Source organism: Salminus brasiliensis, chromosome 5 (genome assembly GCF_030463535.1).
Source record: "Salminus brasiliensis chromosome 5, fSalBra1.hap2, whole genome shotgun sequence".
NCBI classification, from domain to species: Eukaryota; Metazoa; Chordata; class Actinopteri; order Characiformes; family Bryconidae; genus Salminus; species Salminus brasiliensis.
This window is the reverse complement of record NC_132882.1, coordinates 22,413,204-22,557,382: the sequence shown is the minus strand read 5'-3', so window position 1 is coordinate 22,557,382 and position 144,179 is coordinate 22,413,204. Positions and strand designations below refer to the sequence as shown.

The following is a 144,179-nucleotide window of genomic DNA, read 5'->3' as shown; positions in this document are numbered from 1 at the left end:
CAAGCTAGCATTGCACTAAGCAATGGAAGAAGGTCATTCTATCAGGCCAGTTAGGATTTCTTGGACTCCAGGCCACAGAAATCATTGGTGGAGATAGAACATCACCATTGTTTCTTTCATAATTAGGTGTATTAAAATTCCCTGGACAGTAGCTGTCCCTACCGGCCTTGTTTCTACCAAATTTTGAAGCATTTCTCTGAGGATTTGGTTGCATTCAGTGACAAGAGTGTTAGTGAGGTCAGGATGTTGGATGATCACCACCCCACCTCATCCCCAACTCCCCAACTCATCCTAAAAGTATTGGATGGAGCACCAATTATCATTCCAGAGAATTCAGTTCCACTGCTCCACAGCTCAATACTGGGGGGCTTTATACTCATCTAGCTTATGTCCGGCATTAGTCATGGTTCTAATATCTTCATGTTCATCTGCTCCAGACAGTGTTATTCTATTGGCAAAACTTCTCTACAGGAATTAGACAAAATATATGTTTGTGTGTTTGCACATGTCAGCAATGGGTGCAGCTTAAAGTAGCTGATTGCATTCATTAGAAGACTCTTGGACACATGGTGTATTTTGTTGCGTCAAGTTACATAAATGTCATTTACTGAACAATTGATTATTACCCAATGTAGAGTCAAATGTGCAAGATTTTGTTAATAGGATATGGTAAAGAGAAAATACATTGCAAATTTAGCAAATGTTTCATTTAAATATGTGTGCAAATAATATAATATAATAATATAATAAAAAAATAATATAATATTTATTAACATGTACATATTTAATATTTTTTTCTCTTTTTGTTTTAAAATGTATATAGTGTTTATTCTTACACAGACAGTTGCAACTGTAACAACTGCAATTTCCTTCCTGGGATCAATAAAATATTTCTGATTCTGATTCAGAAAAACAACAATTTACCATGGGTATATTTTAATATTTTAATATGCTTAGTACAGTGCGTTCACTGTTCAGCCATCAAATATTCTGCTAAACTCTGGACAACAGACACTCCAGCACCTCCTTTAGGTAACATGCTCATGCAGTCAAGCCTCAGGTGGAGAAAAAGGTTTGGTAACCTTAGCAGTTTGGATCAACTCGCACCCATTCACGCATTGCTCGTATGTATGTGTGATATGCAGTTAGCGTTAGGTGGAGAGAAGTTTGGTGGCTGCTTGTAGGAAATTGTATCCAGTGTAGATAGGGATATTCACTGCCTTTATTTCCTACTAGCATATGAACATATTTTTTGTATTAGTCTGCACTGGATGGATGAACTCAAATTTGCACGGCACTGTCATAGGCAAGAGCACCACTGGATTCCCCGTTGGTCCAGCAGTTATTAAGACCAGGTGCACTGCAGACTGACCCTCCACTCGGAAAACAAATTTTAGTTCATTCGATTGGCCATTCACACGCCCGATCTGTTAACAGTAACTACCTCAGCTATTTGTTTTGATGCAAATGCGTCAACTGTCTTTCTGCAGGGCATTTAATTAAGGAATGCAAATTTATTATGAATATTTTAATAATAACTGCAGAATTGAACCTTTACTGTTGTCTTTATGTCAGTGCGTGTGGTTCTACAGCCATCAGAGAAGCATCTGAGAGAACTGAAAGTTTTTCTTCCTTTCCCTTTTCTGTAAATCTGAACTTCAGACATGTCTAGTGATCCTAAATCAGTATTGGGTTACAAAATCTAAACCTACAGTGGGGAAAAAAGGATTTAGTCAGTCACCAATTGTGCAAGTTCTCCCACTTAAAAAGATGAGAGAGGCCTGTAATTGACATCATAGGTAGACCTCAACTATGAGAGACAAAATGAGAAAAAAAATTCTGAAAATCACATTGTCTGATTTTTAAAGAATTTATTTGCAAATGAAAAAAAGTATTTGGTCAATAACAAAAGTTAATCTCAAAACTTTGTTATATATCCTTTGTTGGCAATGACAGATGTCAAACATTTTCTGTAAGTCTTCACAAGGTTGGCACACACGTTGCTGGTATGTTGGCCCATTCCTCCATGCAGATCTCCTCTAGAGCAGTGATGTTTTGGGACTGTCAGCGGGCAACACAGACTTTCAACTCCCTCCAAAGGTTTTCTATGGGGTTGAGATCTGGAGACTGGCTAGGCCACTCCAGGACCTTGAAATGCGTCTTATGAAGCCACTCCTTTGTTGCCCTGGCAGTGTGCTTGGGATCATTGTCATGCTGAAAGACCCAGCCACGTTTCATCTTCAATGCCCTTGCTGATGGAAGGAGGTTTGCACTCAAAATCTCACAATATATGGCCCCATTCATTCTTTCATGTACACGGACCAGTCGTCCTAGTCCCTTTGCAGAGAAACAGCCCCAAAGCATGATGTTGCCACCCCCATGCTTCACAGTTGGTATAGTGTTCTTTGGATGCAACTCGACGAGTTGTGTTTGTACCAAACAGTTCTACTTTGGTTTCATCTGACCATAAGACATTCTGCATTCTTCTACTCTTCCGGAACATCCAAATGCTCTCTAGCAAACTTCAGATGCGCCCGGTTCTGGTATTTTTGCTCACCGTTCTTGTGATCATTTTGACCCCACGGGCTGAGATCTTGCATGGAGCCCCTGATCGAGGGAGATTAGCAGTGGTCTTGTAGGTCTCCCATTTTGTGATTATTGCTCCCACAGTAGATTTCTTCACACCAAGCTGCTTGCCTATTGCAGATTCAGTCTTCCCAGCCTGGTGCAGGTCTACAATTTTGTTTCTGGTGTCCTTCGACAGCTCTTTGGTCATCACAATAGTGGAGTTTGGAGTGTGACTGTTTGAGGTTGTGGGCAGGTGTCTTTTATACTGGTAACGAGTTCAAACAGGTGCCATTAATACAGGTAATGAGTGGAGGACAGAGAAGCCTCTTAAAGAAGTTACAGGACTGTGACAGCCAGAAATCTTGCTTGTTTGTAGGTGACCAAATACTTATTTTCCACCCTTATTTGCAAATAAATTCTTTAAAAATCAGACAATGTGATTTTCTGAATTTTTTTTCTCATTTTGTCTCTCATAGTTGAGGTCTACCTATGATGTCAATTACAGGCCTCTCTCATTTGTTTAAGTGGGAGAACTTGCACAATTGGTGACTGACTAAATACTTTTTTCCCCACTGTAAATGGAGTTGATCCATATTTTTCTGTAGTCACAAAGCTGAGAAGCTGGTGAAACCTCATCAAAATGAACTGCTGATGTATTTAGGACAGGAGTATTGAGTATCAACAAGACAGCAGTTTAAGAGCATAGAGAGAAATGTATTCATTAAAATGGTTTTGATGGTCAAGTTAAGCTGGAGAGATACAGATGAGGTCCTCTTCTATAAACCTTTGCTGAGGCATCCTTTTTATAAACAGCAGATTCAGTGCCCTCTGCTGGATGAATGAGAGGGACACAGACTTTCCAGGAATCCTAAGAGAATGTTACTGGTGTTCACTTTGAGACTCGCCCCTTTTATGCCCTTACTACAAAGATAGTTCATTTTATAAAAAAATAAAACAATTAAAAAAAACATTGAGTAAACTAATGCAAGTGTTTAAGCATCCTTGTGTTGTGTGTGCTAAATGGCAATTCCATCATTGAAAATATATCTCCATATAAAAGTAAATGAAGACATTTATAGTGGTTTAATGTGAAAAATGGTTAATTGGTTCAATGGTTCATGTCACAGGTTTTTTATATTTTATTCACTTTTCAGAATAAACCCTGGGCTTTTATGTGTAATGTTGGTCATGGTGAAAACGTGTCAGTGCAGCTGTTTGCAATGACCTAATATGAGGTTGATTTTTCAAACATTAACCTATTTAGACATGTGATTCCATTCATCCTCACTGTGAATGATTCTGAGTCAGTTTACCTATGATGGAGCATTTCGCATCAAGCCACTCTAAATGACTCAAGAGCACATACATTTTTAAATAATCGTTTGAACACTACATGCCAAAAAGCTGTAAATTAGTCACACTAAAGCTTAAATCAGTAAAGTCTGTGAACAAAACATTGCCAGGTCAGAAAGTTGTCATACACTATGGGCAGAAGTATTGGGAGCTATTATGACATCTCTCTCTAAATCTATGGCCATTAACACAAAGTTGATCCCCCTTTGCACCTTTAACAGCTTCCACTCTTCTGGTAAGGCTTTCTACAAGATTTTGGTGTGTGTCTGTGGCACATTCATCCAGAAGAGCATTTGTGAGGTCAGCCACCAATGTTGGACAATAGTTTTTGGCTCACACTCTTCGTTGTAGCTCATCCCAAAGGTGTTCAATGGGGTTACTGAGATCAGGACTTTGTGCTTACACACCAAACTCTCCCACTTAACTGTGCTATTGTGGGCCTTATAAGCAGAAAAAAGATCATTGAACATGAAGGAATGAATTTGGAAAGCCAGTGTTTTCCTTATTCCGCTAATTATGTTAAATTAGGCTTTAACTGAATTAGGTTCAGGCAAATTAAAGTGGACAAGAATGCTAAATTAGACAAACTGGCTATAATAAAAAGAAAACTTGGCTAAGCAGCCAATTGCCCTCCCACTGGAGCAAGATATTACTAACATATTGCAAATATTAGGCTGTAATGATGATGAAATAGTCTCATGGTATGGATCGAAAGTAATGCAGAAACAAATGTCGCAATCATGAAACAAACAAACATCTGATATTGTCCTAAAGCGAAGCAGAGGATATGCAGTCAGCAAAGGTCCCAGGAGAACATTGAGAGAACTGCAGGTCTCTGTAGCTTCAGTATTATTGAGGCCTCCGTAAGAAAAAGCAGAGCAGCAGGTCAGCACTGCTAATAAAAGAGGGGAATTTTATAATGTTTTGAGTTTCATTCATATCATAATTTTGCTTGCTTAGCCGGCAATGAGGATTAAGGGCATTTACACCATGCCTGTGTTTATGCACTGATGCAGGGGCCTCCTCTCTAAGGAGTGTGTATGATATGAGCCTGCCATATTTATACTGAATTGATGATAATATGAATTTTTGCACATACTGCCAACTAATCATAATATGCATCCTACTGTATGTTGACTGTGCGCTGTAGGTTGCAGTGTAGGTTGCTGTAGGTGGCGCTTTAGTAAGGAATTATACAGCATAATCAGGTTAACCATTTGAACACCACTACAGAATGGTAACAGTAGACACACTGTATTCTGCACTCATTCTGTAATAGATATTGTTCCTAAACAACTCTGTATACAGTTTGTGTTGTAGAGCAAATGAAGACAACCATCATGGAGGAGAGAATTGTAGAAAAAAAGAACAAATCTGAATTTGATGTATTTGTCTCATACTGGAGATGTATCAGCAATGTCCATTGGTTGGCATACGTTAAATAGCTAAATGACCATTACCAAGCCCTTCATTAAGGTGCTAGATGCGTTGTGTCCTCCAGTAGCTGTTTTATACTGCTGATTTACAGTTAGGTTAGTATTGCTTTACAAGTATTTTTATAGCATAAATATGGACACTTTGATGACTCCATTTCACTTTGCACCAGTTTCATGTTTTTCACACGGTGCATTCAAGACCAATTCACTGTGTTGTGTTTCCAATAAGGTGACTGCACCTTCTCCAGCAAGCAAAGCCACAAAGTCCAAGAAATAACAGTCACCATAACCAGGGAAAGCCAGTGCAGCTGGGTCCAAAGATTAGCATATTGAAGCAGTTGAACTGCATCCTTATTATGGCCTACTTTACAACTGCTAGGCACGAGTTGATTGGTCGTTTAAGCATGATTTACAAACCTGCTGTGATAGTGGACCAGTTTCAAGGATCATTTAGAGTCGTCTTGATAAAAAGAAGAGCCAGGTCCTTTCAGCACATGAGCATGATGTCATTAGTGATGCATGCTTTGTTCTTGTTGAGTTCACTTTCAGTCAGCTAATCGGCACATTCCAGCTGGATGGCAGCATTCTTTTTTGTTTCATTATTAAAGTGATTGTGGAAGAGTCATTGAAATGTTAGGATTTGGCATGTTAGGACAATCAGATCTAAAACCATGGCATGGATGTTATTTAACAGGTTTGTGTAACATGTTGGCAGGCCATGTGGGTTTGACTGATAAGCTGTAATTGAGATTGGAGGAACACAACATACAACTCAATGAGAATTTGCCTAAAAAGCCCCAAAGCTCTATTCAGAAAGTTACTGGCAGGCTGTTGAAACAACAAACCTTCAAATATGTCCACCAGTTAAAGACCTTTTTTCATGTCCAGTTATGGGCGTTTATTAAAGAGCACCTGGCAGACAACTGGACATGCTGTCTTATATGGTGTTTATGGCAGCATCCACACATATAATGGGACACATATGAGAGATTCTCCACTCTATACTCCATATGGCACATGTGAAAACTGTATACAGTAGAAAAAAAGTTCTACAGATATGCAGACTATAAAATAGGGTAAATAGGAAGGGTGTGCTGATAAAGACTCCTTTGAAAATCTGTCAACCTTTATAATTAAGGAGGACCAGACTGCTGCCTCCACCCTGAAATACCATGAAACAAATTAGGCACAGTGTAATGCAGTGAGCATATTATTTGATTTTTTTTTCCCCTCAGCGATTTCATTCATGTTGCCCCACAGTCATGAATGCTGTGTTATAATACCTTATTGAAGTCACTAACCCAGAAATCATGTTACTGTAGAAAAGGTTGCAGAGATTTCATTTTCTAAGCACACACCCTCAGTATTGATAACTCACAGCACAGGTGACTAACACCAGTGTGATGTGATGGCAGTGGTGTTTTGTTATTCAAACTTCTGCAGGTGTAAGGGACCTTGGAATAAAAAGGTGGCTTTAGTTTTGCTTGATTTAATACTGACATGCCTAGTAGAGTAAATCTAACTTTAAGAAAGGACTATGTTGACTGACTGAGTCCCATGTAAATGGAGTTACAATAATGAATATGAGAAAAAATAAAGGCATGAATAGCAGTCTTCGAATGCCAAAACATAATTAGGTGTGTAAATTCCAGCATCTTCCAAATGGCATCCTGGTGTTTGCACACAACCATGTTACAGAGAATGCTGTAAAAAAGCAAACAACTACCAGAGATTAGTGTGTGGATGAGAATAGCTTTTGGGTGGTAGGGGTCAAATGAGAACTGTGCAAGCAAACATAAGCATGGCAAATCACATCTAAACTAGATTTGCATTTTCTGAAGGAACTACAACAGTGCTTGAAATGTGCTAAGTAGAAAAAATGTGAGCTTGGCTATGTTGATGGTGTATGGTTGCTATGCTGGGGTTGCTAGGTGTTTGCAATGGTGTCCCAGATGGTTGCTAGGTGGTTGCTGTGGTGTCCAAAATGATTCCTATAACATCCTAGGTAGTTGCTAACGGGTTGCTAGGTGGTTGCTAATTTCTCTCAAGTGGTTGCTATGGGGTTGCTAGGTGGTTGCTGTGGCATCCTAGGAGGTTGCTATGGTGTTGCTATGCAGTTGCTATGGTGTCCCAGGTGGTTGCTGTGGGGTTGCTATGGCATCCTAGGAGGTTCCTATGGAACAGGTAGTTGCTGTGGTGTCCCAGGTGGCTGCAATGATGCTGCTAGGTGGTTGCTATTGTGTCCCAGGGGGTTGCTATGGTGTTGTGGGGTGGTTGCTATGGTGTTACTATGGTGTTTTAGGTTGTTGCTATGGTCTTTAAGGTGGTTTATATGAAGTTGCTAGGTGTTTGCTATGGTGTCACAGATGGTTGCTGTGAGGTTGCTAGGTGGTTGTTAAGGTGTCCCAGGTGCCACCTTAATTTTAGTGATATGTTACTTGAAGTTCCACCTTAAAATCCAGTGTCAGGGTAATCTCAGTACTACCTTAAAAGAAGCTCCACCTTAAAATCCAATATTAAGGTAAACTCAGTACTACCTTAAAATAAGCTCTACCTTAAAATCCAGTGTCAGTGTAAACTGAGTACTACCTTAAAAGAAGCTCCACTTTACAATTCAGTGTCACAGTAATCTCAGTACTACATTAAAAGAAGTGCCACCTTAAAATCCAGTGCTACTCAAGGGCAATTCCACCTTAAGATCAGTTCCACCTTTAAGAATTGACTGTGTGCTGCTGCTGAGCATTAGGCTGTGAGCATGGGAGATCTCAACATTTCGTCAGTGCATTTCTATATTTTTAATTTCTAAACTTAAATTTATTAAAAATGATAAATCTGATCGACTTCAAAAAATACATAGCAGACCACACAGCGTGATTATCTATGAACCATGTCTGTACATTAAGCAGTTCGGACTGTATCAATCGTACAAATGTGTGGAAGAAACAAGAACTACTATAAGAAGAAGAAGAAGAAGAAGAAGAAGAAGAAGAAGGATCATTAAACACTGCTGTGCAAATCATCTCCGAACACATGGCTTTACTTTGTCTCAAATGAGATACAAATAGCTGAAGATCATGTCATCCCTGGCTATCTGCAGTGGATTGAGAAAAGTTGCTTAGATTATTTTTGCATCAAGCCGGTGAAAGAATCAGAATTTCAAACACATTGAATCCATGGAGTCACCTTGTTTGGTCTTAATAACACAGGCCAGCAGTGGGAGAATGATGGTGTGGGGAAAGTTACCCACGGAGTCTGGTGAGTGTGAACGTTGTTGGGAAGTCATCCATTCATTGCGATAGTATATCCACACTCAGATGGACACTTCCAGTAATGCACACTCTACAGATTGCAACACTATGAAGAACCTTTAGGCGACCTTTTTAGGAATCCAGGCCCAAGTGAATTCTGTTTTGAAGGCCAAATGGTACAACATAGAGACATGGAGTTCTCCTTAATGCAGTCAGTGGAGCATCAACGTGGTTTTAAAGCTGTTATTTTAAAGAAAAAATGTTACATAATGTTGCCTTAATTAATAACACAAGCATAACCTATGAGAAGATACATACTTTTTACAGTGTAGGACTGGGTGAATTGGGTCAGATCTTTAGAGAGATGAGGCTTTCACAGTCATTCTTAGCAAACTATTGCAAATTTTTTTTTGTGTGTAGCAGACACAGCCTCATAAAGATCAAGTCCTGGCCCTAATTCAGTGACGAGGAGGACAAAGATGTCTGCTGTAGGGAATAAGCTGCTGTGTCATAGCTGGTGCACAAGAGAGTGTTTTCATGCTCTCAGTCAGACTGGGGCCTTGCCTTTCTGTAAAGATCCAGTCCAGTCCAGCGATTCTCAAAGAAAGTCCACCCACTCTGGAGGATCTTTGTCCTAACGCGGAATGTCCTGCTAAGAAAGTGAGTAGTACACAGAAACTGGACGCTGTGTAGTCTATTCAGAAAATACAGTAGGACTGTTCATCAAAGACGTCTCTGTTCATTTGGGCAGTTCATTGACAAGCCATTTTTCAGTAGCTTCATATCACCCTTCAGTAGCTTCATATCACCCTTAAGATTACATCGGTAATTTCCCAGTGCTTATGCCTTTTTCTGTTTTTCTAATTGGATTTTGCTTATGACAACGTCCTGGCACTGCATATGACACAATCAGTCCATGAATCTCAAATGCATTGTGGGTAATAACTCATTATCATAGTGTGTAAAGTAAATTATTGACTAAAACACTGAACTGTGTTCAGGTGAGATAATGTAACTCAGCAGTCACATGTACAAACATAAAACTGATCCACAGGGCATTGACCTCCACAACATACATACAGTGCCCCCATGTGGACACATAGGAAAGTTTCCAGCAGCTGGTTTGCTTCACCTTAGTGGTTAAAAGTAATCCAAGAAAATATTGTTGTCCATGTGTTTAAAGAGCTAAACACATGTCTCTAGTGCTCATCAGCTGCACATGATGACTGACCATTTAAAAAATTAAAAAATATATATATTGTCCTATAACTCTATTATATTAATATTAATGCTGCCTTTAGCATTGGCTGGTACATGTACCGCAGAGAAAAATAATACACATACAAAAGTGTTTTTTGCTTGTTTCCTCAGAATCAAATGGAGTGTTTCATTTCCAAGCCCTGTGTCGGACATACTTGCATACAGCAGTCACCCAAAACCAAACCGCACTTTACATAATGCACTGATGGAAACCTGGCAGTATGGAAGGCTCAGTAATTTACATAAACCTTGACTGGAAGAAAGGAGCATAGCCTTGCAGTGACTCATGGACTTGATAGCTTCAGCTGACCAGGCCTTACTTCAGCCGTGAGATTTTGGGTACAGTGTCAAGTTTCTTCAATCAATCAATCAGTCAATCAATCACATAAATCAATCAAAACAGCGTCTGAAATGCTCTGGAACACAAAATAGAAGCCTGCACTTAGACAAGACCCTTACTCTGCAACAGAAGATAAGAGGAACTGTATAAATCTGAGAAATGCAATTGTGAGAACTGTAGAAGGTGTCATGTCTGGGAGGGATTGGACAGCAGGGGTCACTCTCCTTCACAAAGTACTGTTTGAATTCAGTAAGGGTCTGCAAATAGAAGCATCAAAGATTAGCATCCCGTGCTCTGATGCACTTGTGAAATGATGACATTCTCTGTCTTTCTCGCTCACTGTATTCTCTCTCTCTCTCTCTCTCTCTCTCTCTCTCTCTCTCTCTCTCGCTCTCTCTCTCTCCCTCTTGATTTGTATCACATGCATAAAGCATTTGTTGGAGCAGATGGGCACCAGCTGTTGGGAGGAGAGCCCCAAACTAACAGCTTCTGAATCACACACACAAACACACACACATGGTCATCCATACCCTATGCACACATTTAACAACCAGCCATTATTGACAACAATTAATTATTAATTTAACTGTTTCTAACTATATATATATATATATATATATATATATATATATATATATATATATATATATATGGCATTTGTGTGGCTTTTATTTATTTTAAGGCTCTCCTTGTCTTTGGAACTGATATGCATAAAATACCTCTGTTGATTGGCTGTCCTGTGTGGTGCCTTGTTCAGAAAGCAATTTAGGCTGAAATACTGTAATAAGTAATGAGGCTGAACTTCTGTTGGCTGAAGGGACAGATGTCTCTAAATGTACTGCTTTTTTAATAATATCACAAAACAATTCATTTAATTCTTAATTTCATTATCACTATTGTCATGCAAAAACCTGTCCTTTTTCAAAAATGTCCTTTTTTGTCGTTTTTTACTTTTTGACATCATTGTAGCATTGGTCTATTCAAATTTCATTACGCATGGACCAATGGAAATGCTCCAATGTGACTTGGAATAAAAGCCTTGTTATTTATTGACCTGCACTTAAAAGGAAAAGAAGCCTTTTCTTCTCCTGTAAAGGTACTGTTTTGATTTAACAAGGCCGATATACGAACGTGGGTATAAATGGTATATTATATATAATAGTGAAACTTAAATAATGATGGAACTTTTTTTTTTCCCATTATTTTAGATCCCATCATGCCACCACCTGGACATCTGATTATACCTGTCCATCCTACAGTTAATTTTACACTGCATTTATTTGGCCTTACTGAAAAACATGTCATGGAAAGTGTCTTTGGATCCTTCACTGGGTTCAAATCATCTGCTTCATCAAAGTGCTGCTTGCGTGGGCATTGCGCTCACTATGGTCACTTCACTCTCTCTCTCTTAAGACTTGGGACTGACATTTAAGATGATAGAGGTTCTAGTGCTGGAGCAAGCAGGGAAACAGCAGTGCAGTTTTCCTCTCCCCAGGAATGTGCAATGACAACATGGAAAGCTTATTGTGCCTGTGCTCCTGCTGGCCTGATGTGGTTCAGCCACAGTGGCTTTAGTGAAGAGTTTTCATTAAGCCAGGGCCTCTCTATGATTCCACAGCACTGCCCTAATTAACCACCATGTGCTTCAACTGCACCACAGTCTTACTGTACTGGACTTTTTGAAAGCTGGGAGTAATAGCACACACATCCCCAAACGCATATACACACACCAGTGTGCAGGTGGCCATTAATTTCATGGCAACAGATTGCACCCACTCAGAACTCTGATGCGGCCTAAATTGCTGGTTTCAGACCAGTTGTAAAATTGCTGGTTTCAGATGAGACAGAAAAGTCAAGGCATTGAATGAACTTATTTTCTGGCTTCCATATTAACACTCTATGAATGGGAAAAGCTACTACCCAGCAAAACAAAACACATGCTTGCTTTCTAGTTCTATGCTTTTGTGTTTTGTGATTTAGGCTGTAGTGGTTTCCTATTACTTCAGATATTGTTTTAAATTAGACTACCTTCACTTTTGGTGTTCTTTTGTACTACCTTGAAACATTTTACCATTCTCTTGTTGACCACAAGATGGTGATGGTAGTCTTGTGTAAGTATGCTCTCTGACAGCCCTCTTGTGAAATTCGCTACAAAAATACTACCTCTATCAGCCTTGGATCAGAGTTCTGAAGTGATGGTTCACTTACTGTTCACACTGATATGACTAGATGTTGCAGCCTATTCAAAATTACGGTTCATCATTATGCAATTAAAACTAAAATACTTAAGCAACTCAAATTGGATCCAAATGGTGTTCCATGAGGCAGTGAATGAAAAGTGATTAAATCAGAGCAAGAAATTCATGATACGATGTGCACCAGTGAAGAAACTGTGTATTTTTTCTCCACAGAGTTATATATTAGAGAGTTTCAAGTGATTTACAGGGTTTGCTTATCTCTTATATTGAAGTCTCTTGTATTTCAAAGTCAGGCCAAATAAAGCTTCAGGAATGTTAATGTGTAGAACCATTTAGAAATGAATGGACACTTTAAGCTATCATTTTCTTAACAACTGAGTTAAAGGAACAAGGCATTGAGGTGGCAGGGAAGTGCAGAGGCTATGTGACCATTAATTTTTTAATTACAAGGTTTTGACTGACCATTAATTTACACGGCTAACAACACAAGCTGTAGTACCTGTTACTGACAAAGATACACTTGCTGTCATAAGTTTACATACCTTGAATCATGAGTACAATATACATCGATAATAGAAAAAATCCTAAATAATTGTGGTCTAATTTTTTAGAGGGGGGAGGGGGTCTGAAATCAACACAGGGTCAAAAATATGCACACAGACTGAAAACCATACATACAGCCATTTATATGATTAATTCAGTGGTGCTGAAAATGTCTTCCAAAATGTCTTTTAACTTGCCAAGGCCAAGGCCTTTTAACTTCCTGACAACAGCTGACAACTACTTCTCTCTGCCTACATAAAAAGGATTTGTTTTACAGCACTTATTGGGTTGACCAACACACAGTACAATGGAAAAGTCCAGTAAGAACAATGGGAAAGTCCTCAGTGCAGATCTGTGAAGAATAATTGTAGGTTTACAATTAGGTTTAATTCAAAAACTGCAGATTTCAAAATCAATCAATCTCATCCAATCAACTGTGCGCACGAGTAATTGAGAGGTGTAGCCACTTTGCCAAAGTCTGTAGAAAGTCTCAAACTTTCACCCTTAGCTAAGAGGAAATTGGTTCGGATGGTCTGGAACACCCCAAGAACCACCAAAGCACAGGCCTGTCATGAACTGGAAGCTGCTGAAACACAAGTGTCACTGTCTACAGTCAAGCGAGTGTTGCATTGCCATGGACTGAGAAGCTGCCGTCCAGGAAAGAAGCCCCTGCTCCAAAATGAACACCTTCAAGCTTGTCTAATATTTGCAGCTGACCACTTGGACAAAAGCCTTTTCAAGGAATGTTCATGGTCAGAAGACATTGAGTTGTTTGGCCTCAGAGGCCTCAGAATGATCAGAGGTATGTTTGGAGGAGCCAACACTGTACCAACTGTTAAGCGTGGTGGTGGGATCATCATCATCAAACGTGCTGAAAGGTCAGGTATTCAATCAGAAGTTTTTGATGATGACTACCAAATGTAGGTCAAAGTTCATGTTGCTAAGGGACATTTAACAAAACATTAGGTGTGTTCATGGTATATCTTTGACCCTGTATGTGTATATTGACCTTGTGTTGAAGCCTGTGTACCAGATATGCACTTATCAAGTAAATAGGACTTCCCACTGCATTTTATTTAAACTAACTCAGAGCAAAAGAGCACTTCTGGAACCAAACCTGTGTTCTTCTAACCCAGATAGCGAGCATATATCAGTTTGCTGGTTTGATAAGGTCGGCACCCCACTGACTGTTTGTCACTGCTGGTTCACGCTCCCAAGAAACTTAGACAAATATTACAAACAACAGAGAGAAAAATAATAAAGACTAGGTCTGGTTGAAAATGTAGTTGGAAAAAATATTTACTAAACTAATTCATAGTATAACAAAAGTACGAAATGAAGGTCAAATAAGTAAATTGTACTGTTGCTGGAAAGCAAGCGAGAAAAACTGACATTTTGTCTAATACTCTGCCTAACCACCAGTCCATAAAACTCTGAGCAAAATGCCAGTGGACTGCCAGCTTTGTCTTTAGCAGGCCTGCAGTGGTCTGCTATCCTCTTCCTTTAGGGAACTAGCTCAAGTGATACCAACTACTTTCTGCTGAACGTTTGCTTCTTTAATGTAAATTAATGCTAATGATATATGGCGTTTTGCTGCCATTGCCAAGATACATTTTGTTACTGGGGTGCCCAACCCTGCTACTGGAGATCTACCACCTTGGAAAGTTTAGTTATAGCCCTAACCCGGCACACCTGATCCAGTTAATTGAGACTTTTGGGAGCATCTCAGTATTAGAACCATGTGTGTTGGAGCTAAACTCTCTAGAGTGCTTTATCACCAGGACATGGTAGGTCACCAGGACTAAGGTTAAGACCCTGTGCTCTACCCTGCTCTCCACCTGCAAACACTGTTTCTAACACCAAGTTAAGTTGTTAGAGAAGTGATTAGGGAACTTTCCTGTATGGTGGCGACAGCCTTAAAGTACAGAGATTTTAGTGTGTATTTGGCCAGCTAGTCTTGCCGAACAAACAATTTCTTGATTTTACATTTACACTTGAAAACCGTATACTTTACAATGTTAGGCATCATAATGGTAAGCAAATCAGTCAAACAGACTTTGCTTGTTATTAGCTCCCAAACCAAAGTCAAGTAGTCTTATGCTTAGCCGAGGAGGTAACTCCACAGTATGATGGAGTGCTCCACAGTGATTGAGGTTTGTATCTGATTTCCACACACACCATTTCCCCCATGCAGCCAGTAGAGAAATAACCCATGAGAGGTGATTGTGTGTCTAATCCAAGACTGCTGTTTATCCAGAATGGAATCCTGTCTTCCCCATTTTTTATGTGCAGTAATAATTCAGTGAACCGCAACACACACACACGTTCATGTATGCACACATGCACGCGCGCACACACACACACACAGTGTTAAAATAAGCGTTCCCTTCTCAGACAGCCCATCTGCTGGCTGGACCTTTTTTTCACATGGGAAATCAAGGCCATAAAACATGAGGCTGTACAGCGCGGAGGATGAGATACAGTAGCACTGTGACTCGCAGGTCACTCTCGGGTCAAACCTCCACCATAACTCTTCAGAGGAACGTTTATTTTTTGCCAGTTTTTGTTCTCTTCACTCATGTCTCTCCTCAGCACACTTACCCTGCCCTTCTTTTTCCCTTTGGAGGACGATGGCGGCCGACGGCGCGGTCAGGCCATCTCTCCGCAGGTCTGCTTTACAGCAGGCCCAATCGCCCTGGCTGCTCCACCAGCCCTGTTTCTCTCAATGCCTCCCAGAGAGTGCAAAAAATACACCCCTGGAGCGGGCCGCCACTGGAACCTCATAACCATAAATACACCTAAAATATTTATGTTGTTGCTTTTCTCATCAGTGCAAGGGTGGTTTCAATCAGCAGGCAGAGAAGTTACAGTGTGTTCTGACAAGGGGGAAAGAACACTGGGAGGAACCCTTTTACCTCATGGATTGTGTGTTATTCACTGTCAATTTAATAGCATTCCCCAATCCATATATCAGCAGTGTGTAGTTTGTTCTCTGCAAATGTAGAAGTGGGCACACAGAAAAATCTGGTAAAAAACAAATATTAAAACTGAGGAAATGATCGTGGATATGACAACATAGCCAAGGACACACATTCGGCTGCGTAGCGCACAAAGACGTCTAAGAAACACATCCAAGACTTTGACTTTTGCCCTGTCAAATAAAATTTTCGAAGGACTTGCTTTGAGAGCTGCTATCACTGGAAGCATTTAACTACATCTATTACTTTATGGCTCTTGGCCCTTCGCATTAAGATCAACACAGCATTCACTTTTCTTTTAACCACAACATACATCCATTATAGCACGAGTAGTCTCAGTCCAACCTGGAACTGGAGACTCAAACATGATTCACTGGGACTTGTCCATGCACTCGGCGCATGGAACGTTACTTGCCGTAGTCCTTTGAAGCCCGAAGCTGAAGGATGCCTGCTTATTCAACATGTCCCTTCCTCAGCTTCACTTCTAAATGCTGTGTGGCATGTTTGACTTTGCCAATAAAACGAGGGACGCAGGCTGTCAGGTACAAGCCAGAGAGCGGGGCTAAAGCAATCAAGGAAACTCAGGCCAGAGTTAGGCAAGACTTCAATAAAATACCTCCTGCCCGCTTTTAAAAGCATTAGTCCAAGGCAAATTAAAAAGTAGAGTGCAATTAAAAGAAATCACTGTGTAAATGTTAGCATGTGGAAGTTTTTCTTTCCGTTTTTTTCACAAGTAAAGAAAAGGCCTGGGGGGCTGGGCTGTGCAGCTGCTGAATATTACTACATCCATCTGGTTTTGATAAGGCACCATTATTATCAAAATCATAAAAGTGTAATGTGGTCCTCTTGTATATTTAGATATAAGAAACCAAGCACACATAAAGTTCATCTATTCATGGCCCTATATGAATGAATAAAAGAGATGAAGTCACTGAAAAGTCTGTAACTGGTATGACTAATTTGCACATGGTTTCTTACTTTTTTTTCTTTCGAAATGAACCAGAACTGTGATTTTCAAGGGCATTTTGAGGTTTTCCTTGTTGGACACTGTCAAATGCATGTTCTGTAATGCATAGAAATTGTGTAATGCATGTTCGGTTGAATTGAATTGAAATTAATAAAGGATTTTTGAAGTTAAAATGATTTGAAAGGATTTGAAAAGTTTGTTCGCTGAAGTCAGGAAGTTTTGTGGACATCAATCTAATGTAATGAAATTAAACACATCAAAGAAATTGCTACCTAATATGTAAAAAAATCAAAACAAATATATATATATATATATATATATATATATATATATATATATATATATATATATATATATATATATATTACAAATATATGTCGGTATGAAGGTATTTTTGTATGTACACAGGAAACTACAAATGAATAAAAACTTGTAGCTGAATGACCTCACAAATATGATATTTATGTTATGTGGTGTAGCCAGGCTTTTTTTTTTGGAGCATGAATGTAATAGCAAATGTGTTTTGGAATATCCTTAACATTAGCTCTCTACAGTAGCATCTCTACACCAATTATTTGTCCGTGTTAACACCACTTTCCAGTAAGAGAGATGGGCTGCTGCTGTCTCCAAAACAAATAGGTATCTTATTTGATTCAAAAGGGAACCAAAAACATCAAAGTCACACTGGTACTGTGCAACCTCCAGGTTTCTATAAAGACACCAATCCTGAAGGCAGAGTGCGCCATGCAGATGAAATCATCAGCTTCCCATGACCACAAAAAAGGACCCTTGCATGCAGACTGCTGGGAAAAAACAGCAACCTGACGTGAATGAAGATATCTGAACAGTTTCAAAAGCCAACTCAATCAGCGTAAGTGCAGTAGATGTGTATCTGACAGATGTGCATGGCATTTGAAGTTGAGAACCTTCCGGACCTCCAAACTCCAGATTTCCAAGAAATGGGGAAACGACTTGCAACCTGAAATATGTTTAGATAGCAGGGTTCATAAGTAGTTTTGTATGAACTGGCAACAAGTTCATCTCTGGTTATTCTTCACTTCACTCCTTGCTGTTTAAGGTGACAGATGTCGCTCCATATTGGATGGGTCATGGATGCTCAGGTTTCCACACACCAAAAATGAAAATGTCTGGCCAGACCCACTTTTCCCTGCAATATAGCGGATATTTCTGAGCTGTCAGGAGGGTGAAGTCTGGGTTTTCTGAAAGTCTTCCTGGCAGAGCCCTTCATTTCCCCTATAGGTTCCTTATTCCCCAAGGCTCCCTCCCTGTGCGGTGGCTGGTGGGTTCCCCATTAGTCCAGAGCCAGAACGTCGCTGGCCATAAGCTCACTTTTCACTCAGCGGCACACACTCTTTTACTGAGACCTGACACTTCTGCCTAGCCCACAATGCAATGCTCGTGTCCCAGCTGAGAAAATATATCATTAGTCCCTTACACTGTAATACTTGCCACGTTACGCTATGAAAGCTGGGCGTAAAGGATGCAAGTCAAAGTACGCACAGTTTCCAGCATGTCTCATTTGAACCACTTTCTAGAGGAGTTGTCAGAGGGTGGATTTATGGAGAAAGGAGATGGAACACTGTGTTGAGCTGATCAATGCTTACTAAATATTCTCGTGTGGCTTTGTAACAAAGCATTTCCACTGTTAATGTCCCATAAATGCAGGCCTAATACATAGGTTACTCACCATGAGTACTGTCTCTGTTTCAGAACATTTCATCTGGACTTATTCACCCAAAACGCAAACTAAACATTTAAGGTCAGCTGGGGCTTATCGGGAGGGCGTGTAGGCCATCGACTTCTTGTAATACGCCTAGCAAATGAAAGTGTCCAGTTAAGCCATATGAGTGGAACTGTGGTGAGCCATTTTGCTTTTTGCCTGGGAAATGCCCTGGAGGAAGACATACAGAAGGCAGAGCGACACCGGTGAGGTATTTTTAACTCAGATCGCAGAAGGTCTTTGATGAGTGAAACTTGTCAGACTTGCATCGCTCTCTCATTACGGTCTGTGTCTAAGTGAAGAGTCTTTCTAGGGTGCTGTGAAGCACTTTGAGGGGATTTTCACTTCACAAACATTTTTACAGCTCTGACAGTCTGTAACCCACGAGGCCACGGTTAACAGTTTACTTCCCCAACATCCACCTCAGAGCACCACATGAGACAGCTAAATATAACTGCTCCCATCAAAATCACCAGCAAAAGGGCTGCAGAGACCAACACAGTCGCTTCTGGTTTGGTCGTCAGAATTAATTAACCAGCACAGGACACAGTCAATGCAAATTACAGAGTAACATCAATCTCCACTAGAAGACTGGATACATGCACATGGTGGCCATAGCGGCACTGTACCAGCATGTTTGGAATTTCAACATACTAGGCAACCTGCCCAGTCAGTCTATTCAGTAACTGGACTGGTCCAAAATGGGCATCACTGTCCAGTGTTCAGCAAGTGCCATTCATGTGGTAGCAATTTGGTCCTTCAACAACCAAATGGTTGGTAAATTCCTGACCCCCTTGGTGCCCCTCTAGTTCCACCAACACTCTTTGAGTAACCACATCTATGGCAGAGGTTGGCGGAATGTGAAGCGGCAGCCATGAGCCATTAAACAGGGCCAACCAGGTCTGTATAGGTTGTAGCCAGTGGATAAGACCATACCAGTCCTACTCAGTAATGAGCCAAGCAATTCTGTCCCACATCAAAATCCCATCACACCACCTTCCCTGCCAGTCTAGGGTGAACAAGGTCTTACGAGCAGCATTGCTTGTTAATGTTTCACACATTAGCTTGACATTGTCCTATCCACAAATTTTTATTAAAACGCCCATTAGGCACTTCATTTGCATCTTTAATCCGGCTTTATGTAGCCATAAAAATGACCCAAAGTCCTCAAACAATTTTTTATAACATCCTCAGATTATAGAACAAGGAAAGCAGTTACACATTTGCTTCCGTGGTAGCAGAGAACCTTTTTTTTTTTGGTGCTAGAGCTCCCGTTAAATTGCTTCATTACCACAGTAAGAGCAAGGCCTTTGACTCAGAGGAGAAGACATCATTCGCTTACAAGGTCTCACAATAAAAGTCGTGCTTGCCACAATAAGCCCCGCTTTGTTTCCAATACATCCATGGTAAAACATTTATTAGACTAATTACAACAAGCTTCCATTGAATTTTCTTCCTGTGTTACAGATGCTTTGGCAGGGTTCCCATGTCGTGTCACAATGTCGTTTTATTCAGCACCATGGCACAGATTGCAGGGGAGGGAAACAAATTGAGGCAGTATGGTGTGACTCATGAAATGAGGTTTCCCCAGGTTTCCAATGGCCACTGTGCCAGTGAGGGTTCATTTTAGTGAACATGAACATTAACTTCATGCATCTCTGAGGACCTTTGGATTCAGGTAGATGTTTGTCCAGTAAAGCAAGTTTTTTTTTTCATCAGTAGCATTAATGGCCATTGGCATTGCAACTAAACCTGACTATGAATACTCATTGATTGCGATTCTATTTTTCACAATCATGCACTGATAACATTGAATAATGTTATTCATACCTATATTTATGCCCTCGTTATATTTCAATCCTTGTTGATTAAGTAATATTATTGCTTAGAAATGTCAGGACATCTCGTAAGTTCTCCTCTTGGGGGTTAACTATTGTGATCCAATTGTGATGTCATTTGATTTGAAAACGATGACCTTGAAGGGTGAAGGATAAACATCAACTACATCAACCTTTAAAAATACTGCTGAGCTGGTAAAAACTTACATTGCTTTATTATAACCTAACAAACACCTAAACAGAGAGGATTAGCCTACAACTAAAACATGTAAATTGTCTCCAAACTTTTATATGACTATGTGTAACCTTTTAAAATTTCATTTATGTAAAAAAAGCAAAACAGAAATCAACAAAACCTCCACCCTGTACTCTCTTTAAATCAAAAGTTTGTATTTGAAACAAAGTTTAAATGATTAATGCTTTGTGAAAAGCATATTAATGTAATCTAAAGATTAATGCTCTGTGTGCGATAAGTGTATGTGTGTGAGGCAGTTCTGGTTGTTGTCCTGGTTGAGAGCCTGAATGACATGTGGGAAGAAGCTCCTTCTCTTCCTTTCTGCGTTTGCCTTCAGGGAGCAAAAGCACTCTCGTTACCGCTACACAGAGAAGAGTCCATTGTTGGGATGGCTATCTATCTGGCCGTGGTCCAGCACTGCCTGTAGTAGAAGGTCAGGGATCTTGGTCTGAATGATGTGCTAAGCTGAATGTATCACCTGCTGGAGAGGCCTGCTTCGTACTGTTTCCAAACCAGGCTTTGTTGTTTTTCATGAGGATGCTGTAAGTTTGTTCTCCTCACAAAAATCTGTACCCTTGAATTTTCAAGCAGGTAGTACAAAACACTTTGTTAGCTCAAGTTATAACTTATAATAGTGATAAATTAAAGTAATTATTTAATGTGCAAAAAATTATTTAAGGTGAAAAAAAAAGTTATTATTTAAGAAACTTCAGTGCAGCCCTGTTATGAACATTTAGTTTGATACAAATTCTTCTATAGTGCCTGGTTCCTAGAATGCTGCCCCTCCTACAGCAGGTACCGAGGACACTGAGGGAGAGATTGCTGCTCTTGCTGTCTTGCTCTTTCGAGCATGACATTTGCCCTGAGTGCAGTTGTCTGTGCGCCTGTGTGTGTGGGCACTTCCCTCTTTAAGTCTGTGGTCTGTATAATCCTGTTTTGATTGGAGCTTAAACTCCCCCTGCAGAGTCTGGTGCCTCGTAGCCGCTCTCTCAGACAGAAGGACCCCCGAGCGACGAGCTGTCCCGAGAAAGCATTCTCTTTAAAGCAGCGCAGGAGAGCTGGGATTGTTGCCATGCCTCACGCCCAGGCACATATCTGTGCCCCCTCCTCATTGACCCCCCCTTCCCTCACGGGCCTGCACAGCCTGAAACCACACAGGGAGATAGCACAGTGCGGCCCTACGCCGGGCCCGCATGTCTACCATCCACTGCCATGTGGTTCACTTTATCTCGCACAATGCATTCAGCTCATAATTACGGTGGTGCTGGTGATGGGGCATTCACTGCTGCTCTTGAAAATATACAGTCTGTGAAAATGTTGACGGTGGACATTTTAAAGCTAAACGAAGGGCAGGGAAATCAGAGAAGCCCTACAGGATGGTAGGGGATGGTGGGAGTTGACTGGTCTGATGCTGTAGCCCATTTTCTGAAGGCTGTTTAAGGTTAGCTACCTGATTAGCAAACACAACAGCAGGCTCTCCTGCTGGGTTCTGCTCCTGCACCAGTTCAGCTCTTCAGCACTCACTCTATCCCACTGCTTAATGGCTGTTACCCCAGACATGTTTAATATAGAGGCTAATCTCTTTTCCTCTGTTTCCCTCTTGAAAGTCAGCGCATCATAAATGTCTAAATGCCTCCCCCCGGAGTCAATAGGAATTTTATTCTCTTTTCCTAACGTGTTTTTAAGGGATGTTGGCGAGTGTCATGTACTCTCCAGGGCCAATTAAAGCCTTGCGTATTGAAAAATACAGATGTCTAGGCTCTCATGTCTTAGTAGACAGGCACACACACACACACAGACTCACACGCTCACACAAATACACATTCACGGGGGCACACTCAAAGCTTCCAAACATTCTGTGTAAACACAGGCTAAAGACACACTGTAGTAAAAGGTTTTGAATTAGAGACCGAGCACACAATTCCAGCCACTAATTTGGAGGCCTGTGATAGCAGGTATACATTCAGCAGGCCTTTAGTCACCCCTACACACTGCCTGTCATTGCCTTAACACACACTGATGAGAGGAAAACATTTGTAATGAGGCCACCAGGGTCAAGGGCAGTAAGTAGCTGCAGAAAACAGATCTGACTTTTGAATTACATCACTGGAATTTGGAGGATCCTCACATACACTACCATGGTGTCAGCCTAGATGGCCTGGGAGACCTCAGTGACATGAAAGTGTTCTCTTTCAAAGGGAATGAGCTGCTGTCAGAGTCCCTGCACTTGCGTAATGAACAGAAGTTCTTGCTAGGCCTTTGATACCAAGAACAACAGGGCAATGAGGTTTTTCATCTATTTACAGCTATTGCTCTTTTAAAGCACAGACATATGCCTTTCTAACCACACAAACACACCCCATTACATAAGACAACACTTGACCCAAGGTGTTTAAAAAATGGAGAGAAAACTATTTTATTACTTTTATTGTTGGTCATTTCAATTCAACACTTGTATATTTATAGGTCCCATTATTATTATTATTATTATTATTATTATTATTATTATTATTATTATTAGTAGTAGTAGTAGTAGTAATAATAATGACACTTTATTTGGAGCGGGTTGGGGTTAGGTTTCGGGTAAAGCTGGGTTTGATTTTGCTTAATGGAAGTAACATCAAGTAACATCATTGTAATGTCAATAATGCATCAACAGAACATCTTCAAGATATTTACCTCAGTGTATTCAGATGCTTCACTACTGCTGCGTCACATGTTACATGTTGTTGATGTGTTACTGCTACTAGTTTATTAATTTTTTAACGCAGCCAGGTTTATTACACACCAAGGCGTATTATTCATTCTTCAGGGAGAAACTGGTGGGGCTATTTTATGATGATATTCTATAGAAATTTTGCCCCCCGGAAATAGGCAGGCCATAGGCTGTTTAAGGGGTTAGCCTCAAAAACCTTCTCATAACCCTCTTCCTAACCCTAACCATAACCTCAATCCAACACCTTACCCTAGCCATCATCCTGGCCCTACTGTTAACCTTAACCTAAACCCAAAGCCTAATCCTGACCCTCATCCTGGCCCTAAACCTAACCTTAACCTCAACCCAAAACATAATCCTAGCTCTCACTCTGACCCTTTAAACTCAACCTAATACAGTTCCAGCTCCAGTTCCAGACTGGTGTCAACAGCTTGCTGAAATGGTCTGTATGAGACCTGTTAGGACCTGTTACACTCCAAATAAAGTGAAAAACAGACAAATTCGGTAGACGTGTTCAGTAAAAAACTCCTGATAATCTTCTGAATGTCCAGGTGCTGCTACATCACTGTTGTGTTGTTGACAGGTTACTGAGAGTCTGGCGAGTGTTTTTTATCATTTCAAAAGGAAATGTGTAGACTTATTGTGCCTCAGCATTCTATCCGTAGAGTGGGATAACGAAACCATTCCATCTACATCATATTCAATATTTAACCTAGCCAAAGCATATGTTCAATAGTTTATGTTTATGTGAAAAGATGGCCATCCGCACATAGTTCTATTCAGTAAGAATACAGTTTTTCACAAAATGTTAAAATATTGACATGTTTTCTGTTCCCACCTGCGTTGCTGCAGCGGCATTCTGAAATATTCCAAATATATTGCCTGACCACCTATTCTCGCACAGACTCATCATCTGGACCTTGCTTGATTTTACCAGAACTTCTAAAAGGCCTCATTTTATTCAGACTTTACAATTTTCTTGTTGGTTAATTGTACCTTTAGAACTATGTGAGATTAATTAGGCTTTTAAGTGTGTAAATCACAACAGCAGTGTGTCATCTGTGTTTTATTATAGTGGCCGGAGTTCTGTGTATTGAATGGTAGTGTTTTCGGCCTGACAGCATAAACTCTGCTTTGTGGTGAAACTTGTGTTTACACAGTTGTGCTAAATGTGTTTAGGAGATTTGCAATTTGTGTTTATCAGACAATTAAAAGGACGGGGCTAATCTACAGAAAGGAATAAACAGTAAACAAAAGGAGGGTGAGTGGACACAAAGTAAACATCTTAGAAAATCCAATTTCAGCTGAAGTATTTATTTATTCTTTTTAGTTGGCTCAACTTATGTAAAACTAAAAAAAAGGGAGAAGTTAGGAGAACTTTTGAAAAAACGTTGAGTTAACTAAAAAAATGCTCTGTAATCAGTTACTGTATTATTTTAAGTTTTGCAGTGTAGACAGTTCACTGATGAGTTGGAGTGTGACGTAAATATGTATGTGGGTATTAGTTTGATACAAAACTTACAAATGTCTTTATTTTTTACCCCTCATTTATTCCCACAAAACACTGTTACACAAACTATTCTGGAATATATGAGAACATTGTGCAGCCCAACCCAGCATTAGTCTTTATTTAGCCTCTTTGCTAACATTATTTTCGCTACTCTGACACACCTGATACAACTAACAATATAATTCAATAGTCTAAGCACAGGGAAAACAGTGCAGTGGTCATCCAGGACATGGCATTTGTAATTTGTGTTCAGTCACTGCCAGCAGAACATGCAGTTTTTGTTGATCATACACATAATTTAAAGAAAGGGGCATGTAAACTGCAGCGTATTGGGTTGTTGTATTGTAACCCTGGAGCTGGGGCCATTTCTGAATCAGAAAAAAGTAATAGTATGTTTACAAGACATTTAAACAGCATCATTTTAACTTAGGACAACACAGCTTATACAGCTTGCAACAATTATCTGCACCTTCAGCAGGCTATGCTGGACAGTGCTCCTGGGTGACCTATGGATAGATGATGAGGAGCAAACTATCAAACAGTGGCAAAATTGAGAGCTACAGGTCCTCCAATGGAACAAAAATGCACAGTTCGCATCAGATAGGATCTTAAACAAGCACATAGGAGCTGAAATCACACATTAGCTGAAACCATTGCCCATATATCCGATCACTGGTTGGAACATGTAGCCATGGTTGTAGCTCACTGAACTGAAAAATTAAAAACAGCATTCACTCTGTAGAAATCACATGATTTACATGTTCATGAAAATAACATTCTTAAACGTTTGAAAATAATTTACCTTCTGATTAAGCAATTATAACAAAAAAGCCCCTTGCTTTGTGATCAAATTTGAGCAAATAAGACATGTGGTCAACTACAATTAACAACTACACAAAATTATACAATTAATGATTAGTTAACATCCAGTGAGACTGGAATCTGAAAGGTGCTAACTAGATGTTACACTAAATCAACTTAACTAAATGCATCGTCAAAAATGCATGTGCAAACAACTGCCCACTACTATCCACCGAATACAGACATAGGTTGCTGCTGCCCTTGCACATCACTTAAACACAGATAATCAGGCAGTTCTACTGGGCTTCAGCTACCCAGCCATACCAGTATAAAGTGAGTGTGAGGTGAGGCTGGAGCTGGGCCTCTGTGAGGTGAGGCTGGAGCTGGGCCTCTGCCTTACCGGAGCTGCAGGGGGAGGTAAACATTCCTGGACTATGACAGTTTTGTTACCCCCCAACCCCCTCCATATACACCCACTCACCTCCCCAATGAGCAGTGCTGCACGCCTCCTATGGCAGCGTTCGAATGCCTTTCCCTCAAGACTCTTAACCAAAGCTCCCTTCTGTCCAAAACAGAATAACGTCCCTTTCCTCCTTTGGGCCATTTATGTCAACTACGGAGTAGATATTGCCCTTTTGGGTCTCCACTGGTAATAGTATATTCAATATGAGTGCTCCTAGAAAGGTTTAATAAGCGCTGGTTTTGATTAATCTTCCCTTGAAACCTTTTGTTAATGTGGCTACTAGACCCCATATAAAATCCAACTGGGGAACCGTTGCCAAACAAAGGGGAAAAAGAGCCACAATGATGGGGTTTTTCATTTTGTTCCTAGCAGCTGGCTCGATGGGTTAGCCAAACGTGACTGTTCTGTCCACACGACACTGTCTGCTCATAAAGGGAATTCAGAGTTCCCGCTTATGTGTTTCGAGCGTACGTAACAGTGTTCAGCCTCAACTTATAAATTCCATGTGTTACAGATCCTAGCAGGCTAAGCAGGGTCTGAGCTGGAGTCCAGAGATGGGTGGTGATGGTGTGGTCGACTCTGGGTTTTGACTTCTTATGTGATTACGAGACCTCTAGGCCTCGAGGGAAGAAGCAAGGTCTTGTGTGGTTGTCTGAGTGAAATAAAATGACCTGCTTAGAATGGCTGCACTATTAGCCGCGATAGTGGTCACAAGCAGGGAAGCTTGCCATAGCAAAGGAAAAGATGTTAAGAGTAATATTAGAGAGGGAGAGTGCAAGAGCACAGAATGACAGAGCCACCAATACCTCTTCTGAAACCTTATGCCATTTCAGCCCCAGCAGCCCCAGAAATCCCTCTCCGGTGGGAGTAATCTGGACACTACATGGTCCACTGGTGCACCTGCCATATTGAAACCAAGAAGACCATACCGACAAAACTGGGCCATAAATATAGTTTTATTCCCGCTCAGTGAAATTGTAGCCTTAGGAAGGACAGGCCAGGTGGAGCTTTTCTGCTGTTGTGATGAAGTTCTTGCGATGGAGCAACTGATCTGCTTCATTTTGCACAAATCTGTGCAAAACAGTCTATCAACTCAGTCTTCCATTATCCTAAATAATGCCTTTTAGGCCTTCTGGAGCTGCGTTTGACTAGCCCAAACTCCAAAAAACACTGTACGACCTCACTCACTTTCCATTCCCCATTAGCTCTCTGTCTTGCAGAAAGCAGAGAGGGTCACACACGATTACCATTCATTGACAGTTGTATTTATATGCCTAATGTGTAACTTAGCAACTTTTCTTTCTCCTAAATGTGACCAATTTGCTAAAACGGAATGAACTACGGATATGATCGGCAATTATGAGAATATTTGTCCGTCTTGGACATGCTTTTAAGCTTCCACTCACTAATCTTGTGAGTGTTGGGTCTTGATAGCTGACATATGGTAAATCTATACTCTACACTAGACTCCACTGGCCTGAACTGTTGGAGAGTGCACATCCACACTTTCTCCTGCAGTGCTTCATGCCAAAACGTCACATTCAATGAGAGCTCTAATGATTCCTGATTTCCTGAGTCCCAGAGGGCAACCGATGCCCCATTACATAGTTATTGAAATCAGCAAATTATTTCAACATTTATTGTCCCGGGCAAAGTTATTAACCCGACGATGTCATAACTTCCATCCCTGCCATTTGCTTTGGAACGAATGTGTCATTCACTCAGTAAGTGCTGTGTATGATGGCCTGATGGTGCGAGAGAGCACACAAACACACACACCCTCTCTTGCTCTTTCTCTCTCACACACACATGGAAACACACACACAAAACGCACACTTAGATCCCAAGAGCATGGCCCACTGCTGCTCAGGCCTCACAAACAGCACTTCCTGTTTGTGGTTTCACTTGTTCGGCCTTTGATGCGTGCCATAATAATAGAACTGAATTGAGCTAATGAAAATGCACTCTGTCAGATTAAAGGAGGCTTTTCACCAGGGCCTCCCACCACACACACACACACACACACAGAAAAAGAAAAAAGTACAGAGATCCTTTGTATGATCCATTGCCTTTAAGCAGCCACATAGTTTACAGTAGTGGTTTTCCGATGAAAAGAGGATCGGAAGATGGCAGCAGGAAATGGGGAACACTAGCTTCTGATGTGTGGACAGACATTTGATGTGGACTGACGGATCGTAATAAATACAAGTCTGTCCTGCTCTATCTTGGAGAGTGAGTGAGTCAGAGAGGGAGAGAGATTTAACAGGTATTAGACTGAAACCTTTTAAATCTGAAACACAGGTTTTTACATCATTGTAAATCTTCATGACTTGCACCAGTTTACCTTTTCTTATTTTAATTCACTTAAATATGAGAGCACTATATCAACCCTTCAACCCTTGATCCATATAAAAGCAAGGCTTGATGCAGGATCTACTCAGTGTATTGTCTGGATGCATCAGTTGAAAGGAACAATCTCTTAAATATTCAAGGGGCAGATGAGCCCACACACCAGGTAATCAGGTAAAATATGCTGAAAAAGCAAAAAAAGCAAAGATGCTGTCAAAGGCAGCTCATAATACTGCATTAAACTAAAAATTGATGACTTCATTATTCATTCATTTATCTTCCTATCCGCTTCTTCCTGGTCAAGGTCACACTGGGTCTGGAGCTTACCTGGAATCATTAGGCTCAAGGCAAGAACACTTCCTAGACACGGCGCCAGTCCATTGCAGGGCACCACACACAGCTATTCACTCACACGCTCACACCTCTAGGGGCAATTTAGCAGGGCCAATTCACCTACCATGTGTGTTTTGAGAGATGGAGGAAACCCACTAGAGGAAACACTCCAAACTTCTCACAAACACTACAGTGAGGATCAAACTACAACCACGGGTCCACTTCCTGTGCCAACCGTGAGTTCATTAATATGGATTAATATAGTGTCATTAATCATTTCTGGTACTACTTCTGGTAAGATTTTTGCTATTTCTGATGTTTGAATTCCATTATGCTTAGGTTTTATGCTTAACTCTTGTAGAGTTGGCTTTGTGCCATCTTTTGAGGACATGCATTTGTACATGCATTTTGGTATAACCTGAAAAAAGCATGAGGACTGACATGGTAAAGTAACAATTCAGGATTTTACATAAATTTACACTGCAGTTATGCAGTTAATACTCGAGCACTCTCTGTCCTGTTCTTAGACATTCTTTGGCTGTATAAATAGTTCTTATCATTGGTAGAAAACCTATTGTGGATGGTTCCTTAAAGCACTTTTATTACAGTCTAAATAGCCCCCTTTCAGTACTATTTAGCATTGAGTGTTTGTTCTATTTCATTATTTGCAAAGTTCTAGTTTGGAGATGCTTTAATCAGGTACTTTTTAATACAAATACATGCAGGGAAGCCTTGGCATGAAAGACAAAGGCCCACATGTATAAAGAGTGGTGAGATTGGAGATGCCAATGTTTTCCTGGGCCCTGAAAAATGAGACACGATTTTTAATGGGTAACTGTAGTTTTACAGGATATGAGGATACATGAATATTTAGTTTAGCTTCCACAAATCCAATTTAGAGTTATATAGTGTCTCTGTGTTAATCTGGCCTTAAATGATTCTACTTCAGTGTGCTTCACTCTTATGCACTGACAGTCTGGCACTGTGAGATGACATCTGTGCATAGTTCATTAACTCTTAACCCACAACAGATGGCTCTTTAAACATAGTTAATATGTTTACATATACATTCACTACACAGCAGCTTTTATGGACTTCACTCATGCTTTAAAGATTAGCAAAAAGCGCATATTAGTATTACTTTTTTTCAGTGTTTAACTACATGATCTTTAATGTTTATAATGTTTTGTATATTTTCACCAATGAAACAATCCAGACTCAAACTGAATGCATTTTTTTTTAACTGCTCATACAATCTTGTCAATGTGACAGATAGCCAATGTTTGTCAGTTCACGCTCCTAAACTGACGTACATATGCGAAAGAGCAATGCTTCACATGAGGTTTCATCTGTGCCAGCATCACATTAGCTATTAAGGAGTTCCAGAGGCGGACATCTGGTCTTATCACCAATGAAGCGTTTGAGCTCGCTGTAAAAAGGGCACATTAGTCAGACATGGCCCCTTCTTTGGTTTATGTCCTTGGTTTCTTTAACTGTCTAACTGCCTGCTACTCAAAAGTGGATCATTAGTTTAAATCCCACTAATGCTTCGTGGTCAGGTGTCCCCAAGGCTGGGGGTGTCATGTGAGTTCTAACGTCCAGGTGGAGAATCTGCAGAAGTTCATTTTTGAGGTTATCCAAAAATTTACTCAAAAACGCTGTGGAATTAGTTAACTTATACTTTTACTTTAACTTTTTCATTTTTTCACTGTAAAACATAAAAGCAGTCATAACTTGTGATAGGTGATCATAAATGATTTAAGAGAACTTGAACTGTAAAACTGTAAAACTTCAATGTCTGTCATCTCCAGCCTGGCAGCTGGGAAAGTGTTAAAGCCACATTAGCTCTACCTGATATCCTATCCTATCCACCTGACATCTCCGCCTCTCTCTCTGTCTCTCTCTGTCTCTCAGCCTCATTTCCTCTTCTATCCATGACTTCACAGGATTAGCAGAAGCTAGAGGTCTGTGGTTAAGCTGTCCGAACTTGATATATGTGACACCAGTTGATTCATGTGCTACTGTGCATATGTAAGCTGTCTGGCAGATTGGCCTTTTTCGTTTTATTTCTTTTCTGCAGGAAATGATTATACAGTACACCATGCTGACTTAATTGGCCATGACTGACATTAGACTGTTCTGGAAATTTGGCACTTACAGACAGGAGATGTGCTTATTAATTTCTGGCTATTTTGTCGGAAAGGCAAGAAATATACTATAAAGAATGAACAGGGCCGGAGCTGATTTGAGGAATTTTAATTTGAGGTTTAAAACTCTGTCTGAGTATTTTTCTCAGTTTAATAAAGCCAGCTGAATTGCTTGTTGCCCATGGAGTCATTCTGAATTGACAAACTGACATTGGGCATTTAAAAAATGAAGGTGCTACAAAAAGAGCGTGAAGAACCTTTTAAAGGTATACAGACTCTTCACTTGATGCTGGGCTATACCAACAGCTTAGTCAGTATAGCTATAGTAACACATCTGCTATTGTCATGTTTTTGTCTAGTTCTAGTGTATGTAAATACAATATATGTCCAAATGTTTGTGGACACTCCTTTAAACAAATGCATTCAGCTCCTGTATGTTACACCCATTGCTGACACAGATATGCAGATGCACGCACTAACAACTTGTCTACTCCCTGTAGAGAAGTACTGGCAATAGAATAGGACTCTCTGGGACAGATAAACAGGAACTTATATGTCTAAAGCCAGGCATGGGCTAGAGGGGGATAACCCACTCGCACTGAGCTGTGGAGCAGTGGAACTGTGTTTTCTGGAATGGTGCTTGTGGAGATGGGTATGAGGTGGGTTGATGATCATCCAACATAATGACCTCACTGAAATTCTTGTCGCTGAATACAATCAAAGCCTCACCACAATGCTCCAAAATCTAGTAGAAGGTTTTTCCTGGACAGTAGAGAGAGTCACTCCAACAAAAGCAGAATAAACTCTTGTAGTATCTTTCGAATGAAAAATGTCAGACAAAATGAACTGTTACTACCCATGGCCTTAATCAAGTCTAATCAACAGATTGCACTCTTCTCTTCTGCATCAACATTGCAATATTTAATATTTTTTAAATAAATAAAATATTTTTATTAAATAAATAAAACTAATGTTGTTGGAATGTATCTGTCTGGCAAAGTAAACACTGGACTCAAAAGCATGTTAACACTGCTTTCACAACCCCACACTGCTTTCACAACACACAAACCCTCTTTACTACTGATTATTAGCTTGACATGAGTGCAGTGACTGAGAAATTCATTAAAATACACAAATATAAAAATATTCTATTATTTACAATGGTTTCTATTGAGTTTTTTTTTTTTTGGGGGGGGGGATAAAAACATGAAACCATTTCATAGAATTAATATATTTCTAAAGAAGTTTAATCAGAAAGAAAATAGCATATAACCTTTAAATAACCTAGCACTCTATAAGCAATTCTCTCTGAAAGCTGTTTTGGTCTTCCAGATCTTAACTTGACCATCTCCATTCCTGATAACTGTCACTTCTTAATTACATTCTGAACTAAAGAATTGGCTACCTGAAAACTTATTGTAAATATCTTAAAAATCTTATTGTATCACTGCTGTCCAATGAAAAGACGTCCCTGGACAGTAGATACAGCTTTTCCAACAAAAGCAGGAACAACTCTTTTTTTATACCCTTCGAATTCAATCAAGTTTTGGAAGAACGTCTGCCTGTGGCCTTTATTAAGCCTAATAAACAGATCACACTCTTACATCCTTCTTTTCTGCTCAACATTGCAATATTTAATTTGCAAAGAGGGGTTTTATTTTAGCAATTCTCTCTAAAAGTTGTTTTAGTCTTTCAGGCCTCAACATGACCTCCACCACTCCTGTTAACTGTCAAATTTTAGACAAAAACTTTTGCATAGTGCTCCTGTCCTTATTTCCATCTTGAACTAAACAAAACCTACACCCAACTCTTGCTTAAAATGTTGAAAAGCATGTTTCATCTTTAGAGCTTGAGGAGTCATCTTGTCCTCACTTAACTATTCACAGTAACAGAGATTTTGACCAGGTGTGCACAAACTTTCGCATGGAACCATGTGTTGCATTGGATGGTGAACTGCCTTTATGTAACAGATATACAGAACAGTATCACATTAGGCGACATGAATTGCATTTTTAATAGAACATCATATATACATTGTCATTCCATTGCCTATAATAGATCAGCTGCTCTGTTATGGGTCAGCTTAAAGCTTAAAGCAGGGGTTTAGTTCTTCTGAAGAACAGTTATTAGACACATCAGACACAAACTGCTTCCACTGGTGGAGATATCTGTATTGTTATAAGTGATTCAAATAATATTTCAGCACAGAAGAGTAACAGGTACAGAGACAAAAACAAAAGGAATTGTCACCAAACACAAAAGTACAAAATTGAATCAATAAATAAATCAAATATATACCATATAAATGTAATAGCTATGCGAAGGCTATGTCTTCTTTATTTACTTCTTATTTTTTTGTTCCTTTTTTTCATTTTTTAATCTGTAGCTGGTATCATAACCTTTTTCTAACACATTTAATGGTGAAGGAGTCAATACTGAAAATACAGTAACGTTTCATTTTAATATTATCATTAGATAAACTCACCAACTATGTACACATGAGCTTGTGGCCATGCTAGTTAAACAACTAAACTTTATCGTTATCCACAATATACAGTTAGAGCGGTCAACAAAGCGGTCTGGACGTAAACATCTTGTGCCGAGAATAAAATACTTTGCAACTATGCCTGGTACTGGAGTACTCTCAGAAATGTACAGAGCCAACAGAAAAGGCGATACATGGTGTATTCCACCTCCTTCGATGGGTGTGTGTAATTTTACATAAATACAGACGAGTCTCTCTCTCTTTCTCTTTCTCTCTCTTTCTCAGGGCATTTTTAACACACTCTTCATCCAGTCATTGTGATGTGCTCTCTGCTCTCTTACTCTCAGGCTCATCCTCCAACCTTTAAGTCCATGACTCCTTCTCTCCTCTTCCAGCTCTGCTTTTCCCCTTTCCTTGTCTTTTCTTCCTCAGACTGGATGGGCACAGCTGCTGGACAGTTTCTATGATGCCAAAAAGGGTCTCGGGTTGGGGTGCGTGTCACCGGCACGAGGGAAAGCAGCAGGAGTCACAAAGAGACAGCGTATGTGTGTGTATGTGTATATATGTGCACAGCATGAGGGTGAGAAACTACATGTGGTTGTGTGTGGGTGCATCTATGGGTGTGCATCTGCATGTGTGTGTGTGTGTCAGTGTAAGTGTGTGTTGAGCAGCGGCTAGCAGCTTTCTGATCTTTGTTCTATGGGGTATCTCAGTCTTTACTGGCTCGCCCTCAGTGAGGCCAGGTGATCGCTGTGCTGGTTCTGGGCTCGGAGGTGCAGCCTCTGCTTGTTCTTCTTCTTCTGGTCTTTGGATTTGTGCCTCCCTGATCCCCCTGCAGCAGACACACACAAAAGAGAAAAAAGACAATGTTGTAAGTGACCAAGAAACATATCAAAATAATGGTTCAGAAGTTTGGAACCCCCACTGACAATTTGGAAACAACACAACCTTAAAATCACATATATAAACATAATTTTAACACTTGCTGGGAATGTGTTGTACAAAGCAAAACTAAAAATGCAATTTGGCTGCAAAATAAATGTATAAAATGACTTCAATACATTGGCCCTGTGTACCTCCACAGCTTGCAGATGTTACAAAAATGAATTAATTGACATATATTTAAGCCCTTTTAGCTCTGGCCATCCAACGTTAATTTTATGCATATCAGTCTTAAAGGCACATTGGCAAAAACTTTTTTAGTATAGATCTACATTGGAATCATTATATTTAATCTAAAACAAACAATACATTATATAGAAAAAAGTATTGGGACACCTGCTCATTCATTGTTACCTAGGTTCGTGTTTATCTGCACTAGAGAGTCCTTTTCTATTGGCGATATTTTTTTACAGTGGCTAGACAAGCTGTGTTTGTGCATTTGCACATCTGCACAAACTTAAAATAGCTGAAAGCATTCATTAGAAGGGGCGTCCACAAACATTTGGACATACAGTGTATTTGACAGCACTTAACGAGAGAAGGGAGGGACGGAACAGAAACAGAAAATTATAAATTGTCTTTGAAAGTTGGACGGTGGAGAGTAATGCTTTGCAGATTTTCTGTTTTCTTGACAAAGTACGTCTTACAAATAATGAATGGTACCTAACTGCATTAGGTACAGGGTGTCCGGTACTAATTAATGGATGAATTTGCTCTGCTTGCTGCCTTGCTTCACAGCTGATGAGAGTCAATAAGGTGGATGAAGCTCTTTTTTCTTTGTTTTCTAGAACGCATTCACTGGAAGGGTCCACAAACATTTGGATATAGAGTGAACTTTTGATGATCCACTGTAGATGCTTGTAGATTGCTTTAATTCAACTAAATATCTCCTTAGAGCAACTCCACCTCAACTTCAACCCAACGTCTATACGTGACCCTAACTTCAAAATTCACAGAGTGTTTCCAGATTATTATCCAGTTTGTTAATAAGCGGTCTGTCCATCATCTGTAGTGAATCTGTATAAAAACAGAGTACCGACAAACATTACTATGTTCCGTTTACTTGATTCACGTGAACTGCTTCTTAAACTGTGACACAAAAGTTGCCAGAAACGAGCCCCAAACTGACTGACCTCCTCACCCCCTTCCCCGAGCTCTCACACCAGCGCAAATGCAGTGAAGCGAGAAGAGCAGAGGAAATTGCATAACGCTAGTTCACCCTCTCAGCCAGTCTTAAACTTGGCCTAATGAAGCCCAGGTGTCAGCAGAGCATGCTGGGAAAGTAAGAGCTGTGATAGGAGCACCATGACTCCTCCAACCAAAAGCGATCGGTAGCTCGAAAACCATAACAAGTGAAGTAAACATGGGCATGTGTGAGTGGGTGGGCATGTGTTTGATGTATGTGGGTGGGTGGGGGCGTATACCTAAGATTACATCTAACACTATTTGAAAAGTAGCCAGGCTTGGAGGTTGATATGATGGACAGACATCAGAAGGCTGTTTCACATCTCTCAGAAGGCTGTTTCACATCTCTCTGCTTCTATAGCTCTTTATTACCTTTAGTACTTTTTACTTTTTTAATTTATCCCCTACCCTATTTATTGTTTAGTGTAATTTTCCTTTAGTTTAATACTGTAAATAATCTGTGTTCTGTGTTTTTGTTACTTGTCATACGTGTTGCTCACACCAAGACAAATTCCTTGTATGTGTAACATACTTGGTGAAATAAAGAGATTCTGAATTCTGATTCTGATTCTGAAGGCTCTTTCTATGGGTCACACACAGTGAGAGTGCACGGAAGTAAGCTGTTGAAAGTGATCTCCTCTGTAGTCAGCTTTCAGCGCACGGCTTAATGTCTCCTTATTGCCCTTGTTTAGGCCGTTTAGCACAGCAAAACGAGGCAGGCCCGAGTAATGTGTGGCACGTTTATCTGAAACGAGCCACTCTCACACACGGCCGGCTGCTTTGGCTCGAGCAGCAGCCCGATTGCCATTCCCAGCACAGCACTGTAAATTCTTTGAAAATGATTTTCTTAAGTGGAAACAACCCTGAGAAAAAGAGCGCGGCTGGTTTTGTGCTTCGCAGTGGCACACACACTAACACACACACACACAAAAATGTAACGATTTCGCTTAATGTTCCAAGGGCAATTTCCTGCTATTAATCCAATCACACTATTTTTGGGACTAAAATCTTGTAGTTTAGCAATTTGGCAGGATGTGAGAATGTTGTCTTCACGCAATGGCTTGTTATTTGTCCAGAGAGGCCTCCAAAACCCTCCGCTCCCACAGCCCTACAGTGCCCTAATTTAAGCCTCACTATTCAGGCAGCTGTGATGATTTCCATGAGCCTCATTTAAAAACACAAAAGTTGCTGAAGTTCTTTGATAAATGTCACTTTCTATTACAGTGAGTTACTGCAAGGTTATGCCTCTGTGCAGACGCAACTTGGTGTACAAGAACATCTGGACCATAGGCTTGTGTTTTCACTAATTGCCGTTTAAAGAGAGCTCTTTTTCATCCGAAACAGTGTTGCTATGTGCTTTATAAACAGAGCTTTTGCTGCAATCAGCTCAAGATGAATTACATTTGATGTCAATAAAGCACACAGTTCCGCATTAAAAAAAAGGTCTCTGTAGCAGACCAGAACATGGTCTTTCCTCCTAGCGTTAGAGCAATTGCTTGTTAAGCTGTAAAGTATACACATATGCTGTATAGTCTATATTTGAATGTGTGCAGAGTTTGACTTTGCTTTCTACATGCACAATGCTCATAAGAATAAAGGTGCTACACCCGATGCCATAGAAGAAATACTTCTGGTATCCATGATAAACCATTTGAAGAACCATTTGAGAAGTTGAATAACCATTCAATTGGCTAGGGTGCCTTCAGGATGACTTTACAATGACTTCTTTAAACCTTTAAAAGGTTCTTGATATATATATATATAGCTCTATTAAAAAAGGGTTCCTAATGGGACCGGAAATGTTCCTCTAGGGCACTGCTAAAGGAACCCTCTGTAGCACCTTTACTTTTAAGAATGTACTCAAAAATACATCAATAACTTCCAATTACCACTGAGATCCTGACAAGTAATGAGCCTCCAGTCTGTTTTCCAAAACTCCAGAGAACAATATGAATGACTGAATGATGAACTTATGACATTAACTGATCAATGTTAGGTCTGTTACAGTCCAATTTAGCTAAAACTCATTACGAACTAAGGGCTCCACTCCGAGCACAGTGTCCTTACAATTTGCTCAATGCAGCAATCCAGTGTTTTGTGACTGGTATGTGAGAAATCTTATTGAATGACATGAGATGGAGTGATAACTTACTGTCTTGGGAAATTCTCTGAAAATACTGAGCCATATTTCATAATATTTCATATCTGACAGCTAGAGGGCAACCCACACCAACCGAAAGCGCCCTCAAAGCAATGCTTGAGATGGAAAATTAAATCAAGATCTGAACCTGAGATCTGAAACCATCTCAATCTCATTTTCAACCACGTGCGATACTGATTGAATAATCAATTATTTGAAAGTTGTTTATGATTAACTGTCAATCAAATGAAATCACATATGAACGTTTCCCCAGGCTGATATGCTTTCAGAGGCAGTGTAGCGAAGGTAGACTGCAGTAACTTGGATACAAGTGGGAAACAGGAGCTAAACTGTGGACACTAAATACATCCGCTCTAAAGTTATTTGAATGAAGGCTGAAGTAAACACACGGCCATATGCCATAAGAAGGGCTTTTAATCTGTAAACATTCTGGTGCAGTAAAACAAACTTTCTTTGGACTCCGAGACTGCTTTTCTTCCGTAGACAAAAACTACCATCTGCCCAGAGAGCCTCGTTTCCATGTGAATTTTAACAAATAAATTAGGGTGAATGCTAACTGAAAACAATGACTGCACATGCATGGGTATGCTACTCTCAGGCTACCAAATCTTCCTCAGTCCACATGGGAAATCATGGGTTACCACTCTTTGGCCAGGGAGAGCACGCTGATCCTTTGAGCTTGTAAGTCTTTGTGTGAGAGGTGTGTGCATTTCATTTTCATGTGTCTTTAAAAAAAAACAACCAAAAAATCCAAACAAATGAAAAGGATTTTAGAAATAGCTTCACCCCCTCAGTGAGTCTTATCAGCTGTCAGGCAGAGCAAGATTACTCATAAATTAATAAGGTACATTTTAATATATGCTATGCTAGTACGGTACACCCTGTACCTAATGCATCTAGGTAACATTAATTATTATTATATTATTATAAGTATTTTATGGAAAATCTGCAAATCTTGACTCTCCGCCATCCAACTTTCAAAGGCAATTCATCACCCTTTCTAATGAATGCATTCAGGTACCTGGAGTTGTACCCATTGCTGGCATAGATGTGCAAATGCACACTCCCAGACAAAACTTTACTAGATGTAGAGAAGTATCACCTATAGAATAGGACACTTAGAGCACATAAACATGAACCTATTAGAACCATGACTAGTGCCAGGTGTGGGCTAGAGGGGTATAAGGCCCCTCAGAATAGAGCTGTGGAGCAGTGGATCCTTACAGCAATCATCTAAAATCTAGTAGAAAGCCTTCCCTGGACAGTCGAGACAGTTACTCCAACAAAAGCAGGATAAACTCCTTTTTAATACCCTTGATTTTGGAAAAAACAATGAATGAACAGGTGTCCCAATACTTTTGTCCACAGTGAATCACAAGCAGTAGAGTTTAGGGACACCTGCTCATTTATTCAAAAAAGAGACAGAGGCAATAAACAATGTTCAGTACAGGTGGATTAATTGACAGTTAATCACATGAGATGAGGTTCTTCTATTGCATCGCTCAGAGAACCCTTTGTAGCACCTTTATTTTTAAGCGTGTACAGGAAAAAAAAACTTGCTCCCAAGCCAGAGAACATCCTGAAGCTGCTTCGAGGGTTATAAGAGAGAGAGAGAGAGAGGGAGAGAGCGAGGGAGAGAGATAGGAACAAAGTGTGAGAGATAAAGAGAGATAAAGAAGGCGAGCGAGAAAGAGAGATAACAAAAGAAAGAGATAGAGAGAAAAGAAGAAGCGAAAGACTGGACTTCAGAGAACGGCAAAGTCTACCTGTTATCAGAGAGGCCATGACCTAATGAAAAGAGAGCTATTTGGTCTGTTGTCCAGCCCAAAGTGACTTCATCTGGATGACTCAAGTAGTTCAGGAATCGAAAGGCCTAATCTTATCAGTGCAGCATGCGGTTTAAGCAAATCGATGACTGACCTCAGGAAGGCATTACGAGAGAGCGGTAAATGGGCCTCTCTGCGAAGGCTCTCTGTGCCTTCTGCTCAAAACCTTCTCATCTTTCAAGGGACCAACAATTAATAACTGTCTTCTTCATCCCCCCCCTCCCCCCCCCACTACCACCACCCACCCACCAAAAAATGTGGAAAGAGGGATGAAGTGAGTGCGAGGGAGAAAAAGAGAGAAAATGGGATGATTTTGAGGAGATTGGGGGTAGGCTTTAGGCACGGTAAAGCCAGCATTTTTTTGGCAGCTCATCGTTTTCATAAACACACCAAAGCAAAAGCCATTATTTGTGCACGAAGGAGAGGACTACTGGCGCCAGTGAGATTTGATTTCAGTGGCAGAAATTGGATTAGCAGCCATTAAGGGCCTCCTCACACATACATTTATAATGCCGTGAAGGGGAACGTAGCTACAGCCAGCTCCCCTCAGCTCATGCTGTGGACTCCTCTGTCTGGAAGAGGATACACAGCACTCGCAAAGTCCTGTATGCTTGTGGACCCGTGTGTGAGTGTGTGTCAGAGACGGTCTGTCAAAAAAAGTATGTGTTTAGTTCATATATCTCTCACAATCTTCCTTATACTGCATATTTCCTGCAAGAAATATGGAAAATATGGGACTTTTACATTAAAAAATTCACATTTGTTTGTCTTTTTTATTTTCTATTATTATTACTATTATTGTTTGACATTCAGAATAGTCCTAATGTTAAATCGCTGAGGGGGCCAAACATCATAACCAATTACCTAATTTGCTGTTAGTCCTGTTGTGCCACCAAAAGCACTCCAACCCACTGAGATACGAACTCCACAAGATCTCAGAAGGTGCCCTAGCATTCTGCACATTGTGAGGTGGGTCCTCTGTGGAATTTGGATGCTTGATCAAATTGAGATCTGGGAAAATGGTGTTCATGGTAAACCCATAGAAGTCTTCTTCATGTTCCCCAAACCATTTCCAAAGAATGTGCTGCAGGGCACATTATCCTGCTGGAAGAGGCAGCTGTCACTGAGGAATAGCATTGCTGTGAAAAAGTTTACTGTCTGCAACAGTGTTTAGGTAGATGGCTTGTGACGAGCAGACATCCACACAAATACTTGGACCCAGCTACCCAGCAGAACACTGTCCAGGGCTTCACATTCCCTCCACCTGCTTCTCTCCTTCCCACAGTACATTCTGGTGCCATTACTACCCCGGGTAAACACCTACCAGGTCATGATGTAAATGAAAACACAGCCACCTTCCAGCCATGCATTTTTGACAGTGGACAGGAGTTAGCATGGGTAATCTGACTGGTCTGCAGCTATGCAGCCCCACAAACAGCAAAACATAATGCACTGTGTGTTGTGACGGATTCCTCTTGTAGGCCTCATAAAGACTTTCAATGATTTGTATGTATGAGAAAATGTATGTATGAGAAAATCTTTGAGAACTGAAATGAAAGAGAAAAGGAAAGGGAGATACAGAGAAAGATAACTGAACTGAGAGAGAGCAGGAGAGAGAGAGAGAGAGAGAGAGAGAGAGAGAGGGAGGGAGGGAGAGAGAGATCAGAGAGAACCAGTACAAGCAGGACTGAGAGAGATGGAGATGACTGATAACAGAGAAGTGAAAAGCAAGGATGGAGGACGATCCTGGAGAAGACGTTCATCTTGCCAGCCAGCTGACAAGAGGCTTCTCTGCAAAGCTTCACTTAGCCTAACAAGATTACTCTGGATCGCACTTCTTCCTCTCTCCCTCTCTCTCTCTTTCCCTCTTTCCCTGCTGTGCTCTGCTTACTATCAGGCAGGGTGATTTAAAACACATGCAACCCAGCTGAAAATAGCTAATGTTCAGATTAGGTGCGTCATTATTTTCTCATTCTACATGATGGTAGAGGAGTTGTCAGGAGATTAAGAAGCAGGTTAGTGCACCCCCCTGACTTACTGAGGCTTCATTTAACAGATGACAAGTGAAAGCGAAAAATAAGTGACGCTAAATCTTAGCGACTTTAGAAAGCAGCATGACAACATTGGCCAGTTTTAGGGTTTTACTGACAGTGAAGCTTTATTAAAATTGTAGAAATAAATAGAGGAACCACTTTTGGTTCCATAAAGCAAACATGCAAGCCTTTAAAGCACCTTATTTGCTAGAAATGATGTGCATGATTTTATGCAGCAAAGTGGGACTACAAAAGTGTTGTGCTATATATCATATAGGGCCTGTTTACACCTGGCGCTAACATGCGTATTGTATCCGAATAGTATCTGGATACACTTTGACCGGATTCTGTTGACACTGTTGACACCAGAATGACATCATTATTTCTGTTTTACTTCCTGTGAACAACAGTTTCTCATCAAAATTGTGCTGCTCCGGGAGACTGTAAACAGTTTAGAGTAGTGGTGGTAGTTGTACAATGCGGCGGAACAATAGATGGGTCTTGCATTTCTATGACGGCTTTATCAGAAAAGTCTATTTAAATCACAAGGGAACAAACTTTTTAATACTGCCCCCTTCCTACTGGTAAATAAGCACAAGCACACAGACAAGGACAGACAGAGATGTCTTCGGGATGTTTACAACTGGCTTTTCATGCAGACAAGTGAAATCCACCAAAAATGCACATTAATGGCAGGTGTAAACAGGTCCTATATATCTTACATTTACGGCATCTTCCATCCACACAACTTATAATCAGCACATAATCACAAGTCTTAAGTCAAAATGCTAAAGTTCAAAGTTGTAAGCAATCAATTCAAAAGACTAGTCATCTTTACTGACAGGACTGCAGCGTAGTGGGTAACAACACCACCTTTGCCATGTTAGACTAGATCTTGATTCCCTGGTTGAGCAAACACACCATGCTACACCAAAAAGAGTTCCTAAACAAGACTCTCCATGCTACATTCTCCAACCTACAGAACATGAGTCAAACGTAAGTCTCTCTGGAAAAGAGCATCAGGCAGATGCCACAAATGTAAACATATTAGACAACTCGATGAGCTGGATGAGTGAAAACCTTCAAAGCTAGATGAAAATCTCTGCAGTTAGATGAAGCTGCCAGGCAACCCTCAACAAAACTGTCTAAGCTTTTCCTCTTGAACAGCAGCCCCCAATCCTGTCCTCATAGAGTTACAGAAGCAGATGCCCCGACTACCATGAACTGGCTGATGTGACTGCCACAGAAAACCCAAATAGAAGGAGAGTGCAGCAATACCGCAAATGTGGTCTGCTATCTTTCTGCCTGACTCACCCGCACATCTGGGCCTAAGTAGATAGAACTCCAGTCCTGTATCCCTTGGAAAATGAGACATAATTAGGTTTAGTTACGTTTAATTACTGTCTAAATGTTATGTCGCATTTCTGACGAATGACTTAAAAAGTCTGGCTGCTTTATCAAACAGCTCCTCTCCTCTCTGCAAGTTTGGCTGTGTGTGTGTGTGTGTGTGTGTGTGTCACAGTCCAGGAGAGTTGGCATATTGTATGCCAGTGCCAGTGAGAGGCTGAACTCTCAGATCTTGATCACAAATGTTTAATTTGATTTGTTACACTGAATTAATGATAATAATTTCATTTCATATTCATCTAAAAGTAGAGGAACAGTTGATTGACAAGTCGCTTACTGATGTTTTTGTCAATGATGACAACATTGCCAGTTTCTGGAAAGCCTAGTGTTTCTGTTGTTACCTTTAAGAAACAAGGTCAGGTGTTACTCACTAGGTCGCCTACTAAGTAGATACATAGAAAATAGAGCTGAGTAAAGTCCTAGACCTAAATTCTACAGTGCCCCAGAATCTCTAGCTCACGAAAGAAAAACTATTAGACTGCACAGTAACTGTAAATTTTAAACCTCCTTTTCATGGTTGTCATGAAAATTGACCAATATATTTATATATATACATACATATATGCTCTGCCAAGGAAGTGACCTCTTCACACTACCATTATACAAACCATTTGACGGAACATTTGTTTCCTATTTTACCCCCTAAGCTGCATTTCCTGCAAGTGATGTAGGTGGTGGGAAGCACGGCACGGTGTGTGCCTGTGTCTGTGTGTACCTCAGCCAATAAGAACACAGTACTTTCCCTATCAGAGAAGCTAGACCTCAGTTTCTCCATGAATGTCATAACTGTAAAATACTGAGAACAGCTAGACCGGTAAAGACAATAGGTGTAACAATAAAAAAGTGAGTAAAAAATCTGATTTGTCTTTCCATTTAAAAACAATTCAGTTTGATCTGTTTTTATTTTCTTTTCTTTTTTAACAATCTGTTTAGGCAGAGGTGCAAGAAAGCACATGTCTGTCTTAGAAAATGTAGAGATTCATGGTTCAAGTTAATGTACCTTTACCTCAGCACTTCTGAAAAGCTTATTCATATTTTCTGTAAAATTCTATTTATTAAAATAAATGCAAATAAACATATATATAGCAAAATGTGAGCTAGTCCAATGAACATGGGTATGGTTCTGGATTTTCCAGACATTTTAGCCACTTATAGAATATATGAGTGGCTAATATATAGAACTTTAGAAGTTTTAGGAGGTATAAGACATTAAACAGTCAGTCAGTGATAGCTGATGTACTGAATGTGGGAGAAATGGACAGGCATAAAGAGCAGAGTGACTTTTATAAGTCTTCAGTTTTACAAAGTCTTTACAAAACCATTGCAGAAACACATACGAAACAGTATGTTTTGGGAATTGAGCATCCCAGGCGTAGGGCTACAAAGGTTCTCCCCTCCGGTCTGAACCAACAGAACGACTTCTATGGCACAAGTCACAGAATTGTTTTATGATGGTTACCTGAAGAATATGGCACAACACAGTGTTTATGGTGCTGGTGCTGCAAACCCATGCTTACTTCCAAAAGTGCCTAATATTCACTTACTAAAAAAGGCCAGAGAAGAAACAAGTGTTGTGGACTGATGAAACTGTGAAATATAGGGGCATGGGGTTGGGGGTGCTGTATCAGGTTTTGGGTTGTGTTGTGTTGCTGTGTTATTGTCCCCTGACCTAAATGTGGATTGTTGGCTTTCCAACAGTCTAAAGCTGACAGCAGGAGGTGAGAGTCAACTCAGGAAAACCATACATATCTCCATCATGTAACTTATCCCTCTATACATTTGGTTGGACTTTGGTAGGAAGGGGTTTATGGGCAGATTGTCCCCTCAGCAGCCCACTGTAAATTCTCTTGGTAGTCCCAAATGACTGGTGGGTCCTTACAGACACTGAAGCTGCATTATTTTGTTTAATGACAAACCTTTGGACACATCTCTCATGATCAATTTTCAATCTTGATTCAATACTTTGCATCCACATGAAAGACTGTAATGTGTTCCCCGGTGCTTTTTATAGAAATTTCACAAAGAAATTGGTAACGGGAGACAGTGGAGGATCCCTGAAGCTGATGTCGGTTGGGATTGAGACTGGTGTGTATTTGCTGTGTTTTTTGTGTTGATGCTTCTCTGCTCACTAATGCCCTGCTGTGCTCTGTTGCCTCTTTACCCCACAGGGAGCTGCAGGGGGTTGCAGAAGGAAATTGTGCAGCATGATGTGCTCTTTATATCTCATTCCAGCACAAGGCCCTTCATCCCTCTCACCCATGGGAGAGCAGCGGAGAAAATCTGCCTCATGTTTGGAGGAGGAGAGCAGGTTTTCAGAAAGAGGAAGTGGCTGTGAGGCCAAGGGGCCTCAGCAAATCAGCTAAAGCTTACACGCTAAAGCCGAGGAGTGGTAGGGGAGGGGAGCTCTGCACTTTGAAGCATTACAAGACAACACAGGCTGTAGTTGCTCTCCTTTTCCTACCTCCATTTCAGAACTTATCTCCCCAAACACCTTTCATCTGTCCAAACCTGTGTGCTCCAAAGTGGTATCCTTTAGAGAGTACCCTAAAAAAAACACAGAAGGAAACAGATCCAGCTCTTCACTACAAGCCGTGGTCAGGCCACGGGGCTCGGTATGTTTGATGTTTGGCCCTGAGAGGTCTAGAATGAGCATTTCTCCTCAAGATGAGACACTCAGCTGCTGCTTGACGGCACTCATGTGGACATCTGAGTAAAGCTGACGGCTTTTATCATCTACCTACGGGGAGCCCAGAAGCAACCCCCTCTCCTCAGAAAGCAAACACTGAGCTTTCACAACATATGGCAAACATTTTCCACTGCGTATATACACTTTCGCGGCCTTTGATTGCCATGTAATTTCAGTCACTCTTGGCACAGAGCTAGTGATAGGATGAACCAAGGTATGAAGATGTTAAGGAATGTGAGGCAGTCAGAGGACCTATTGCTGGTAAGCCCTAGCAAAGCCCAGCAGGGTCAGGACTCCACAAAGCACCACCGGGGAGAAAAATATGAGCATGTCAGGGAAAAGATCCAACCGTAACCGCAGGGAAGAGGGGATTTGTCCAACATCCAGGTATTATTCAGTCTAAACACACGAGGATGGAGGCCAGGGACTTGGACAGAGGCTGAGCTGGGGGAAAAAATACCACAAACAAACAAGCACAAAGGAGAGAGAAAAAGCACACTGACCAGCTCTGGGGATTTCTTTTACTGCAGGATGTGAACGTTAGGGATATGAAGAGCATTGTGTAAAAACAAGCATAAAATCTGCATGCAGAGAATGACGCTTCATACCAAGAGAAACAGGCAAGCTTTTGGACTGAGTGGGTCAACTTCTCAACCCTGCCATTTGTCTCAGTGCAGTTAGACTGTAAACCCTACTTGTGTGTGAGAGTCTCCTGCAATTTTGCATTCTGCGTGAGTGTACTTGATTAACCTGAGACAGACAGAGTTAAAGCACACCCAAGTGTGCCACACTTAATCACCCAGCAGCGGTGGACCTTTGTTTTGACTGGGTGTCAGCCCCATGGACATGAGTGGGTCAGGCACAACCACTTCCCTCCGGAGCCCCACTGCACCTTCATGTTCTGATTACAAGCTGTGGTGTCTCTATGAAGATACCCATAAGGGAGCGAGAGAGCCCCATAGAAAGAGAAAACAAGGGAAAGATAAACAATTCAAAGACATAAGAGGCTTAAAAGAGAAGGAGAACCATGACGAAGAGATGGGAATGGCAAACAGAAGGAATGAGAGAAAGACATAGATAGACAGAGAGACATGGGTAAAGAGAAGGAGAGAAAGACAGAGACACAGATAACTGACTACTGTCTTTGGAAGCACCTCATGCACCTATTGTCTTGTGATGGACCACATGTAAGCCTTACAGGGCCTCACCCTATAGTTCACATTTTCTCTAATGGTGAAACAATTACCATAAAATTGCACTCAAGGTGTGCATTCAAAACCAAGTGGAGGCTAATGCTTAGGCTAATACACACACGCTATAGTAATTATAGCAAATTCACTTCAGTATAAAAGTTATTTCACATCAGTAGACCAACAACAACAGCTATAAGCCACACACACACAAAATGACTTGACTGGGGCATCTAAAAGTTAGGCTGGTGCAACTGGGCTCCAGATGTTGGCGGCCATGCTGCTTGCGCACAGAAGGCGGTCCGGGTCATGCCAATGTTCAAAATGAAACAAACCCTCAACATACACACCATCAAGTGTTTGTGTGTCTGTGTATGCATGCATGAATCCTTGCGTACGTGTGTGCATGCATGAGCACACATGTTTACTGTGGACTAGGAAGACGTTATGCTGCCTTGCCATGTGTGTAAAGCATGGACATGAAAGCATGTGTGTGGGGCCCCTATGAGCACTCACAATGGGCAAAGAGGAGGGTCTGGCAGGCAGAAGGGCCAAGCTCCCACTCCTTTTGATTTAAGGACAATAACGCAGAAAAAGGGGGGTACTCATTTCTCAAAATTCAAAATCAGAATTTGTACACTAAAAGCATGTGTCCATCCCAGCTAGTAGGAAATCACATAATGCTGCGATCTCTTATATAATAAAAGAATGATTTCTCTCCCTCTCAGTATTAAGAACAGCACAGGAATCCCAAAGAGCCTATTCAGAAAAGCTGTTTCCAGATATGAAAAAAAAATCCCTCCCCAAATGGGTCATGCTTCTCCGGGTTTGAGAGGGCCGGATGACGAAGATGCTGAGAGGGGAGCTCCCCCTCACCCCGAGCCCTCTTCCACACGAGTCCACATGTTTATGGCTCATGCCTGTGGTATGACGATGGATTCTCCATATAAAAGCCAGCAGAATCATGGGGTGTTTCAAATATTGCTCTCCAAAGACAGTTGCTGACAGAATGACAGGGGCCATATTTATTTTGGTGAGGGAGCAGGGCACTTTGTGGAGAGTTAATCAGAGACTCCTAACCCCCTCCCCCCACACTCACGAGGAATGTAACCATGGCAAAACAGAGAGAAAGAAAGAGTGTGTGTGTGTAAGTGTGAGTGAGGTAGAGTGTGAGAGAGAAAGAGAGAGAGATAGTGGGGGAGAGGGCTACTGGTAACCACTCTCTATTCCTTTGGAAGATTTAATACCAGCAGAAGTTTCCATAGGCCCAATAAAATCAGCATAGACAGTGTGACTGAGGAGTGTAAAACAGGTGAGCACTTTCACACTGGGTTAGGGCACTAACCTTTTACTAACCTTTCATTCTCCAAAACAATATACTGGAGGATCTAAGTAGCATAACTATACCATACTGTTATTTATTTATTTATTTATTTATTTAGCATTTTCTGCCATGATTTTTCTATTAAAGAAAAAAGTAAATCAAGTGATCCTATTTGTACTCCCTTCCTAACACATGCACTGTCAATCAAGCTCCTCTAAAAATGAAAGCAGACTAGTAAGATTGGATTTTCCAAAGACTTCAGAATTGGACTTTAAACACAAGAGCCTTGCACTGTTCACTGATCCACCCGAGCCAGATTCGAGCTGAATCCAGCTTTGAATCCAGCAAGCAGAAACGGACAAGGTATTCTTTTCAAGAAGACGTTCAAGAAGACGGGAAGACGTTGATTTTCCCGTAACCAGGCACCCTCAGCACCGCCAGTGGATAAACCCTGAAAGCCTCAATCAGTCGACTTGGACTTAACCCCAGGATATCGGCAACAAATTCAGTTTCCTCTCTCAGTCTACTGGATTTTGTTTTTTCGATGACAAAATTATGGCCCATGACTCCCATTCAATCCACAAACTGATCTCACCCTGACTTGATTTCAGGAGAATCTTATGAGTGAATCAACACAAGGATCAATAACTACTGGCAAACATGGTTTACTGGTGACCTCAGGGTGGATGTCTGATCTTACATCCTCTAGGCTCAGATGATTGAGTGGTGGATGGAGGGGGAGTGTACTGCTGATGCGTGCACAACCACACTGAGGCAAGTTGGCGCTGAGGAGGCTCCTGCCTCAGCCCCGCAGATTCAGCTAATTAAAGGAAGATTAGTCCATGGGCCCACCAGTCACAACAGGCCTGGGCGTGGGGCAAGGATAATCACTCCGACACGGCGGCAGCCAATTAGCGAGCTCCACTTGCCCTGGGAAAGAGACTTGCCCCTGCTCTCCTGCTGGCTGCAGTCTTCTGCTGCAATATTAGCAATGCATGTAGCTGATAATTATGGTCAGAAAACTTGTAATGAAATTATTTCCCTTGTCACTCCTTGACACAGTACCATTAAAATAATAATTATGATGATAATCATGACATCATTATCAAAACCTTGTATTTTTACAATGTATATTCTGTATGAATTTTTTTGTGTGTTTGTTTATTTTATATCAAGTGTAGATTTTATGATGAATGGACAAATGAAAATGGCTCAAATTACTTGGAATAAAATCTTGATATATTAAATTTCATTAAAAGTTCAGAATGTGTATTTGTCCTGTACATTTATAATTTTAGAGATACAGTACTTGTTTTTTTTTACTGTATAGTGACAAATGCAATTTAAAAACAGCGCTATGGAGAACTGGTATTTCTTGCTCCTGGGCTCCCTCTAGAGTAATTCACACCCCTAAAAGGCTCACTCTGCACATACATTTTTTTGAGATACAGGTTTTTTCACTGACAGTGAAAAAAATATAATAAATGAGGTGGATGAGTAATTATTACCGCGTTTTACACAAATATGGCTTCATTACACAGGTTTTACACAGTGAACATTGTCCTGCCCACTTCACAAAAAGGTAAATAGTGTAGAGCCTAAAGTTGCAACAACAGAGATGCTAATTTCTGCGATCCTATTACAAGACAGTGGGGCAAATCAACACAGTAGGGGTGGGAATTTGTAGGCTGTGATGCAATTATCAACAAATTATTGATACATCTGTATGGATAATATTTTTTATACAGGACTTGTTTTTCTCACTGTGTGACACTGTGTGAAAAACACTTTGACACAGTGGGCAACTTCAGTACTCACTGGGAGGCCAGGTTAAGCATATGGGCATAGCATTTTACATGTAGGAATTCACCCAGTTCAGCAGCAACAACCATGTTGGATGTGTTATCAGTAACTAACGTGCACATGAGACGCAAGCTGACACTCATCAGTGATGAAATGCACAGTTACCATGACATAAGATTCTGTAGCAATGGATACCCACGCATCACACATTACAGCTATTCTGCCCGTTTTCTTCAGTGATTCCATGACTTTGGTTTTGGTCTTGTTGTAGAGTCTGGGGATCACTGTGCTATTAAAATTTCTTTGAGATGGGATACTGTTGTATCTTTGCTCCATAGTGCGAAACCCCTGGTTCTTAATGGACACAAATACTTGGCAATTGCTTGCCTTTTTGAGTTGGGCAGAAGCTTTGACATTGTTTGCTTGATGGTCCTCTGATTCGCAACAATAAAAAACGGTCTGCCAACCAGAAGACCATCGAGCAAGTGATGTCAAAGCTTCCACCCAACTCGGAAGCGGTGACGCGTATTACAAATTCTATTGCAGTTTTTACTGCCGAAGATTTGCATCTGTATGGAAGCCTGTATGTAACTTCTTTCAACCAGTGTGCTGGTTGGATTTCCTGTTGTGTGCATGCCACAGACTGTCTGGACACTGCATTTCCACACTTTCCACAACTTCCAAGTTCTACCTTTTGGGTTCTGGTAACATTTAGAAGATGCATATAAGAATCAACCTTTTACATCATCCACACTACGCAGCCATTCCTGTGTTCAAGACCAGATTATATCTTGAGACATCATCAAAGAATCATCTTCTCATACAACAAGCTAGCAACTTGACAATATTCAGATAAATAAACAAGAAACACCAGTGTTCTCACTCCCTCTCTCTCTCACTCCCTCTCTCTTTCTCTTTCTCTCTCTTGCCTAAGTGCATCCAAGAGGTTTCACTTAGTGGTGGCAAAAGAGCAACACTTGCTATTTGTTTTGGATAGGACATCCCAGCACTGTAAGAAGCATATTAGCTGTCTGTTAAAGATGTATCTGTGCTGGCATTACAAAACAAGTACGCTTGACAGAAGGATGCACCAGAACGGATTTGATTTTTTCTTGCCCAATCCAAACATGAGCTGAAGGAGGAAGAGAACACTGTTATTCTGTCAGGGCCGTTAAGATCTTCACTGCTGGCATAAACCAGGGAATGCCAGGCAAGGACCGTGTGTGCATATAAAACAGATCTTCTTGAGGGCTGTGTTCTCTGTCATGGTAGGGCAGGCCATGCCCCGCCCCCACGTCATGACAGATTAAAAGGTAATTACTCCTCTGTGGGCATCACTTCACCATGGCCTCCCATATGGTTCCCAGAGTGGCCTGGCCTGAGCATTAGAGAGCATTAGAATTCTCCTTGGTGGTAGACTTGTCTATCCATCGTCACTAATGCTCAGACAGCCTGGCGGTGGCTAGAGCAGCAGGACCAGCAGCAACAGCAACAGCCTCTATGCCAGGTGTGGAGGCCCCAGCAGCCCTCACTCTGTCCACACATACTGCAAACCAGCTGTCTGTCAGCACTCAGTCCTGTTCATTGGACTGTGAGTCATAATGAAGACATTAGACCCATTGCTGTTGCTGGTCATGTTGGTGTTGGTAAGACCATAATGGCAAGTAGGAAAGGACTACGCACAGGAGACAGATTGAAAAGTTTCAGTTGTTACACAAAATGGTCCTAGGATGTTATGTGGAGGTTCATTTAAGGAACTTTAAGGGGCTTTTATGAATTTGAAAGCAACATTCTCTAAACAGCAAGGATAGCTTAATTTTCCACTATGGATCAGTGCAATGCTAGCCAATTGTGGGTAACTGTTCACATAGCACACCTGGAGACTTATATTCTGCTGTCTAGTGACAATGTGTAAGCAGCAGAAAGATACCCTTCTAGGTGTGCAGCATCATGTGATAACCTAGACTAGCTAGCAAGGGTATTGATGATGACTACATTGGGGGGAAAAAACTTTATTCTATGAATACAATCTAGCTATTTATTCAGCTAGGCAAATATGTGAAATCATATTCATTTAAGTGCAAGATCTTCTCAAGTGATGTGTGGCGTATGGCTTTTATAAACACTGTGGCCAAAGGGCTAGAGAAGTGGGCTTGGGATCGGAAGGTCGCCTGTTAAAATCCTCTGGTCCAGCAGGAAGTGGGGGTGAGGAGAATGAGGGAACAGTCCTTTCTCCTACTTCAACATTTATGGCTATGGTTCTCTTGAGCAAGTCATCTAACCCCCAACTGCTCCCTAGGCAATGAGGTGGCTGTCTACTCCAAGTGTGTGGTGTGTGCTCACTGCCCAGATGTGTTAATGTGGAGACCAATGCTGTGTGCCACTCATCTCGGAAGTTGGAGGTCGGAGCTGGGAATGATTTCACATCCTAGTCGACCGTGTTCTGGTTAAACATTTTGATAATTCTACACTATTTCAAAACATCTCATCAAGGATGACCTTAATCTTCATCAATTCACTGAGCTGCTAACAGTGTCCAGGCTAACTCTTTTTCTAAAGATTGTTATTATCATTACTGCATCTGGGGGGAAAATAAAAAATGTAAGAAGTATAGACTGCCAGTTTGATCACCCCCCCCAGACCCCACTATTAGAACAATGGCCTTTTTGGAGTCAAAAGTGGTTTTACAGAGGCATTGCATACAAACCCCCTTTGGCACCTTCTAAAAGTACACAGCAATATGAAATCAGTGGCTCTACACCAGGTTCTAGCCTAAGGCAGAGGTACACAGTCCAGAGACCAAATCATTAGTTGAATAATTGCATGTCTCCTTCTCTCACGTCCTGCATATCACATCACTGCCTTCGTGCTTTAGTCTTCCCAAAAGAGTGCTATTTTTCCCCCAACTAAGCTCCATATTAATGCTCACACATGCACAATTACGTCTGTCTTCATCTTGCTATTTTCCGCCGTCTGAGAATGTAAAAGCTGCTTTGCTGGCATCAGCAAAATTAGCCAATGAAGTTCAATAGCGTGTTTGTGTATAACCTCAATTGCTCTAAATCCAGCATCGGGGAATTAATGCTAGATTAAGTAGGCATTTTGAGGCAGTAAAGTGCTAAGTTGTTTGCACAATAGTTAATATTACTGACTTGCAATAACCTGCTGTCAGGACAGGGGAGGTGGACACGGGTTTTTTGCAGCACCAAGGAAAACTCCAGATCTGTGAGGCGGTCAGAGGATTTGTGTGTAGAGTGAGCGGGCTAAGAGGTAGGACTGGAAGCATCACTCACTTACTGGAAGAGTAGTAAAAGTGCTGATGGGACAGCCTGTAAAGGTACAGTCATGAAGACATGGTTCTCTTCTCCTCTCTTCTCTTCTCTTCTCCTCAGTGAGAAATTTGATGACAGGGGCAGAGGGAGGTGCAGAATGGAGCTCAGCAGGCGTTTCATTTTCGCGAGCAGTGGAGCGGCTATTAATAAACAGTGTTTATGGGCCACGCAGTAGCCCACCCCAGGGAGTCCCACCACAAACTGCCAGAAAGAGGCTGACATGCCTGCGGGGAAGCGTCGGCCCGGCAACCGACTCCCAAGCTCCGACTCAGAGCAGCCAAGCAAGGCTGATTTTCTATGCCGGGTGGCTCCGATAGAATCCAAACTGTAGATTCTTCTAACATCATCAGATTACTTAACTTCTCACCAAGACATAGAGTTGCATGTATTATTCCCCAATTAGCGTGTGTGTGTCAGGTCAAAGAGATGGTCAGGTCAAGGCTGGACATCTTTAAAACCTGTAAATGATGTGTAGTGTTATTTAAGCTGAGAGTAATAAAAGCTGGAGGATCCGATAAACAATGCCAGAAATAGTGGACCTACTGCTTTTTCCCCCTCTCTGATTTCCTGTATCTACTTAATCCATAGCTTTCTAGAAGGTCTGCTGTTATGTAACTCAATCCTTATTCTAAAGGCCTAGTGTCTAGTGTCTCTTGTTAGGCGTATTATAGTACAAGCGATCTTATTTCAGTGCTTGGCTCCTCCGTCTCCTCCTGCTTCCTCTCTGCACCATGTAGTGTCGTCTGCTTGGCACTGTGGCACATGTGGACTTGCATACACTTGCATATATGTTTATGGTCTGGTCCTAACCCTATTTATGTCTCTGCATGTAATTTGTTGTATAGCTAAGTAAAGCTGTCGTATTACATAGCATTCTGGGACTTATTTCACAAAGTCTCTGGAATCCAGTGTAATTTAAGAGGTCAGTTGGGAGGAACACTATCCAAGGCCGCAGCTTTAACAAAGTCTCTAGACAAACACTCTGAGTTTCATTCAATGGCGGTGGCCATTTCCTGGTCATCTGCACATGTCATTTCTCTAACTGTGTCTGGCTGTCTTTGGAGTGTCACTGGCCATGCAAAATGTTTGCTACTACTTAGGACTGAACTCTATTGAACTGAATTCACACTAGCAAATGTGACCATAAAAGTAATTTTGCTATTTGTTACTGGATCCATTCTATACAATGGCACACTTGAAAATCATGACTAAATTAACTCAAAAATGGCTAAATTACTTTTGCTAAATGCCTACGAACTATAATTCGCTCTATTTAATAGTAGATTTTGTTTAGAGGCCAATTTGCAGCCAATCAGCTGCAGCCATCTATGAATGTAAACTGCTACTACTCATGGAATCATGTAAACAGATACTCAAATACGAATTACATTAAAATGTTAATGATGGGCATCTTGCCAGTGAGCACCGACATGTGACATCCATGGCTGTCCAGTTTCGGGTGAGCCTGGCCTGACTTTAATTGACCTATAAAAATTTCTGTTATGCTATTTCCATTTCTCACCAAAACATGGACGCCAGTAAATCAGGTAACATGTCTAGAGGTCTTACAGACACCATCTTATTCACATTGTTTTGCTCACCGAATAAGATGATGTAACAAAGTTGAGGCCTGCTGACAATGACCATCAAGTTGGACGATGTGCAAATCTACAAATCCTGTGGCCTCAACAGGAGGTTCTTTAATACAGATTTACATACACACTGTCTCTGACTCACATTAGCCCTATCAGCAGGGAGGAACTTTCCATTAGCTGAGCTGACAAGTGTGTTCTAAAGGGCTAGAAAAGAAATGGCTCCACAGTGCATTCAATTAAAACTTTAACAATGGCCCCCAATTATTAACTTCATACTAGATAATTGATGCCAGTAGCTATGCATCACAATGCCAGCTTTTAATTAAAGAGGACTATAAAATATTTTTGGGAAAGGTCAAGCAAGAAAAACTAAATTAGGGAAAATTCTCAGGCTGAGCCAGCACAGGGTACAGGAGGGACATGTGCCAGATAATCAGGCCAGGGTTTCTAACCCTGAAATCTCCCTGTCCACTGCTGTAAGAGGAAAGAGCACCACAGCCTATCTCAGATTTATTCATCTCCATTCTCTGTTGTAGAGATCCAAGTACATTTAAAAATGTTTTCATCTATTTTAAGTGTATAGATTCCAGTTTGTACAAAATGCCCAATCCATCCATTCAACTAAATGTATGTAAAAAAAAAACACACTGTGAATGATTGAATGATTATTCTGACTAATGAGAATGAAATAATAGGTTGTAATGAATTTATTTTGTTCTGTAATTCGCTTCTCAATATTTTCTCTTTGGCTGCAGTGAAACTGATGAACCTCAAAAATTCAAGACATTAATGGAGACGACTGGTCTCAAGAGAGGAAATAACTGAGCAAATATGGATATTTGAGCAAAGATCCACCAGCCAGGCAGTCCATGGTCTTTCACTTCTGGACTCTTGAACTGCTGACGTTTCAATAAACATAAAGTCAGAAACACACACAAAGCACTGAAAGTGGAAATTTCTGAATGAAAATAGCTAGGGTTACAGGATGTGTTATCCTATGCTAACCCTAAATTGAAATTACATGTGCATTTAGTGTGGCAGTATCATAACTCAAAGACCACGGGAGATATAAATGTATTCAGGTGAGCAGGACTGAAAATACAGAGGGGAAAAAACATCCAAATTAATGTCTTGCCTGATAAGCCCCCCACGAATAAGGCAATTATTTTCATTAGCAAGTTTGGCCCACCTGTCCAAAACTAAACACTTTATGAAAAACGTTTCTTGGGCTGTGTTTATAGTGAAAATATTTTCCTCCAGATTGGCGTTCTCTATTAATGGTCAAACTACATGCAGCACGTACCGCAAATAAGTCTTGAATAGAAGAGAGGAAACAGAGGGTGCCATTGAGGAAACCTGCACTTCATACACTGAGCAATTCCACCAAGAAGAGAGAGGAAAAGGCAAGAAAAAATATACTCTGGCAGACCCGAGCAAGCTGGCTAAAGTGAGCATGGAAAAACATTAATGTTTCATGCATGAAAATATACCAGCGGGCAGGTCTAATCCAAATACAGGATTTGAGGTTAGACAGGACAGTGCAGAGCAGAAAAACACAGATTTCGATGAAACAGGTGAGTGTGGAAGGAGGCAGCTCCAGTGCTGCTCAGACTTCTCTTTTGCAAGACCCTTAACAGGCCTCTGACTGTGAGGCACAACGAAAGACAGGTCCTCTGCATGGAGCTTTACTGAATACGAGGCCGTGTTGTGTTGTACACCACCTCACCTCTCCTGCAGTGTCGCATGGGCATTTTGCATCTCCTGGACTCAGCGATCGTGGGGCATGGTATTGTATCCTTCGGTGGCTTCTTCACAATATGCCTGGTGCGGGTCTCCAAGCCCCATTTAAAGCCACATGTTTTGTTTCTCCTGGTGCACGTTCCCCACTCGCTCCACTGGCCCACCTCACAGCCCTCTGAAAGAAGGTGCAACAGTCATTACTATGTATCAGATACATATAGCAGGTATTACAACGCCATGCAACACTTTAATTTATTTATACTGTATGTCCAGATGTTTGTGGACAGCCCTTATAATGAATGCATCCAGCTACTTTAAGTTGCACTTATTGCTGACACAAATGTGCAAATGCAAACAAACAGCTTGCCAGAGACTCTCTGCCAATAGAATATGACTCTATGGAACGAATTAATATGACCATATTGGCACCATGCCTGATGTTATTCGTGGGCTAGAGGGGTCTAAAGCTTCCCAGCATTGGGCTGTGTTCTCTAGGATGATGGTGCTCGATATTTCTGGGACGAGCTAGGGACTTGGGGATGAGGTGGGGTGGTGATCATCCAACATCCTGACCTCACTAACTTTCATATTGCTGAACACAATCAAATCCTCACTGCACAGCTCCACAATCTAGTAGAAAGCCCTTCCTAGACAGTAGAGGCAGTTTCTCCTACAGATTTGGGAAGAAACTATGAATGAGCAGGTGTCCCTATACTTTTGTCCATACCGTGTTTAAGGGTAGTGAAAACAAAATTCTTTAGAAGTGTTACTAAGAGCCCAAATCAAATCAGACTCTTGTGACGCCAGGCTCCTGCACTCTCTACTCTTTCTGCAGCTAATCTGCACACAAGCTTGGAAGCTTATCTTACCTCCACACTCCATGCTGTCCTCCAGAGGCGCAAACCCTTCAGGACACTTCTCGAAGCAGCGGGTTTTGTGCAAGTAAAAGCCCGGCTTGCACTTTGTGCAGTGCTCTTTACTGAAGCAGGTCTCACAGTTGTCTATCCTGCACCCTGCAGAATGACAAGAAAGAGCGAAAGGGAAAAATATGGATGAGCACATGAATCACAAGCTACTCATCTGGAACTGATCTAGGTTAAGAGAGGCATGTGTAATGATAATGGGTAAAAAAGATGCTCACAAATGTCTGCTCAGAGAAGTGGTTTCCCCTGACAGAGGTTTTCTGGTGAGGGAATGTGAGTATGTGTGTGCTGCTGGGACTGCACAAACCCTCACTGCTTGGGGTCAAGAGTAAATAGCTCCTTGTGACCCCTTTTAGCACGGGGAGGAAAGCAGTACACCACCAGGAGATCCCATCCATTTGAACTCTTTTACATGAGCTTGACGGCATATGTCAGGTGCTATTTACATTTTCATAGTAGGTACCAATAATATGATTAATGAGTTTTAGGATTAATAACTGAAATATAACCCTAGTGCTCAAGGGTTTAAGATCATTTGATGGCAGTAAACAATGCAAGCTACAAATTGGTGCATCATAAAATTCCCCTCACAGTCCTTAAATCTGGCTCTTGTTTGAGGTCTTTCTTTGGAAAGGGAGGCGAGGTGCAAACATTTGGAAGCCCCTGTCAAAGGCCGGTCAGTGAACTCCACGCCACACTCCTCCTCCCACGCCCCACCCTGCCGCAGCTTATCAAACGCAGTGCTGTGCACCAGCATGCCACGAGCCCTGACTCTGCAAATAGCCTGTGAGACTCAACCAAATTACACGAGCCACACCAACAGGGCGACGCACTGGGTTCTGTGATTAAAAGGAGTCCCCTAGAGTTGCCTAATTTATGACGCTCCTTAGAAGCTCTGTGAGAGGCTGATCATCCGATAGGGATTTGGGTTTCACATTACGGCCAGTTCAGGCCATATTCATATCATCTGTGGCATCTGCTGTGCTTGCCATTTACTATGTGTTCGTCTGCTGTTTGCAGGTGAATACAGATGTTCCAATGCTAGTCTTGAAATAGGAGTGGGTAATGAGGACGGTTGTGAGTGTATTTCCCAGGACTGGCATCAATGACTGAGGTGCCCTTGAGCAAGCCAAAACCCTACCAAACCCCTCCCTAGGTGCTGAGTTGGCTGCCCACCACTCTGGGTGTGAGTTCTTACTGCCCTGTTGTTGACTCTGACTATCAATAAAAAGCAACTCCTGTTCAATATATCCATATACATGTTTATTTAAACTTGTGGACCAAACAAAATTTACAAATGTCTGCTGCCTGTAACCTACTGTACTCACCTTCACAATCCTAAATGACACTCTTCTACAGCTGAGCAACCCAGGTCCTTAGCTGCATTAGTCAGCAAAATTGGAATCCCTATCTATCTCACTTTAAACCTTAGAACCAAGCTTTCTGCCCTCTCAGCCTCTGTCCAACCAGTCTAAACAACCTCACCACACACTCACTCTCTCCCTCTTTCTCACATACACACACACTCACAACAGCATTCACAACAGTCTGAAAGGATTCCTCTTCTCCTATGCAAATCAGTGGTTTCCTTGCTTGGCATTTCACTAACCCTGGCAACAATGCTCATAACCTCCAATATGATCATGTAACCATCACACACTTCCACCTGTGGAGTACGAAACCAAAAATAAGCAGAATGTGTGTGGCAAAAGCAATGTCCAGTAGGGGCTGAATGCTGGCTTTAGAGAAGTTCTTTAATGGAATACTAGGAGCATTTAATGTGACACATTGCCAAGCCAAGCCCTGTCATACCTGGATGCCTCAAAGCTTCACTATGGGGCATGAATGCAAAACATGCAGTTCTAAGTAAACAAATCCTCTTTTCATTTCTTTGTCTCCAGCATGCCGTCTTCACACCGTCCCACCACCAGACACCACAATAGCCCAGTGCTGTTTGATAAACATGCGCTTTAGCTGGTCGAGTTACGCTGTGCTGTAGGGATCTTGGCGTGGAGGGAAGGGCCACACAGAGGGATGTGGTGCGCTTTTGTTTCGCAGCGTAATGAGAGCTCTGAGCAGCGAGATGTCCCTACACGTCCAGCGCATGACGGCGACCAACAGCTAATAAATCAGCCGTGTAACTGGAAAGCAGCTCCTCTCCCCTGGCCATTAAACGCCATCCCTGGCGAGCCTGTCATCACCTGAAAATCTTTTACTTGAAAGACAAGGGGGGGAAACAAAACAATCTGGCACACAGTTCAGACACCAGCTACTTCAGCAAAGTATTTATCAACAACAGCCCAGATGTTGAAATATTGAACATCACTAAAAGTAATATCAGGTCTCTAAAGGTTGTTTTTTCCCCCAAGTGGATGAGAAGACATCATTTAAATTCTAAATATTTTAGATAACGTTGATCATGCTAGGCGGTCATGTTAGTCCATCCATCCATCCATCTTCTTATCTGCTTCTTTCTTGTCAGGGTCATGGAGGGTCTAGAGCTTACCTAGCGCAAGGCAGGAATACCCCTGGACAGGGCACCCATCCATCACAGGGCAGTGTCATGTTAGTCATTCTCTTCATGTATCCTTAATTAGGAGCATAGCAGTCAAATGAAGCTGTTCAAGACCACTTTCACACACTGTTCTGCACCAAACGGTAAGAGTGTCTATCTGTGTTTTGAAGATCCTCATCTGGTCTTGATGACTGGCTCACACCACTTTGTCATTTATTCATAGCGTTTTCTTAAAATGACCTAAATAGTCTGCTTCCTATGCATTCTTCACTATTGCGCACATGCCTCTAAACACGTTTGGATTTTTCTTCTCCATACATTGCTCAACACAGTTCCACTGATTCTCAATAATGTCTTTAAATCTAGTGATTGTGCCTTTCATTGCATCACCAGAATATCCTCACTCCACAACCCATACTAGTGTGGTATCTGGCATTGTCTTTGCATATTCAGACACAGTTTTGAAGTGATCCACCAAAAACTATCCAAAGTATCCATTAATGACATGTTTTCCAGGAAATTGGAAAGATTGGTTACTTAGTACATTAAATACAGCAGTTCTCTTCTGGAGATGAAGATGCGTAGCACCAGTCATGTAATACGAGGGCTCTAATATCTTGCCAATAAGGGTGCTTCCAAAACACAGCCTCAAGAGTCCTACCATATTTGTACACATATGGCCTCAAAGTTGAAACGCAGCTTCTGCTTTAGAATGACTGTTAAATGATGGTAGTGATTATTCTCTGCTGTACAGGCGTTCAGGATACATAAGATTCCTCTTAGAAATCTGACTCCAAGGTCCTTTTGATGGTGGCAATCAGCTGCAGCATCACTGAGCACGGCGGTTCAGATAAGAGTGAATCATCATTGTCTTGTGGCCTCAGCATTGACCAGCCAGATGCCTTGGAGAAGGTTGTGTATTCCTGCAGGATTAACCTCTGTGCCACCTTTAAAGTCCAGCCTAGGTGCCTCTGGGAGACTAATGAGGAATAATGAGGTCATCCGATCTGGCACAGACACGTGGGAATCCGATGAAAGCCCAGTACTGCCAGTGTGCTGCTGCTTAAAGAGCTTTTATCTTTCCATCTGGACTTTAGCACAATTAGAGGAATTTGTGTGCGATTTCCTTTATAAGGATATGTAACGTATTCCTGTTTGTGACTGTAAATCCTGCTCATAAAAACAAGTTGACAAGAGACATACAGGTCAGCTCCTTGTAAAAAGTAGACAAAAAAAATACACAAAAAATTTAAGTTGGGCCACGAGTCATGGGGAGCTTTCAGCAGACGTCTGGTACAGCAGGGATGCCCATGCTCCAACCAGCTTGTAACCACTGTGCCGAGGTGGGGGGAAAAATCCAGCCACATTTTTCCATATTTCCTTTAGCGGGCCCAACTACTCTGACCTGCTTTTCTCGACAGACTCTGGTGAATGCATATCACACAGTCTGCTTGCTCACACCCAGCCATGTCATCTGGCAATGCTGAAGGGGTGTGCCAAGCCTTCTGGGGTTTTCCCTGGGGCTCTCACAGGGACACTGCTCATCATTCCAGTGAATGTCTCTGCAGAAGAGAGGCTTGTTGGTGTTCCCATCAGTCTCCAAGATGTGAGGAGAACAGAACAAATGACAAGCATTACAGTGTTCCTGGCCTTAACTTCATAAACAGAGAAGACCGGTCCATATGTTCTTCTTCTTCTTCTTCTTCTGGGCATGCTTAGACAGATCAGTTCCAGCCAGGATGGAGACAGATGAGCACACTAGATATTCTTGAAGAGCATACCAAACCATATATATATATATATATATATATATTTTTTTTTTTTTTGTATCAGGTATAGGTGCTCTCGTACTGTCTGCCACAGCCTGAACTTGTACTATGCTCTATACAGTTATCCAAGCCAAAGGCAGCCACTCTTCTACAGGTCCCAAATTACATCACTGTGAATGGAACAGCCCATTCATAACCACAGGGTAAAGGGCTCTGGCAGCTTTAGATGGGCATTTTGTGGGATTATGTGCTGATTCCTTTATGGATTTTGGGTACCACAATGGGCACTGGGCATTTTGCAAGACTTTCTTCCAGTCATTTCCAAAATGGCCCTCAAAAAAAAAAGTTTAGGACAGGACAGGGATAGAGGATGGAGCCAGTCCAAATGTCTGCATTCCCCATTACAAACACTGAGAAAGTGGCAAGAATTACAACAATGGTATTTGCTAACAGCTTTTACAATGCAAGAGGCAATAAAAAGAAGTAAAACATGGGATGAAAAAATTACTCTTGACAAGGGGACTCTCATGTGGCACATATGCTAGTTCTGGACGAGCTGTGATATTTGAACCGCTTCCAGGATATTGCCAATCAAAAGCTTCCCTCAAAAAGCTTTCCATGCTGTGAAGGAAGCAAGAGTGGACTTTGCTGAATATATAGAGACAAAATGTTCCACAGTGAGAATAGAGGTTGTCAGTGTAAAAGGCTTGTAATGTCTTAATTTACAAATCTAGCTTGGCCTATCATTGAGTGTATCAAATAATTTGTTTATTTGAGTAGAAATGTGGTGATTTACATTTCTACTTTCTAGTTAAGCTAACTTAGTCTGTCTTGAGTTGAAAGACCTAAGACCACATATCTGGAAGGCCTAATATTAAAGTGCTGCAATTCTGCAAAACAAATACTGTCCTTCTCTTTGGGAATAAAGTCAACTGTTCGTCCTGAACAAACATCACCATCAGCCGACAGCAGCACTCTGCTTGTGAGCTGTAGGACGTACTTCAATTTGACTAGTTTGGCTCAAGAGGACCCAAAAGCGTTCTGCCTGTATAACAGATGTATGAATCAGATTTCAGAGAATGTTTGAATGTTGAATGGTTCACGACCTGCAGCGAGAAGCAAATATTCCAACCATAAGCTGATGTTTATGATTACATTATTCACTGACCCTTCACTCTATGTTTCTTTTCTTCAAAGTGCTGCCTAGAAATGGGTGAGATGAAGCAAACCAGCTTTCCTATGTGCCCCCAACCCCCCCACCCCAACCGTCCACATTTTTGCTTATTCCCAACTCAGGTGTGTTAGGAGCTGGGACACAGAAAAATATAGATGGTCTGGGAGAACCCCAGGACTGTTGTGGGAAGCAGTGAACTAGACTGATGAGCTGATAAGTGTCTGGATGACTGCTGTTAACATTTTTTGCTGGTATCTGACTCTGTATTCACTGCTGTTAGGGACCGATCCCCAGTGCTAAAGGAGACTTTAAGCAATCAAAAGTGGTTCTTTAATACCTTGGCTTCAAATAACCCTAAGAGTGTCCTTGTCTTTGTACACCAAAGCAAACCAGGCCTAACCTACAATGTTGCCATCAATATTTATATTAAGCTACGATAAGTTTAGGGTATAGTTTAAAGCTGGGCTTATTTCATACAAGATGTTACATGTACATAATACATATCCAACAAAATATATATAAACTGAAATCTGTGCACATGGGTGACCCAGTGTTTGTTAAAACACAGTTAAAATGTGAAGGAAGTCATTTTGGGAGGACATGGAGAAAAAAGGGAGGCTTTGAGATCGATGAGTGGAGGGCTTCTACTTGACAAGGCTGTGGAAAAACTGATGGTACCAGCTAACTGTTTTTTCTTGTTCCCTCTGAGCCCCTTTTTTAAACTTTTATCTCTCCCTCTCTATCCCCGTCTAGAGCTCCATCTATTCATCTGGATAGCTTCAGAGTCAGCCTATAGTCCCCTCGCTTTAGCCCATATCTTCCCACATAAGGAGAAAGAGAGTGGCTGGAAGAACCTGCTCCCGCTCTCCCCTCGTGGGTGAAGCTTGCGCTTGTGGAGAAGGGTCATCGAGATGACGCTTGCCAGAGAACGCTCACAGAGCATTCGATCTGGTGGATATGTACTTGGGTCGGTTTCAAAGCACAGCCTGGCCCTCTGGGTCCTAGGAAAGAGCCGCTGACAGAGTGTGAACCTGCCGTTCCTTTGCTGTTGTTTTTGCTCGAGCCTGGCAGTCTGCAAAGCATTTTTCAATGAGATAATATCACACAGACACACTCAAGTGTAATAATAAGCAGCTGCTCCCTGAGTGAATTCAGGGGCTGTTTTTTTTTGTTGTTTTTTTTTTTTTTAACGTAACCAAGCCTAAGTATTCCAGAGTTTTGAATAGGCAAGGCCGATCTACCAAGGCCAATCTATGCTCAGCCAACATAGGAGAGACAGCTTGTAGTGGTTGCTTTGTGTCATTCTCAAAATCGCTTCCAGTGGCCCAACAATTAGCTTTTTTTTTTTTCGCTAGCCCTGATAGAACATCCCATTACGGCTGACAGACATGAACGGCTTAGCTAAGATGACAGAAAGAGCGTAACTTAAGGAGGAGGGTCAAATGCGAAGCTGGATTATGAAGTCATGACTGAAATTGCGATCACATCAAAGTGGGCTTTGTGCTGAGATCTGATGGTACGTGACAATGTGAGGTTTTGTTCTGGGAGAAGTTCTCTCCAAAAGGAACCCAGATTAACTTGCAACACATCAGTTTAGTTTAAAGTCAGAATTCACAGAGGACAAGGAAGGGGCGGAAGATTCAGGGGGAAAAAGGGGATAGCAATCTGTCATAGAACAAAGCGCCTTTTGCCCCGACAGCCATCGATTGCTTGAGGCTCCTCCACATGCAACCTCTATTGTGGGGATTGTTCACGCGTGTACATGTAACAGGGTTACAGGCTATTCCACAAGGTGAGCAACCTCAATTCATGCCCCTAGCTTACAACCACAGAATTATCCTAGTCATATTTCCCGTCTACTTTTCAGCATTTGCTAAAATTCGAGGGAAAAAACTCTTGTACTGGGGCAGGGAAGTGACTGTTTTTCGCTGGGGTGTCTGCAGTGTGTCTGGGTTATTGGGCCTGGAGGTCCTGACACACTCCTATGGGGCCCCGTTTCAGCCATGTCTGTCAGGAGCTTGGCTCACACAGCCCACTGGGTTCAAGTTCTTTTCTATTTTCACATGACAGACCAAGCCAACACCTCAGGCTTTATTCTAAACCTACAAAGCTCAGAGTGTCTCTGGCCAGATACAAATGTTACATTAAGGTTCTGATACTGGACAATGGGTGGAAAGGAGGGGGATCCACTTTGTTAAATATTTTTTTTCTGTATTACTTCAACAGAGGGACTTTTGTTATCTTCAGAGCACATAATCACATAATCAGAGCATAATTGAAAGAGTGTGTTAACAAAGGTGTTATCTGCTTCAACTTAAGAAACCAAAACAATCTGGAGGCACGTAATGTCACACAGGCTTTAAAGCTGGTGTACTTGTCGTGTTCAGTAATTGAAAATATAAAAAGAGCAAAGAAAATGAATCAGTAATTTAATGTTGCCATTCTCTGAAGCCATAACAAATTTTAATAGGATCAAGTTCAAACGTAACCTGCCTCAGTATCAGTATTAACACAGGCCTGTATGTAGGCCTGTATGTAGGCCTGACGTCCATGTAGTTGGATTTTTAAGAATTCAAATATCAAAATTGATTCATGATCAGCAGCCTTAGTTTGATAAATTTGACAAACATAGTCGATCAATTTTATGTTAACTGTATACTTACAAAAAGGGTTCTCTGAGCAAAAGTGTACACTATGTGAAGGTTTAAAGGGCCTTTACATAATGTGAAGGTTCTATATGGGGGTCTTCATTTGTGGTCCAGCACAATTTTGTGATTTCTCAGCTCAAACACAGTTTCTAGAAAATAACTGCACAAAATAAGTGCAGTTAACAAGACTAAGAGGGAAGAACACTGTTCTACACTAAGGCTTCTTCTAACCTACACATCATATGAACTCATACATCTATCTCATTTACTAAAATCCATTGAGAGTTTTTTTTTTTTTTTTTGGACCCAAAAGAAGTTACTCTATACTCAAAGTGTAGTGATCATATCAGCTCAACTCCACAGCAGAATGAGCTGCTCCTTTAAGGAAAGGACTAGATTCAAAGTGAAGTTACTTGCTTTTAGTGAATCATACAGAATAACCACCCAGGGACGACTCTAAATGTTATGAATGGATATTGGAACGCTACATTGTCACTCAATCACTTCCATCTGTATGTGGAACCAATCGGATTCCACTCCACTTGACTCTGCAGCAAACTGCATTGGATCCAGATGTCTTTAAGGATCTCATGATGTCTGGACATAAAACAAAAATCGAATGGTGCTTTTCATTTGTTTTAGTTGCTGCACAAATAGACAATCAATTGCACTTTTGTATTTGGTAACGTAAGTAGTGCTTGGAAAACCTCTCCTGAAGTGCATTTGGCAAAGCTCTGCCTGCAGGCTCCCCTAGCCATAGATTGTTTAGTGACATTTATTTTGATGGTTTTTAACCCTTTAAAGCATCAAATAACTGCCAGAAAACTCTTTAAAAAGAGAGTGGGACTTTTATTTGTATCATATTTGATACAGCCTAAATTTATTAGTATCATTATTATTTAAAATAAACAAAATATAGAACACAAAACTGTTTGACCCCTTATACTCTGAGTTGCCTCTTACATCGTAAATCTGTATGTATTTTTCTGGTGCATGCAGTGCATTGATAATCCAAACATTAATTATTAATGTTTAACTAACATGAATTAACTAACATGAGAAAACATTAATCTGATTTTATTTTATTGTAATTAATTCATTTATTTAATAATTATTTCAGAGAACTACTTCTTTAATTATCACAGGTAATCTTAAGAATTCAAATATGTATCAAACATGATACCTTTGGCTTTAAAAGGTCAAATCATTGTTGCTGCAATCCATCAGATGCAGTCCAATCTATATGACTCTGAAAGATCATCTGGGATCTTCTGAGCATCTCTGAGAGTCTCTGAGCAACAACACTCTTGTCACAGAGGAAGAAGAGACTTACTTGAACACATGTTGATCTCCGGGCCGCGGGTGCCGTAGTAGCCTGAGGGGCAGACTTGGAGACATTCTCCGTACTGCCGCATCCTCTCCCTCTTCAAGAATAGGAAAAGCCTGGACTGGCACGTCACACACCCGTTGTCCTTCGAACACACTGAACAGCCTTTGCAGGTTGGATAAACATAGCTAGCTGAAACACACGAGAGAACACACAATCGGTTATACAGGACAGCGATGCATTGGAGTATACTAAAAGCACATGTGGTGATATATATCCCTTACGTGGGAAGTGTATTTTTCAAATCTAATTTTCATCAGAAGTACCACGTGCAATTAAAGGAACGTGACACAGTGATGAATAGCTGAACTGATGTTAGTCGAAGGTCTCTCAGAGACTCATAAAAAAGTCTCAGTGAATGCAGAAATAGTCATTTTTATGTCTCTGGCTAACCCCTGGCCATATTTTGAGAAAAATCCATTTTGAATGTGAACAGTGCACTGATTTGATTCAGAGCTTGACTCCTGAATGTATCGTTGAGACAGCCGCTGAAAGCCCAAAACCGCAGTGACTACGAGCCGGATCGTGTTGCTGATGGAAGACAAAGGAGCCAGTAACAACCAGTCTGTTCCACAATGAACGTCTCCTAATGTAAACTCCTTAGTGTCCAGTTTACAGGAAAATGTCCTTGGGCGCACACAATAGCTGCAAACGAGAGACACCGCTATCGATTGGAGCCAAGTCTTAAATATCGCATGCCGAGATAGGGTAACAGGCCTAACTGGACGACCTACCACAAAGCTTCAGGAAATATCATGCTTGGAACTGTGGGAGAAAGAACAGAACAAGGTCTTGTGCTCAGCAGATCTTTTGAACCACTATTTTTAAAGATCTCAAAAAAATAAAATTTGGGGAAAAATTATGCAAGTGCATTTCTACCATACACAGATGATCACTGGTGGAAACACTAGAACTGAGAAACATACTTGCTGTATGAGAGGAGAGCTATTTGCCATACGGTTGACTTGTGTCTGCTGTGCACATTGGAAGCAGAGTTAAATGATGAATGTGAGGAAGCTCAGTAAAATAAAATGAATGTGCTATCTCAGTACATCAAGACCTCTACAAAGAGGTGCATACCATCACTTTATGGAGTGTCCTAGTGGAGTCTTTATGAGCTGATCCTAATGTGAGTGTCTGTGCCAAACTCTCAGCAATCTTCCTCCGGCCAGTCCTCAGTGTTCAAACTGTCCACCTTGCGTTGATTCATCCACAAGTGTATTAGAGCTTCACGATATATGAACTATATATACTGTACATAGTGTAATCATGCATATTGTGATATGCCTGGCGATACTTCATAAGTGATAATACTGTGATTTTTGTTAATTGTTTGTCACTCTGACAAATAAAAGAAGCCTTAAGCAATGTCATAGAAGAACCACTAATTATTCCATTAAGAACTATACTTGTAATGGAGATGCATGAGTGTAAATAACCTGTTAAAGGTCTAAAGAATCTTCACTTGATCTGTCTCTTTAATAAACATGGTTCTTCATGGTTCTTCAAGTCTGTCTTCCAGCCATGGCATGGCTTAAGGAACCATTTGAAGTACCTCTACTTTGAAGTTATCTAACTGGTCAGGATGCTCAATGCGCAGCAAATATGTGAGCACGTTTTCACGATGCCACAGCTCATTTCTGTGGTATCAGTAGGGTAAAGGCCAATACTGTGATTGTGATTAACAAACTATATGCTGCACTGCTTCCCTTAGCCCCCCAAAAGTAGTAAAATACGCATTCTGAACACAAAAATACTACAGGAGGAAATGTAACACAAATCATGCTATCAAACCATCACCATGCTGTGTGACTCTTTCCAGTTATACTATATATATATATATATATATATATATATATATATATATATATATATATATATATATAGTGGATATACAGTTGTCCAAAAAAAACAGTGGATCTCATTCTGTCGTTACATATTTTCTTAGAACAAAACCAATGTTTCAGTGTGCACCTCCAGGAAAGTTAAACCTAAGTAAATATCAAAGACAGCACGGCATCTCGAGTATGACATTGACCCCAGAGTAGATTATAAAAGTGTTTTTTACACAAGGTAATTGCAGGGTTGTTTCAATGATAACAGAAAAAAGATATATGTGCCTCATGTTCCGTTCTCACGGTTAAACACGGGACAAGGAATCGAATCGTACACATTTTTACCTAACCACATCGTACATACATATGGTATACAGTTTGGATGTGTTTATAGTAACCTGACATTCGCAGTAAATTGGCTAACCGTCCTCTTCCCTTCATACCTGATTGCTATCATAACATGGAGAACCAAGGAAACCAGGACTGACATAAGGTTAGAAGTTATTTATCTCTTTCCCAGTTTGTGGCCATGGTGCATTTGCTCAATGTACTGCTGGTGTGATAGTATTGTATACTTGTTCTGTTCTCCCCCCTGGTCATTTTTTAAACTTCATCCAGCAACCAGCTTGGTTGTCCAAAGGCCCCCATTCAACCAGCTTGGTTTTCAACAGGTTCTTCACGCTCAGATGAATGATTTTGCTCTTATAATGATGGATCCAAATGTACTTATAAATTTAACAAATCCCACATAACACCAGTAAATGTCAGAATATTGTCAGAGTAAGTGGGTTTTAAGGAAACAAAAATCTACTTAAGAATGTTTGGTGAATGAGGCCTATGGTTCTTTTTGGAAGCAGAAATTTGGCTTTGCTCAAATGATCGTTTGAAACACCTTTCCTCTGTAAGAGTGAATAACCAGTATGTGGTTGAGCAGCATACCCATTAGGACTAATTCCTTCACAGCACTGATTGTTATTAGCATGACTTGTCAGTCCATGCCCCTGCAGGGCTTGTTGCTCCTTGTGTAACATTCTAATTAGGCCTGTGTCAACAGCACGTACAGTAGAGACCTAGGTCTCCCCACATGCAGTCATTACAGATGGAAAACTGGAAAGCAAAGGCCCAGCTGATGGCTGAGAAGGCTTTCAGCTCTCGCCGTGATGAGAGTCTGGAGCAGGGACCCGTCTGAGCACCGCTTCCATGGCTCAAACCACAGGTATGTCAAATAGGAGGCGCAGATTCAATGCGTCTCAGGCAGGGGTGTCCAACTGCTGCCCTAGAGGACCCAGGGCTTCCACGTTTTATGGAAATCTTTTCCCCACTAACTGATTTATACCTGAGGCTGTGTGAGCTACAACCAGACTCTCTTAACCCACCTAGTATTTTCATCAGTCACTCAAGGGGATCGAGTTCAAGCTCTAAACCAGAAAATACGACTGCCTTCCAATCACACTGCCGAAGATGGCCTTTCATATTCAGCAGACAGAGTGACATAAGAGAGGAAACAGCTAAAAGAGCCTGCATCAGTAGCACCTACTTCATTCTCCACACTCAACCCATGTTAACATTTAGCTTGTGATAAATAGCAAGCTCAAGCTGAGCATGAGTCAACAGTGACTTGAAGCTCTTAGCGGACGAAGCCTGTGCATAGCCCCAGACGCTTATGTGAGACACCGTAACCAAACGAAACTGGGCAAACTGGTCTGCTTTCATATGTAAACAGACTCTCTGACCATGTTTTGAAGTCACAGTAGAATGCAACTGATCAAAGTGCACTGGTCTTAAGGAATTCCAGGGTTTGTGTAAATTACAGTGGATAAACCTAATTTGGCTGTAAAGAGTGTTTTTTGTTCCAAGAGGTCTGGTTGTGTGTGCTTTCAGACATGCACCACAGCATCTGCCGTATTAACTTGCTCATAACGAGTTATGATAGTTGCATGGGTGTATCATGAAAGTCTCCAGTTGAAACTCTTTTAACACCTTTCAGTCCCTCGGTTACCTGTAAGATTCATGTTTAATATTTCGTTTGCTATATTGTCTCTGTATATTGAACACAATGAAAAAAGACTTGCTATACAGAGTGCTATACTGAGTCACATACCAGGGCCCATTTTCCCTAACGAATGTATGTACTGCCATCACGGTTCAGTAAATCTTATCCATTAAACATTGACCAAAGCTGTGTTCAAAACTGTGCCCTATTCTCTATCCCCTACATGCAAAAATCCAGATCACTAGAGCTATATAACTATTATAGGGAACAGAATTCTACAAGGTAAAGAATTTTGGACATCTCAGTATATGTGTGACCACACTGCTGTGTGGCAGCAGTTTCTGTTGCCTAAGCAATCTGAATGTAGGTCTTATGGTTGTATAAATTATGGGTATTCCATGTACTGCACTGCATTAAGAGTGGCTGCACCATGCCCGAGAGTCATGACAAGTTCTGCTAATCAACGTGACAACATTTTATAACACAATCGATCAGCCAAAAAAATCTCTTCCCTGTTTGCCAGCTCGGAAGGAGCCTGTGGGGGCAAAGACCAAGTGTCTGGATTAACTGATTCAAGGTGGATGTCTTGATTTGCTTGGAGAGCGAGAGTGAAGATCATTATTCTTTTGAAGATGTTATTTCATTCTTAGCTGTGTTTTTATTTCTCTGCCGCATTCCCTCAATCTTTCTCTCCGGTTTTGGGATTTATAACTGCTGTCACACAGGCAATACTTACTTTCCTTTCATAACTAACAATAGTGCGCCTTGAAGCCCTGAAGGTATCACCGCACAGGAATACCAAACGCACTTTACAGAGGAGGCTAAAACATTAATCCAGACAAACCGAGTAGTCGTTTCGGTCTGCAGGGTCTCAGAGCAATGAGAAATGAAATCCAATTTGCATGGAGGTAAAATATCTGTCCAACACAATTCTGCATTAGCGTCATGCTGCCCCGTCGCAGTGGGGATGCTGTGGTTCGATCAGGTGAGTTCTACGTCTGTTCCCTCATTCATGCGAATCGCCAGCTTGTAGCGTGAGGGATGACAGCATGTTTGGACTGGGCTGTGTTCAATCAGCCCAAGGAGGTTTGTTTTGAACGTTGATCAAGAGCATTTAGAGTGCAAGTAAGATCCAGCTCGTCCCAGGTATGTTTAACGACTCCTAAACAAGCTTGGCGGGCCTCATTCCAAGCTGCCAAGGCCCAGGGTGGTGGTGGTGGTGGTTGTTGTTGGGATGGGGGGTTAAGGTCTGGCAGACCCCTTACACATTCTTATGGCTTCTTACAGACACCACTAACAAGTCTCCTCATACACAAACTCGTCTTAGGCACCTCTCCTTCATAGCACCATACTGTACTATGACTCATTAAAGGTTTCTACAAATTCAGAACCATAAAAGAAAGCTGCAATTGCAAGCCTTTGATTGCGAGCTGTGATTGCTCCCAGTGGAAATCACACACACAAAAGCAACGTACCCACATCACTGAGAGCAATTTTGTGTTCATCCAATTAGTGAGAGTTGTGTAAAAGACAGATGTGGTGTCATTAGAGCGAGCTGCCGAAAAGCACGCCTAAGCTGAGCCTGCTCCCACACCTCGGAAATCCTATCGGCCCGTGAGTGTTGGAGTGGCAGCCTGATGAATCACACATGCCTTTCTCATCTCCGTTACACTGGAGTCCTGCAGGAAGTACTGCTGACAAAGAGCACTGTCTACATAAGAGAGCATTCTCAACCTTGGTGAAGAACTCTTCTAGAAGTATGAGCTTCTCCAGGAGTTACTGCCTGGAGAACGTAAATCAAGACAACGCTTCCGCAGTTTTAAGTAAATATGTTGGAGCAAAGTGCAAGAAAAATGATAGTAAGCATGTGCCTACTAATGATTAACCAGATTAAATAACATTATAATCATGTGAATAAGTATTTCTATGTAAACAGCCAAATCAGTGGGTAAACCTCAGCCCTCAACAGCTAAGCCCACAGGCTTCTTATGAGGTCTCTGCTACCTTTGCCAACAGAACCATGTATGTGTTAAAATGTATAAACGCAGACTGAAGACCCACCTCTTCAGAGAGTACTTGGACGAATAGTTCTATGGTCGCCTTATTGTATTGTGTTTAGTAATGTCTAAGCTTGGAGGTATCTTTTGTATTATTAGTCTATTCTAACTAGCTAAGGCTTTTCTTGGGTAAATAAGAGCTGGATAAGAGCGTCTGCTAAATGCTGTAAATGTAAATGTAAATGTGTGACTACTACGAAGCATTAGAAACACACAAAAGAGCTCTTCAGAACAAATGTAGTCCCTGAAGTTGTCTACAGTCCTATAATTGATGTGCTCAACCATCAGGTTCACAAGATCTTTGCTGAAGCTCTGGACTGACGTCCAAAGCTGCCAAAAGCCATTGCCTCCTGAACTTTAAAAGAAATTGGGAGTCATGTCTTTGCAATTATACTTTCAGATGGCCCTACTAAAAGTTTGCCAGCGTCCTGACAGTTCTGCATTGTTCCACATTTCCAAAGATGATACTTGGAAAACTACTTCAAACCACCCACAATTAGATACATGTTATGGCTTTATTTGTTACGGTTATATGAAAGTCACACTTTGCTAAATATTAAAAAAGTGAGGGTAGAGGTGGTTGAGGGGGCAGGGCATGTTATGCTCCAAAAGCACATTTCTGTTCCAGTTTAGCAGAAAATATGTTGGCCCTCGCCTCTGACTACTTTACAGCTGGAAATAGTCGGATTTGGGGATTCAAGCCTTTTTCCCCCCAGTTTACTTTAACAGATTGTACTGTATGCATATGTTTACAATTTAGGGCAATCCTGGCGCTTATAATGATTTCGCCGCATGTGTCTGAGTAAACGCATTTGTTTTGCTGCCTTATTAGCTCAGCCAGAAATGCTCCTGTGCTGCAGGAGTAGCAGGCATGGCAGAGGCAGAGGGATTTGTACACTGAATCTCCATGCTTAAATCCATGGATTTGATCTATAAGCATGCCTCGCGAGAGCAGGTAGCTGGCAGAACAGAACAGTGCAAGCCTAAAGTCAGAGACTGGGGATTTTTCCCTAGAATGATATTTCTAACTATTTACTGTTTGAATTAGTCTGTAAAATTTGGTTTTAAAGGGATAATATCTCATTTCTAGCCAGGGGTCTAGCTGCAGTGTACATACTGTCAACTGCTTAACATAAACCTAAAAAGGACGGTTCCAATGCTGCAGCCGTAAACAACAGGACCAGAATGGAAGCAGTCGTTCTTCTTCAGAATGGTCCCATGATGCCCTGTTACGGTTAAGTGTTCATAAAACAGTGATAATATGATAAAATACATAAATGTTCCCAGGATATTTTTTTCATTACTGTCATACAAATACCTTGTATCTCCATGTTAGACCAATAGAAATTTCCAAAATAATGTATAAATATAAATATCCTTTCACATTGACTCTCATTGAAAGCTGAAAAGTTTTTTTTTTCCTTTTTCTGTGAAGTTTTATCATGAGGAGATAAACTTTGTATGTCCTCACCTGTGTGACTATATATAAAAGTAGTAAATAACAACAACGATAATTATCATCATAAACAATGCTTTCACAATTTAAGAGTAAATGTGAGGCTATGATAGTCAAGCACCTTCATGTACAAAGGTTATTTCAGGAACATATAAGTATTTTAAAATGATTTACAATTTAAATTTGACTGAGCCAATCAGAGCTATTTGGTTAATAAAATATCTTCCAAAATAAATAAATAAATAAATAAAGAATACCCCCAAAAACTATGTAGAGCATTACACCACACCCTCAAGTAGCTACCAAAACAATGCTAGGCCTTCATACAGAGCGGCTTGGATGAGCTCTTGTCGTTTCCTCCAAACACGCGAGAGCGTTTCATGTGTGCGCCGGAGAGAGAGCAAAAAGACGTGTGCAGGTGCTGTGAAGTTTAAGAGCCTCCTGGAGCAGTGGGTAGTGCAATCAGCAATTCGTCAAGAGGACCTTCCTCGCTGGAGGGGTGCGGCCAAGGAGACACAAACATATGTTTCGTATTTCTTACTTTGGGGGGTGTGTGTGTGTGTGTGGGGGGGGGGGGGGTTCAGACCTTTTCCACTTCTCAGATTTCCCTCTGGGCAATGAGGAAGGGTTATTCTCACTATTTAAGACAGCTAAACAGAAGAGAGTGATAGCTAGAAACATAGGAAGTGTATAAAGAGAGAGAAAAACAGGAGGAAGACTGAAGCGAGAGGCAGGAATAACAGTCAGAGGGAGCAGAAAAAAAGAGTGAGAGAAGAAGGCAGAAGTGGTGGGATGTGGAATGGCTCAAATTAGCACACCTGTTGGTGATTTATCACACATAAATCTCACACCTAATTTTCACACCTGTTACCTGATGTGCTGTAATTCACTCAGTTCACTCACGGATACTTCAGGTGTTGGCTGTATGCTGGGATTTCACATGACACACTCCAGTCTGGTCCACTTCTTTCCATCCATTCCCTCGGACCCCATCAGGATCTCATAACGCACCACCCAACTACACTCCACACATCACGCAAGCAGAAAGCTCTGATACTCTCAAGGTTAGATAAAACAAAACAGACATCAATACAGACACTTTCTCTTTAATCAGGCCTGAAATTTTGGTTCAAACCTCTACGTACCCCAAGAACATTCTGTTCAAGCCCAAACCACATCACCAACAACTGAATCTGATCCTGACCCAAACCTGATCACCACAAACCAGAGACCGAATCAATTTCTATTTTCCTAATGGTACCACATGCTACGTTACCTTGGTGACAATGTCCTAACAACAGCAGCCGCCTCACATTACTAATATTAGACAGTGCGTTATTATCAAATATCCAAGCTTAAGGTGAAATTACACAGGTCAGAGTCACGTGAAGCAGCACGGCATCTTTCAGACTTCTGCTTGCGGAATGTCATTGGATAGCTGAATGTGTTTGGGGGAGAACACTAACTGCTAATTCTGTTACATCAACTAACAGATGCCAGAGCTGGCTAGAATCACACTGGGTAATAGGGGGAGAGAGGACTATCCGACCCACCCACAGAGGGGGAGGCCACCTGTGCTCTTTTGGACTAGCCCTAACCCTAACAGTAGATTCCATTTACAGATCCTCTGGTTTGTCCTGAGCTGATGGTAGTCCCCTTTGTTTTTGAGGAAACAGATGATGAAGAGAGAAGACGGTAAAAGCCGGTCAAAGCCTAGCGTTAGCTTTTAACCTAGCACTGATCCCTGTCAGCTCTGGCAGCTTTCGCTTTGTAGCATGCTAAGTTTGAGATCCTCTTGTGTGGACACCGGCACAAGAGAAGCCGCAGTCACAAGGCCTGGTTTCCGCAACAGTGATTCATGGTCACAGTATGTCACTTCCATGTACCAAACTCTCACTATTCAACTATGCTAAGGAAAATACAGTGTGACATTCTAGGGGCCCCTTTAACCAACACAGTTATGTTACGTTTGTACAACAGGGCAGTGCATTCGCAATATGTTGGCTAAGTGTTGTCATTTGCATTCACATTCATATGTTGAGTGTGTTTCTGGCCTAAAGCAGGGGTAAACGTAGGCCAAAAATCCAATAAATTAGACAGTATGAAAAGTCTGAATATAAAATATGAAGCTGACCCAAGCCTGACAGATATTTGAGAAATGATTAAGGTTCCTCACATTCCCTTGTCTTTTTCATGCCTCCTTTGCCTCTGAGAAAACAAACAAAGCTGCATAGTCATACAAAATTAACCCTTTACTAAGACCCCTATGCACCTCCCAGCATAGCGTGGCTCAACCTTGCTGCAACAGACCTGCTCAGAAAAGAACCACAGGGTCAAAAGTGTGGGACACCACAGGGGTGCCCACAGTGAGTCACGCACACACTCTCACATATGGTCCTGGCCACTCTGCAAACTTCAAAAGCATACTAGTAGAGCCCAAGCCTGAGACTCTTATTTCACAAACATCGGCAGCAGTTACGTGAGACTCAGAGCACCTTACTCATTCTTCACACTGCTCACTGAAGAGACAGCTGTATGACAAGAAGCACAGAGCTTTAGACAGGTAACTTCACAGATAGGACACCCCCCCCCCCCCCCCCCCCGTCCTTCAAACCAGTTCAAAGAATGATGATAATGACAATGCAGGAGTAGAAACACAAGCGGAAACACAATCCATACTGTTTTTTTGGATCAATATATGCCACCTATAGCTTCAATGAGTGCTGTAGCTGCTGCACATCCCTGACAAACTATGCATACAGGCCACAAGAATATACAAATCCTCTTACCTAAACAGCCCTGCTCTACTGCAGCTCTCTTACACAATCAGCAGGCAACTAACTAATTAACCAGGTGGATGCTGGATGATATCAGACTTAGTAATCAGTAACAGCAGATAATTGCTCAGAACATATTGCCATTGGACAGATATTTATATTCTAATATTTCAAGCCTATATTTGATGACACATGTATTGTTCTACACAACAGCAGAATCATTAGGTAACACTGGGCTTCTGTGCTAAAATGTCTTCATCTTTCTCATTTTTTCACATCTAAAAAAAAAAAAGAACCACAATCCCAATATCGGTGCATCCCTTCTAATAATTAAAGAACTAATGCAAGTTAGTAACTGATGATAAGAAAAGCAACTAGCCCCACAGCAAATATTTTTCCTGCCTAACATCTGTTATGTCGGGTCAGGCAGTGTCAGTCACCAGACCATTAGTGCGTAAACTACACCTGACCTCTTCCTATGTGCACCTATTCCTTACCACCCCTGTCTGTGACAGATGTTTACCCAAGAGAAGACAGTGTGCTCCCGAGGCCTGGCCAAGGTCCAAACTAAATAATATAGAGTTGAAGAAAAGTCAGCCAAGATGTAATACAAGTGGATAACTGAGAGTAACAGAGAGTAGAAAAAAAGCAAGAATTTGAAAAATGTTGATGGATTTTTTTTTTCCTCTGCACCACACTTTTCTTTACCATCCTCTCTACCACAGGCTGGGCCCTGCCGCACAACCCCGTTAAAGAGAGAGAGAGAGAGAGAGAGAGAGAGAGAGAGAGAGAGAGAGAGTTCAAGTCGCAAAATGCATAAACTCGCCACAACTGAGGTCTTCTGCAACAAGACGTATTCCAAAAACCAAGAAGCTGGAATCATGTGTTGGAGAGCGTTTGTGCATTGAAATCATAACCCGCACTTGTGAATTTGCCCGAGCTATGCTCTGCAGATAGAAAAGTATTTGGGCAACAAAATCAACAAGGACAAAAGAACAACCGCAGCCAAACCAGTCATACAGCGCAAGCCCCATCCTCCAGGGTTTTCACCAATCCCTCCAAGTCTGAGACACAAGGCTCATAAAACATTTTAGTGACAGTGATAGAACTAATTGAGTGTTTTATATCCAGAGCCATAACCATGTCATAACCTTGTCACTACTGCTACAGCCTCTTTTAGTGTGCAAGTTAGAGGCCTGTCAAAGCAAAATGTGCATTTTTTTCTCCTGCTGTGTATGACCTGTGCTTGGACAGTCAAACAAATTGCCAAAAATTACAGCAAACACACAACAGCTCCTTACACAAACAGTCTGAAATCAATTTGAGCATGTGCATCTACTGTTAATGACCCTCAAAGACCTCTTCACATTTAAGCTACATGTTCAATCCTTTAGAGAACGAGAAAGAGAGAGAGAGAGAGAGATGGAGAGAATGAAGAGAAAAGAGAGACAATGAGCTCAGCACCAGGACTCTAATGACTTCCATGCCTGGACCTGATTGAAACCACACCAGGGCTTCTGAGTTCCACACACAGGCAGTCAGGCAGGCCAGGCCAGACTCTCGTCTACACTCTGCTCAGCTCTGGGGGCTTCCAGTTGCCCAAGCAGGACATCCTAAGGCAGGAACCACGCTACAGAGATTATGAGAGGGCGACCCCGACTTCGTCCACATCCTCCGGACGGCCAAATTACAAGAGTGAGCTCCACTATTTCATCTGACCAACTCGCTTCCACCCCAGAGCAAAGGCGAGGCGTGTTGAGCTGGGGTTTGATGTGGGGCGGGAGTGTAATTAGAGGCCCTATAACATGCAGGGGAACAGAGGAGGCCTGTCCATCTGTCGAGTGGCAGAGTGGTGGGGAGGGGCCCGGGAAGCCCCGCACCGCCCTGGTGTTGCTGCGGCAATCTGTGTAGGCAATGGTTGTAAATATCCGAAAAAAATAGGAGACAGGCCCCACATGCCCAGCATCCGATGCATTGTGAGTGTGTGCGTACGTCCGCAGCTCATGTTACAGTCAAAGCCTCACGGATCGATTAGAGCAGGATAGGAGGTACAGCTTGAAATATTTGTTTGAACCCAACAAGACCTGACTATTCATGTCAGAGTTCAGTCAGGTTCGGAGATTATTTCTAAATATTTGTCAGGCATGGGTCAGGTTCAGATTTCCTGTTTGGTATCTCCTCAGCTGTCATTCAACTTCAACTGATTTTGGCTTGCACTTCAGACAGGTTACAAAGGAATTCTGTAGAAATTCAGTCAGGTATAGAGACAATTTTGTAGGGCTATAGTTGGGTAAAGAGAGACTTTTATCAGGCTATAGTTGGGTTTAGTGATTTGTTTAGGGCTACAGACTAGTTCAAAGGGAATTTTGTGGGGCTACAGTTGAGTTAAGAAGGAATTTTGCACACTCAGCTACACTCAGGTAATGAGGAAATTTCTGCCAGGCTATAGTTGTGTTAAGAGGGATTTGTTTAGGGCTACAGACTAGTTAAGAGGGAATTGTGTGGGGCTACAGTTGATTTAAGTAGGAAATTTGCATAGCTACATTTTCCATGCTATAGTTAGGCTAAGATGGAATTTTACCAGGCTAGAAGTGGGTTAAATAGGATTTTTATAGCTATGTTTAGGTAAAAAGGGGACTTTCACTACATTAGGGTCAATATTGAATTTAGTTGGGATACTCTTGGATTAAGAGGATTTTTTTTGCAGAGCTTCAGTTGGGTTAAGAGGGAAATTTGCAGAGCTACAGTCAGGTTCATATAGAAGTTTGCAGAGCTACACTCGGGTTCAAATTGAATTTTGGGTTGGCTTCTACTTAGTACTGTGGGTTGGATTTGTTCAGTTGCTGAGAAATATTCAGGTTCTATTGCAAATTCCAAACTCCAATAAAGCTCTTATAGGAGTGCAGTACTCCTGACAGACACAGTTAGGAGGAGTAAAATCCAAATGGGGGCAAAGAAGAGTGTGTGCTTGATTTCCAAAACCCAACAGTTAAACACAAAACATGGATTCTAATTGTCTAATTCAGACACTGCCCCTTATTGACATACCAGAAGCCTTCTCTGAATACTTCAGGTAATGAGAGCACTTGAGCAGCACAGATTCTGTCCCAACTGTCCCAAACGATCAGTCAACACCCCATTAGCCAGTCTTTGCTCTCAGCTCTCCTGATTTGACATTAAGGGGAGTGTCGAGGATGTGGAGTCTGACTTGTGGCACAGTGGATAAAAGGTCAAGTACAGCTCACGTGTGACCAGTTAACCTCACTCACAGTTTTAAAAAGCATCAATAAAGGGCACATTAATGAGGATAAAATCTACTCTGGCAATCTGTGTTATGGTGTTGTTGCCATGACTAGAACTGCTTTCATTACCTAACGTATAAGGTGAAGACTACGGACCTTTGGTATGGCAAAGACATGCATGATCTGAATTAGAAGAAGGAGGTTTTGATGATATGGTTGAGTGAATTTCCAGTGGGAGTTTGCCAAATAGTTTGGGACCATTTCTATTTTTCATTTCTCCTGCAATGTTCACACAATGTTAAAGGAATAGAGATGTTTTGTTCCTATAGAGGTGTTGCTCACTTAGAGAGGTGGAGCACTAAATCCTCCCAATAATGAATCTCCTTAAATCATTGTATGCACCATGTTTCTAATATAGTTAGTGCAAGGTCTAGTACTGTGCAAGGTCTTATATTTTATATATATTATATATTATATTTTAAGGCTGTATTAGCCAAGTACCATCATCATTCAGTACCTGGTTTGGCTAATCAGTACTTCTTTATGATAAATCAGGTGTGTTGCTGATGGTGGATTTAAACAAATCTAAATGACTTGAGTTTAAAATCTGGAACCAAATCAAAAAATCAAGTTGTTTTTTTTTACAGCAGTACAATTCTGTTGTATCTTTTGCATGTGTTTAAGTAATACATATAGATTTTACAAGCAAAACAGAAATATTATTCATATAAATGGTTTTAATCAGGTTGCCTGAGGCTTTTGCGCAGTACTGTTTGTGGAAACCTGTCTTACTGAGCATGTCTTTAAGTGACTTCCACTTTTGTGCCATTGTGGGACCCAAGACACTGTTGAAAATGGATTTGCAGTGTTGGTTTATACATGTCTCTAGGAAACAAGCCCCGCATTTAAACATTTTATTGCTCAGTAAACTAAAGTCTATGGTACCAAATGGGCTTACCATATTTTGTAGCTTTATAAGAAGGTGTATTAAGGTGTATTTATGTTAGGAGGGCTGCTATTGAGGGAGCAACAAAGGTTAAGGTTACAAAAATCACACATTAGACCTTTTGTCCGTGGCACTGCAGTTTCCAATCACCATGAGGGAATATGGAGGGTATTATAAGATTTATATAATAAGTCCTTTTTATTTCACATTTCCGAAAACGAACTTTTACAGTGCGGTAAAATGTGGCCTGAAAGAAAACCATCTGTTTGGCATTTAACTTTGCCAGCACATGGGATCCTCTGATGACAATGATTGAGGGGGAGAAGAGAGGATCCCCTTGTGCATGAGCCTGTAAGTGAGGAAAATATACACACCAAGAAGCAAAATCCTAAAACACGATGAATGTTTCGCTCACAAAGTGGCCTGACAAGACAAATTAATGGCACCGAGAAGTGTTACAAAATGCACTCTTTTATCTGTGTCAGCTAAGCACTTCTCCATTCTCCCCAGTAAATGAAGCAACAGCTCACAAACAGAAACAGGCTATTGGCGGGGAACCACGCCACTCCAAATCTGAATCAGGAGTCAATGGGTGTGTTTAAATGAGTCAAAGCTAACTGTAGTTGCTGGGGGAAGGGGTGTTTCTGTGGTATACGAAAACAAAGAAAACCAAAACCAGATAAGCCACAGAGGGTCATGTGGGGCTGGAGGAATCCGTCTGAGTGTGAGTTCATGCCACTGCCGTTCCCTCTGAAAGAAAGCCAGCAGAGTGCCACAGCACTGCTGCAGCGAAGGCCAGCAGTACCAGCCCTACACACTATCACCAGCCAATTCATCAATTACGCTCATCAAACTGTCATTAAACTAATACATCAACAGAACCAGGAATGACAGGGCTTTGCTGGAACACGGTCGCTCGTGGCTGTTCTGCATCAGAGTGGTGTTAGAAGTCTAGGAGCTGAATCTCAGCTGAAACAAGTCTGAGCACAAACCTACTGGTGACAGAGGGAATAAAATACCAGACTCTCTCTCTCTCTCTTCCAAGAAGTAGAGATGAAACTAGATATGCCATAATACAACTTTGGCTTTTCCATTACCAATACTGATACTGAAACCTTCAGTATCGACTGATGCTGATCCTGACCCAATGCTTTCTTTTAACTACACAGCTTTGTAATAAACTAGTTTTATTTGAAGCACTTCACATAACATAACATCTGAGGATCACAGTGCTTAAACTGGAAGTCGGTTCATTGAATGCAAAGTGGACATGCTAATTTGACATTTTTCAGGGCAAGAAATCACAGGAAATCTCAAAGCATTTTTATCAGATGTTTCCTGACAGTAATTCACAACTAATATTCTCAGCTCTTGGCCACCAAAGCTTAGATTTTTATTAGAGTTTGATGGTTTGGCAGTTCTTTTAGTCTCTACAGTCTCTACCAGGTTGGTTTATATACTGGTGGAGTAGCTTGGTCAGGCTGGTCATGCTGGTTGAGCTGGTCATACTGGTGGAACAGCGTTGTCATACTGGTCATGCTGCCCAACTAGTTTGCTCAGTTTGCTGGTTGACTAGCCTGATTCAGGTTGATAATGCTGGTTGACCAGCTAAACCCTCAAACTCAAATTAAAATTATTTACAAATTATTTATCAAGAGCTAAGCTGGTTGACCAGCTTGAGCTGACCAGGCTGTTTTGTTGGGGTTTTTTCAGTAAAGATCTGAACAGTAGGGGACCAATTGCTGCTTTACCAATTCTGGGGGGATTAGGAAGCACCGATGTCTTCTGCAAATTTTCAGAAAGAATCAGATCTGCAAGAGACTGCTGACAGTAGCGGCAAATATGAGTGAGTGGTTCATCAAGGCAGCTTGGCCAGTCTTAGCTGTTGCTGTAGTGTCCTTTCTGGCAAAGCTCAGACTGCAGCTTGTGCATGAGTTAAATTATGAATTACAGCATGGCACATTTTAAAAGTGTGCAAAACCATTGAAACCATTGAAACATCTGTGGTTGAGTGCTTTTGCTGAATGTTTTTTCTGACCCTTAATGTATTGCTGTTCTTACTTTGATCATTCCAATATCTGATTTGTATTGGTCCAGAACCGATACTGGGTAGAGATAGGTGCCGTCTCCAGAACATACAGTGCACTCCTATCAAAGAAAGGTCTGACTGTGCCTTCATTTTAGGAAAGATATATGAGAGATTCATACAAAACTCACTTTCTAAAATATACAAACAGAACTTCTATCTCTCTCTCTCTCTCTCTCTCTCACACACACACACACACACACACTCACACACACACACACACAGGTAAGAACTATTTGAGACGGACATGAGATGTACTTTGTTTCTGTTCTACCTCTGAACTGTAGAACTGTGAGATTTGTAATCCCTTTCAGGTGATGGAGCTCAAATGAAACTATCTACAACTGATCTCTTCAAATATGCTCCCCCAACAGCCCCCCAACCCACCCCCCACACGCCTCAGACAGCCCTTCTTGGTCAGGAACTCGTCTTCCTGAGTGCTGTGTGAATGCTATTCACTATCACGAACCTCTGCTCACTTTTCAGGGGCTTGGTAAAACGATCACACTGGGTTGCGGTGGGACGAACGCTAGCACATCACACCAGCTACTTAACAAGCCAGCGGAGAAGTGCTGTCCAAGACCTGAGGGCCAGTGGAATAGGAAAGTCACCCCAGTCACCGGAAAAAGAGTGCCTATTGAAGTGCAACAGGCTGTGGACACACACACACACGCAAACACACACTCACACAGACAGCTTCTGGATGAAGAACATCCATCTCGTGGATTAGGGCGGCATCATGTGAAAAGCCCTCGTTAAAAGACATGCCATCTGCAGCTCTTTTCACTTTTTCCAAATGGAGAGTGGCAAACAGCTTCTTCTTCTTTTTTCTTTTTTTTTTTAAGAAAAGCCTCTTGGATCGTTCTCCCTCCCTGTCAGACACTTAATCACAGTATTATATTGCATGAACACAGAAGGGGCCAACATTAACACTTACACCCATTAACCTGGGACCTTGTGTAAGCTTTCAGCAAACACAGCTCTATATTCAACAGCTCTCTTCCCTTTCTCTCTGCTCTCTTTGCCAGTCAGGATCCAGTGAACCCCATCAAACTAAGACACAAAGGCCCATTTACATGAATATGTTTCCTTCTTACTCATTAGCTCGTCATACGTCAGTGCATATCAGCTTGTGTAGCTGATCATTTGTCTCTTTTGTTCGAGCGCCTGTCATCTGATTCGGACCATTTATTCTGCAATTCGCACACTTCAGTAAGTAATTCAGCCAACCCTGGAACGATTACAAACTGGCTGTCAGTTTGTCTGTACAGTGTTCTCACTCTCACACAGTCTTGATGGTGTCTGGGTCTGTACCAGTAAAGACTCCTGATGCTGAGTATGGACTTTTAGCCTAAAACCAAAGCACCAAGCCCATTTCACTCTCAATAAAACAGCACTAAAATGTCACATGGATTTTTCTGGCGTGGCCGTTACGGCTTGATGTGTAAATCCTGCAGACACTTCGATCATTCATAGAACAATTTCTTATCCTGTGCGAAAGGGCTGTAAAATGCTACAGACCCCCTGGGGAAAATCCACCACCCAATGAAAAACTAACCCTGGACAAATAGTGCTAAAGGTGTATACCATGCAGGACAGAAGGAAACTCAAATGAAAAGTGTAGTGAATCTAAATGCATTATTGTGTAATGTGGTTATTTAACCCTTTTAAACTGCTTTAACCACCAGCCCAAGATTTTGGTGTCAAGAAAACTGCTTTCAAGCTTATTTTATCGATGTTTCGGCAATGAGTGCTAGCTAGATACTAACTGCCCAAGTGCCTAATTGCTAGATTGCTAGATACTTCCTAGATACTTTCTACCCTGTTGCTAGATACTTTAACAAAAGCTACCTAGATTCTGACCGCCCAAGTGCTGGATACTTTTAACAAATACTTGGTAGACACTTAACAAGAGCTTGCTTGATACTAACTGTCTAATTGCTAGACACTCTTAGATGTGATGGCAACTGCTAACTGCTATAATCGATTGCACCAACCTTATTGCTAATATCCGTATAAATATAAGTTATATAATGTAAGGGTTGGAAAAAAAATGAACAGAATTAGAAGGAACGTTGCATTTTTCAACAAAATCTCCATTTGTTACATTTGTAGCATACAATTCATACCCACAGATAAAGTAAACAAACCTTGTAACACAACATAAAATGGACAGTTTCTAAGACACATCTTATTGAGGTCATCTTTGCTAGGTCCAGTGATTGTGGTAATCAATCATTATCATGTGACAGATGCGGCAGACAGAAACTAGTTTGGAAAACTCTGAAGCATTGATTGGTAAGTAAAGGAAAGATTGGTAAGTAAAGGAAAGAAAATTACTGGCCTGCATCTCACCTACCACTTCCTAAAAATGTGAAATTCTGTGTTATATGTCACCCCCACATACACAGCCTTCATTTTAGCTCCATGTCAGAAAGTAAAAATCACGGAAATTCCAGAAGCCTTGTTTCAGATATCTCTCACAGCCATGTTAAGGAGAAGCTTATTAAGGGAGGCGATGGTGCGACATGTTCTCGTTAGTGTTAAAGCGCAGGTGGTTTTTCCTTAATCACCCCAGTGTCCGTCACGCAGCTCGGCAGCTCAGTGACAGCAGTAAGCCTTTCCTTTTAACCACTTTCCCATGGATTACTGCACCCTTGACTTTCTGGCTACAAGCTTCTATTAGTTCCATTACCGAATGCTTAATCGGACCATTAATCAGAAGTAGCTCCTTCTTAACTTCTCTCAGAGCTACTAAGTTTCACATTAAAGGTAAAAAAAAAAGCCACAGTCTGGGTAATGGCCTGAATACACTCCACATGCACACCCACACGTGCACGTGTGCCCACACACATGCTGTGCTTTCAGCTTGTAAGCTCACCCTTGGTTCGTAAATGAGTCTTGATCCGACTGTGAGGTTGTGGATATAAAATATATATAAAAAGAAATAAATAAAAACAATGTTGCGAAAGTGCTGAAAAAAACACTTCCATATCACACCACAAGCATACCAGTGTATTACATGAAAAAATACACAACTAATAATGGCAGTTCTATATTTAAAACCACTCAAAAGCTGTGGAATAATCGTAAATAAAATAATTGCATTATTTTATAGTTATATTTATAAATATTAAAAAAAAATAAAAAATGTCCCTATGCTACATTTCCACTGTATATTTTCCTCTGCTTTCTACTTATGTTGTATATGTCCACATTTGTGTTGTTGTATGCACCAAGTATAGCCATAATTTATTTTAATCCGGACATTTTCCAAGCTCTCTTTTTTTCCCTAGAGTTACTGTGTCTTTAAGACTGATATGTACAAATGACATCTGTTCTGATTGGCTGCTCTGCATTGTACCTCATTAATCATAAATCAATCCAGCTGAAACACTCTTTATAACTTCTTTGTGAATAGGTGGGGCTAAATTGCTGAAGGCTGAATAAGCATCTATACTGTTTTCAGATGGGCTGGATTTCATGATACATATAATGAATTCCAAACAGGCTGTTTTGCAGCTTAGTTTTAACATGCTGTCTGCATGGGCTGAGAAGGGAATGGTATGGGAATGACACTGTGACGATGTTCATATACTAGATCAAACAATATTATTAAAACAATCTTAGTTTCCCATAATTTGGGAAATCTTCATTTCTGAATCATCTACAGCTTCATTCATCTATTCTAATTATTTGAAAGCAATGACATTGCACAGGACATAATGACAATTTTTTTATGCACTTTATGGCAAAAAATATTGGGACACGACTCCTAATCACTGAATTCAAGTGTTTTATTAAGTCCCATTGGCACAGGTGTATATAAAATAAAAAACCTAGCCATGCAGTCTGCCTTTCACACCTTAGTGAAAGAATGGGTCGTTCCAAAGAGCTCCCTGAATTCCAGCATAGTATATAGTAGTACAGGATGCCACCATTGCAACAAGTGACCTGGTGAAATGTCTTCTTTCCTAGATATTCCACCATTAGCTGTACAAGGTATTATTGAAAAGTTGAAGCATTTAGGAACCACAACAGTGTCCCAATAGGTACGCTTTAAAGTTGTGTTCGAAATAACTTTCGGTAGAAATTCCCATGTTTGAATTAAAGTATAGGAGACACTCAAGTAGAACTGTACTTTCCAAAACCTGACAGCTCACTAGGTTGCTATTTCTGGCCAAACCTAACAGGCCCAAAAAAGGCTGGGCATCAAGCCTACTTTTAATCACAGTCAGAATTTGTGTGCATGCTTTTTTTTTATCAGATTTTATCAAGAATATTTTGAAATCAACATCAATGCACATGTGACAACTGCAAGCCTGTATTCACCTGAAACAGAAGTTTTTTGCTGAAGGGGTCTCAACAAAACAAAACTAGAAGTGCCTTCCAGACAAACTACAGTAATATTTCAATGCTGTTGTCAAATGCCTGTGCAGAAATGTGCTAGCAGCAAAGAAGCAGTTAATAGCTCCCCCACCCCCTTTACAGCTCCATCAGGCTGAGTCCTGCGTCTCTCTTCCTCTGGGCCACGCTGGTCCTTGAGCCTTTGGTTTTTATGTAGTCAGCAGGTGGCATCATTAGCCAGGGAATAAAAATGAAAACTAATACCCTAGAGTATAGCAGTGATATCATAGCACGGCTTGCTGGCACCTTTTCTGCTCTCTGTGGAGTGCAGAGTAGGGGGTAAGGAGGTGTAAATTTAATATGTTTCTTGCTGTTGGGGGTTGTTTTATTCAAACAGACTGCGCAACTGGGGCTGAGTCTGAGGCCTCAGGAATGGCGCTCCTGTGTTGCAAGACCACCTTTAATACAGACTACCGATGATGGTATCACACGAGATCATTAATCTGGGTCCTGCCAAGTTCTTGCCATGGACAGGGTCAAAATGTCAGTAGTATGTCGGCGAATATGCAATGCATTAAACGATGTATATTCATGCTTATGTTCCGACCACTTGTGAATCCGTGTATTCCTGATGCTTCAGGGAGCATAATAGTAGCAGCACAAGGGTATTCTGACAGAACGCATGGTTGCCGTCTCTGGAATGATTCAAATTCCTTGGCACAACAGCGTGCTAGCAAAGACTGTATATAAAGCTGTCACAGGAACCCTAAGGGCAAGAAAATTCAGTGTTTCGGCATCTACTGAACAGTGATCTCTCTCCCATGGTTTTCTCAATAAGCATGCTAAATAAAGGAAGGAAGCAAATTTAAAGCTTGGCCATCTGCCACGGCATTTCAACTAGTCGCTCCTGGCTTCACTTACTTCACTTACTTCAAAACAACAGAAACCATTCCTCCTTTTCACCCTCCTGAAAACACCCAGCTCAGGGGCCATGCATGGCTTTCGCCGGCCTTCACAAGAACTCACTGACATAGGTGCAATTAGCTCAGCCTTGTAAGGCTAATGTCTACCTCCTCATCCCACACACACACACCACCAAAGATGCACTCACCTTTGCATCTTTACCACTAAGTTCACTCCCACTTCAACAATGTAACCAGTTCCTCTCTGATAGCCAGTTTGATCCCATTAAGAACAGCATATTACACCCTACACTATCTGAGATCACACGGTTCTCGACAAAAAATAGGGGAGCAGAAAACGTGTGTGTGCCAGTACCCCGCAGTGATTGCCTGATTATTTGCAGATGGGCAGTGCAGCCAGAGTGAAGGTTCCCCCTGGCATGCCATGCATATGATTAAACCTATGATTGCCTCCCAATTCAACTTCTCATAGACGGAGGAAACCAAACAGCATATCTACTGTAATTGGTCTGCCCTCTTTCTTCAACTATCCCAGTACCAATGTCAGCTGAACTCTGACTGAGAGAGAACTGAGACTTCTACTGAACACACAGGTTTCTACATCTAGCTGAAGCTTTTTAACAATGATATTTACAAGGGGAACAGATGTGTTATTTAATATTTATGAATGGGGGGGGGGGGTGTGTTCTTTTCTGCGCATATGTTAATCAGTTTTAAGTGGTGGTCTTTATTTCTGACCAATTTGTGGCCAGACCAATCAGTGGCTACAAGTTTGTGCATTCAGTTAAACTCATCCTTATTTCCACCTTCAGTTAAAGTGTCTACTGTAGCATAAGCAGCCCAGTTAGTGTGTTTAGATGAGAGTAACAAATCTGAAAAAAGTGAGTGTATAGCCTACCTGCTGCTCACTTTCACATGTTATATGCTTCTGCACACTGAGCTGATAACATATATCCCTAAAACTGACTAATCAGACTAACAAAGCCTCGAGGGTGGCTATCACAATGCATGACAAAACAGGACAGCAGATCCAGGAACAGATTTGCTACACAGATTTCTGTTGCAATGTGTGCAATTAACTCCGATTGGATCTACAGAGACCCCAAACAAAGCCAGTCATGTTTTGACTGCTATGTTTCACTGCCAAAGCTTTGTTTAGTTTGCATGAGACCTATGAGGGCTAACATAGTTAATAAGTTCAATTACTTTGTTAAAGTGGCAGCTTCTGGTCAAAACTTAAGAAGTAAACTTTAGACATCAAACATGTCTTGGCAATCAAACGTGTCAATCAAAACATCACTGTCTGAAAGCTGTGAGATGAGTAAGGAGTAATTTAAGCTGTGAGACATCAAAAGCTGTAAGACAGGTCAGCTGTGAGACAAAAAAGTAAGATCTGTGAGGTTGTAGAAGAAGTAATAAAAGCTGTGAAACAGTGTAATAAAAGCTGTGAGACAGGTCAGTAGTAATAAAGGTTAGGAGATAGATCAGCAGCAATATCTAAAGGAACATGTCAGGAATATTAAAAACTATGAAACAGAGTAATGAAATCAGTAAGACACATCAGGTGTATTCAAATATGTGAGACAGTTAATGGTAATGGAGGCTGTGAGACAAGTTAAAAACTAATAAAAGCTGTGAGACAGGTCAGGAGTTATACAAGCTGTGAGACAGGTCAAAAGCTAAAATACAGGTCAGGAGTTATATAAACGGTAAGACAGGTCAGGAGTAATATAAACTGTAAGGAGAGGTCAGTAAAAATAAAAGCTGTGATAAAGGTCAGTGGTAATAAAAATGGTGATACAGGTCAGTGGTAATAAAAGCTGTGAGACAGGTCAGTGGTAATAAAAGCTGTGAGACAGGTCAGTGGTAATAAAAACTGTGATACAGGTCAGTGGTAACAAAAGCTGTGATACAGGTCAGTGGTAATAAAAGCTGTGAGACAGGTCAGTGGTAATAAAAGCTGTGAGACAGGTCAGTGGTAATAAAAACTGTGATGAAGGTCAGTGGTAACAAAAGCTGTGAGACAGGTCAGTGGTAAAATCTGTGATAAACGTCAGTGGTAATAAAATCTGTGATACAGGTCAGTGGTAACAAAAGCTGTGAGACAGGTCAGTAGTAATAAAACTTGTGATACAGGTCAGTAGTAATAAAAGCTGTGATACAGGTCAGTGGTAATAAAAGCTGTAATACAGGTCAGTGGTAATAAAGCTGTGATACACGTCAGTAGTGAGGAGTGTTGTGAAACAGGTCAGTAGCAATAAAAGCTGTGAAATAGGTCAGTAATAATAGAAGCTGTGATACAGGTCAGTAGTAATAAAAGCTGTGAAACAGGTCAGTAGTAATAGAAGCTGTGATACAGGTAAGTAGTAAAAAAGCTGTGATACAGGTAAGTAGTATTGGAAGTTGTGAAACAGGTCAGTAGTAATAGAAGCTGTGAGACAGGTCAGTAGTAAGGAGTGTTGTGAAACAGGTCAGTAGTAATAAAAGCTGTGATACAGGTCAGTGGTAATAAAAGCTGTAATACAGGTCAGTGGTAATAAAGCTGTGATACACGTCAGTAGTGAGGAGTGTTGCGAAACAGGTCAGTAGCAATAAAAGCTGTGAAACAGGTCAGTAATAATAGAAGCTGTGATACAGGTCAGTAGTAATAAAAGCTGTGAAACAGATCAGTAGTAATAGAAGCTGTGATACAGGTAAGTAGTAAAAAAAGCTGTGATACAGGTAAGTAGTATTGGAAGTTGTGAAAAAGGTCAGTAGTAATAGAAGCTGTGAGACAGGTCAGTAGTAAGGAGTGTTGTGAAACAGGTCAGTAGCAATAAAAGCTGTGATACAGGTCAGTAGTAATAAAAGCTGTGAAACAGGTCAGTAGAAATAGAAGCTGTGATACAGGTCAGTAGTAACAGAAGCTGTGAGACAGGTCAGTAGTAATAGAAGCTGTGAGACAGGTCAGTAGTAACAGAAGCTGTGATACAGATCAGTAGTAATGAAAGACGTGATATAGGTCAGTTGTAATAAAAAGCTGTTATTCATGTTAGTGGTAATAAAAGCTGTAATACAGGTCAGTAGTAATGGAAGTTATAAAACAGGTCAGTAGTAATAAAAGCTGTGAGACAGGTCAGTAGTAATGGAAGCTGTGCTACAGGTCAGTATTAACAAAAGCTGTGAGATGGGTTAATAGTAATGGAAGCTGTGATACAGGTCAGTAGTAATGGAAGCTGTGAGACAGGTCAGTAGTAATGGAAGCTGTGATACAGGTCAGTAGTAATGGAAGCTGTGATACAGGTCAGTGGTAATAAAAGCTGTAATACAGGTCAGTGGTAATAAAGCTGTGATACACATCAGTAGTGAGGAGTGTTGTGAAACAGGTCAGTAGCAATAAAAGCTGTGATACAGGTCAGTGGTAATAAAAGCTGTGATACAGGTCAGTGTTAACAAAAGCTGTGAGACAGGTCAATAGTCAGTGGTGAGAAGTGTTGTGAAACAGGTCAGTAGCAATAAAAGCTGTGATACAGGTCAGTGATAATAAAAGCTGTGACTCAGGTCAGTATTAACAAAAGCTGTGAGACGGGTCAATAGTAATAGAAGCTGTGAGACAGGTCAGTAGTAATGGAAGCTGTGATACAGGTCAGTATTAACAAAAGCTGTGAGACGGGTCAATAGTAATGGAAGCTGTGATACAGGTCAGTAGTAATGGAAGCTGTGAGACAGGTCAGTAGTAATGGAAGCTGTGATACAGGTCAGTAGTAATAGAAGCTGTGATACAGGTCAGTAGTAACAGAAGCTGTGAGACAGGTCAGTAGTAATAGAAGCTGTGATACAGCTCAGTAGTAACAGAAGCTGTGAGACAGGTCAGTAGTAATAGAAGCTGTAATCACAGCTGCATCACAGCATTTATTACTAGTGACCTGTCTCACAGATTTTATTACAGGTCAGTAGTAATAAAACCTGTGATGCAGGTCAGTAGTAAGAAAAGCTGTGATACAGGTCAGTAGTAATAAAACCTGTGATGCAGGTCAGTAGTAAGAAAAGCTGTGATACAGGTCAGTAGTAATAAAACCTGTGATGCAGGTCAGTAGTAATAAAACCTGTGATGCAGGTCAGTAGTAAGAAAAGCTGTGATACAGCTCAGTAGTAACAGAAGCTGTGAGACAGGTCAGTAGTAATGGAAGCTGTGATACAGGTCAGTAGTAATGGAAGCTGTGATACAGGTCAGTAGTAACAGAAGCTGTGAGACAGGTCAGTAGTAATAGAAGCTGTGATACAGCTCAATAGTAATAGAAGCTGTGATACAGGTCAGTAGTAACAGAAGCTGTGAGACAGGTCAGTAGTAATAGAAGCTGTGATACAGCTCAGTAGTAATAGAAGCTGTGATACAGCTCAGTAGTAACAGAAGCTGTGAGACAGGTCAGTAGTAACAGAAGCTGTGAGACAGGTCAGTAGTAATAGAAGCTGTAATCACAGCTGCATCACAGCATTTATTACTAGTGACCTGTCTCACAGATTTTATTACAGGTCAGTAGTAATAAAACCTGTGATGCAGGTTAGTAGTAAGAAAAGCTGCGATACAGGTCAGTAGTAATAAAACCTGTGATGCAGGTCAGTAGTAAGAAAAGCTGTGATACAGGTCAGTAGTAATAAAACCTGTGATACAGGTCAGTAGTAATAAAAGGTTACATAAAGTTGTGGCGAAACACACAGCAGATTTTTCCATGTGCCCACTACCAACTGAAGTGTGAGCGTGTGTGTGTGTGTGTGATGTTATTACAACTGTGTTTCACAGTAAGCGTGAGCCACACACACTTCTCAGACACGCTGAGGGGCTCAGTCAAGAAGGCTGTGGTCACCATGTGCGTCCAGAGTCTACCATTACAGTGAAAATCCCAGCATAACGGGTTGTAAGTAACGCTGAAGGAGCGTCCCGAATCAGGTGGAAGGTGCGTGAGTTGTGACTGTGATACCCCTGCGTGTGTGTGTGTGTGTGTGTGTGTGTGTGTGTGCTGTGCCCGTCTGCCCCGCTCACCTCTTTTGTTCCTCCTCCAGCGGTGCGGCTGAGTTTGACAGTGGCTGTAGTCCATACAGTTCAACACGATTAAAGCAAAAGAGAAGAGTCGAAACTGCATCTGGGCGGCTGTGTGAGCGCTCTCCACTCAGGTCGGAGAGGACAGCGAGTGTGCTGGGAGTGTGTTCTTTGCGCTCCGTGTGCGTGCGTCCTGAAGGTGCAGAGAGGGTCTCCTGAGAGGGAAAGGGGAGTTCAGTATTGTCACTCATGAGCCGGGCAGCGCGGCGGACCATCAGCGAGGAAAGTCATTTCAGAAAGCATGGATGAAGAAGATATAAATGATGAGAACGAGGAAGAGGAGGAGGAGGAGGAGAAACACGCGGGAACGAGCGAAAATGTGCCCCGGTGGTCTGCGGAGAGGGGCAGAACAACTGGATTTTGAAAACACAAAAAAACTCAAAAAATCAAACTTCAATAGAAGTCAGCGACTCTAGAAGCAACCCCAGAGGTTCAGTCGAGACATCGCAGCGCAGACCAGCGGCGCGCACACGCCAGCATGAGAACCGAAACGCACGGGAAAGGGTACCTGAAGGAAAACCAGAAGAAACAAGTCCAATCCTGGAGAGAACGCGAGTTCAGGTTCCTTCAGAGAGCCACAGCGGGGTTGGGGCACTCAGCATCCCTGAGGGAAACTTTTCTGTCCTCTCCAGATCTTCTCCAGATCTTCTCCAGATCTTCTCCCAACGCTCTCTCAGCTCGGGCGCGTCTTCAAGCGCTACTCCGTGAACGAGAACAGCACTCAGATGAAGAAGAGGATGGTGAGAACGGTGGTGGTGGTGGCGGTGGTGGTGGTGGTGATGGTACTGGTGGTGGTGGTGTTGTCCTCGGTAGACTTTTATCTCGAACACCTGAACCTCATCTCGCGCTGATCCGCTGTGTGTAAATGTGTGTATGCATGTGTGTGTGTCTGAGTGTGTGGGAAGCCTCTCTGTAGATCTCTGCTCGTGCACAGGCTGCTGCTGCTGCTGCTGGTCCTGATGCTTTGCCCTGCTTTTACTATATAGCCCTGCTGCTGCTGTCACGTGGAGACTCCCAGGATCTTGTTGGGCTTGTTGGGAGTTTTGGAAGCCCCCCTCCCCTCTCCTCTCCGCTCCTTTCCCCTCCCCTCCCCTCCCCTCCCCTCCTCTCCTCTCCTCTTCTTTCCTCTTCTTTCCCCGGCGCGTCGCTTCCTTTTGTGAAGATGATGTGTGAAACTAAGACCCGCAGGGGTCTTTAGAGGTTTCAAGGAATTGTTCACCGATACAATCAAACCCTCTTACCCCAAAATGTAGCCAGTCAGGTTCTGATTGACATGGCCGAGGATCGTTAGAGGCGATGTAGTCGTCTGTAGTGTAAAACGGGACCGAACAGAATAACGAGCCTAACAGAAGTCCGTCTCGTGGACTCAGATGTAAAGCATACAGACACCAAACACGTCTCAGCACTCAGACATGTCAATCAAAGCGTGATTGGCTTAATTAGGGGGAGAGAAAAGTGGGTAAATGAGCTTTTCGGTGAAGCGTTTCTTTAACGAGCTTCCTCTGGGTCCTAGTGCAGCTCATTAAATCAGGGAGAGAGAAAAATCAATGTGAGGAATCCAACTTTTATGCGATTATGAGTTTGGCATGGCTTTTTAACCACGACTAGTCGATTAGGGTTACCTGACTGAGCCGACTGTTGTCAGAACTATTGCTACGACCTGCTGAAGCCCCCGTGTGTATGAGGATACACGTGGCTTCCGGTTTCAGGTAAACAAGCTGCAGTTTGCCTTTATGTGGGCTGTGAACGCACAGGTTCACCATCACTCCTGTGCAAAGAGGAGGAATATAGGAATATATATATATTTTTTTATGGTTTTATTTGTGAGTTTTCCCATTAAAATACCGGCTACAGGTTCGTTAGGAAACTAAATGTTTGTATAATGTTCGTATATTACGGTCATTTTAATAAGTAAACTGTTGCACCAACATCTGTACAACCGCCACTGCCTTTCCAACTTTCTTTCTTTCCTTTTTTTTTTTTTTTTTTTTTTTTTTTTTTTTAAATTGAACCCAAATGTTTTACCCAGCTCGACCACTAGGTGTGGCACTTAATCTTTTATTTATTTGTCCCTTTTTATGCTCCTCACTTCTGAGGATGTCTCCATTTCCAGCGTGATTTACGCACAATAATGGAGAAAGCCTCTAGGATGAGGTTTGGACCCACTCACGCTGAAATATGCAAAGCCAGACTGGCTTTCTGGTGAACCGCCATTAAGGCACATAGTACTTTTGACACACCATGAAAAAAAAAAACACACAGTCGACTCAGTGCCACTGTAGACGCGTCACTCACACAGCAGCTCAGTCAGTATTCCCCAACGTTTGTCCTCGTATACAAAACAACAGCAGCACACCTCAGCACTATTTATATTTATCCTCCTTTTCCCCCTCTGTAGGCCTTTGATGTGGAGATCAAAGTCAAATGCTGTTGTGAATAGACTAGAAAAGCTCAAGCTGTACATTTCACTCAGGTTCTGGGGTCAGATTGGATTCACTGGACTGTTTACAGAACACAAGTCATCTTACACACAACTTGAGACAACCAGGTTTATTTTATATAAGTAAAACATTTGGAAATTCAATGTTTATCTACTGCATATAGATCTCTACAATATCCATATACTGTCATTATATATAAAATCTGTATCCAGTACAGTTGTCTAGATAGTACTAATATATATATATATATATATATATATATATATATATATATACACTTACACACACACACACACACATATATATATATATATATATATATATATATATATATATATATATATATGGTTGTTTGTGACAAGTAGTAAGAACAGCATTTGTAGCTAATCAACCATGAAAAAATTTTTTATTTTAATGCCCAATTACTCTGGATACCTCATGTTGCAATGGCTTTATTTATTTTACACACAGTCTCTGACCTTGATCAGCAAATTAGGCTTGACGCATGTCCCCACCTGTAATAAACGGTCAGCTGAATCTAATTTCCAAGATTTATACATTCTCTGCCAATTCAACCCTTGCACTAACAGTCCACAACCATAGGTTCCTTCTAAGCAACTGTCTAAAGATCTAAACATGAAAGTAATCAGCGTCCACAGGGCAGGAATCGGCTGGAAAAATATAGCAAAGCATTTCCAGGTTGGTGCTACAGTTCAGAAAGTTAAGAAATGACAATTCTGACCAATTGTGCCTGTCAAGGCATCTGGAAGACCAGTTATCAAAATGATCAGCAGGGAGAACTGCTCATATACTGGTAAGAAAGACAAATAAATACCCCCATATAACTGGCAAGAAGGTTTTGGATTTCACAAAATGCCAGCCAATCCAGAACAGAAAGGCAAATCAGCTGTAAAGAAAAACTGCCATGGCCTACCTGAAGAGACACAGATAGAAGCTTTTGGAAAGGCACTCACAACCCCCTGAGCTTACAATCATATAAACTTTGTGGGTAGATCTTAATCAAGCTGTGCATTCAAGACAACCCATGAATATCTCAGTAGTAGATTCCTTCTGAAAACAACAAAAACGTTGGCAAGCTAAAAGGGGTCGCAAGTCAGTCGTGACTCTCTCCAAACTTTTGCAAAGGTCACATTAGGAACCCTATATATAGATGAAGGATGTGTTATCACGTCTTTCCAAACTGCTTGGCATATGGAGGCAGAAATCCTTCTCTCACACACTACAGAAACAGTGTCCTGACCAAACAGCCCATCTATTCCGATCACAGCCTATTTTGATCGAATGGTTTAACCTTTTCACAGGCAAAAAAGGAAAATATCATGTAGCTGTCGTAACCAAAACCTATGCTGACCTCTTGCCTGGTTGTGTACTTATTTACTTTGAATAAAGCGGTGGACATTGCGGTGGTGGAGCTCGTCAGCCGCACGCCTGATGTTGGTCTGGACGTCTTGCTAAAACAACATCTGAGGCAGCACTCTTAAGGTGGATGTGATAATTAAGGGCTAGGAGGGCTTTTATTTTCGTAATGTCTCATGGCAAAGGACCGGTAAACCAATCACTTTAGCCACCCCTCTCTGGCCGTGGCTGCCCGCCCACCCGCCGGCTGGCTCTCTTGCTCGCTCGCTGGGAAAGTAAAGGTGACGTCAGCGTTTTAGTTGTCTGGCTGGGAGCCTGAACACTATGGCAGCCGTAAGGCCCCCTCTTCACTCGCCCAGAAAGACAGCACTCATAAATGTGTCAGCTGATGGAGAGGCCAAAACAGACAGAGACATGGATCGAGTCTTAGCCACTGCTTTGTGTGTGTTTGTGTGAGAGAGAGTGATGGAGAGGGAGAGAGAGCGGGAAAGTGAGGGAGGGAGGGGATGAGAGAGAAAGGACAAATACAGAAAGAACGCCGCTGTTGTGATACAGAGATGATGAGATGTGAAGGGATGGGGGGTTGGGAGTAAAGGTGGAGGGGCATTAAGCTGATTGTGTTGTTGGCTAATGGAGGCTTATGAGTCCCCAGCGACGTCGTGCGCAGACAGAAGGCATGACTAGCATTGAATATGGCAATGAGTGAGTTGACATCACCTCTCCGTGCCCTCTTCCCCGACTTCCCTCCAGCGTACGAGTGGGTCTGCCGCAGCGGAGTGGTGGGCCACTACGGTGCAGAGCCGTAAAAAACACGGCAGACTAAACACTCATTCATCATTACGGCGCATACATGCACCGCTTCGCGAAAACGCAGACTCCTATCCCGTCCCACTCAATGACTCAGAGCGCACATTAAAACTTCATCTATTACACAAAGGAGGGCGACCACTTAAGCCTCAACTAGCATTCGTAATGTCCAGAAATAAAAAAGCAAGCACGGGGTGAAAAGGGTTTTGTAATGGTGTTTTTTTTTTTATTGAATACCAGATGTACTGAATCCAGCGTTAAAATAAGGCTTCTCTCTCACTCCATTGAAGGTCATGATTGAAGAAAACAGCATGTTCATTAGCAAAAACAGGAATGCTGGAGAGTAACAGGACGAATGTGGCAGAACACCATCCACAGCACTGCGTACTAAAAGCCAGTCTCCTGACCAGCCCAGTTTGGAGTCTAGAGAAAGAAAGAAAGAAGAGCAATGCTTCAATTACCCAGTTCACACACAGTTCAAGCAATTTGTTCATGGCAGATTGTACAGGTTACATGTGTGTATTTGGCTGATCAGTGTATAGAGCGACATATCAAAATTCAGTCAGGAAAGATGAAATTATGTATTATGTATTTTATGAAGCTTGAAGTTTCAACAACTACAGCAATTTAAGTACAACTAGCACAATTCGTAAGTGTGACCAGAAGCCGACAAGAGTACCAAAACCACAAGGGTAACCACATTTTTGACGAAATGTGATAAGTGCATCCTAGTAAATTACTGCGCAAGAGTTTCATGTGTGACCGACGCAAAGCCAGAAGATTACTAGTAAAATTAACCTTGTGAGAAGGGCTTTAAAGTATGGGAAATCCTGGACAACATGATTCCTGAGGAGAGCTCAACTCTGTCTCCACTAAAGCCACCGTACACTGATTAGCTGATCCACTGCACAATGTTGTTTAGCATCACATGTCATAACATGGCAGAAATAGAACAAAGCAGTCCTATGCTACAGTATGAATGTGTTGTGATGAGTGTGTTGATAAAGGCCAGGTTCAAGCTGACCCTTATTCTTCACGTTTGGCATGATTTTACAGCCTTTTCTGAAGCTCACTGTGTTCAAGGTGAAAAAAGACTAGGCTACAAAAGTTAGGTGAGGTAACAGAACTAAGAGTGTAGAGTGTACTGTAACATTACATACAAATAAAATTCAAAGTCATTCTATGGCCTTTCATGGCCCTTAGGATGAGAGTTACACCTTTGCTCCTCAAGACATAGCATATATTCCATTTTTGAAAGGAATGTGCTTTCCGGCGTTCATGAAACGGCTTCTCTGGGAAGGGACTGGGAAAGCGCATACATTTTGGGTCTCGATGGGCCAATCAACATACCCAGCATACACTTGTACCTAAGCACGCATATACACGAAAGATCAAACAGCAAGTGACTGGACCCCAAGCGAAACATCTGTGGTGATTCCTAAATGCAGGGAACTCCAGCTCCGAGTTAAGTTCACAGAAGCTGGTGTATGAGAGTGTGTGCGCGTGCGTTATTTACTCTGCAGAGCTGAGTCACTGGACTCAGCCCCTCTTCTTTACGGCTGCACTGCCATCTACCTTGTCATTAGCGCTTTGAAGAAGAATGGCATGATGAAAGCAGTCACTCTGTTAAACTTGCTCTTACTGGTTTATACCGTGTAAAGATAGCTCTTGCTTGATGGCTGTTCAACATTCTTTAGGCTCTGTTCTCTGGACAGATTGCTTGCGTGTGTAAACTACAGGGCTCAAGTTAAACAGCGAGAGATGAGATCAGATAAAAGCTGGATGGAGGACGGGTGTGGGTGTGTGTGTGTGTGTGTGTGTGTGTGTGTGTGTGTGTGTGTGTTGGGGGGGGGGGGGGAGACAAAGATGCTCTTACCTCATTCCTGTTGCTGTGGCTCAACTTCTTCTCAATGTTCATGGCCAGCATTTGACTGCGAAATGACAGGCTCTTGGTCTTCTCGATCACTTGCTGATAAGGCGACACAGCGTTGTTGCCCATCACCACATGGCCCTGTCAAGAGAGACTGGCTCAATACTCAACAAGTAGAAAACACAGACTCCTTTCAGTTCCCCTCAGAAACACCTTCAAGACTAGCAGTCATCTTGCCAAAGCCTGTTTAAACCCTAAACACTGGAGCTAATTCTAGGCCACACCATTTCAGCACTGTGTGATTTGAGAGATTACAGAGGGGCCTGTGCTGAGGAATAGTGCATAATAGTAAAACCATTACTAGGCTCAGTTGAGGAGTACGCCTGAGGCGCAATCTTTCATTACGGCACCAGAGCAAAATTAAAATTATTAATTTGTAATTGATCTAAATTGATAATTTCATTTTTGGAAGAAGGAGACTGAACAGAGAAACAATAAGCTGGACCATAAGAACACTTGGGAGAGAAATGTGTTGGACAATAAATAAATGTGCAAAGAGTCTCTTATCTTACCAGCTTGGAGTCGATTTTAGCATCCAGCCTGGCATTGCGGATGAGGTTGACGATCCATCTTTCTGCTTCCTCAGGACTCATATTCAACTTGTCCGCGAGCATGCTGAAGACAAATGAAGGCCATTAGGAAAATGCAGGACCAGGGGATGTAGATGACTACTACATAACTGTTTATCTGCAGGCAAAAGCAATGCATAGACCTGATCTCATCTAAGTGCTGGAGGATAGTGAGTTTGCAGTCAAACCTCAGCATTTGGAACAGTTTTTCAGAGTGACAAATGCTGTTCATTATGTAAGCGGAGCAATAAGGATCATTCAAGCCAAGACTAAGAAGCCCATAAAAAGGGAATACAATTACATCATTGTGAGGAGATGGAGTAAGGTCGAGGTAATGATGACAGACAAATGAAAACGTCCTTCCAAAAGTGCGGACGAGATGAAGTGAGTCGAGATAGTAAGTCCATTAGAGATGGGTTGCTACACTGGCCCCAGATTCATCAGATCCTCTTTAAGGTACTCTACTGACCTTACTGCGCTCACTTCTCTGGCATGTCCGACTGGGGCCTGCTACAGTCCCTAAATGAAAGGCAGGGTTCAACTCAAAGCCTCCAAAGCCAAGACACAGATACTTCGCCAAGAAGGGAAGGTCTGCTGTTCTTGGGCTTCCCTTTGCAGAAAGTAAAGATAGTCTCCAATATTGTTTGGCATCTTCAAAAACTTTCGTTCCTGCTCTGATAAACAAGGTGGACTGTTTGTCCATTTAATTTATTCAACCAAACTAAACCAGTTAGATTAAACCAAACTAAATTTTAGATTCTCACAATTCCAATTAATAAGGGTCATTTTTACTTTTTATGCAAAATGAACATGCTTATTTCTTATGATTGACTTGCATACCAATTCTAAAAACGGTACTTGTGATGTATGGAACCTGTAAATATCTCTTTTGGATCTCTTTAATTGACTATTGCCAGTGGCAAGCACTAAGCACATGCACTTGCGAGAGCAAGAACTACACTTACACCAAAAAAAAAAACCCCAAAACAAAACAAAAAAAATATTACTTTTTTTTATGAAAACACAGTTTAGTCTGTTCTGAATCTAGCACAACTGACAGCTGAGATCATTTTATTCCTCCTGCAACCTGCACAAAATGACACATGACAAGGGAGACTGCTCATTATTTAAAACCTAACCACCACCAAAAGTGCCAGTTGTCAAATCACAAGGGCCAAGGTTGTGATGGTTAACACATGTCCAAAATCAAGCAGGGTTCCTATTGATATTGGAGACCGGAATGCTTGTCGACTCTAGAGGTTGGAGAGGAAACAAAAAAGGCATACTCCTTTACATCTATGAAAAACATGGCAAAGCACGTTGTGGGCTGATTACCAATTACAGACAAAAAGGCACAGGAAACCAATTAGAACACTGGGTCATTCAGAACATCTCACTAGGGCTGAACACACAAAAAAATAAAGGAAGCTGGTATGGACTCCACATCTTAGGTGAGTTTAGAATCAGAAAGGTGTCCTTAAAACATCTCATTCACTTTGGAGATTGTTTAGCCCTTTGCTGAGTGAGGTCACAGTAATGGATACAAATAAATGTGACTTTCTTTTGAAGGAAACTGACCATACAATTCTAATTCATAAACAATCCAATGATCCAAGTCAGCCTGTATACAGCCTGCATACACCAATTTAAACTAGAGTAAATTACACCACAAGCAGAATTATCGGGCCTGGTTCCTTTAGAAATGTATATTTGTAGAGTGTACTGCTAAAACAGATGAAGAATGTTGTTCAAAAAAAGAAAAACAACAACAAAAAAAAAGTGCTAAAACCAATTACAGCGTTTCTGCTGGGAGCATAGGGGCAGAAAGTCGGAAGTAGGGAGAAACCTGTACCTTCAATTAAAAAAACAAAACAAAACCGCACAACCTAGTTGGTCAAGACCAGCTGTCTTCTGCAGAAGTCTCATTTTAAACAGCTTTAATCCAGGTCCTAAGGGGAGGGCTGGATGGTAGGAATCAATTTCACTTCAACCCCTTACGTGCACTGACTCCTCAGCGCTGATTTATCCAATTCTGATTGTAGGCGGTGGGACTGGGGAGACCAGTTTCACTCCAGAAGCCTTACACTCAGCTGAGAGGTCAGGCATGAAGGCTGGGACCAACGGGATCCAGGGAGAGCAGTGGACTCCACAGAAGTGCCCTCTCTCTCTTTTTTTTTTTTTGGTAACCATAGTGGGGTTTAACAAATGCACTGTTAAACACTTCCATATGAACACATTAAGAGATTCCAGGCCATTTGGAGAGGACCCCTGAGAGCTTCGGGCAAAATTGATTTTTCCTTCTTTTTTGATAAAACCAAAATAGCTGTGTGGTTCTTTTAATGATTCAATTGTAATGTGGAAAGATCTTCTTTTTATTATTGAAACACTTTTTTTTAATGTTCAGTGTTGCCTAAAAAGCAAGCAGATGACAAGGTTACAGATATGATGCAACAAAATCCCCAGCCAGTACCCATAACTGGATTGTTTTTATTATTTGGAAGATGCTACCCCATTCCGGTGGTCAAAACAAAAGATAAAAAAAGGACCTTACCATGTCAGTTAAGTTTACAAAATATGACATATGGAGACAGCAACTATGGAAGGGGAAGGAAAATAGTTTGGCCTATCAAATTTGAACTGTAAAAAAAAAAAAAAAAAAAAAAAAACTTCTTTAACTCTAATCATGGCTTCATATCCACTGGGTCTTTTTGCATAATTTACAAAATTATTTTTAGTTCTGTTCTACTTTTGGACTATGCTGAGAGTGAAACCATGCTAAGCGTCTGCAAAATGGTCATGGCCAGCAGCTGTTGAAATGGGCTCATTATAAAACAAGACTGATTCATTTGAATCCATGCTTGGGTGAAGAAAGCTTCTGGGTAATACACTAACGACACACAGTTGTAAAGCAAAAATAGAAAACACTTCCATTCATTTAATTCAAGACAGACAAAAAAGAAACCCTGACTTCATTGTAAGAGAATAAACATATGAAATGATCATAGTTCTTTCCATATCCTATTTGTACTTAAGCTTCAGCACCAACCTTTGTGATCACATAGACCCGCATAGACCCAGAATTCCTCATCAGTTCCAGACCAGCAACTAGAGATTTGAGCTTGATTATATTTCAGGTTTCAATCCTTTCTCAAGCTTGTACAAATTCCACAAAAATACAGTGATCAATTAGGCGGTTACAAGCTGTAATATAACATTAACAGATTCACAAATTCTTTCATGATGTGAAATATTAATCTATGACGATCAAATGGTCACTTGTCTATTTTTCCCTTAAGGGCTTAACCCATGATAACTGTGCAGCATTTTATTGCCTGTATTGCCAGAACAGTAACTGTCCTTTCCTGCATCTTAATGGGAGACTGATGTAAATTCAAATATTCTGCACGACTCCACACGCTACACCATCATAGATAAGGACAACTGCTAAAAATGATAACATTTCTGCTGGGAGCACAGGGGCTGGACATCTCAAACAGCAAAACCGCACAAGAGACTCCCTCAACTCATTAATCTGGACAACGCCTTCACTGCAGTGTTTAACTAGTACACTTGGTCAGTACTTCTCCACAGATTAATACAATTAAGCTGAGGTGGCTGTGATGATTGATGCCTTTTGCATAAAATACGTTACTTTTACTGATATTACTGCCAACTAAAGCAATTTAACGTCACACAGGACAGAGCAATACTACAGATAGATATTGCCATCATGCATAAGCACGCCTGCATGTGCAGCTCGTTTTATAGGATGCCATAACTCCCAGGGCGCATGTCCAACCTGTGAGTAGAGCCACAGCCACTGTCAAGCGTTTCCTGCTCGACGCACAGAGGGAGGAAAAAAGAAACGCCGGGCAGATGCTCAGAGACTACTAGTTATGAAAAGCTCATTAAACAGTCAGGAGCGAAACATTGCCTCCCTGTTCTGTACTCAGTCACTGAAGCGCTAATAAGAAACAGGTTTGGGAAACCAGTGACACCCGCCCAAACCTCCCTCTCATTCCAACAACCTCTTTTCCACCAATGGAAAAAAAACTAGGGATTTAAACCATCGCGTGTCTTCTCTGGAAACCTATAATGCTGTGTATATACCATAAAAAGGGCAATAAAGTGGAGTAACTGGAGTAAAGTGGCAATAAAACACCTGCCACACTCAACCAAATGTAGGGTGGGAGGTTTGTGAACTCTCGATGAGAACCCTGACTAAAAGCAATCACTTTTCAGTCGTCAGCTCTTCACTGTATTAACTTTATACAAGTACGTCAACAGTTAGTGACAATGCTGAGCTCCAAGCTGCAGGTTTATTTTATTGAGAAAGTGATAAGATAGATGGCTAGAGAAAGAGAGAATGAATATACACTAAAAGTAAAGGTCTTTGCGCTGCTTAAGTATCTTAAGGCTAACACATATATATATAGTGGTCAAAAGTGCTCCAAAACAGATGAGTGCATGTGTCGGCAACGTGCAGTTCTATGAGGTTTAGGTGCTGGCAGACGATCTCGCAACACACTTCTTCCAGCATGCTTGGTAATGAAAGGGGATGTTCGTTGACGAGAGGAAACAGGAAGCAATTCCACATAGTGGACACATTTGGAGACATGCTACTTTCCTCTGTGCTACAAGCTGCACATAATTATTTCAGAAAATATTCTTATACCACTCAGCATTTGTTGATTTAACCTAAGGGCCAAACCAAAACTACTGGACACATCATGATCTATGTACAAGAAATCTGACACATCTGAAATACAGCCTACTATGTACAACTAGATTTAGAGAGAGGGGGATTTGACACGATGGAGACTTGACTCAAACCACTGAATTGTGCACATATCTTACCTTATGCTGATGCACTGGTGAATTCTGCAGAAGGTCTCAAAGATGAACAGGCGAGCATTTTCAATGAAGTCTTCAAGACATGCCACCAGGAAGAAATCGTTCACCAGCACCTTCAGGACGGTAAAACAATTAGATCATCAGCGTTTTATAAAAAGGTGAAAAACAGTGCTCTCTGTGTACTATTGTAGTGATTTTGAAACTGGACCTTAGAGACCCCCAAACTGTTCAGGCCAAACTCACAACATAAACAAGGATTAAAAAGGTGGAACATCAAGGCAACCCCATATTCTACCCAATTTGGAAGGCCAATTACCTAATCCCAATTCATCTGACCAACACTACACTAGGCATGATGTGGGGTGGAAGCGGCATCAACCCTCCCCGAGAGAGCAAAGTCAATCGTGCTCTCTCTGACGACATACAGCAGAAGCCGAGATTTAAACCAGTGATCCCTGGTTGGACCCTAGTTCACTAGATCATTCAGAGCTTGAGAACTGGTTTGAGAACCAAATGTTCTATGGGGTAGAGGAATGGACAAAGAGAAAATCAAAGAAATCAAAAACATTCATTTTATTCTGTACCAGAAACAGGTTGAAAACCCAAGTTGCTGAAACAAGTGCCAGATTAAGAAGGAATTAAAACATGAAGGATGAATATGAGTATCATGGTGCATACTGGGTGTACAGGGGGTCTGCTTTTAAACACATCCACATTAAAGTTCAATGCTCTTAAATAGTTTTCTTTGGCAATTGTCATAAAGGAGAAACCCCCTATTTTGGAAGGTGGGAAAGGGAAGAAAAGAACGATTTGGGGCCATTCTCAGCTCTCCAAATCAACCACAAATCTTGGAATTCCACAGAGTCCACATGAAACGCAGTAGGAACAGAGCCAGCCACCCAATCCACCGCAGTGGCTTTGACTTATCGCCGCTCATCTTGCCCACTGCCGCAGGGTCCACAGAGCTGCACAGTGGAACCAATTTACACCGCCACGGCGTTCACACAGAACCTCTACCGCCTGACAACAGCCACAGATGCAGACAGCAGCTGGCCTCAGAACAACATGCACTCATAGCCACCCCTCTGCCTCACTCTCCCGTTTTATGACAGCGTGCGCTCACCTTGCTCTCGGAGTCAAGACGGTGGAGTACAGCACATTCCATCGCACTGAAGGAATGCGAGAACTCCTGTTGTCAGTGCATGGTTCATGTGCAGTCCTTGTCCTCCCCCTTTTTAGCAGGTCTGCTCTCTCACAAGCTCTGCTCTGTTTGCTTAGGCTCAATTTGCTGCCATCTCGGCTGTTCTGCTTGAAGAAATGGCCCTATCAGCCGTTTTACCAATGACACTGCTTATCTTAACCCTAAAACCCCCCAGTTCATTTAAGTGCTGTAATTACGGTCATCTGTGTTTTCCAAGAAAGACAGCTTCTCAAACGGTTTCCACAAAGGCTCAAAATGCCCTTTTAAGTTCATCCTTCAGGGTCTAAAGGTATTTTTTTTTATTTATTTTTTTTTTAACTCTGAAGAGCCCTATACAAGGCTGTGTGTTGTGAAAAGCATCTATCAGTCTGTCTACAATCAATTTGGCAAAGCAAATATGCATACGCGTTCAGTAGAAAGACGCACTGAACACAATCCGCTAGCTCTGCACATAACGGCAACAACTCTGGGTTGTTTGACGTAGGAAAGTCTCATTTTCTCCCTCTCCTCTTAGCCAATTGACCATTCAGTGCTGCTGTGCTTCTGCGCTTAAAGTAAGTTTGAAAACTACTCCAGCACTGAGCACCTCATTCATTAAAAAAAAAAAAGTCAAAGCAAAAAAAAAAAAAAAAAGCTATTTATACAAGAATGCAAAAAAAAAGAGAATATAGCCTCATTTACCAATGAAATGAGACCCTCACTAAACCAGTGACATGATTTATAAACATTTACTTCTGCGAGGGAGCCCATTTGATCAGGCCAGATGTTTTTCATTCCCAACGTTTATCGTCAAGAGGCAGGGACGAAAACGAGACTCAAATCACCCACATTTGAGCCTTTTATGTCTATGCAGGTCCAAATGATCAAATCATTAGGGAAATCTCCATTACGCTCTGCATGCTAAGAGGACAGGCCTTTTGAGAGTAGAGGTAATTAGCACACCTGCCTGATCTCAGAGTACGAGAGCCCTCCGGCTACTGGACCTCCAGAGCCAGCCTTTCTTTCTTGCATACAGTGAACAGTCAGGCCAGGCACTGTGTGAACAGCCACTAATTAGTCATGGCTCTGATTAAGAATACTTTAGGCTTCAGATCACAAGATATGACAAACAGGAAAAAAATGGTCTGGCATGTTAAAATGATTATTTCCTGGTTAGACAAGCACAGCATGCTCCACCAATAAGAGTCTTTGGGCAAGATTTCTAATGCTACATTCACCTACCTGTTTAACACGAGGCAGCAGTCTGTTTAGAGAGTCTGTGCCTTGTAATAAACATTCTAAATAAAACAAATACCTTATTTCGATTTACTCAGTACGAATCCCTGTGACTCTACTGTGTATACTTCACCCAGGATCTCACAGAGCCGACTTCCAAACACAATGCGAAACTAGTAAGTTCTGGCCACAAACATTGTGTAGCACATTACTAAACAAATTTATGTCTTAAAGTAATGTTTTCCAGGTTGAGGGCAGCAACCAACAGGCTCGTTCATGACCCCAGAACACACTAGCCAAACGCCATTACTTAGAATCAATGTTCCATGCACGCTAACTACGATAAACCAAAATATAAGGGGGGGGGGGGGAATAGTCTCCTACCAAATTTCACTGGAGAGAGTAAAAGTGTCTCTCAATATCCAGTGAAAGTCTGGGCCAAATGCTGTGCAATATGCACACCATAAATTGCCGGTCTTTTTCTGGCATTATTCTGCTGGCAGTCAGAGTCAGTGCTTTGACAGTAAACACACAAGTGTATGACACAGCAAATCAGGAGGTGAAATCTAATGCAGAGACCATCACACAAAGCCATAACAAACCAGAGCAAAAGTACAGATGCCTAGCCTGTCTGAACCACAGTAGGCCCGTTCCAGTGCGTGGGCCCACCTCAACACCCTAGAAGTGCTTCTTGTTAACCATCCGACCGATGGACGATTACTGAGCATCATAAAAACATGACAAACGGTGAGTCAGAGGCTTTTCCGAGAGGCATTCTCTCGCTCTCTCACCCATGACACGCACGCCCACAGAAAGCGGCCAAGATCTCAAGACCCCTTTCAGGGCCTGGAACTAATGCAAGGACCATCTGTGGGCAAGTGTGGCTCATGACACAGCATCACTAATGACTCTTACCACCACTTGGGAAAGTTCAGAGGCTCCTCTGACCAGTGGCAGGTCTGGGTCGCGTGTGGTTTCATTACAACTCGTCATTAAGGAAATCAACGAGTCATGGAGGTAAATTGAAAAGTTGCAGACTTTTTGTGGTCAGAAACGTCAAACTGCAACGCTGTGTGAATTCTGTAATGAAAGCCATGGGATGTTCGGCCCTATAGTATTAGACTTTAATGAGGCTGTTAAAAACACTTTTTTTGAACACAATTTAAAAAAAGAAAATAGAAGAAGGATGGAACTTACCGATTCACACTCTCGAAGCTTCTTCTGAGCACTATCAAAGTCAAAGTTCACATAAAGACACTCCACAAATTCTGTGATTGGGTCTTTGTAGGTATAGGACTCCTTAAAAGAGAGTAAAACAACTTTATTCCATTTCTAATAATAAATAAATAAATAAATAACTACATTAATAAATAAATTAATATAAATTCCATTTTAATTGTGACAGAATATGTTTAGTGGCATTTTCAATCTTTCAAATCCATAAACATTTGTGAGATGAAAGGTTTAGACCAGTGTCTTTAGCAGATGGGTCACACTAGGATACATGATACAGGTTTTGGGTCTTTCCTAGGATATAAATACCATGGATGCTTGAGAAACCATGAGTGGAGAGAGAGCAGTGTGAGGAGGCCGGTGAACGCAATGGGCCACATGTTTAAGTGATTACACAGGGGCTGTGGAGACGGCTCTTATTTAGATTTCGGTGTCATTGATCTCAGAAGAAGCTACTGTTGGTGGATGGTGAGACACTGAAACACTACAATCAGACCGTCCAGCTCCATTCATCAAAACTAATGGGTTCAAGGCTCACTGGAGTGGGGACCCGGGAAGACTCTCAGCTCTGAGAGATATACGGAAAGTGAAGTTCTATTTTCAACCGGCATGTGCTCTCATACACACTGTCAGTCAGCCATTCTCTACTGGAGAGTACTTAAGTGATGTGGTTTTCGGATCAAACAGGAATGCATTACTACTTAAGCAAAAAAAAAGAAAAAGAAAAAGAAAAAAAAAGACCATCAGCAACCAGTGTCTTGTTAATCTACTATAGACTTGCTTAAATCATTTATTGTAAAAGGGGAAAACAGGAAATGATGATTGCAGCTTGAGTCAACTGTGATTTCCTCAGTACTCTCCAGTAGCATTTGAATAGTCCACATGAATCAAACATGTTGTACCTTGACTTCAAAAAGTTTGCATCTCTCACTTCTTGTGTTTTTAAGTGTGGCATTTTCCAGTTTCCTGTAGGACTAAAATAGTTTCTATACATCTTGTACAGGAGCTTTAACCTGTCTAATCATGAGCATAAGCACGAGCATAGTACCTGCTGGATGACTTTGACCAGGTCCTTCAGGACCTGCCTCCGTTTGCGCACGTCCTTGTTAGTGATGACCGCTGTGGTGAGGTAGCGCAGAATATGTGGGCACATGGTCTGAATGGCATTGAGATACCTGAAAAACAAAGAGAAGGGTAAAACATTTTAGAGACAGCTGTCCTTTATGGTTAATGGGGGCCAAGACGGGACACAGGCAGGGAATGATGAAAGCATCTCTGTTCACTGGGTCCCACTGTTGAAGGAGCGAGAGAAGGAAAACCCCTGTCTAGATACGGATCACTGGCCACAGGCCTGGCCAGTAGCTGAAATACAACCCACGAGGGGCTTGTTTTTCAGGCACAGGTCAACTAGCTGTAGGCTGAGCGCAAGACTGGGCGTTGAGTAGCGCTGCCATTACAATCCAAGACAAAGTTCTTTCTCTGCAGGCTGGGGACAGACCTTAGCTTTCTCTCATAAAAAGGGGGGGGGGGCACGCATACAACAGATGCCTTGTCATAAGCCTGAGAGCTCCATTTGAGGTGCACTTAACATATCGAGTCAATTCAAAGAACAGTCTTGGTGCCTGCAGTATCTGAACGAACATCTTTGACCCTCTCAGCCCCCGTCTCCTCCTCCTACAAGGATCAAATTAAATTTCAAAGAGGAAGTCGAGTCGCTCTGCCACGGACAGCCCCTAAAGCTCTCTTATGGGTCAGGATGGAGAAACACATGTCGTTCTAAGGGAGGGGACGGCTAGCGGATGGTTTAATTAGTTGAAACAATTAAAGGGACAAGGGGCCCTGTGGCACTTCAGATGTCGGGGCTAAAAACAGCAGCAGGCTTCAGCAGTGTGTGATCCCGGCCAGAATAGCACGCTTGCTCTCTCTCCTGCCTTTGTAGTTGTCTGAGTCCGTGGCAAACCACAACACTTCATGCTGCGCTCCTGATTAACTTACACCTACTCCCTCTCCAGAGGGGGCTCCGATGGCCAGTCTGCTCGCATGAGTCATGATGCCATATCTAGGATTCACGCCCCCCCCCCTCCTCTCCCCTCCCCCCCAAAAAAGAAAATAGAGGAAAAAAAGAAAAAGACAAATGACAGGATTATCTAACATGCCCAACGGCTGCTTCCGCTGGTGTGAAGCAGCTTAACAGGCTACTAAATAAATTTAAATAAAACTCCATCATGCAATATTCTATCAAGTCCTGGCCACTCTGACAATTTCTCAGGAAATCTATTAACACTCTAATATGGGTCTGAGATTTAAAAGCAGAGGCAGAAAGAGAGGGGAAGAAAGAGAAGCATGGCCAGAGAACAGGCAGCTAAGCAGTTTCAATTTCATGATGCATGTGGGGGGCTGGAATTAGAGGTAAATCAAGTGAAACACCAAATCCACTCTGCGACGGTCAGGATAGTATTACTTCAGGATTAGCTTTCCTGTTTGCACCTACATCATAGGTCATCTTATGACAAGATTCGCGCTCCAACTGCCCTTGGACGGAATGTATAATGTGATAGCCAGAGTTCTGTATCGCTTTTCCCCTCTACGAAAACTTCAGTTTTTGTTTTTCGTTTTTTGTCTCTTCACGATATAGCATGGCTATCATCAATATCGTCTTCAGCTCAAAGACAGCTCTCTGGAACACTTGCCAGCTAAACTGAACCAGAACACTTTCAGGCTGACCTCAGCTTAAACGTCAGTACGGCTTAATAACAACAACCAAATGATTGGGTTTAAAAAAAACAAAAAAAAACAAAAAATCATTTAGGGTCAAAGCAATCTTTCATGATAAATAATGATGCTCTTCTCCAAATTAAACCAATCAATCAATATAAACATAACTCTATTGTGGTAACTGATGATATGCAATGTATCCAAATGCAATAAATTGTGCATTAGGCCAGATTTGTGGGATCTAGTGTAACATTCTCGGAGGGCTGCAGCTCTCAAAATAAAGCACAAGGCGAGAGAATTTTGTGCTGTTTAGAAAACAACTATAAAAGAACGTGGCCAACATGGAAAGATCTTTGACTTGAGGAGTCTAACCACAAATTAGGAGTACCTATTTGAAGAAGTTTACTGTAGAATAATGAGTCCATGGGTATAATGAGCACCTAAGTCCAAAGGGCTGCTGTAAAGCCAGCTGAGTAACTGTCTCAAAGTCTTGGATTAGGGCGGCAATAAGCGGATAAGGTTTAGTGTTGCCTACGCTGTGGGCTCAGCCAGCGGGTCAAACATCCAGCCCAGGCTCACAGCCACAGGTCACTGGCCCTGGCCCCAGCCCAAAGGAAGCAAGCGGTCACCGACGGGAGAAGAGGGCCAAGCCTCACTGAGATTTCCAGCCTGCTCCAGCAAAACAAGCAATCGCAGTCTACCCTTACAGGCAATATGGTGGGGAACTTACTACTAATTACTGGTCTGGTCTTCCTTAACCATCTGTGCTGGTAAGAATCTGTGGGGGGAAAAGTCTCTCAAGTGTAGATAAGCCTAATTTTGTGTTCTGTGGTGGAATATACTTTAGGTTAAGCACAGAATTTTGGTTTAGACAAAAAAATTAAACAAATATATATATATATATATATATATATATATATATATATATATATATATATATATATATATAACTATACTGCCAAAAGTTTATGCCCTGCCTATGCATGCATATGATCTTGAGTGACATCCCATTCATAATCCATAGGGTTTAATATGAGCTATAACAGCTTCAACTCTACTAGAAAGGCTTTCCACAAAATTAGGGAGTGTATTTTTGGGAATTTTTGACCATTTTTTAGAAGTGCATTTGTGAGGTGGCATCCTAACGCAGTTCCACACTGGAATTCACTGAGCTCCAGAGAGCGACAAATTCATTCACAAATGTTTGTAGAAGCAGTCTACATGCCTAGGCGCTTGATTTTATACACCTGTGGCCATGGAATTTATTGGAACACCTGAATTCAATTATTTGGATGGGTAAATGAATAATTTTGGCAGTATAGTGGATATTCCTAATAGAGGTGATGTATGCAGTTAATGTAGTATCAGTTTTCCAAACTGTTATAACAGTACAAAAATAAAGACCACATAGCACACACGCACTTTGATTTCTTCAAACATTAGGTAACAGCTAAACAAATTGTGTTACGTGTAATAGTTTGTTATTCTAGGGACTTAATTTACATGAATACACCACTGTCTCATAGGTAGCTGTCCAGCCCAAGAAGTCTCATTTCTAAAGCCAGAGTGTTACTGCTAGTGGACATCAGGAAATCCTGTCAGCTTATTTTTCACTCTGGGCCCCTGAGGTCGAGTCAAATGTGTTGGTTTGCTCGTCTGTGTGTGTTTGTCGGGTGCACAGGGGGAGTCTGAAGCAGTGGTCTGAAACGCTGGACTGGTGAGTGCAACATCAGCAGTTTCATTTGTGGACTGTGGTGGGCTTTCCAACCTGGACCCGTACATCATCCTACCTCATCCGGTTTTATTAGAAGCAAACCGAAGCCAAATAAAATCCCAGACAGAAACATTCAGCTGCTTAAGAAGGTGCTTACTGTGGCTGGTACAAGAAAAGCTCAATAATGTTGTCTCGGCCTTTGGGGTGGTTGAAGAAGACGAAGAGAGACCAGTGGATGAGCCATGTCCTCTGCTGAAGAGACTGAAGAGGAGAGCTCACCGTCTGATGAGAAATATGAGAGAGAGAGAGGGAGAAAGAGTTACTTAAAGTGATGAGAGTTCTTTGTACATTTGGTCAATGGGTTTGTTCAATTGGCATCTTGAACTACTGACTCTGACGTTAATGGCTCAGCTTCAGTTGGCCATATAATCTCAGCCTAATCAGAGTCCAACAGAAAAGTTTAAAAGGTCAAAAGAAAAAGACTCTCTCTGACTACTCTGCAAGCCAAAACCCCTCACCACCACTCCTTATCTATTGTTCCATTAAAAATCAAAGTCACTTAGCACAACTGCATAATTAAGGTTTTGGATCTGTAAACAGAAAAAAGCGGTTGGGTAAGTACAAAAAGAAAGAAGGAAAGTAGGAACAAAAGAAAGAAAGAGAGAGAGAAGAGTGAGCGAGCGAGAAACAGCAGCACCAGCAGCAGCAGTAGTGGTGGTGGTGGTGCTTTGCTGAAACAAGAAGCGGTCAATATCACAGCCTATGTAAGGGAATCCAAGTGCAGTATTGAATTCTGAGTGGTGGGGCATTACATTGTTATCGATAGTCTCCCTCAGGCGGGTGAGGTCCTCCATGGCAGCCTCCCAGTTCTGCATCAGGATCTCAGAGGCCAGCTTGCCCCACAGGGAGTTCAGCGCGTTTCTATCGGTCGCAGGAACCTGCACAAACAGCACAACATACACTCAGAAATGAAGCACTATAAGGTCAACAGAACACAGACACTCATTTGTTGAACATGACCAATGCTGCTTTTCACAAGGCACCTTGGCAGATTAGCTAAGGTGTAGAGATCAGGGGGTAGCAGCACCTCTGAAGAAACTGGGGTTAAGTCCCTAACTCAAAGGGGAGAATCACTGGAGCCTGTTCCAGTGTACCAACCTTCCATTGGACACACAGCTGATGTAATGGGTCTTTTCTTGGTGAATACTCTCAGATGCCACATACTTTACAAAATTAGAATGCCACCCAAACCTCAACAGCTAAATAAGAATTCCTGACTCCTGCCCTGCCTTAGTTACAACTTGAAAACAAAGGCCTGCTCCTTGGCTGGAGTGGGACAAATGCTGGATATAGTAACTGTTTGATTTATTCGCAGCGGATAAACGGATTAAACCAAATCATCTTTAGGGAATGAGGCTTGACGGGGAGAGAGAAATGGATCATGAAAGACTGTTTAGCTTTTTATAAAACCTCATTTGCTGCACTTTGTGATAAAGCAACCACCGTGTCACACAAGCCCCACTCCACAAACCGTTCAAGATTACTGGGGTAACTGAAAGCACATTTGGGGCGCATGTTCATACCGGCTAAAAAAAGGTTGGCTTTTGTTGCAACTGTAAAGCAAAATGCTAGAAGTACACAGGTTTCTGAATGTACGACACGTCAACTCTGATTTATCACGATTTCTCAGATACTACTGACCAAATCCAACTGGCCTAGGGCAGACTGGTTTCAGTCAAAACTGTTTCGTCAAGATGGTTTTTGGCTGCTGCCATGTGCCGTATTTAGCCCCTGAGCGTACATATCCAGTAAAAAACTTTAAATTTTACAAATTGCAAAACAAAATCTTTCTTAACCACAAAACGAAAACGTAATCAAACTGCTGTGACTTTGCTTCACTTCAAACTGAAACGAGTTGGCATCTCTAACTGTATGGGCGTATTTTATTGCAGTCTGGTTGCAAGCGTTGTGGACTCTCGCAATTTTATTGCTGTGCAGACATCACGTTTAATTTTGCGTCGTATCAAATATTGCAAGCCAAATTATTCAGCTGAACAAGAAAATGCTCATTTTTGTCATTTTTTGTCTCTTCCAAAAAAAAAAAAAAACCTAGTGGTTCAGTTGTTATGCATTGTACCCAATAATTTAACTAACTATTGTTTGCAGTGTTGCAATCTGCAGTCGTCCCCCCCCCCGCCCCCTTACAAGAGGTTAAGTTGAAAAGGTCTCTCAAGGTTAAAAGGTGAAGGACCAGCCTGTCGGTTACATAATGACCTGCATTAAACAAGTGAGCTCTAACTAAGCTCAGGGTCAAACGCTAGCTATGTCAAGGGAAGTGTTCGGTTAGCTCTGATCACAAGATCAGAAGGTGGTTCAGGGCGGGTCACCAAAAGGACATGTCACACTAAACAAACACTTCCCATAAGCACTGTAGTACAAGGAGCCCAGCAAGAAACAGTATCGGGTGGCTCTGAACCATTAAAAGTTAAGATGTTACAACTACTGTGTTTTTATGAACGCCGAGGACTGATCTGTTTCCACAGCCTACAGTTCAAGCATCAGGGGAGCCCAGAGGCCAACATCAAAACAAAATAAATCACAATGTCTATAAACGGCCCACAAACACATTGCATATTCGGATATCCAGAGTGCTGAGCTGCACTTTAGTGGGGCTAAAGCTCTCCAAAGAACTGTGGCCTTGCACTGACCTCAGAGCACTGCCTTAACTGAGGATTTTTAATGAAGTGTGCTGCTACTGCTGGCGCTGCTGGCGCGAACACATGTGCGGGAGCTTTGATCAGCTCTGTATCGGGGATAAGGCAGGAGCAGTGGGACACTAATCAAAGCGGTTGTTCCTACAGAAATGTGGACAACAAATTGAAGTGGGGGGAGATGGTGTTGCTGTTTGTCCCTGGAAATGCCCAGGATCCATCCATGCCTGGCATATTCAAGGTTTATTAGTTGAATGCGAATGGGCATGGCAAATCACCAAGCTAGTTGAGCCATGGCTGTTCTTCCAGCACACCAAAATCTGATGTGAAAGCTCAGCCTTTGATGGCAAAATTTAGATGACTAACACAAGGCAAACAAAGTGGATAACCGATCACCTAGCCGTTTCACACAAAGCAAAACCCTGCTCTTAAATCACAGACACTTGCTCAAGCTACTGAAACATGACCTCCAGTTAACAAGGCTCATCACCAGAGACCCAGTCAACTTCAAAAGGCAGAAAGCTTATGTTCCTAATTATGTCAAAACAAGACAAAAATAAACAAAAGGCAGAAGGAAATCAGCTGCAGGCGGGCCGTACTGCCAAGAGGCTGTGTGCGCTGGGCTGCAACCACTGGCTTTTGGTGAGGGGGGTGCGGCACAGGAAGCCGTGATAACGGCATGCTGCAGGGAGACAGTGACTCAAACAGGATGTCAGGGCAGGTGTCTTCTGCAGGTCCACATAGACCTAAACTGCCTCCAGATACTAGGCCATCCCCCCGCCCTTAACATCTTAAGGGGCACAGCCAAATTAGCACTGTCAACTCAGCAGGAGCTCACCAATAAACTGAAGTGCCATGCCACTGCATTAACCCAAGAAAATAAATAACTGCTTTAACTTTGACTTTAAATGAACACAGGGAACAGTGAACATCCCTAAATGTCAGCACATATTTGCAGACATTTTCACAATTTGAGGCGTGATCACCAGAGGGGGGGGGGGGGGGGGGGGGGGGGCACTAACCTGCAGTGCCATATCTGCTATAACAAAAGCCTTCATTAACTGCCTAAGACCAGATTATAGCTGGGCAATTAATCAACAGACATACAGAACCTTTAATTAATGTTATCTTGCCCAGATTGAGTTTTTTTTAATTGTTAATACAGTGTTAAAATTGAGAGTTATTGTGAGAAATTGTGCAAGTACTTTACAAAGCCATTTAGCCAGCCTAAATGAGTAGTTCTCAATGTGTGTTAATGTACTGTCATGCATGTGATCACATGATTCCACATCATCCATTCTGGGACATGAAAGCTAAATGAACTGAAACACTGAGCCAACTGAGAAACTAGCAGCTTGTATAATTGTTCATGAGCCGATTAAATGCTCCATTATTTGTGATCTTGATTTGAGGTCGTATCACAGTGATTATCTTTAAGCGAGTTTCAGTACTGAACACAACACTGATGAGAAAAAGAGATCCAATTACATAACGTGCAGTGTGGCAGTGAAGTCACCTCCACACCTCCATTCAGCAAATTATTAATTATGCACAATAAATACTTCGGTCTTAAATACCAGCCCCTAAAATGATTTAAATGTGATTAATGTACAAGGACTCACCATCATTTGAGCCACAAAAAACATGTTAGCCAAAACAGTCAAAAAGTGGCACTTTTGGTTTTTCGGTTGAATGGGAAACAGGCTGAAAACGTAGCCAAGAAGAAAGAATATACATAAAACGGGTCTAAAATGTCAAAAATCAAACACTTAATATATGAATCATGCGAGTGATAATGAAAATGAGAAATGAAGGTACAAAGCTCAAAACCCACACCACAAGTTTGATTCCAACTGAAAACGCGACATCCCACTCGATACGCAGAAAGGGACTGCGTTGCCAATATAAAGGTCAACGTTTCATTTCTAAAAGTGTTGTTTTTTCCCTTTTTTTCCTGGAAGTCCCTGCCTGCTACGTTTGGCGAAACTCCATGTCATTATGGCAGCTTTCTGCACACTGCCTGGCTTTCAGCAGTGGCCATGCAAGAATAGTTTCAATACCTGGGTTTTTCCAGCAGTTACCTTAAGTTTCCACTGCTTCCCCAAACAGGCACATTTTCACTGACTGACCAGCAACAATAAATTTACTGTGCTAGAGATCCGACGGGACACTCAATCTTTATTCTCAACATCCAATCCCTGCATTAACAGATGATATGAATAAGTTGCTCTTTTCGCACTGGGCCTGCACTGTAACAAGACCTCGGGTCTGGATTTTGCAAGCCTGGCTTCCTCCGTTAAATGACTGCGTTTCCCACGTTCAATGAGTTCTGCAGCCTAACCTCTCCCATACTAGGGTCTGTCTGAGGAGATGGGAGGTCCAGCGCAAACGAGTGAGGAGGGAGGAAGAAACAGGAGTCTGAAGAGGAAAAAAGTAAAGGTAGATACAGAGTGAGAAAGAGTCTGTGTGATTAAATGCAGTTGTATCAGGCTTTTCCGCCATTCTTTTTGTTCAACAACTGTAAATGGGTGCATGAGGCTAAACAATGCGACAGCTTGAAATCATGCTGCTGGAGGAAGAATGCAAAAAACAGAGCTTTAGAGCAATTTGGGTTTATTTACACTAAGCGGCAGTGCCATAAACAATTCTGGCTGCTCTGTACAGGGGTCTTGTCTACTCAAAGTGTTTGATGTGTGTTAAATAGAACATTATGCCATGTTTTAAGCCCTCTAAAAATAAGAAGTCTCTCTCACCATCATGTCTACAACATCTTTTTATGGCTTTTGAGCACCATTCAAAATTGTAATAAAAATAAATAAATAAATAAATAAATAAAAGCTGACAGCAGGTTTACGGAGGACGCCTGCACACACAGCCTTGAGGTTGACATGAAAATTTCACATGATTGAGAAGAGCCTGGAGAATGTTAGATCACCACATTTCCACTGCTGCAGATACTTAAATGAATCGTTTCAATCACAGCATCTTCTTTGTCTAATACTATGGCAAAACTTAAAAAGTAAAAATGAGAGACATTAGCAATGTTTGCTGTTCTGGGCTCTTTTTTTTAATAATGGGTGAGTCAGCGAAGATGCCATCTAATCTAGTTTCTGACAGGTTTCGATTTTTTGCCTCAAGATTTTGTAAGTCAGACTGTAATGGGCATTTCCATGTTGATCGTTAGTAGGCCTACTTCTACTTCAGTCGCAAAGCTCGTCTGCCAATACTGCTGACAGATCCCTAAACTGATGTAAACTGTCTCAAGCTGTAAGCTACAGTCAAACGCATGACTGGCCTGGCCCCTTTCCCTTCTGCTGCCGCAAAGCTCGTGGGTATACAGACAAACAAATAAGCAAACAGCATGAACTACACAACAACTACTTCATAAATCCAACCAACATGGAGAAACACTAGCAGGAGGAGGCAGAGGAGTAGTGAATGTTTAAAAAGCTGACTTAAGCGCAAAGTTTCCCTTAAAGAAATGGACAACAAATTTGAGTTAGGCCATGTCTGTGGTATTTATTACCAAGGGTTTGACTTTGCTCACAACAATTTTCTACAGACGCTAATGAATCATACTTGAGCGCATTTCTGTCCAGCAGTCTAAATAATGAGAGTACATTACATGTGAGAAGGCTGGCTAAATGGCTCTGTGAGAAACACTCAGCACCAGGGTAGTCTGATAACTCAGCCAGGCGTGGAGCTTCCAGCACACTCCCAGCCCAGGGCAATGGTGACAATGGGTACCTCTCTTCAGTGCTACGTCCTCACCGTGTGGGCTCGGGAAAGGAGCAGGAGGGAGGGGAAGCTGGAGCAGGTCAGAGTCTGTCTATTCCCAGGCTTTTTTTTCCCCCCAGTCTCACACACACACACACACACACACACACACACACACACACACACACACACACACACACACACACACACACACACACACACCTCACCATAGCCAGACAGCATCGCATGGAGCCCTGCACTCCGGCCACTCTCGCGCACAAGTTCATCTTTCACTCATTTCTGCAGGCAGTGGGAGAGAAGCCACAAACACCAGAGCCCGAGCAATGAGCCCTTTGTTTATAGAGGAAATAAGAAGTACGCATGTGTAACGTGGATACTGCCAGTACTCTCAGTGAACTGCAATTATCTTCCCCCACAAACCTACTCTGGTATTATCTGATTTCCAAAGTATTCCACTGGTGAAAATTATTTAATCCAAAACCATCGGTGCACCTCTGCCCCAATCTTCCACCAGACAAAAACAAACAAACAAAAAAAAATAATAATTGAAAGAAAGAGGAGTCTTACTGAAGTTGGGATTTTTTTACACCATCAAGAGGGGGTTCCTAGAAGCAAGTGTGTGAAGCAGTGTTAAAAGAAACTTAAATTAACCATACAAAACAACTGGAGTAAATGTCATCATCTGTTCAGTATAACCCTGCGAGGTCTTGAGATCTAATGGAACATCACACAAAACATTAATGTGCTGCAAAATTTGGGAATCCTGACTAAGTGTGATCTGGCCACAGACACCCTATCAATAATCCACAGACAGTGGCCCTGCCAGCAAAAAGCCTGAAGTCTGATTATAAAGTCTGCCACTGAACACTTGGCCCAGTAAAAAACCCCTGCCCAAGTCCCCGACCAGGCTCTCTTAGCACTGAAGACATGCAGAGAAGTTAACGGACCAGAACATTCACTTCTCGCAAGCAATTACTAATCACAGAGTACTTCTAAAGTCTCATCTCTTCGCAAAAGCTGCAGAAAAAGAAAACTAGCTACGACAGCTAAACATTCATCATCAATGATAAAAGGTACAGATCACTGTTTGAACTCCGACTTGCAGCACATCTACCTGCAGGTCAATAGAATTCATTCATAAAAACATGACCTTAACGGCATGCCCAACACTTACAACTAAAGCCTACTGGCACTGTCCAGTGCTGAAATGGCACAACATAAAGAAAATTTATTTCCACCAGGGGGATAATGCTCTTCCTTAATTAACACACACAATAACTCTCCATTAAAACCAGAAGTTACATGTGAGAAGTGGTCAAACACTTTTCTACTCTTCTGCAGAGTCTAGTCCCAACCATAAACGGCCTCGACAGCTGTATTCAGGAGACCTTTGCCATGTTTGAAGCAGGATATCTCTACCTGAAATTACTTAGTTTGCCTTAAAACCATAGCATTTGATCAAACAGGAGCCAGATGCCATACAACCAAACATGCAATCAAAATCGGAAGTTGGAGATTACTGGACACTACTGAATTCCATGAATGCAATACCACAAAGTGAGCTACTTCTGAGGAAGTTGTGAACTTTGAGAATACATCAGACGCATGTGATGAGTTTCTGTAAATGTTTGTGTTAAACTAGTTGAAGGTTGTGGGGGGAAAACAGCTGTAACGTTCACCCTTCAAGATAAAGGTGCTTCAGATGGTTCTTTGAGTAATGCCATAGAAGAACCACTTTTGGTTCCATACAGGACCGCGCATTGAAAACAGAGATGCATATGACGAACCTTTAATTTGATAAGAGTGAAAGGTTCTTCTCTCATACCACAATAATATTTTTATAGAACCACGTGTTTTTCCTATGGTAGCGCTCAGTTAACTTTTAAAAACACCTTCATTTTTAATATCAACAGAAAAAGAAAAGCATGTTCTGCTAGTGCAAATAAGCGTGTACAGTGTATTCCGGCCTTGGTTGGTTTAGGTGGGTCAGAGCCAAGTGAAAGCTGTTTGGGTCTGTGAGGAAGCAAATCTGTTCTCTAAAAGCATGATTCTGATGTCTAAAAAGGCAGCAGTGAGCAGCAGTTGACTTGTTATAATTCCCCCAATGAAATCACAGTACAGGGAAGACATGACAAAAAAAAGTTGCAAACATGACCTACCAGGACCCTGAAGAAGTAGAGATATTCCGCTGCACCTGAGTAATTTCCACACTCGTACTGGAACTTGGCATATCTATACAGAGTGTCCAAATATTCCTGGCGGAACTGCAAAAAAATAAATGAGAGGGGTTAAACAAAGATTTTTATTTTAGCTGTAATCCTCAAACATTATACCTGCCAATAACTCCATTAATGAAATAAATCTAAACACATCCTCAAGCTCAACAAAAGCTGTGAACTGGACTACATTTCTGAGCTTTCTAAACAATATGAATGAGTAGAGGCCAGCTAAAGCCTATTAAAACATTTAGAACTCTTTGTTCCTCAGCCTGAGGAGTCGCCGGTGGTCAGTGAAAAGTCTGGAAGAGCTGCAGGACAAGCGGGGGGTTGGGAGGGGGCTGCTTGAAGGTTGTTAATGTGAATGACCCCTGTGTTAGTGCAGTAAAAGCACCAGGGCCAGTGAACTGAGGTGCACTGAGGACAGGCCCCAGGTCAGTGGGATGTCGGGGTTGGAGGGGAGTGCCGTCACGTCAAATATAGAATCCCCAAGCATTTTTGCGGCCAGACCCACGGGTCTCGAGCTGTTCAGTTTATTCTTAACAATTCACCACAGAATGTAAATGTCCGCAGAAATTTCTGCAAGCCATAAAAACCCTGAAAATGAGTTAAGGTTTTGGGAAGTCATTTAACGTCTCCATGCTCGGGGCTGCCCCTCCTGTCGGCCCCCCAAAACAAGGCCGAGTTCACAGAGAAGTCATGAGAACTCCTCGCAGCAGTGGAGGAGACAGTAGAGTTACTTACACCATGCTTGTCGGCCAGATAGTCAAACAGCATCCGCCCGTCCCTGGAACAGAAGAAGAAAAAAAACAAAAACATTCTGTGGTAAGAGCAGGAGGGTTTTTTTGATGGTTTCTACAACATCTTATAGTTGTAATCCTTAACCAGCTGTAGTTTAAGAAACATAAGTCATGTTTTATGGTAAAAGGTATAACAAATGTATAACAACGATATAATAATAGAAGGAAAGTAAAATTATTAAATTGAATTAAATCATAAAGAACAATGGCTTTTGACTACACAATAAGACAGGAAGTATATAGCATATAACAGAAAAGACTTTAAAACCATGGCCCTGAATGGCCCTTCCCTATCAGACGTATTGTTGCTCATGTGATTCGCGAATCTGTGATTTAGGGCAGATAAATAGGTACGAGGGGATGGTAACCACGCTTTCTACATCTCCACCCCCACCAAATGTGGCCAGCAAATGAAACTGTACTTCTCTGAACACCCCAGACAGAAAGAGGTTGCGAGTTTATTTTATTTGAGGGGAGCTTCAAAGGCTGTTTATAAAGGCGTGCTCCTATTGCACTGCTTCTGTGCCATTATACTCTCATCCGACAGAGGCTAAAACTCTGGGTGGAGAACAATCGCCCTTAATGGACATTTATGAGAGCCCCCCAAACTGTGAGCATCTTTGCTTTCAACCACCCTCCACCAACATTCACCATTCAACAATCATTCCTCACCTCATGTGCTGTTGTTTACACGCTCTCACGCAAGTCTGTGTGTGCGTGTGTGTGTGTGTGTGTGTGTGTGTGTGTGTGTGTGTGTGAGAGAGAGATCGAGATCATAGCAAAGACCTATACTCAGTCAGCTCCCAGCAGCTCCTCCCTGGGCAGCGATCCCGAGCAGACCGCAGCAGCCTCCCTGTGGAGGTGAAGGTGCTGCCGTGGAGTTCTGTAGGTGGGAACACTCAGTCCTCAGCAGTTTAACACAGCTCACCCACAGTCATACCCGCCTACACTCATCCATCCTGGTTTCATCAACGCTAATAGCAGGCCAATCTCTGCTCAGAACCCTGCTCAGATCACCTGCTGAAACAGTATCAGCTCTGAGCAACAGAGCATGCACAAGAACAGCAAACAAGCCATGGCGCAAACGTGACTCTGGACGGGGGGAGGAAAAAGGAAAAAAAGAAAGAAAAAAAAAAACTATTATCCACAGGAACAAATAAATACAAGTCCCATTCCACATTTCCTGGTGGCATTTCAACTTGAGACACCAGACACCAAAAAATGTCCCTTGCAACCGTAAATATTCAGATCGAACAAGTAAACTTCAAAGCCGCTCGTTAATTAGGCGCAGACGAGCATCCGAGTAGCTTAATTAAAACTGCACCCACTTCTTAAGCCACAGCTTAATCCTCCAGTGTGATAAATGTGTTTTAAAGGAACGAAAAGCAAAATGCCTTTCAAACCGATGCCTAGTAGGCTTGCCACCTACCAAGGACTCTCAAATGAGGCTGAGAAGCAGCCTGTAGACCCCTGTATGATTTCCTGAGAAAATACAGGCCTATGGAAACAAAGTGACTCATTGTATTAGAGTCAAATTGAGACGGAATGAACCGCTGCTTGTGTTGCACACATGAAGAAAAGCAGTACTGAACAAGTGACCGCATCATGTTACCGATGGGCATGAACAAAACTAGCCCATTGCTGAATGTTTTTTCCCCTCTGAAACGAACAAGAAGCATCTGCAAACAAATCAGACAGTTCTCAAAAAGGACATTTACAAATTCAGTTTTACTGACTACACTCTTAAGCAAAAGGATACTGGAAACCTTTTTGGTGTTACATAGTGCCATTTCAAATAAGGCTCTGTGTACAAAACTATTTCCACCAATCTGAAGACCTTAGCCCAGGTATAGACCATTAAATCATTTACTGAGAATCTTTTGAGGAATACCTTGTTTTGAGAGTGAAGAATGAGACATTCTGCTTCAAGAGTATGCCCTATGAAGGCAAGGGACATTTAGAAGGGCTCAATGTACACACTGAGGCTTAGGTCCATCAAAACACCCAAAACCTGAGCAGAACCTTTTCATCAAAATCACCTTTTGCTAAGAAAACAAGTCCATGTAAAAGTCACACGACAGCAAAAATATGAAATAATGCAAAACCTAGCTGATCTCTTGGCAGCTTAAACACTGTATATGACATTTATTACACTGGTAATCATTTCTTGATTAAGGTCACATCAATACATTCCAAAACAACTCTACACTGTTTCTTTAGGGGTGACTGAAACGACAACTACACAAATCACTGACATGGCTGCCTTTGGGTTTTAAATTTAGTGTGCTGCAGAGATCCAAATACAATACTGCACTGATTTACAAACCTAATATAATAAACTATCTACAAGAAAAATGACTAAAACCTGAAACACAGTGATTATCTGCATAACTGCAAAAGCAATGGAACATTTAAGGACAGGACCTTTTGACTTGAAGAGGTTGAACACAAATAAACATGTTCCTAATCCTCAGACTGCTTAATAGGCAAAGTAGTCTTTGATAAACCAAAGAACATCTTGCCAAGGAACTAAGCAAAGTCTCAACACTGAGTTAGACCAAAATATTTTAATTATGGTAAACACTGCACCAAAAACATAGCCTTAATACCACAGGATCGTTTTGCTCACGTGTTTTCAAAGTTCAAAAAGGAGAAACTCTACGACGACCTAATCACAGGGTAATTCTCTTCTAGCATGGACTCTTACTTTTACAGCAACTCTAAGCTAAGACACTTAAGACATGTTTACAAGGCAGGTTAAAATGGCTCAATGTGAGACAGAACTGAATGAATTATATATATATATATATATATATATATATATATATATATATATATATATAAATAAAACTGTGGCATTGGCATGAAAAGGAGGTAACAGGATAAATATTTTCAATATATTCAAGCTTAATTAGAAGGCACATATAGCAACCACTACAGATTTAAAGCAATTTCAAAGAAATGGCCATGACTAAATAATGTGCCTTTTTTACACATTCTTGGAGATAAGCCAAGCTGTCAGCCACTGGAATACTGTTAGCTCCTGTGATACTGGCAAAAAATGAAACCTCACCTGGAGTATTGCTCTTTTGCGGATGTGCCTCAGTTTAGGAGCTTTAACTGTTTGACATGTCGATTAGAGATCAAGACAGTGGAAAAACAAACAAAAAAAAAACATCGGATTTGGGCCGCAGATCTAAATCTAAATTCAATTCGAAATATCAAAAAACAACGACACTAACGGTTTCTCATTGCTAATATTTCAGATGTATTGGTTGGTATTGGAATTTGGCCTCCGCCTTTAACCCCATGCAGTGAACACACACATGCACACTAAAGAGCGCACACGTGCCCGGAGCAGTGGGCATCAGAGAGCAGAAGGGGTTAAGGGACAACAGTGGTAGCTTAGCGAACCCAGGTATATTGAACCCACAACCCGGTTGTCATTTACCCGGTGATCTAACCGCTGAGCTGGATCTATTTTTTTAATCCCAGTAGGGAATGCATCTAATATGACATTAGATGCATGTTCAAACAAAATAGCATATGCAAGCATACTTAACAGTAAAAGGAAAACCATGGGGTTCACAACTAGACAAAATGATGAATCAATTACGGATATAAAAACAAATGAATTGTGTGGACTAAAACGCCTCCTACAGAGCCTTTATCTTGTGTGCTACACTACACTCAGCATAGTTTGTTGTCTTCCAATAGCAAGAGGTAAGGTATGCTAGCATTTTCCCACAACCTGCATACAAAGCAAACTTTAACAGGCTTTTTTTTTTTTACTTTTTGAACATCGGCACTTCAGCAGATATCAGCTTGACCATTTAAAAACAAAGGCTACAATCTCACAAGCCTTTAACTAAATCAAATTAAATAAAATATTTTTGTACACCTGGCATTGTCACAAAGCAGCTTTACAGGAACTATGAGAACACGAAAACCCATAAAAACCTAAACCCCTGGTGAGGCGACAGTGGTAAGGAAAACTGCCTCAGAGATGGAGGAAGAAACCTCAGAAGGAACCGATACTTACTGATTTTAAAAAGTCACCGTAACACCACATAAAACTGTTCTACTGCTCAGGTGTGCTGATATAGTCATAATATAATTAATATGATGAATTAATGGAAAAAAATAATGGATGGGAAGTAATGATGGTTAACGGTGCTAATAATAAGGGTAATGGTAAAGAATAGACGGTATCAGTCAGTAAAACATTGTTTAAATGAACCTATTAGAGTACAACATGAAAAAGTTAACACGTTCAGTTAAGATAAGCATCATAAATTAATTTATGAGAAATTACTGATATGATTTTTTTTCCTCTTTAAAATAAGTAAAGTACACAAAACATACCAGTTAGGTCCTACAATTAAGACAATACTTAATCTACCTAAAGTTATACAAAATAAAACAAAACAAAAAAAAAGTGTAGCCTCTTTGACTTCCTCTGAATAAATTGGTTATACTTTTCAAACAATGCATTTGCAAAGTGTCTATTCTCAGAATTCTACAATATTAAGTCAAAACTTGCAGTCTATTAGGTCCAATTCAAATAATCTAATCAATCACAAGTAGAAGTATATTTCTGTTTTTATAGAATAGACCTGATACAGGTTAATCCCCAATGCCAAAGCAAAAGAACTGATTAGTAAATCAATTCAGAATTAGAACATATGTAGGAAAGATGTAGATCTTCTACGATGACTAGCTGATGACAGTTTTTAGAAGCTTGTTTATTAATAACAACAATAATAATAATAGATCTTAGATTTTACCCCCTGCCCCCATTACACTGCTCATGGTTGAAAAAAAAATCTCTCTGAACAAAACTACAGCAAAGCTAAGACTTTCACCTCTGTATTTTCTAAATAACTATAAGACAAGAGCAGTTGAAACACACACACACAGAGCTAAAAAAGAAACTCAGTTGCAGCACTTTTCCACCAGACAGTGGTGGTGACATGAGCCCCAACACAGCACTAGTGGGAACAGTAAACACAAACAGAAGCAACAATGCAGGAGCTTTGAGCACTTGTACTTTTTATTCAGCATGCGGTTTTAGGTGAAATGTGTCAGACAGCGATTTCACAGCACTCATGTAGAGAGTACTGATCACTTGGCAGAGGAAACGACAAAGAAGTGTTAAAGTGTTGAAAGTGATGCACATAAGGATGCAGGGTGAAATGACTTACTGACAGGTTAAATTAGCTCACCTGGTTGACTGCATTTGCCTGGTGGTCTCAGGGTCCTCAAACATCTTAACAATGGGCTCGGTCTCAGACTGCAGCTGTTTGAGCTGGGCCACAACTGCAGTTCTCTTCTCTCTCAAGGCTGAAAACATTACAATGAGATTACTGTCTGTAATTCAGCTCAAAATGCAGGGGCCTGCTGTGAACAGCAGCGGGCCAGTACTTTATGCTATGAAAGGGCAACTTACAACTTGGGATTTCCTTGTCAAGGTACAAGCTCTTGTACACATCCATGGCGAAGTCCACCATGTTTGTGTCACTGAGAAGATCAAGCTTCCCATGAAGAAGCTCGGTCTCATTGTATATCTGTAGAGACAAAGATAAACGTGTAACAAACATGAGTAGCTACATGAGAAGGCAGCAGAGCCACAAGAACATCGACTGGGATTTCTGTGTGTTGCTGACGATCTTTAATGATGTACCAGTTAGCTACTATCTAAGGCATCATTTAAGGTGGAATGGAAGACTGGAAAATATGCCGGTGAATTACAATCCAGCTTCAGATGCAGGGTTTTCCCCTCACCGCTACCATAAAAAGATAATTTTACCCAGTAGGAAAACTGTTATACATGAGTTATACATCGTAGTATCAGTTTACCATTAAACTAACTGGTTTACAAATAAGTGGTAGCTACATTTTAAGACATGCGGACTTCATTAGCTTGCTTATCGTTTAGCAGCTAATGTTAGCGGACCACAATAACAGAACTACACTATTCCTAGGGCATTATTTATAACCGCTGCTGTAGTCAACGCTCCCAATAGAGCTCCAAGATACAGTTTTAAAACTAGCTATGATTATTTAGCTGTTAGTTTCGAGACAGCTGGACTGAAACTTCCTATCTTCACTAGGCCAAGTAGCATAGCATAGCTAGCTAGCAGGCTAATGCTAACAGTCGCTCCAGCACACGTGCTCCGATTAGAGTTCCTCGTACCCAGAAAACCAGTCCCATACAACGATATGGGTTAAAAACTCGAATAGTATATGTACCTCTTTAACGGAGAGGAATTCCAACAACGGGAAAACGAGATGTCGGTCCAAAAAATGAGCAATTTTGGTAGTCAGGTCGTACTCCGCCATGTTGGCCAGGGAAAAGGGTCCGCTTCAAAATAGTAAAGCTTTATCAGTTCGGCCGCTGCGCTCAGCTGGAGGACCTGAGAGGGGAGAACGGAGCAGCATGGAAATGAGCGCCTACGAGGACCTGGTTTGTATGTTAATTGTAAAATAACTTTTAGGTTAACTTTTTTTATCTGATATTTAAAAAAATGCTATTAAAATAAAATAAAAAATGTAAAATATATTTTGTAATCTAAACATTAATAATTAAACGTATAAACATGGGAATATGTCAGCTTATATTTAATACGTGCACATTCAATACAAAAAAAGTTTAAAAAGCCCCATTTACCACAATAAAAACACACAGTGGCAAATCCAGCATACGGAGCACTAAAATGTGTGTGTGTGTGTGTGTGTGTGTGTGTGTGTGTGTGTGTGTGTGTGTGTGTGTGTGTGTGTGTGTGTGTGTGTGTGTGTGTAAAGCTCACTCCAAACAACCAAACACAATTAAATGGCATTTAAAACATTTCTAGAACAATCATGTATGTTTTACTTTTACTTGTTCTTAAAAGTATGTCTGTAAAAAGTATTTAGTCTTTTGTGCATTTGTGTTACCACTGTGTACTGTGTAGGGTGCTATATTTGTTTTTTTTTTTAAAAAAGAGAACACTGTTAGGATGTTTAAGTAGGCCTAGCCCTAAGCTGTAGGGCCCTAGCATTGTGTATGGCTGAGGGACTAAAATACTTTCAAAAACATGCAACAACATTAACATATACCAATTTCCCAAGAACAAAGATTATTTGGTAAAGAAAATGGCCAAATAATCTCCTTTCAGTTTTCAGTTTGCTACCAGAGGGGTGTTTAAAAAACACTACCACTGAAATAGGTTAGAAAAAAACATTAAATTTACCACAAACACAAATAAATGGCACATTATGATATTCTAAACTTTTCTTAGTCAATATTCCATTAAAGTTAATTAGGTGAGCTGCTGGTAAAACTGAGCAAATCCATCAGTGCCTGAAGTTCACAGAGAAGTCTGCAACCAAACCTTCTAATTGTGCTTAAACCCAACATATCATGAATTTACTGACAAACAACATATTCTGATAACTGAATGCCTTTATATTTACCAATTATTGTGCTGCAGCTGAGATAAATTGTCTTAAGCATTTTTTCTTTTCTTTTCTTTTTTTTTTTTTTTTTTTTTTTTTTTTTTGAGGCTACCTAAGAATATTGCACAGTTTTATACCAGCTATCAAGTGGGTAATAACTAGATTTGCTTAGCAAATATTTAATTTAATTGTATTACAATTTTCACACAGTAATACATTTTTTGACTACTTTAATTAGTAAGAATAGAGCAGTCAAAACAAAAAAACTATAAACCTATAAAATGCAAAACTATGCTGGTAGATGAAGATGCACTACAGTTTTGTAAGTAACACAGTACTTAGGTTTTTTGCTGAAGCTGTAGAGTCATGCTGGCAGATGAAGATGCACTACAGTTTTGTAAGTAACACAGTACTTAGGTTTTTTGCAGAGTCATTATTTCACCAAATTAATGATTCAGTATGGATAAAAGTCCTCTTTCCACATCTACACAAAAAAAGGGTTCTATATTTTAAATGGTTCAATGAAGAGCCATATACAAAAGATATCCCACCAATGCAAAGAAGACTTTCTCTATGCGGGCAAAGCAGCATTCAAGCATCATATTCGAGGTGTCATGGCTCTGTGTAGAACCATTGCCTTCACTACAGAACCCTCAAAGAACCCCCCCTTTCTAAAGTGCACCTCTGTCTCTACCAGTAATGTCTATTGTAAAATGTGTGCCCACTCTGTATCTGAGTATTTCGCTTCTGGGTTAGCTAGAGAGAGACAAAAAACACAACACAAATCTTTAGTCTTTATTTCTGCAGCTGTCCCGCAAAGATGCCCATGTGCTGACCATACCTTGCAGTGAAGAGCCAATATCAGCTACTAAATGGTCCATCTCTAATAGGTTCCACTTGTACCATGTTTGCTTGACAACCACACGGCACTGTCGTAGATACCAAAACAATTTCCCTCTTGTTACACTGAACTCTCTTTCTATCGTCTTCCTTCAGGTAGAAATGAGTCATAAACACATAGTAGCCACCATGGCCAATTCTGTTTTACTGGGTGCTTCTGACACAGTCAGTCCTGGCTTAAGGACAGGGCTCTCCCAGACTCCTAAAACTCAGGAGAGAGAGCGGGAAGGGGGGTGGGGGGTGGCAAATCAAGTCCTCTTTGTCTCAGGAGAGTTTCGAGAACATGTGTTTTGGCAAGCCAGTTTAGATTTGAGTAAATGTTGTTGCTCTGTTAGTTTTGGTACATTCACTGCTTCTTTTGGATTTCTGCAGCCTACTGATAATCAGTGCGGTGTCCTGTTGATTTTAATTAGAGTATGAACTGACCTTTCCTTCGCCTTTCCTCATATAAATATGACATTCTGATGGTTAAAAAGATTTCAGACCATCAAATTTGAATGTTTACATTTTTATGCTGTAGTGATTTTATGATGTGCATGAATGAAGTTCTGTTTTTTAAGAAAATGACCTGTCAGCATTTTTTTTTCCAGAGACCCATTCTACCATCAAAATACAATGGTACATTTTCATTTAAAAAGGCCTTTCTAGGAGAACATTTCCCATTACAGCGTTTTTCCTATACGGCAAGAGCAAATTTACACCCAGAGATTTAGAAACACTTAAAAAAGACATTTTGTAAAACAAATTGTAAAGGGAACAAGGTTCTCTCTAAACATTTTCACTTGAGGTTTACTGTTTATATATTTGAAATCTGCTTTAGAATTCAATATACATTATAAAAACATATTTATATAGTACTACTACTAGTAGGCTAGTAATATTTAATGTTATATTGTACTATTAAGTAAAACACACTATCCATTAATGTAATTTAAACAAAAATACTGCAAATTACACCCATGCCAATAATTTGATAAAAGCTTGATAATTTTTTTTTAACGTAATATTTGTCATGTGAATTTAAAGCAGTGGTCTAGAAAAGCGAGAAGCTCTGTGAAATGCTCTGTAAAATGCAGCCAATATATACACTGCAACCATAGGCTAAATACCACAAGCAAAACACTGTCTGACAAAGAACCATGCATGCATGTTTATTCTAAAGCCAGATTGTTCTGGTTTCTCCTGTTTCAAGCAGCCAATCATTTCAATGAAGGAACCCCTTTGAGCCTAGCACTGGAAAATCCGCACCCCAAAAGAGGTCCTCAAAACAATACTGTAGCTGTTAAACTGTTAGACTCAAGTTAGAGAGAGAGAGAGAGAGAGAGAGAGAGAGAGAGAGAGAGAGAGAGAGAGAGAGAGAGAGAGCGCAAGCTAAAGAGAGACCCATAACAATATAACAGCTGAAAATGTTCACATGTGTACACTGCCCGCTAGAAGGAACCTCTTTTGCAGTAACCCGACATTAAAGTTTCCGTTAAAGAAATTTGTCTGTGTGCTGGGCCTAAAACTGACACATTATGGAATGATTAAGAACACCTGAAACCATGGCGTATTACTGCCGGTGGTTATAGACCCTGACAGTTAAGTGCACGTGAAATCCAGTGACTAGTACAGGTCACTGAAAACCCTTTTTGAAGATGGAAAAAGGGAAAATGTGAAAATGCAAGATTTGTGACCCTTGACAAGTGGAGCAAAGTACTGGCATACAAAAACACTGTTCATTGTGTACAGGTCATTTCAGCTCAATCTGAGCCTTTTAAATGAAGGAAGCCTTTTTTTCCTCACTGTGAATCATACCTAATTGTGGCTTGGTTTCTGCTAGAGGAAACTGTGAATGCTAAGGTGATTAACACGTTGAAGTTCCATTGAGGAAAACACACGCTGCCACAGTGAACAGAAGACCTGTCTGTGTTTGCAATTCGAAAAAGTACGTGAACCCGAGTCCCTCTAGGTCTCTATAACTCAGATTCTTAAAAGGAGAACTAATTCGAACCTAAATTTTTATAAGCTCATTTGACTGAGGAAGTGTTGAATGAGCTCATGGTGCAGGGTGTACGATTCCCAGTAAAATGCCGCAAATCAATTTGATCTAAAAAACTGACACAATTAATATTTTGGGAAAATATCTTCCTTGATGTTTTTGGACATGCAGTGTTTTTGTATATGGAAATGGATGGTTTAAATGGCTGCGGTAGACAGTAAAATGTTTGCAGGAGAAGTTCTGATTGCCCCAGATGTTGTTGCTGCTTTTTTACTACTGTTCTGTCTGGAAACTGAACTCTGCGGATGCTCCAGAATGGACTGACTGAACACATATACACACGCGCATTCGCCTACGCGTTTCCCCCACCCATTCCGACCAAGGAAAGTAGTATATATGACTACAAAAATAATAACTTGCACAATTAAGTATTCCACTCCAAAACACACACACATTTAAGGAACCACCAATATTAGTTCATTAATTTTCTATTTATTTTTTGTTGAAGTTTCGGATTGTAGTTAAAAGTTCATTCAGAGTTCATTCAGCACTTTTATTTTTTCTTTTTAAACAGGAACTGAGTAGTGTGTGAATTTCTATATTAACGTGATATCTCAGAATAGTATTAGCAGGGGTACGGTAGCAAAGTCATGTAAAAAGCAGCATTACTTCAAAAATGTTGACCCAAGTAAAGGTTTCTGTCTAAAAAGTAAGTATAAAAATAGCAGTTCAACAAATTCTTGAGTAACTACGTGACATCCAGGATCAATCAGCATAGGAAATAGTAGTTCCTATGTAGTTAGGTGCCATTCTTCTGCAGTCTAAAATAATATAATAATCATAAATGTGACTTTCACACTCCTAAATCAGTACAAGAAATACTGAGGAAAGTACAAATTACATTAATACATTAAGTACCATTAATGAGTGGCTCTAAAAGGTTGTATTTCTGCATATATATGTTTGACTTGATATATGATTAAATCTAATAACTAAAGCTAAATACAATTAGTCCAATAAAACAAGTGAGGCAAAAATGGTTTTTATGGGCCATAATGCAGGCCAGCCCATGAATCAAGAACATAAACTCGGATCTTCACTATCAAAGTCTATTCTTCACCATACAGGTTTTTGGAAGCACATCATGCCTTAAAAAAAAAAAAAAGATTCCCGAGGACCTTAGAGAAAATGTTATAGAAGCTCACCAGGCTAAAGAGTTTGGCCTCCAGCACTGTGAGGCAAATGATATTCAACTGGAGGAAACTCAGCACCACTGTTACTCTCCCAAGGAGTGGTCATTCCAGCATAATCGCCTCCCAGGGAGCAGTGAATAATATCCAGGGTAACATCTAAACACCTACAAGTCTCATAATGTTAATATTCAGGAGGGCATGGTAAGATAGCAAAGAGGGAAAACTCTTCAATCAGAACACTGTGGTCATGAGTAACCTTCAGATGGGCAGCAAAGATAAGCCAGGAGCCGACTGGAAGACAAGTGAATGCAAAATATAACTGAAGTTTAAATGAAAAGCATCAAGTTTGCCCAAATAATGTATTCTAACAAGCCTAATTTAAGAACCTAATCTCAAATTATAGGCATGGGGATGTCTGTAGCCTGCTTTTGGCCTACTTTGCCTATATATATATATATATATATATATATATATATATATATATATATATATATATATATATAATTTTGAATCTTTAATCCTAGTTAAGGATTAAATCTTAACTTTTAATTTTAGAGCATAAAAATGTCAAAAAAAATAGAATAGATCCTAACAAACTCTACCCATTCCTTCATATGAGTAGTGATAGTTTAACCAACCATAAAGTGTTTTTGTTACTACACCAATACCAAACTACGGGAAACACCCCGACAACCATGTCCATTTCTACACTATCCAGGCCTAAGAAGACACATTCTTCAGGTACATTGAATATTGGCAGGTATGTGCAGTGTACAGAAATGGCTGGCATCATGCCCTCTCCATGTCTATTATTAAGCCCAGTAGGCGCCTTCTTAGCTGTGGGGAATTATTGTTAAGCAGTACGTCGTGGAGACCCCCTGCTGTTGCTTATCCGAGTCTGTAGGGTGGCGGACGGGTGGTCCACAGAGCAGCCATGTCTGGCCAATTTCTCTGCACCTTTGTGTGGGCTACTGCTGCCAGGCGCTCCCCAGTCTACCCAACCTGGGAGAGACGAAAACAGCCTTAATGAGGAGCCCCAGCCCAGACTGTGAATAAGAGGAAAAAAATGCCAGAGACATGGCACCGTAATGGTAGAAGGACTAGTACAGAGTGAATGCTTGTAAAACACTGCCCTGAAAACTCCATTGTAAACATGCCATTTTAGTTTCCCTTAATTGTTATGGTCGGATGATGACCAAAGAGACCTTCTTTACATTATGGTCTTTGTGTAAAAAGAAATTGAGTATCCAGTGATTGTAAATCTGTCTGACAGAGTGATATCCGACTATAAGCTGGTGCTATAGTTATTTATAGACGTGCAAAGGGCTTTTATTCCATTCGTTCTACTGTGTTACCCTTTTCTATTTCATTTATTCTGCTGTTTCATTAGTAATGAAATGTTCACACAGTATAAAAGGCATCTGGAATTTTCAGAAAGTGAAAAAATTAATAAAACTGGATATAGCAATACATAGGGTACTGTGCACAAAACTGTTTAAAACTGAGCAGTTAAACTCTTAGTCCATGGAACTGCTGCCGTCTTCCTCACTCCTATAACTAAAGAATTACTGCATAATATTTCTTAAAACATAATAAAGATTTTTTTTATTATGACTTTAAGAGACTAATTTTAACTACATTACATAAAAGTATGTATCATATATATAACATAACATATATTATGAATACAAACTTAGAGGAATGTGGAGTTAGTAACTAAATTCTGTAACTAAAAAAGAAAATATTGGTATTAATTTATTTATGGTAGTGCCCAGATCAATAGCGTTTCTCAGTTGCCTATGACTTTTGCTAAATACCGTGTCATCACAAAACCTATCTGAAATGGTAACTTTATTGGAAAAGAAAAATAGACTTTAGCACTTACCTAGTAACTAATTTAATAATTTAACTAATTTTGTCATCTTGAAATGTAAATGTAAATAGCAGCTGGTATTTGGAAAATAGGAGAACATTGGTTTAATATAAAGTATATTTCTTCAATTTTGGAGTGCTGCCAGTTGTGAGGTTTCATAACTTCGCTTCATAGATCTACATAAAATAATGCATAGATTCACGACATAGTATTTTGTTTGTCTTTTTTTTGCACACTTTGTGTAATAATATCTGTTTTACAGGTCATTTGTTTTATACCTTTTGTGTCATATTGTTATCTTTTCCAACAAATTTAGGTTTAATGTGACTGCAGATGTGTCCAGTTAAGGACACTACATGTTTTTATCTGTGTTGAGCACTGGTCTGGGAAGATATGCTTAGAAAACATCTTAAACAATGGATTTAGAAGTGCTGCTTGAAATGCTGGGTCATAATGTGTCTGTATTTGAATCCTGAAGTGTGATTTTTCCCCAGTAAAAGTAACTGCTGGTGATTTAAAATCAGAAAGGCATAGAACCTGCACATGATGCAAAGTTTCTTTACACGTCTTATTTACTAACAGTCTTGTTGAAGGACATTCTATTGCAAAGTCTCTTACGGGAATTAGTAGCTGTTCATCCACTGCAAAACTACAGAAGAACCTTTACTTTTTGTGTGTTGGACCTTCATTCCAGGAACCCATTTTGCCATCTGTTCTCACCTGACAGAATAAAGCTCCAGTTGGCAGTTTTTATCACGGTGAAAATGATCCAAGCAACAATTTAACATTTCACTAAAACCCCATGCTATGAAAACTTCACGAAAAGACACAACACAAACAGAGCGGAATATGGTACTATGAGAGGGAGCCAAAGATTCTGTGAAAAGAAACATTTTCTTGAAGACAACCTTATTCACTGAAGACTAATTCTGCAGGGAATGACGTTGCCAGACACCTTCTCCAACAGCGTCTCATTCCAAGAGCAAACGACAGAAAGAATCCATATCAATAGTCTCTGAACACATGCTTCTTTGCTGGACACTTCAAGCCTCAAGTGCCAGTGTTATGTATTCAGACGGTTTTCGGGTTGTTTTTTTAGATATGCACCATCTCGCCTGTAGGCCATGCCGGCATATAAATCAGCCGACTGCTGATCCTGTGCCTGATGCTGACTTCAGCGCTGTCGTGCTCGGTGCCATTGGTCCTGGGTTATCGCTGAGCCAAGGGGGCCAGCAAACAATGCACACTCACACAGAGCCTCCCTTTGCACCAACCCAGAAAGACATCTGCACGGCACATGTAACCAAGCACATCGAGAAAATACACTCCTCAACCTGAGAAACTGAGACTGCATTTCCAGCCTTTTAATGATTTAATGGAAAAGCCTCAGTTTGCCTTTTCTTTGGCTGTGTAAACGCATTTGAGGAAGTCTACATAAGCTCGTCTGAAATAAACCACAGCCAGCGCAGTTATAATAAGCACTATATAAAGGCTTTTAAAAAATTGCAGCAGAAACCAAAGGGAAATGTTATGTGATGAAATAAAACATATCAAAGAGCCGAGCATGATGGTGTTCTTGGCATGTGTGCATTTGTGAACAGCACAGAATCAAGGTTAAATAACTAATTGCTCTGTAAAAATCATTACATTATTGATCAGGTTATTAACGAAGCCCTGTAATAAATGGACACGTGTATATAGAGACCCTTTTTCAAGCATGGCAAAGCAGCTGAATGTTTGGTTAAAAGTGATATGGACACCAACTGTTTTGTGCAACAAAACCTCAACGAATTGCAGACCCCCGAGAACACAGATATCTCTCCATGTTTTCAGTTACAACAATAGCTGCACATTGTGGGCCAGACCACCGGCGCATGAGGGACTTTCTGAGAGGAATAAGGCTTAAACCTTGTGAAAGCTTTGTTTCTCTGGTTGTTGTTTTTTTTTTCTTCTTCACAAGTTGGAGCGTAACATTACATAAACCACAGCTGCAGACGCAAGTTACATTTGCTCCCCACTTGTCTGCTAATCATGCTCAGTCCTTATGACAACAAGTATGCTTTGCTGCCATGACATCGCCATGTTATCAATGTGGTAAACACACTGTTGACGTTAACTCTTTGGCCCGGAAACGCTGCCAAAGATGTGACCGAACCGAGTCCAGAGAGTGATTTCAGTGGCACGGATGAGTTGTGGGTCATGCTTTACTGCTGCCACATATTGACGGGAACTGATGCATGTCCCATTCAGTCTCAGGAAGTTTCACAAAACAAAATGAGTTCCAATTGAAGACAAGACCTAATGTGGAGTGTCTTGAGCCTAAAAAAGTGTTTCACAACAGGAAAAAGGTCTTCAGCCTGTCAGCATAAATGAGCTGCTTTTTGGTTGCGGTCTTACATCTTTAGCGCACATGGCGGAGTTTAGAGAGACAATGTTTGAGCTCTGCTTCATTCAAGTCCAATAAGTCTCTGTTTTTCCCTCGTCCCTACAAGATATGTCCATTAAAACCCCTTGAACAATGTTTCAGCTTAGAATGAAAGACCTGGTATTCAGTAATTACTGTACACAATCCAATAACTACTATAAATGATTTGGTATCTTTAAAAAGTAAATTCAGTATCTACAATAAATCATTTAGTATCTACAATAAATGATTTAGCATCTACTATAAATTATTCAGTTTCTTTAGAAAAAGATTCATTAGCTACAATAAATGATTCTCTATTTTGGTATCTATGATAAATGACTCAGTATTTACAATAAACGATTCAGTATTTATGATAAATAATTCAGTATTTACAATAAATGATTAAGTACCTACTATAAACAATTCAGTGCCCAATTATTGATTTAGTACCTTCTATAAAAAATTCAGCATCTACAATGCACTATTCGGTACCTATTAAAAATGATTTAGTATCTACTGTAAATTATTCAGAACCTACTATAAATGTTTTAATAACTGCTGTGAAAATAATATGTAATTTATGTACTGGGTGAGGGTAAGCATTTAGGATATTATGTACTGACTAAAGGATTAGAGCTAAAAATGATTGGGCATTTTCCAACTAATGAAAATCATTAGAACAGTCTAAGGTTTAGCAATTAGTTAGTAATGAGTTGTATTTATAGCCCCTTGACCAAGTGCAAGGTCAAGACTTGTAGGAGAAAACAAAAACCAATAGACAACAAAAAGACTGAACAGAAAAAAAGACTAAAAGCAAAAAAAGTACACACAACAAGAACACTAAGAGCACAGAATGTGAGGTAATAAGGAAACTAAACATTGGAGCACTGCATGATTGCTCTAGACAACAGCAGAAGCAGAGGAATAGGACTGTAAGAAGAGGTTAATCTCTCACTAGGATTTGAAGGCTGAGATGGAGGAGACGCTATATAGAGGCTCTGTGGGAGTTTATTTCACAATTTAAATGCCAATATACTGAAAGACCTGCCACCCATGGAAGAGAGTAGAAACCGCACATAAACCGCCAGTGTTAAAACCATGACTAGAGTATCTGAGAAATCGGCCCAGGGTGTAGAAGGAGTAGCACAGACAGATGTTTGGGGGGTGTAACATGGAGGGCTTTAAAGTTAAAAGAGTAAGGAGCAGTAATCAGAATGTCTTGGATAGCATAGTTCATACATTACATTATACATATTGCATTACCTACCTAGCTACATTAACCTCTACAAATCTACATTAAACTGCAGTGCAAAACTTGCTTGGGGTAAGGGGAATTCTTTTCATGATATTCAGTCAATCCAAGCAAGAAACTACAGGCAGAAATAATGATTTTGTTCTCCTCATTTTTCAGGTCAGGGTCGCAATGGGTCCGGAGTCTACCTGAAATCATTGAGTGGAAGATAGGAATATCCCCTGGACAGGGGGCCAGCCCATTGCAGGGAACAACACACACATAAATTCTCTCACACCTAGGGGCAATTTAGCATAGCCAATTCAACGATCATGTTTTTTGGGATGTGAGAGGAAACTCACGGAAGAACACTCTACAGTACAGTGACTGGAGCGATGCTTGAACCCACAACCCTTAGGTCCACTTCTTTTAAACCGTAATCATAAAAATGTCACAACTCAACAGATTTATGTCTGTTTCAGAGTTTTGTTTTGATCCAGTTTGCTTCCAGTAGCAACTTTAATAAAGACCTAGTTCACCCACTTCGCATAGCAATGTGATGCAGTTTAAAAACATTTCCCATAACAACAACATTTCAATAAATGGTGTGTAATGCAGTTTCGAGACTGATACTTTCCCCTAAAAGTAATTTCCGCAGAAAGCAGAAGATTCATGGTGATACCTATTAGAAATTTGCCACAATCGCCTGTAGTGTCTTCAGCTATGTATAACCAGTATTTGACCTCTGGGTATCCCTCGTGTCAATGCGAGTTCTGGAAATTGGTGTGACACAGTTAAACTTTGTGCACTTTCTTCAGCGTGTTAACCTACTCTGTTAATGCTTAGGCAACTTAATTTCAGGAGATTACTTGCAAGTGTGAACACATCTGTGCACACGTAAGGCACGAGCGGCGCTGACTTTGAAAGTCATCTCATGCATGGTGTCGTTAAAGCTCCTGTTTAAATTGAATTTAATGAGAAGGAACGGCAGCCATTAAACCCAATCCAGCAGCACATAATGTAGTGCATGTGGCAGCACCCTACTCTACCCTGAACAATTCCACTGTTACTCCAGGTGTTAGGGGAACTATACGTCTACGGCTTCAAATCATCTGAACAAAGTCAATAGTAGGCAAGTACACATCGACTGAGGGGGGATATGTTGGTCTTGGCCTTCACTTCAGAAGATGAGGCGTCTGTTTATGTGTGCGCACCTCTGGTGACCTTGGGTTAAAAATGTTCTGGAAAAAGGTTCATCCTAACAGGACCAGAAAAAGTTCATCCTGACAGGACCAGAAAAAGTTCATCCTGACAGGACCGGATCATGGCTGAAATCAGATGCTCAGAATGATTTGTCTGAGGGCAAAAGTGGTCCTGTGAGACAGGGCTTGAAATCAACCCTCAAAGCAAACATATCTTCAGCAATTGCAAAAGTCCAGCAGGAAAAAAAAGGTTTGCAGATCCCAGGGGCTGATTAAAACCACACTGCATTTTGGCCTAACTTATCAATTTCTGTTCCTCTGCGGCTCATGCTAGAGACCACCATCCTTGACTGCATCTCTTTGCAATTACAAATGTTTCTACATACACCTTCACCTCTATGTTAAGGAACCACTCATAAAAAAATACGTGCCATCCTTACTTATCAGGTACCTCTTTCCAAAAGACAAAATACATGGAACCCCTTCAAAAAACAGACTGGAATTTCAAATAGATGTTATTGATCTCTCCTCATTGTGACACTATTGCCAAGCCCTGGCTCGAAGAGGCCTAAATAAAACTCAGAGTACTTTTTTTCACCTAATAAAACTCTTGGATCTTTGTTCATGCTGTCTGTGGGTTATGTAGATCCAGCTGCATCTCAAGCCACCAAGGTTAAAAGCAACTCATTAAACTTGTGAACAGGACTCGGGAGGCCATCTTCCTTCCATCCCAGCTTCACTTTCCCTGACACAGATTCCTCAGTCCAGTCTGCTGAGCAGGTTGTAAGAGGGCCCCCAGCCTTTAACACAGTGCCCTGTCAGCCCCAGAGAAGCCCTTTCGATCCAAAGGCCAGGGTTTGCTTGTTTTAATGTGGTCACAGCACTGTTTGGGTTTCCAGCAAAAGCCTGACCACATATCAACTGACTGCCATCTGCAGACTGGGAAATTACATGTCCATGAATCGCTAGAGCTTAACGTAAGATAAACCGCACATTGTGTATTTTTTTGTAGCGCTGGAGAGATGATGATATTTTATGGTGCTCTTACGCTCTTACACTAGCGCTGCCCTTTTAGGGAAAGGCCAGCCTCATGAAACCCACAGACAATGCAGTTAGTTCCATCAATGGGTATGACATCAGATGTAGGGCAGTTTATGCTGAGTCCACTTTGGCGACTGTGTTCGAGGTACAGTACACTTAGTGCCAGGTCCACGGTCCAGAAAGACCAGCTGAACCCGCAGAGGAGGAAAATAGACCCAGCACATATAACCGCAGTAACCTTGGTAAATGTTCCTACGATCCTCTGTGGTCACACTGGACAGGAATGGCCTAAGAATTCATGAATTTCATTCAAAAGGACAACACACTAGAATGTCTACCTGAGAAATGGTGTGTAGCTTCAATGGGTATAATGTAAGACTCTTCTGAAGGTTTGCATTTCAATCCTAAATTGCATTGCACATGTCTGGCAGCCCTTAGAAAATCAGTCAGAGACCACTTTGACCAAGACCTCTGGGAAACACTGATTTAGCTGTTTTAATGTATGTGTACAAAAAGTACAGGACAGGGTCCATAGCAAGGCTAGGGCTAATGTCAGGTGACAAACGTCAGGAAAACAAAAGGTCTTAATGTGGTAGTAAGAGTTTTCAGTGCTTTTCAATATGTACTTTTACTGTTTCATATATCAGGGAAACTAACTGGACTGGTCATGGTTAGCCATGTTTTTAATCACACTGTCCAAAAAAATCAGAGAACACCTTTTCCCATTAGTAAATTCAGATGCATTTAGGTGTACCGTTGCTTACACATGCATTTATATGCACACATACAGCTTCATTTAATAACTTTGGGAAAAGTTGGAGTGGAGTGGAATGGAGTGGAGTAGTTGGAGTGGCATTTGTAATCCAAAAGAAATCATTCAACACCACTAGCCCACCTGACCTCACTAATGTTCTTGTTTCTGTTGCTGCAGCAAAACTTCCATCCTTTAGCAGACAGAATGGAAATCAACCAGTTGTATTATTTTCTTTACTGGTTTAAACCTACTGCTAGAGAGTTTACAGCACATAGAAGTTCTCATTAGTAAAAGCGAACCTATCAGCGTGTAGAATTAGTGCTTTCTGAGAGCTAAAGCTTTTCTATCAATACACAGTATAATATAGTATATAGTATAAACTATATTTGGGTCACTTGGTTCCACTGATTTGTGCTTTTACATTTGCATTTAGACATTTCCATGTTGTGGTAGGAAGCAGTTTGACCACTGGTTACATGTAGATGCAGGTACATATAGACCAGGTGTGGCAGTGGGAAGGTGGGACTCTAAGCTTTAAGTTTAAGACTCTAGAAGCAAACACTTACATGAAATCATGAAATATTTCTATATTATATGTATTAAACAGTGAACACAATTGTTGCAATCTTGCCTCTGCACAACACAACAATAGAAATGAAGATTCTATGTCTATGAAATGAGATGAGCCAAGTGTAGAATTTCAGCTTTAAAGCAGCATTATGTGAAAATTGGTATTTTCTGCTCCTGGGTT

The 144,179-nt window shown here is 41.2% G+C and overlaps 2 protein-coding genes across 4 annotated transcripts; both read right to left on the bottom strand.

Moving 5' to 3' along the window:
* Nucleotides 1-32,975: 32,975 nt before the first annotated feature.
* On the bottom strand, nt 32,976-95,362 carry rspo2 (R-spondin 2). 3 transcript variants are annotated; one of them, XM_072678848.1, is made up of 6 exons: nt 95,130-95,362; nt 93,832-94,043; nt 67,096-67,281; nt 57,603-57,746; nt 56,720-56,908; nt 32,976-34,341 (listed from the first exon to the last, which is right to left on the bottom strand). In XM_072678848.1, the coding sequence occupies exons 2-6, from the start codon at nt 93,929-93,931 to the stop codon at nt 34,226-34,228; spliced, it is 735 nt and encodes a 244-aa protein (XP_072534949.1). In that variant the 5' UTR covers nt 93,932-94,043; nt 95,130-95,362; the 3' UTR covers nt 32,976-34,225. The 3 variants fall into 3 exon arrangements, with proteins under 3 accessions (XP_072534949.1, XP_072534948.1, XP_072534947.1); XM_072678847.1 differs by lacking the exon at nt 95,130-95,362 and adding an exon at nt 94,397-94,937; XM_072678846.1 differs by lacking the exon at nt 95,130-95,362 and having other exon boundaries at nt 93,832-94,937.
* Nucleotides 95,363-98,717: 3,355 nt separating this feature from the next.
* On the bottom strand, nt 98,718-129,771 carry eif3ea (eukaryotic translation initiation factor 3, subunit E, a). The gene is made up of 13 exons (XM_072679860.1): nt 129,662-129,771; nt 128,859-128,976; nt 128,635-128,752; nt 123,354-123,396; nt 122,553-122,657; nt 114,757-114,882; nt 114,102-114,226; nt 110,564-110,690; nt 109,480-109,581; nt 105,870-105,979; nt 100,956-101,058; nt 100,390-100,524; nt 98,718-98,936 (listed from the first exon to the last, which is right to left on the bottom strand). The coding sequence occupies exons 1-13, from the start codon at nt 129,749-129,751 to the stop codon at nt 98,901-98,903; spliced, it is 1,338 nt and encodes a 445-aa protein (XP_072535961.1). The 5' UTR covers nt 129,752-129,771; the 3' UTR covers nt 98,718-98,900.
* Between the last annotated feature and the right edge of the window lie 14,408 nt (nt 129,772-144,179).

Coding starts and splice junctions, on each gene's coding strand:
- rspo2 (XM_072678848.1), bottom strand. CDS start 93,931: ATGCAGTTTCGACTCTTCTCTTTTGCTTTAATCGTGTTGAACTGTATG. Junction 56,909..57,602: donor GGACAGCATGGAGTGTGGAG/GTAAGATAAGCT, acceptor ACCTTCTTTCAG/AGGGCTGTGAGGTGGGCCAG. Junction 34,342..56,719: donor CATGCGACACTGCAGGAGAG/GTGAGGTGGTGT, acceptor TGTCTGCTGCAG/GGGGATCAGGGAGGCACAAA.
- eif3ea (XM_072679860.1), bottom strand. CDS start 129,751: ATGGCGGAGTACGACCTGACTACCAAAATTGCTCATTTTTTGGACCGA. Junction 123,397..128,634: donor AGGCAAATGCAGTCAACCAG/GTGAGCTAATTT, acceptor CTTCTGTTCCAG/GGACGGGCGGATGCTGTTTG. Junction 114,883..122,552: donor TCTACTTCTTCAGGGTCCTG/GTAGGTCATGTT, acceptor CTGTTTGTGCAG/GTTCCTGCGACCGATAGAAA.